The sequence below is a fragment of the Bombina bombina genome, chromosome 4, assembly GCF_027579735.1.
Source record: "Bombina bombina isolate aBomBom1 chromosome 4, aBomBom1.pri, whole genome shotgun sequence".
NCBI classification, from domain to species: domain Eukaryota; kingdom Metazoa; phylum Chordata; class Amphibia; order Anura; family Bombinatoridae; genus Bombina; species Bombina bombina.
The window spans coordinates 4,831,774-4,975,952 of NC_069502.1; the positions used below are offsets into that span (position 1 = coordinate 4,831,774).

Consider the following 144,179-nt stretch of genomic DNA (forward strand, 5'->3'; position numbering starts at 1 on the left):
TAGACACCCAGTACACTTCTTTATCCTTAGGCCTTTTTAGCAGAGGCTCCAGGGCCCTCCACAAAACCAGCAGCTTGAAAGAGGACATATGGCATCCTTTAGAAAATTAGATTACAGGAAAGGCATTGATTTTAGAAACACAGAGATCATTAGTTGCAACCGTGAAATCACAAAAAACTTTGATTATACACCAAGTACACTTATTTATCCTTAGGCCTTTTTAGCAGAGGCTCCAGGACCCTCCACAAAACCAGCAGCATGAAAGAGGACATATGGTATCCTTTAGAAAATTAGATTACAGGAAAGGCATTTATTTTAGAAACACAGAGATCATTAGTTGCAACCGTGAAATCACAAAAAACTTCGATTATACACCAAGTACACTTATTTATCCTTAGGCCTTTTTAGCAGAGGCTCCAGGACCCTCCACAAAACCAGCAGCATGAAAGAGGACATATGGCATCCTTTAGAAAATTAGATTACAGGAAAGGCATTGATTTTAGAAACACAGAGATCAGTTATATGACCCGGGAAATAGAAAAAAAACATTGATTGGACACCCAGTACACTTCTTTATCCTTAGTCCTTTTTATAAGAGTGTCCCGGAGCCTCAACAGAAAGAACAGCATGAAATAGGACATATGGCATCCTTTTGAAAAATAGATTACAGGAAAGGCATTGATTTTTGAAAGACAGAAAAAATTTGTTACAACCGTATAATCTAAAAAAAACATTGAATAGACACCCAGTACACTTCTTTATCCTTAGGCCTTTTTAGCAGAGGCTCCAGGACACTCAACAAAACCAGCAGTAGGAAAGAGGACATATGGCATCCTTTGTGAAAAAAAGATTATAGGAAAGGCATTGATTTTAGAAACCCGGGGATAATTTGTTGCAACCGTGAATTTTAATTTAAAAAAAAAATGATTGGATGGACACCCAGTACAATTCTTTATCCATAAGGCCTTTTTATAAGAGGGTCCAGGACCCTCAAACAAAAAACCAGCAGGAAAGAGGACATATGGCATACTTTTGAACAACAGAGTACAGGAAAGGCATAGATTTTAGAAACCCATAGAAATTTTTTTTAAAATGTAAATTTGAATAAAAAAAAATGATTCGATGGACAGCCAGTACACCTCTTTCTCCTTAGGCCTTTTTATAAGAGGGTCCTGGACCCTCAAAAAAAACACCAGCAGGAAAGAGGACGTATGGCATCCTTTTGAACAATAGAGTACAGGTACAGCATTGATTTTACAAACCCAGAGATCATTTTGTTCAATTGTTAAATAGAAAAATAAAAATGAGTGGCCAACCAGTACACCTCTTTCTCCTTAGGCCTTTTTATAAGAGGGTCCTGGACACTAAAAAAAAACACCAGCAGGAAAGAGGACGTATGGCATCCTTTTGAACAATAGAGTACAGGTACAGCATTGATTTTACAAACCCAGAGATCATTTTGTTCAATTGTTAAATAGAAAAATAAAAATGAGTGGCCAACCAGTACACCTCTTTCTCCTTAGGCCTTTTTATAAGAGGGTCCTGGACACTAAAAAAAAACACCAATAGGAAAGAGGACGTATGGCATCCTTTTGAACAATAAAGTACAGGTACGGCATTGATTTTACAAAACCAGAGATAATTTTGGTCAAATGAGAAATAGAAAATAAAAAAGAGTGGACACCCAGTACACCTCTTTCACCTTAGGCCTTTTTATAAGAGTGTCCAGGACCCTCAAACAAAATACCAGCAGGAAAGAGAACATATGGCATACTTTGGAACAATAGAGTACTGGTACGGCATTGATTTGTGAAACCCACAGATAATTGTTTGTAAAAGTGAAATAGCACCAAAAACCATGCTTGGACTCCCACTCCAGGTCGTTCTCCTTCAGCTTTTTTATAAGAGGGTCCAGCACCCTCAACAGAAACAACTGCAGGAAACAACACCACATATGCCATCCTTTTGCACAAGCGAGTACAGGTATGGCATCCATTTTAGAAACCCAAAGATAATTGAGAGGAACCAGGAACATTTTTCTAAAAACTGGATGGGGCACCCATTACTACAGGTCGTTCTCCTTCAGCCTTTTTATATCATGGGCCACGAGCCGCAACAGGCACAACAGCATGAAACACAACATATGCCACCTTTTTGCACAATAGAGTACAGGTATGTCATAGATGGAACACAGAGATAATTTAGAGCAACCAAGAGACGGATAAAGATGCTTGGTCGGTCCTACTCTTTCAAATTTGTTGCATTTTGCGTTCAATTGAATGGTACACCGGATATGAGTGGTGTGTAAAGTTGTACAATTCATAACAGTTTAATCACTAGTGTTATTGTTATGTGCATTATTTTTTTTATTTGAGTTTTGTACCCACAGAGATGCAGCAGAGGCCAGAAAAATTAGGAATGTACAAATGACTGAAAAATTGGGGTATTGTTGGAGCAACTGCTGTAGCAGCGGCCAGAAAAATCGATGTTTGTAAAACATTTATAAAGTGCCCTAAAAGCTTGTTGCTTGAACACTAGTTGTTGGCGGATAAGTCAAGCAAGTCCTCCGTCTTTATAACCAAAAAAAAAGGGCCAGCCTGTGTACCAGTTGTAGCCCAAGGCAGCTCATATCATCATCAGTAGTTTTTTATTCAAATGTATCGCCCAATGTCAGTCCCTTCGGGATCCAGCCCTCATTCATTTTTATAAAAGTGAGATAGTCAAGGCTTTTTTGACCTAGGCGACTTCTCTTCTCAGTGACAAAACCTCCTGCTGCACTAAAAGTCCTTTCGGACAGGACACTTGAAGCGGGGCAGGCCAGAAGTTCCATTGCAAATTGGGATAGCTCAGGCCACAAGTCCAGCCTGCACACCCAGTAGTCAAGGGGTCCATCGCTCCTGAGAGTGTCGAGATCCGCAGTTAAAGCTAGGTAGTCTGCTACCTGTCGGTTGAGTCTTTCTCTAAGGCTGGATCCCGAAAGGCTCTGATGGTGCATGGGAGTTAAAAAGGTATGCATGTCCTCCATCAACAAGACATCAGGAAAGCGCCCGGTCCTTGCCGCTGTGGTCGTGGGAGGAGGAGGATTAATTTCATCTCTTCCCCTGTTACATTCCCGTGGTGCTGTGACATCAACCTTATACGCTGTGTAAAGCATAGTCTTTAATTTATTATGAAAATTCTCCATCCTTTCCGACTTGCGGGAATTTGGTAACATTTCAGGCACTTTATGCTTATACCGGGGGTCGAGGAGCGTGGACACCCATTACAGGTCGTTCTCCTTCAGCTTTTTTATACGAGGGTCCCTCAACAGGCACGACAGCATGAAAGAACCCATTTGAACAAGGTTGGATGCTGAGCTAATCATGTTGCGTTCCTCCTCCTCACTGATCTCACTGATGGTATCTTCTTCCCCCCAGCCACGTACAACACCACGGGTACCAGAGAGGTGACAACAACGAGCACCCTGGGATGACTGTTGTGCTCGGTCTTCCTCCTCCTCATCCTCCCCAAAGCCACATTCCTCCTCTGACTCCTCTTCCTCACAATCCTCTTCCTGCGTTGCCGCAGGTCCAGCAAGCAATGCTGATTCGGCTGTTTGCGGGGGTGATGGACACCACAACTCTCCCGCTTCCTCTTCACGCTCATCTACTGCCTGATCCAGCACTCTTCGCAGGGCACGCTCCAGGAAGAAAACAAATGGTATGATGTCGCTGATGGTGCTTTCGGTGCGACTGACAAGGTTTGTCACCTCCTCAAAAGGACGCATGAGCCTACAGGCATTGCGCATGAGCATCCAGTAATTTGGCAAAAATATCCCCAGCTCCCCAGAGGCTGTCCTAGCACCCCGGTCATACAAATACTCATTAACTGCTTTTTCTTGTTGGAGCAGGCGGTCAAACATTAGGAGTGTTGAATTCCACCGTGTCGGGCTGTCGCAAATCAAGCGCCTCACTGGCAGGTTGTTTTGACGCTGGATATCAGACAAGTGCGCCATGGCCGTGTAGGAATGCCTGAAATGGCCACACACCTTCCTGGCCTGCTTCAGGACGTCCTGTAAGCCTGGGTACTTATGGACAAATCATTGTACAATCAGATTACACACATGTGCCATGCACGGCACATGTGTCAACTTGCCCAATTTCAATGCCGCCACCAAATTACTTCCATTGTCAGAAACAACCTTGCCAATCTCCAGTTGGTGCAGAGTCAGCCACTGATCCACCTGTGCGTTCAGGGTGGTCAGGAGTGCTGGTGCGGTGTGACTCTCCGCTTTCAGGCAAGTCAACCCCAAGACGGCATGACACTGCCGTACCCGGGATGTAGCATAGTACCTGGGGAGCTGGGGGGGTGCCTTAGATGTGGAGCAAGACGCAGAAGTTGAAGAGGACTCAGCCAAGGTAGAGGTTATGGAAGAGGATGGAGTAGGAGGAGTAGAGGAGGTAGCAGCAGGCCTGCCTGCAAGTCGTGGCGGTGTCACCAACTCTTCTGCAGAGCCACGCATTCCATGCTTGTCAGAAGTCAGCAGGTTTACCCAATGCGCAGTGTAGGTGATATACCTGCCCTGACCATGCTTTGCAGACCAGCTATCCGTGGTCATATGGACCCTTGCCCCAACGCTGTGTGCCAGACATGCCATAACTTCCTTTCTCACAACAGAGTACAGGTTTGGGATTTGCATACAAAGAGAGAAGTGCTCTACCAGGAACGAACAACAGCTCAGTGCCTTGTTCTATGGCGATTTACCACCCGGAGGCAGCCTCTTTTAGACCAGTGTGCTTTTCACAGAAGAAAACTTTCCTGAAGTATATCAGTCTGATCCCGCCAAGTAAGGTCAGTCCAGCCCCGAAATACCAGGCAATTCTCCTCTGAACAAGGAACATGACAACCCCAGACGATCGTTTCGGCCTCCTATGGGCCTCGTCAGTGAGGTGCAGCCACATTCCTCTAAGCACACTGGGCAAGGAGTCCACGTCTGGTTTCCCCCATCACCCATAGGGAGACTTCCCCAGGGTCATAATAATTTGCATACAAAGAGAGAAGCGCTCTACCAGGAACGAACAACAGCTCAGTGGCTTGTTCTATGGCGATTTACCACCCGGAGGCAGCCTCTTTTAGACCAGTGTGCTTTTCACAGAAGAAAACTTTCCTGAAGTATATCAGTCTGATCCCGCCAAGTAAGGTCAGTCCAGCCCCGAAATACCAGGCAATTCTCCTCTGAACAAGGTACATGACAACCCCAGATGATCGTTTCGGCCTCCTATGGGCCTCGTCAGTGAGGTGCAGCCACATTCCTCTAAGCACACTGGGCAAGGAGTCCACGTCTGGTTTCCCCCATCACCCATAGGGAGACTTCCCCAGGGTCATAATAATTTGCATACAAAGAGAGAAGCGCTCTACCAGGAACGAACAACAGCTCAGTGGCTTGTTCTATGGCGATTTACCACCCGGAGGCAGCCTCTTTTAGACCAGTGTGCTTTTCACAGAAGAAAACTTTCCTGAAGTATATCAGTCTGATCCCGCTAAGTAAGGTCAGTCCAGCCCCGAAATACAAGGCAATTCTCCTCTGAACAAGGAACATGACAACCCCAGATGATCGTTTCAGCCTCCTATGGGCCTCGTCAGTGAGGTGCAGCCACATTCCTCTAAGCACACTGGGCAAGGAGTCCACGTCTGGTTTCCCCCATCACCCATAGGGAGACTTCCCCAGGGTCATAATAATTTGCATACAAAGAGAGAAGCGCTCTACCAGGAACGAACAACAGCTCAGTGGCTTGTTCTATGGCGATTTACCACCCGGAGGCAGCCTCTTTTAGACCAGTGTGCTTTTCACAGAAGAAAACTTTCCTGAAGTATATCAGTCTGATCCCGCCAAGTAAGGTCAGTCCAGCCCCGAAATACCAGGCAATTCTTCTCTGAACAAGGAACATGACAACCCCAGACTATCGTTTCGGCCTCCTATGGGCCTCGTCAGTGAGGTGCAGCCACATTCCTCTAAGCACACTGGGCAAGGAGTCCACATCTGGTTTCCCCCATCCCCCATTGGGAGACTTCGCCAGGGTCATAATAATTTGCATACAAAGAGAGAAGTGCTCTACCAGGAATGAACATCAACTCATTGGCTTGTTCTATGGCGATTTACCACCCGGAGGCAGCCTCTTTTAGACCAGTGTGCTTTTCACAGAAGAAAACTTTCCTGAAGTATATCAGTCTGATCCCGCCAAGTAAGGTCAGTCCAGCCCCGAAATACCAGGTTTGGGATTGCCTTTTGTGAAATGAAATTTCTGCCAGGTACCTTCCACTGCTGTGTCCCAATAGATACAAATTTTTTGAAAGCATCAGACTCCACCAGCTTGTATGGTAAAAGCTGGTGGGCTAAGAGTTCAGACAAGCCAGCTGTCAGGCGCCGGGCAAGGGGGTGACGTTGAGAAATTGGCTTCTTACGCTCAAACATGTCCTTGACAGACACCTGACTGTGGGCAGATGACCAGGAACTGCTACGTAAGAGAGACTGAGTGGAGGATGGTTGAGAGGGGGCAAGGAGGACAGCACTGGTTGACGTGGCTGAAGTTGCTGGAGCAGGAGGAGGAGGGCGGCTTTCACTTTGTGTGCTGCTTCTACTCATGTGTTCTTCCCATCGGCCTTTGTGATGGGAGACCATGTGCCTTCGCAAAGCAGTTGTACCTAGGTGGCTGTTGGACTTCCCACGACTCAGTTTCTTTTGGCACAGGTTGCAAATGGCATCGCTGTTGTCAGAGGCAGACACACACAAAAAATGCCACACTGCTGAGCTCTGCGATGATGGCATTCTGGTGGTGGCAACAGCATGCGTTGATGGGCATCGGCGGGCTGTCTGGCTGACCCCTGGTGACGATGCATGCTGTCTGACTGTGCCACTAGCTCCTTGAGACGACCTCCCCGTGCTTCCAAATCGTCTCCTCCTCCTCTCTGTCTCCCCATCTGAACTATCCCCCTCTTCTTCTTCTCTTCTAGCAGGCACCCACGTGACATCCACCGACACATCATCATCAACCGCTTCACTTGTATCTGAAACATCAAGAAAGGAAGCAGCAGCGGGTACAACATCATCATCATCATCACACCGTACCTCCATGTCGGTAATGCTGCCTGACTGAGACTGATCACTATTAACTACATCCTCTGTCAATGATGGTTGCGCATCACTCATTTCTTCAAAATGATGTGTCAATAACTCCTGTGACAGATCAAGTGAAGCGGCTGTGGTGCTAGTGTTGGTGGTTGTGACAGGCGGCGGAGTGGCACTGGTCACTTGAGACCTGCCCAAAGCACAGCTGGACTTAGATGGTGCGTCAAGGTTAGGAGGACTAGCAGCGGAAGCTGAAGAAGATTGGGTTTCCTGTGTTAGCCATTCAACTAGGTCCTCCTCAGAAGTTTTTGCATCCCCCCTGGCACCCGGCGTCTGAACAATGTGCATATTTGTAGGGTCTAAAGGAATCACAGCACCACGACCACGACCACGGAACCTGCGGGGTGGCCTGCCTCTGCCTGTCATTTTTTTTTTAAATGGACACTAACAATACTATTACACCAATTGAGTGGTGGCACTGTGAAAGTGGGCACAGTATATGCTGTGAGACTGACAACAACAAAAAAGACAGATGTTTTAAAAATCACAAATTGTTAATTTTTTGAAATATTACTAGTACTGTGGCAACAAATATGATTGTTTGGCACTATTTGGCAAATGAGCCTGTCTGGCACACACGTTGGGAGAAAGGAAACTGCAATTCAATGGCACTAGGAGACTGAAGAATCACAGTCAAAACAGTTATGATTAAGAAAAATTCCAATCCTGTTACAATAAATATGAGTGGTGGCACTAATTGGCTAGTTGGGACTGGCACACAGGCAGGCAGGCAGGCAGGAGGAAAATGCAATTCAAGGGCACTAGTAGACTGCAGATTGACAGTCAAAACAGTGTTGATTGACAAATTTTGCAATACTGTTAAAAGAAATATGATTGCTAGCACTAATTGGATAGTTGGGCCTGGCACACAGGCTGGCAGGCAGTAGAAAAGTGCAATTCATTGGCACAAGCAAAATGAGGATTAAGATCAACAATCAAGATTTTTTTTTATTTGAATTAGTAACTATACTGTGACAACAATTAGGATTGGTGTAAATAGTTGGCAAGACGGCCTGGCACAAAAGGATGGCAGGCAGGAGGGAGATGCAATTCAAGGACACTAGGAGACTGATTAATGACAGTCAAAACAGTGATGATTGACAATTTTTGCAATACTGTTAAAAGAAATATGATTGCTGACAACAATTGGCTAGGTGGGCCTGGCTCACAGCAGGCTGCAAGGCAGGAGGAAAGTGCTATTCAATGGCACCAGCAAACTGAGGCATCAAATCACAGCAACTATTACCAAAAATGTTAATTTTTAATTATTAGAATACTGTCACAACAAATATGATTGGTGTAAATATTTATTAAGTAGGCCTGGCACACAGGCTTGGAAGGCTGTAGAAAAGTGCTATTCTAGGGCACGAGCAAACTGAGGATTAAGATCATCAACAATAAAGATTTTTTTAATTGTAATTAGTAACTATACTGTGACAAAAAATTTGGATTGGTGTAAATAGTTGGCAAGACGGCCTGGCACAAAAGGATGGCAGGCAGGAGGGAGATGCAATTCAAGGACACTAGGAGACTGATTACTGACAGTCTAAACAGTGATGATTGACAATTTTTGAAATACTGTTAACAGAAATATGATTGCTGACAACAATTGGCTAGGTGGGCCTGGCTCACAGCAGGCTGCAAGGCAGGAGGAAAGTGTTATTCAATGGCACCAGCAAACTGACGATTCAAATCACAGCAACTATTACCAAAAATTTAAAATTTTAATTATTAGAATACTGTCACAACAAATATGATTGGTGTAAATATTTTTTAAGTAGGCCTGGCACACAGGCTTGGAAGGCTGTAGAAAAGTGCAATTCAAAGGCACGAGCAAACTGAGGGTTAAGATCATCAACAATAAAGATTTTTTTAATTGTAATTAAAAACTATACTGTGACAAAATATTTGGATTGGTGTAAATAGTTGGCAAGACAGCCTGGCACAAAAGGATGGCAGGCAGGAGGGAGATGCAATTCAAGGACACTAGGAGACTGATTACTGGCAGTCTAAACAGTGATGATTGACAGTTTTTGCAATACTGTTAACAGAAATATGATTGCTGACAACAATTGGCTAGGTGGGCCTGGCTCACAGCAGGCTGCAAGGCAGGAGGAAAGTGTTATTCAATGGCACCAGCAAACTGACGATTCAAATCACAGCAACTATTACCAAAAAATTTATTTTTTAATTATTAGAATACTGTCACAACAAATATGATTGGTGTAAATATTTTTTAAGTAGGCCTGGCACACAGGCTTGGAAGACTGTAGAAAAGTGCAATTCAAAGGCACGAGCAAACTGAGGGTTAAGATCATCAACAATAAAGATTTTTTTTATTGTAATTAGTAACTATACTGTGACAAAATATTTGGATTGGTGTAAATAGTTGGCAAGACGGCCTGGCACAAAAGGATGGCAGGCAGGAGGGAGATGCAATTCAAGGAAACTAGGAGACTGATTACTGACAGTCTAAACAGTGATGATTGACAATTTTTGCAATACTGTTAACAGAAATATGATTGCTGACAACAATTGGCTAGGTGGGCCTGGCTCACAGCAGGCTGCAAGGCAGGAGGAAAGTGCTATTCAATGGCACCAGCAAACTGACGATTCAAATCACAGCAACTATTACCAAAAATTTTATTTTTTAATTATTAGAATACTGTCACAACAAATATGATTGGTGTAAATATTTTTTAAGTAGGTCTGGCACACAGGCTTGGAAGGCTGTAGAAAAGTGCAATTCAAAGGCACGAGCAAACTGAGGGTTAAGATCAACACTAAAAAATGTTTTTATTTAAATTAATAACTATACTGTCTGACTGTGACAACAATTACGATTGGTGTAAATAGTTGGCTAGACGGCCTGGCACAAAAGGCTGGCAGTGGCAGGCAGGAGGTAAATGAAATTCAATGGCCCTAGGAGACTGAATATTTGCAGTCCAAAAAATTATGGGTTTTTTTTTTTTTTTATTACTGTTACAAGAATTGTGATTGGTGCCACTAATTGGCTACTTGGGCCTGGCAGACAGGCTGGCAGATATGAGTTGTGGATGGTAGGTAGGGCAGTAATTGAACACAGTATGCTGTGTAAGTGACAAAAACACAGGACTGATAGAAAATTAAGTTACATTACACTAGCAAAATATTTTAAAATTTTAGATTTTAATATTAAAATTATGTTAAGAAGTGCAATGCACATATGACTCTATGAGTGGTCGCACTGGCTGGCTGCTACGTAGGGCAGCAATTATAACAACAGTATGCTGTGTAAGTCAGATAGACAGTTAGACACAGGCCTGATAGAAAATACAATTAGATTACACTAGCATAATGATTTAAAGACTTTTTTTTGGAAATTTTAAGAAAAAGGTTAAGCACATACATATGAGTCGTGGCTGATAGCCTTGGAAGGGCAGCTATTAAAAACAGTAGGCTCTGTATGTCGGATACACACACGCCTGATAGAAAATACTATTAGATTACACTAGAAAAATGATTGAAATTATTTTTTGGGGGGGGGAATTAAAAAAAGGTTAAACACATATGAGTCGTGGCTCATAGACTAGGGAGGGCAGCAAGTAAACACAGTAGGCTCTCTATGGCCTAGATTTGGAGTTTGGCGGTAGAAGGGCTGTTAACGCTCCGCAGGCTTTTTTCTGGCCGCACCATAAATTTAACTCTGGTATCGAGAGTTCAAACAAATGCTGCGTTAGGCTCCAAAAAAGGAGCGTAGAGCATTTTTACCGCAAATGCAACTCTCGATACCAGAGTTGCTTACGGACGCGGCCAGCCTCAAAAACGTGCTCGTGCACGATTCCCCCATAGAAAACAATGGGGCTGTTTGAGCTGAAAAAAAAACTAACACCTGCAAAAAAGCAGCGTTCAGCTCCTAACGCAGCCCCATTGTTTCCTATGGGGAAACACTTCCTACGTCTGCACCTAACACTCTAACATGTACCCCGAGTCTAAACACCCCTAACCTTACACTTATTAACCCCTATTCTGCCGCCCCCGCTATCGCTGACACCTGCATTATATTATTAACCCCTAATCTTCCGCTCCGTAAACCGCCGCTACCTACGTTATCCCTATGTACCCCTAATCTGCTGCCCCTAACACCGCCGACCCCTATATTATATTTATTAACCCCTAATCTGCCCCCCACAACGTCGCCGACACCTGCCTACACTTATTAACTCCTAATCTGCCGAGCGGACCTGAGCGCTACTATAATAAAGTTATTAACCCCTAATCCGCCTCACTAACCCTATCATAAATAGTATTAACCCCTAATCTGCCCTCCCTAACATCGCCGACACCTAACTTCAATTATTAACCCCTAATCTGACGACCGGAGCTCACCGCTTCTATAATAAATGGATTAACCCCTAAAGCTAAGTCTAACCCTAACACTAACACCCCCCTAAGTTAAATATAATTTAAATCTAACGAAATAAATTAACTCTTTTTAAATAAATTATTCCTATTTAAAGCTAAATACTTACCTGTAAAATACATCCTAATATAGCTACAATATAAATTATAATTACATTATAGCTATTTTAGGATTTATATTTATTTTACAGGCAACTTGGTAATTATTTTAACCAGGTACAATAGCTATTAAATAGTTACCTAGTTAAAATAATAACAAATTTACCTGTAAAATAAATCCAAACCTAAGATATAATTAAACCTAACACTACCCTATCAATAAATTAATTAAATAAACTACCTACAATTACCTACAATTAACCTAACACTACACTATCAATAAATTAATTAAACACAATTCCTACAAATAAATACAATTAAATAAACTAGCTAAAGTACAAAAAATAAAAAAGAACTAAGTTACAAAAAATAAAAAAATATTTACAAACATAAGAAAAATATTACAACAATTTTAAACTAATTACACCTACTCTAAGCCCCCTAATAAAATAACAAAGCCCCCCAAAATAAAAAATTCCCTACCCTATTCTAAATTAAAAAAGGTAAAAGCTCTTTTACCTTACCAGCCCTGAACAGGGCCCTTTGCGGGGCATGCCCCAAGAATTTCAGCTCTTTTGCCTGTAAAAAAAAACATACAATACCCAAGCCCCCCAACATTACAACCCACCACCCACATACCCCTAATCTAACCCAAACCCCCCTTAAATAAACCTAACACTAAGCCCCTGAAGATCTTCCTACCTTGTCTTCACCATCCAGGTTCACCGATCCGTCCTGAAGAGCTCCTCCGATGTCCTGATCCAAGCCCAAGCGGGGGGCTGAAGAGGTCCATGATCCGGTCAAAGTCTTCATCCAAGCGGGGCAGAAGAGGATCTTCCATCCGATTGAAGTCTTCATCCAAGCAGCATCCATCCGGAGCGAAGCGGCAGAATCCTGAAGACCTCCAGCGCGGAACATCCATCCGGCCCGACGACTGAACGACGAATTACTGTTCCTTTAAGGGACGTCATCCAAGATGGCGTCCCTCGAATTCCGATTGGCTGATAGGATTCTATCAGCCAATCGGAATTAAGGTAGGAATTTTCTGATTGGCTGATGGAATCAGCCAATCAGAATCAAGTTCAATCCGATTGGCTGATCCAATCAGCCAATCAGATTGAGCTCGCATTCTATTGGCTGTTCCGATCAGCCAATAGAATGCGAGCTCAATCTGATAGGCTGATTGGATCAGCCAATCGGATTGAACTTGATTCTGATTGGCTGATTCCATCAGCCAATCAGAAAATTCTTACCTTAATTCCGATTGGCTGATAGAATCCTATCAGCCAATCGGAATTCGAGGGACGCCATCTTGGATGACGTCCCTTAAAGGAACAGTCATTCGTCGTTCAGTCGTCGGGCCGGATGGATGTTCCGCGCTGGAGGTCTTCAGGATCCTGCCGCTTCGCTCCGGATGGATGCTGCTTGGATGAAGACTTCAATCGGATGGAAGATCCTCTTCTGCCCCGCTTGGATGAAGACTTTGACCGGATCATGGACCTCTTCAGCCCCCCGCTTGGGCTTGGATCAGGACATCGGAGGAGCTCTTCAGGACGGATCGGTGAACCTGGATGGTGAAGACAAGGTAGGAAGATCTTCAGGGGCTTAGTGTTAGGTTTATTTAAGGGGGGTTTGGGTTAGATTAGGGGTATGTGGGTGGTGGGTTGTAATGTTGGGGGGCTTGGGTATTGTATGTTTTTTTTTACAGGCAAAAGAGCTGAAATTCTTGGGGCATGCCCCGCAAAGGGCCCTGTTCAGGGCTGGTAAGGTAAAAGAGCTTTTACCTTTTTTAATTTAGAATAGGGTAGGGAAATTTTTATTTTGGGGGGCTTTGTTATTTTATTAGGGGGCTTAGAGTAGGTGTAATTAGTTTAAAATTGTTGTAATATTTTTCTTATGTTTGTAAATATTTTTTTATTTTTTGTAACTTAGTTCTTTTTTATTTTTTGTACTTTAGCTAGTTTATTTAATTGTATTTATTTGTAGGAATTGTGTTTAATTAATTTATTGATAGTGTAGTGTTAGGTTAATTGTAGGTAATTGTAGGTAGTTTATTTAATTAATTTATTGATAGGGTAGTGTTAGGTTTAATTATATCTTAGGTTAGGATTTATTTTACAGGTAAATTTGTTATTATTTTAACTAGGTAACTATTAAATAGCTATTGTACCTGGTTAAAATAATTACCAAGTTGCCTGTAAAATAAATATAAATCCTAAAATAGCTATAATATAATTATAATTTATATTGTAGCTATATTAGGATGTATTTTACAGGTAAGTATTTAGCTTTAAATAGGAATAATTTATTTAATAAGAGTTAATTTATTTCGTTAGATTTAAATTATATTTAACTTAGGGGGGTGTTAGTGTTAGGGTTAGACTTAGCTTTAGGGGTTAATCCATTTATTATAGTAGCAGTGAGCTCCGGTCGTCAGATTAGGGGTTAATAATTGAAGTTAGGTGTCGGCGATGTTAGGGAGGGCAGATTAGGGGTTAATACTATTTATGATAGGGTTAGTGAGGCGGGTTAGGGGTTAATAACTTTATTATAGTAGCGCTCAGGTCCGCTCGGCAGATTAGGGGTTAATAAGTGTAGGCAGGTGTCGGCGACGTTGAGGGGGGCAGATTAGGGGTTAATAAATATAATATAGGGGTCGGCGGTGTTAGGGGCAGCAGATTAGGGGTACATAAGTATAACGTAGGTGGCGGTCGGCAGATTAGGGGTTAAAAAATTTTAATCGAGTGGCGGCGATGTGGGGGGAGCTCGGTTTAGGGGTACATAGGTAGTTTATGGGTGTTAGTGTACTTTAGGGTACAGTAGTTAAGAGCTTTATGAACCGGCGTTAGCCCAGAAAGCTCTTAACTCCTGCTATTTTCCTGCGGCTGGAGTTTTGTCGTTAGAGCTCTCACGCTCACTTCAGAAACGACTCTAAATACCGGCGTTAGGAAGATCCCATTGAAAAGATAGGATACGCAATTGACGTAAGGGGATCTGCGGTATGGAAAAGTCGCGGCTGAAAAGTGAGCGTTAGACCCTTTAATCACTGACTCCAAATACCAGCGGGCGGCCAAAACCAGCGTTAGGAGCCTCTAACGCTGGTTTTCACGGCTAACGCCAAACTCCAAATCTAGGCCTATGTCAGCAAAACACACAGGCCGGATAGAAAATTATATTAGATTATACTAGCAAACAAATTTAAACTTTTTTTTTTTATATTAAAATTAAGGTGAAAGAAAAATAGATATGAGTGCTGGGTGGCTGCCTGGCACAGACCAATTAACCAAAAGACTGAAAAAAAAGAGGTATATTAATGCTGAGTGAGCCTGACAGACACAGGCATGATAGTAAATGTAATTAGATTACACTAGAAAAATATTTTTTTGTGTTTTTTTTTTAAATTAAAAATAATGTTATAAACGGATATTAACACTGCTGGCTGCTGGCTGGCACAGAGCAATGAACCAGAGTATATGCTGTGTGACACTGGCCTGATAGAAAATGAAAAAAAATTACACTAGAAAAATAATTATATTTTTGGGTTAGTTAAATTTAAACTCATGTTGTTAGGGAGATATCAGTGGTGGCAGTAGTCACAGCATATGCTGTGAGCCTTAAACACACAGCTGAAAGCCAGGCAAATGCTAATAAAAAAAAAAAGAAAAAAAAAAAAAAACGGCACGAAATATAGCCCTAAAAAGGGCTTTTTGGGGTGCTGTGCTTGCAGCAGAAATGAGTGGAGTCCTTCTGGACTGTAAATACACTAGCCTAGCTATGTTTTTCCTATTAATGTCAGGAGCAAAAACACAACACGTCCTCTCATTAAAAAGCAAGGTCGTTATGAGTCTAAAATGGCGGATTCCGAGTAGCTGGGAGTGTCTGTGAGGGAGTGTCTGATGTTGATTGGCTCTAATGTGTCAGGCGGCTGTGACATAAAGGGTCAAAGTTTCCACAATGATGACACATAGGGGCGGATCGCCATGTGTTCGCCCACAAACGCGAACGCGAACAACCTATGTTCGCTGTGAACCGTTCGCGGGCGAACAGTTCGGGACATCACTAATAAACACATATCAATACATTAAAGGGACAGTCTAGGCCAAAATAAACTGTCATGATTCAGATATAGCATGTAATTTTAAACAATTTTCCAATTTACTTTTATCACCAATTTTGCTTTGTTCTCTTGGTATTCTTAGTTGAAAGCTTAACCTAGGAGGTTCATATGCTAATTTCTTGAAGCCCACCTCTTTTTAGATTGCATTTTAACAGTTTTTCACCACTAGAGGGTGTTCATTCACGTATTTCATATAGATAACACTGTGCTTGTGCACGTGAAGTTATCTGGGAGCAGGCACTGATTGGCTAGACTGCAAGTCTGTCAAAAGAACTGAAAAAAGGGGCAGTTTGCAGAGGCTTAGATACAAGATAATCACAGAGGTTAAAAGTATATTATTATAACTGTGTTGGTTATGCAAATTGGGGAATGGGTAATAAAGGGATTATGTATCTTTTAAAACAATAACAATTCTGGTGTAGACTGTCCCTTTAATAAAACATAATTTATGTAAGAACTTACCTGATAAATTAATTTCTTTCATATTGGCAAGAGTCCATGAGCTAGTGATGTATGGTATATACAATCCTACCAGGAGGGGTAAAGTTTCCCAAACCTCAAAATGCCGACAAATACACCCCTTACCACACCCACAATTCAGTTTAATGAATAGCCAAGTAGTGGGGTGATAAAGAAAGGAGTAAAAAGCATCAACAAATGAATTTGGAATAATTGTGCTTTATACAAAAAATCATAACCACCATAAAAAGGGTGGGCCTCATGGACTCTTGCATATATGAAAGAAATTAATTTATCAGGTAAGTTCTTACATAAATTATGTTTTCTTTCATGTAATTGGCAAGAGTCCATGAGCTAGTGATGTATGGGATATCAAATACCCAAGATGTAGAAGACTCACTAGAGAGAGAGGGAGGGATAAAAATAAACAGCCAAATGCTGAAAAAATAATCCACAACCCAAAATATAAATTATTCTTATGAAGAAAAGAAAAACTTAAAACATCAGCAGAAGAATCAGACTGAAACAGCTGCCTGAAGAACTTTTCTACCAAAAACTGCTTCAGAAGAAGCAAATACATAAAAACGGTAGCATTTAGTAAATGTTTGCAAAGAGAACCAAGTCGCTGCTTTGCAAATCTGATCAACTGAAGCTTCATTCTGAAAAGCCCACGAAGTGGAGATTGATCTAGTAGAATGAGCTGGCTTGACCCAACTCCAAATAAGCTTGATGAATCAAAAGCTTTAACCAAGAGGCCATGGAAATAGCAGAGGCCTTCTGACCTTTCCTAGGACCAGATAATATAACAAATAGACTAGAAGTCTTCCTGAAATCTTTAGTAGCTTCAACATAATATTTCAAAGCTCTTACCACATCCAAAGAATGTAAGGATATTTCCAAAGGATTCTTAGGATTAGGACACAAGGAAGGGACAACAATTTCTCTACTAATGTTGTTAGAATTCACAACTAGTGATGTTGCGAACCTAAAATTTTGCGTTCGCGAACAGCGAACGTGAACATCCGCAAGAGTTTGTGAACCGGCGAACAGGGCGAACCGCCATTGACTTCAATAGTCAGGCAAATTTTAAAACCCACAGGGACTCTTTCTGGCCACAAAAGTGATGGAAAAGTTGTTTCAAGGGGACTAACACCTGTACTGTGACATGCCGGAGGGGGATCCATGGCAAAACTCCCAAGGAAAATTACATAGTTGATGCAGAGTCTGTTTTTAATCCATAAAGGGCATAAATCACCTAAAATTCCTAAATTGTTTGGAATAACGTGCTTTAAAACATCAAGTATGATGTTGTATCGTTCATGTAGTGTAAGGGTTACGCCCGCTTCACAGTGACAGACCAAACTCCCCGTTTAACGCACCGCAAACAACCACAAACAGTCCATTTGCACAACAGCAAACTCCCCATAGATCAATAGATGCAATAGATACATTTGATGATAGATACGATAGATAGATAGATAGATAGATAGTTTTGATAGATAAATAGATAGATTTGATAGATAGATAATTTCCCAGACAGATACTTACAAGATGGGCGGTCTGGGACCCATGGTAAGGTTCCCAGAGGCAGTTGCAGCGCCCGAGGCTCTGATTAGAACAGAGTACTCTGTGTATCTGCCCTCGGCTGAAATCAGAACATTCTTTAGCTTTCTGCCTGTTGGCCAAATGTCCATCTGCCAAATGTCTGTCTGCCAAATGTCCGTCTGCCAAATGTCCTTCTGCATTTTGTCAGAGCACAACGTGCAATCTACTGTGCCACCAGATAGGAGTGGTGTTTTAACTAGTACTATTCTTATCAGTTTAATCCCTGTTACGTCCCCTATCAGGGGACGTGTATATGGCATGGATTTTAGGAACCAGGAGATGGAAAAAGATGCTTGGACACCCAGTCATTCTCCTTCAGCCTTTTTATATGAGGGTCCCCGAGCCTCAACAGGCACAACAGCATGAAAGACCCCATATGCCATGACTTCCTTTTGCACAATCGAGTACTGGTATGGCATCGTTTTTAGGAACCTGGAGATAATTTTTAGGAACCGGGAGATGGAAAAAGATGCTTGGTCGGTCCTCCTACTTCAAATTTGGGGCACTGCGCGTGCAATCTACTGTGCCACCAGATATGAGTGGTGTGTTAAGTACTACTATTCTTAGCAGTTTAATTCCTGTTATGTGCCTTTTTTTTTGGTTTGGGTTTTGAAGCCACAGTGCAGCACCAGAGGCCAGAAAAAGTAGGCATGTACATATGCCTGAAACATTAAGGCCTAGATTTGGAGTTCGGCGGTAAAAGGGCTGTTAACGCTCCGCGGGCTTTTTTCTGGCCGCACCATAAATTTAACTCTGGTATCGAGAGTTTAATCAAATGCTGCGTTAGGCTCCAAAAAAGGAGCGTAGAGCATTTTTACCGCAAATGCAACTCTCGATACCAGAGTTGCTTACGGACGCGGCCGGCCTCAAAAACGTGCTCGTGCACGATATCCCCATAGGAAACAATGGGGCTGTTTGAGCTGAAAAAAAACCTAACACCTGCAAAAAAGCAGCGTTCAGCTCCTAACGCAGCCCCATTGTTTGCTATGGGGAAACACTTCCTACGTCTGCACCTAACACCCTAACATGTACCCCGAGTCTAAACACCCCTAACCTTACACTTATTAACCCCTAATCTGCCGCCCCCGCTATCGCTGACCCCTGCATATTTTTTTTAACCCCTAATCTGCCGCTCCGTAAACCGCCGCAACCTACGTTATCCCTATGTACCCCTAATCTGCTGCCCTAACATCGCCGACCCCTATATTATATTTATTAACCCCTAATCTGCCCCCCTCAACGTCGCCGACACCTGCCTACACTTATTAACTCCTAATCTGCCGAGCGGACCTGAGCGCTACTATAATAAAGTTATTAACCCCTAATCCGCCTCACTAACCCTATCATAAATAGTATTAACCCCTAATCTGCCCTCCCTAACATCGCCGACACCTAACTTCAATTATTAACCCCTAATCTGCCGACCGGAGCTCACCGCTATTCTAATAAATGTATTAACCCCTAAAGCTAAGTCTAACCCTAACACTAACACCCCCCTAAGTTAAATATAATTTTTATCTAACGAAATAAATTAACTCTTATTAAATAAATTATTCCTATTTAAAGCTAAATACTTACCTGTAAAATAAATCCTAATATAGCTACAATATAAATTATAATTATATTATAGCTATTTTAGGATTAATATTTATTTTACAGGCAACTTTGAAATTATTTTAACCAGGTACAATAGCTATTAAATAGTTAATAACTATTTAATAGTTACCTAGTTAAAATAATAACAAATTTACCTGTAAAATAAATCCTAACCTAAGATATAATTAAACCTAACACTACCCTATCAATAAAATAATTAAATAAACTACCTACAATTACCTACAATTAACCTAACACTACACTATCAATAAATTAATTAAACACAATTCCTACAAATAAATACAATTAAATAAACTAGCTAAAGTACAAAAAATAAAAAAGAACTAAGTTACAGAAAATAAAAAAATATTTACAAACATAAGAAAAATATTACAACAATTTTAAACTAATTACACCTACTCTAAGCCCCCTAATAAAATAACAAAGCCCCCCAAAATAAAAAATTCCCTACCCTATTCTAAATTAAAAAAGTTACAAGCTCTTTTACCTTACCAGCCCTGAACAGGGCCCTTTGCGGGGCATGCCCCAAGAATTTCAGCTCTTTTGCCTGTAAAAGAATAAATACAATACCCCCCCCCAACATTACAACCCACCACCCACATACCCCTAATCTAACCCAAACCCCCCTTAAATAAACCTAACACTAAGCCCCTGAAGATCTTCCTACCTTGTCTTCACCATACCAGGTTCACCGATCCGTCCTGAAGAGCTCCTCCGATGTCCTGATCCAAGCCCAAGCGGGGGCTGAAGAGGTCCATGATCCGGTCAATATTTAATTGTATTTATTTGTAGGAATTGTGTTTAATTAATTTATTGATAGTGTAGTGTTAGGTTAATTGTAGGTAATTGTAGGTAGTTTATTTAATTATTTTATTGATAGGGTAGTGTTAGGTTTAATTATATCTTAGGTTAGGATTTATTTTACAGGTAAATTTGTTATTATTTTAACTAGGTAACTATTAAATAGTTCTTAACTATTTAATAGCTATTGTACCTGGTTAAAATAATTACAAAGTTGCCTGTAAAATAAATATTAATCCTAAAATAGCTATAATATAATTATAATTTATATTGTAGCTATATTAGGATTTATTTTACAGGTAAGTATTTAGCTTTAAATAGGAATCATTTATTTAATAAGAGTTAATTTATTTCGTTAGATAAAAATTATATTTAACTTAGGGGGGTGTTAGTGTTAGGGTTAGACTTAGCTTTAGGGGTTAATACATTTATTAGAATAGCGGTGAGCTCCGGTCGGCAGATTAGGGGTTAATAATTGAAGTTAGGTGTCGGCGATGTTAGGGAGGGCAGATTAGGGGTTAATACCATTTATGATAGGGTTAGTGAGGCGGGTTAGGGGTTCATAACTTTATTATAGTAGCGCTCAGGTCCGCTCGGCAGATTAGGAGTTAATAAGTGTAGGCAGGTGTCGGCGACGTTGAGGGGGGCAGATTAGGGGTTAATAAATATAATATAGGGGTCGGCGATGTTAGGGCAGCAGATTAGGGGTACATAGGGATAACGTAGGTGGCGGCGATTTGCGGTCGGAAGATTAGGGGTTAATTATTTTAAGTAGCTGGCGGCGACGTTGTGGGGGGCAAGTTAGGGGTTAATAAATATAATATAGGGGTCGGCGGGGTTAGGGGCAGCAGATTAGGGGTACATAAGTATAACGTAGGTGGCGGTCGGCAGATTAGGGGTTAAAAATTTTAATCGAGTGGCGGCGGTGTGGGGGGACCTCGGTTTAGGGGTACATAGGTAGTTTATGGGTGTTAGTGTACTTTAGGGTACAGTAGTTAAGAGCTTTATGAACCGGCATTAGCCAGAAAGCTCTTAACTCCTGCTATTTTCAGGCGGCTGGAATCTTGTCGTTAGAGCTCTAACGCTCACTGCAGAAACGACTCTAAATACCAGCGTTAGAAAGATCCCATTGAAAAGATAGGCTACGCAAATGGCGTAGGGGGATCTGCGGTATGGAAAAGTCGCGGCTGAAAAGTGAGCGTTAGACCCTTTAATCACTGACTCCAAATACCAGCGGGCGCCCAAAACCAGCGTTAGGAGCCTCTAACGCTGGTTTTGACGGCTACCGCCGAACTCCAAATCTAGGCCTAAGTATTGTTGCAGCCGCTGCTGTAGCAGCGGCCAGAAAAAATGATGTTTGTTTGACAGTTAGAAAGTGCCCTAAAACATTACGGCTTGAACCCTAGTTGTTGGCGGATAAGTCACGCAAGTCATCCGGCATTTGAAGATAAAATACAGCAGCGTGTGGACCATTTTTAGCCCAAGGCAGCTCATCTCATCAGGCCTATTTTACTCGAATGTATCGCCCAATGTCAGTCCCTTCGGGATCCATCCCTCATTCATTTTAATAAAGGTTAGACAATCAAGACTTTTTTGACCTAGGCGACTTCTCTTCTCTGTGACAATACCTCCTGCTGCACTGAAGGTCTTTCTGACAGGACACTTGAAGCGGGGCAGGCCAGAAGTTCAATTGCAAATTGGGATAGCTCAGGCCACAGGTAAAGCCTGCACACCCAGTAGTCAAGGGGTTCATTGCTCCTCAGAGTGTCAAGATCTGCAGTTAATGCGAGGTAGTCTGCTACCTGTCGGTTGAGTCATTCTCTGAGGCTGGATCCTGAAGGGTTGTGGCAATGCATAGGAGTTAAAAAGGTCCGCATGTCCTTCATCAACAACACGTCTGGAAAGCGTCCTGTCCTTGCCTGCATGGTCGTGGGAGGAGGAGTATTACTTTCATCTCTTCCCCTGTTAGATTCCCGTTGTACCCTTATACGCTGTGTAAAGCATACTTTTTAATTTATTTGTGAACTGCTCCATCCTTTCCGACTTGCGGGAATTTGGTAACATTTCAGTCACTTTATGCTTATACCGGGGGTCTAGTAGCGTGGACACCCAGTACAGTTCGTTCTCCTTCAGCTTTTTTATACGAGTGTCCCTAAACAGGCACGACAACATGAAAGACCCCTTTTGCACAAGGTTGGATGCCGAGCTACTCATGTCCCGTTCCTCGTCCTCACTGATCTCACTGAAGGTATCTTCTTCCCCCCAGCCACGTACAACACCACGGGTACCAGATAGGTGACAACAATGAGCACCCTGGGATGCCTGTTGTGCTTGGTCTTCCTCCTCCTCCTCAAAGCCACATTCCTCCTCTGACTCCTCTTCCTCACAATCCTCTTCCTGCATTGCCGCTGGTCCAGCAAGCGATGCTGATAACGCTGTTTCTGGTGGTGATGGAGACCACAACTCTTCCTCTTCCTCTTCACGCTCATCTACGGCCTGATCCAGCACTCTTCGAAGGGCACGCTCCAGGAAAAAAAAAAATGGTATGATGTTGCTGATGGTGCCTTCGGTGCGACTGACTAGGTTTGTCACCTCCTCAAAAGGACGCATGAGCCTACAGGCATTGCGCATGAGCATCCAGTAACATGGCAAAAAAATCCCCAGCTCCCCAGAGGCTGTCCTAGCACCCCCGTCATACAAATACTCGTTAACAGGAGTGTTGAATTCCAACGTGTCGGGCTGTCGCAAATCAAGCGCCTCACTGGCAGGTTGTATCGCTGCTGGATATCTGACAAGTGCGCCATGGCCGTGTAGGAATGCCTGAAAAGGCCACACACCTTCCTGGCATGCTTCAGGACATCCTGTAAGCCTGGGTACTTATGCACAAAGCATTGTACAATCAGATTACACACATGTACCATGCACGGCACATGTGTGAACTTGCCCAATTTCAATGCACCTACCAAATTACTTCCATTGTCAGAAACCACTTTGCCGATCTCCAGTTGGTGCGGAGTCAGCCACTGATCCACCTGTGCGTTCAGGGCAGACAGGAGTGCTGGTGTGGTGTGACTCTCTGCTTTCAGGCAAGTCAACCCCAAGACGGCGTGACACTGCCATATCCGGGATGTCGAATAGTACCTGGGGAGCTGGGGGGTGCCGTTGATGTGGAGCAAGACGCAGCAGCAGAAAAGGACTCAGCCGAAGAGGTTATGGAAGAGGATGGAGTAGGAGGAGCAGAGGAGGTGGCAGCAGGCCTGCCTGCAAGTCGTGGCGGTGTCACCAACTCCTCTGCAGAGCCAGGCATTCCATGCTTGTCAGCCATCAGCAGGTTTACCCAATGCGTAGTGTAGGTGATATACCTGCCCTGACCATGCTTTGCAGACCAGCTATCAGTGGTCAGATGGACCCTTGCCCCAACACTGTGTGCCAAACATGCCATTACTTCCTTTCGCACAATCAAGTACAGGTTGGGGATTGCCTTTTGTGCAAAGAAATTTCGCCCAGGTACCTTCCACTGCGGTGTCCCAATAGCTCCAAATTTTTTGAATGCCTCAGACTCCACCAGCTTGTATGGTAAAAGCTGGTGGGCTAACAGTTCAGACAAGCCAGCAGTCAGACGCCGGGCAAGGGGGTGACTTGGTGACATTTGCTTCTTACGCTCAAACATGTCCTTGACAGACACCTGACTGTGGGCAGATGAGCAGGAACTGCTCCGGAAGAGAGACAGATTGGCGGATGGTTGAGAGGGGGCAAGGAGCACAGCAGTGGTTGACGTGGCTGAAGATGCTGGACCAGGAGGAGGATGGTGGCTTTGAGTTTGTGTGCTGCTTCCACTCATGTGTTCATCCCATAGGCATTTGTGATGTGAGATCATGTGCCTTCGCAAAGCAGTTGTACCTAGGAGGGTGTTGGACCTCCCATGACTCAGTTTCTTTTGGCACAGGTTGCAAATGGAATTGCTGTTGTCAGAGGCAGACACATAAAAAATGCCACATTGCTGAGCTCTGCAATGACACCATTCTGGTGGTGGCAACAGCATGCATTGATTGGCGTGCTGTCTGGCTGAACCCGGGTGCCGATGTATGCTGTCTTACTGTGCCACTAGCTCCTTGCGATGACCTCCCCCTGCTTCCAACTCGTCTCCTCCTCCTGCTCCTCTCTGTCTCCCCATCTGAACTTTCCATCTGTTCTTCTTCCCTTCTACCGGGCGCCCACGTGACATCCACGGACACATCGTCATCATCAACCCCTTGACTTGTATCTGACAACTCAACAATGGAAGCACTGGTGGGTACAACATCATCATCATCATCACATTATGCGTTGTCCATGTTTGTAATGCTGCCTGACTGAGACATATCACAGTTATCTACATCCTCTGTCAATGATGGTTGCGCATCACTCATTTCTTCACACTGAGGTGTACATAACTCTTCTGACAGATCAAGTGAGGCAGCTGTGGTGCTAGTGTCGTTGGTGGCGGCAGGCGGGCGAGTGGTAAGTTGAGAGGTGCCCAAAGCTAAGCTAGAGGAGGAGTATGGTATGTCAAGGTTACGAGTGGAAGCTGTAGAAGATTGGGTGTCCTTTGTCATAAAGTCAACTATTTCATCAGAACTTTTCATGTTCATGGTACGTGGTCTAACACTAGGCATTATTTTTTCAAATAGTGCTACTATGCGTGCAAGCTACTGTGAGTGGGCACAGTATATGCTGTGAGCCTGACACAAAAAAGCAGACTGATGTTTCACAGTTAAAATAGTTTTTCATTTTTAAAATGTACACTTACACTACTATTAAACAAGATAATGTGAGTGGTGGCACTGGACAAGTGGGCACAGTATACGCTGGGAGCCTGACAGAAAAAAGCAGATTTATGTTTCACAGTCAAAATAGTTATTTTAGTTTAAAAATGTACACTTACACTACTATTACACAAGATAATATGAGTGGTGGCACTGGGCAAGTGGGCACAGTATACGCTGTGTGTGAGCCTGACACAAAAAAGCAGACTGATGTTTCACAGTCAAAATAGTTATTTTAGTTTTAAAATGTACACTTACACTACTATTACACAAGATAATATTAGTGGTGGCACTGGGCAAGTGGGCACAGTATACGCTGTGAGCCTGACACAAAAAAAGCAGACTGATGTTTCAAATTCAAAATAGTTTTTTTATTTTTAAAATGTACACTTACACTACTATAAAACAAGATAATATGAGTGGTGGCACTGGACCAGTAAGCACAGTATACGCTGTGAGCCTGACACAAAAAAGCAGACTGATGTTTCAGAGTCAAAATAGTGTTTTTATTTTTAAAATGTACACTTACACTACTATAAAACAAGATAATATGAGTGGTGGCACTGGACCAGTGGGCACAGTATATGCTGTGAGCCTGACACAATAAAGCAGACTGATGTTTCACAGTCAAAATAGTTTTTTTATTTTTAAATGTACACTTACACTACTATTAAACAAGATAATATGAGTGGTGGCACTGAGCAAATAGGCACAGTATATGCTGTGAGCCTGACACACAGGCTGGCAGTGGCAGGCTGGCATGGCAACTGAAATTAGATTACACTAGCAGACTGATGTAAAAGTTTTTTTTTTTTTTTTAATTTACACTAATGTTACACCAGATATGAGTGGTGGCACTGAGCAAGTAGGCACATTATATGCTGTGAGCCTGACACACAGGCTGGCAGTGGCAGGCGGGCAACTGCTATTAGATTACACTAGCAAACTGATGTAAAAGTTTTTTTTTGTTGATATTACACTACTGTTACACCAGCCAGATATGAGTGGTGGCACTGAGCAAGTAGGCACAGTATATGCTGTAAGCCTGACACACAGGCTGGCAGTGGCAGGCTGGCCTGGCAACTGCAATTATATTACACTAGCAGACTGATGTAAAAGGTTTTTTTAAATTTACACTAATTTACACCAAATATGAGTGGTGGCACTGAGCAAGTAGGCACAGTATATGCCGTGAGCCTGACACACAGGCTGGCAGTGGCAGGCTGGCCTGGCAAATGAAATTAGATTACACTAGCAGACTGGTGTAAAAGTTTTTTTTTTTTATAAAATTTACACTAATGTTACACCAGATATGACTGGTGGTGGCACTGAGCAAGTAGGCACAGTATATGCTGTGAGCCTAACACACAGGCTGGCAGTGGCAGGCAGGCAACTGCTATTAGATTACACTAGCAAACTGATGTAAACATTTTTTTTTTTTTAAATTACACTACTCTTACACCAGCCAGATATGAGTGGTGGCACTGAGCAAGTAGGCACAGTATATGCTGTGAGCCTGACACACAGGCTGGCAGTGGCAGGCTGGCCTGGCAACTGAAATTAGATTACACTAGCAGACTGATGTAAAAGTTTGTTTGTTTTTTAAATTTACACTAATGTTACACAAGATATGACTGGTGGTGGCACTGAGCAAGTAGGCACAGTATATGCTGTGAGCCTGACACAAAGGCTGGCAGTGGCAGGCAGGCAACTACTATTAGATTACAAAGAAAAAGAAAAAAAAATGACTGATGTAGCCCTAAAAATGGCTTTTTGGGGTGCTGTCCTTACATCAGAGATCAGATGAGTCCTTCAGGACTGTAGTGGACACTGAATATACTAGCCTAGCTATCAATTTCCCTATAAAATCAGCAGCAGCTACACTATCCCTCCTCTCACTAAGAATGCAGGATCAGAATGAATCTAAATGGCTGCTGCCCAGGAGCTGGGAGGGTCTGGGAGGGAGTGTCTGCTGCTGATTGGCTGTAATGTGTCTGCAGACTGTGAGATACAGGGTCAAAGTTTAATCAATGATGACGAATAGGGGGTGGATCGAACACTATATATGTTATGCTGTCTTACTGTGCCACTAGCTCCTTGCGACGACCTCCCCCTGCTTCCAACTCGTCTCCTCCTCCTGCTCCTCTCTGTCTCCCCATCTGAACTTTCCATCTGTTCTTCTTCCCTTCTACCGGGCGCCCACGTGACATCCACGGACACATCGTCATCATCAACCCCTTGACTTGTATCTGACAACTCAACAATGGAAGCACTGGTGGGTACAACATCATCATCATCATCATCACATTATGCGTTGTCCATGTTTGTAATGCTGCCTGACTGAGACATATCACAGTTATCTACATCCTCTGTCAATGATGGTTGCGCATCACTCATTTCTTCACACTGAGGTGTACATAACTCTTCTGACAGATCAAGTGAGGCAGCTGTGGTGCTAGTGTCGTTGGTGGCGGCAGGCGGGCGAGTGGTAAGTTGAGAGGTGCCCAAAGCTAAGCTAGAGGAGGAGTATGGTATGTCAAGGTTACGAGTGGAAGCTGTAGAAGATTGGGTGTCCTTTGTCATAAAGTCAACTATTTCATCAGAACTTTTCATGTTCATGGTACGTGGTCTAACACTAGGCATTATTTTTTCAAATAGTGCTACTATGCGTGCAAGCTACTGTGAGTGGGCACAGTATATGCTGTGAGCCTGACACAAAAAAGCAGACTGATGTTTCACAGTTAAAATAGTTTTTCATTTTTAAAATGTACACTTACACTACTATTAAACAAGATAATGTGAGTGGTGGCACTGGACAAGTGGGCACAGTATACGCTGGGAGCCTGACAGAAAAAAGCAGATTTATGTTTCACAGTCAAAATAGTTATTTTAGTTTAAAAATGTACACTTACACTACTATTACACAAGATAATATGAGTGGTGGCACTGGGCAAGTGGGCACAGTATACGCTGTGTGTGAGCCTGACACAAAAAAGCAGACTGATGTTTCACAGTCAAAATAGTTATTTTAGTTTTAAAATGTTCACTTACACTACTATTACACAAGATAATATTAGTGGTGGCACTGGGCAAGTGGGCACAGTATACGCTGTGAGCCTGACACAAAAAAAGCAGACTGATGTTTCAAATTCAAAATAGTTTTTTTATTTTTAAAATGTACACTTACACTACTATAAAACAAGATAATATGAGTGGTGGCACTGGACCAGTAAGCACAGTATACGCTGTGAGCCTGACACAAAAAAGCAGACTGATGTTTCAGAGTCAAAATAGTGTTTTTATTTTTAAAATGTACACTTACACTACTATAAAACAAGATAATATGAGTGGTGGCACTGGACCAGTGGGCACAGTATATGCTGTGAGCCTGACACAATAAAGCAGACTGATGTTTCACAGTCAAAATAGTTTTTTTATTTTTAAATGTACACTTACACTACTATTAAACAAGATAATATGAGTGGTGGCACTGAGCAAATAGGCACAGTATATGCTGTGAGCCTGACACACAGGCTGGCAGTGGCAGGCTGGCATGGCAACTGAAATTAGATTACACTAGCAGACTGATGTAAAAGTTTTTTTTTTTTTTTTAATTTACACTAATGTTACACCAGATATGAGTGGTGGCACTGAGCAAGTAGGCACATTATATGCTGTGAGCCTGACACACAGGCTGGCAGTGGCAGGCGGGCAACTGCTATTAGATTACACTAGCAAACTGATGTAAAAGTTTTTTTTTGTTGATATTACACTACTGTTACACCAGCCAGATATGAGTGGTGGCACTGAGCAAGTAGGCACAGTATATGCTGTAAGCCTGACACACAGGCTGGCAGTGGCAGGCTGGCCTGGCAACTGCAATTATATTACACTAGCAGACTGATGTAAAAGGTTTTTTTAAATTTACACTAATTTACACCAGATATGAGTGGTGGCACTGAGCAAGTAGGCACAGTATATGCCGTGAGCCTGACACACAGGCTGGCAGTGGCAGGCTGGCCTGGCAAATGAAATTAGATTACACTAGCAGACTGGTGTAAAAGTTTTTTTTTTTTATAAAATTTACACTAATGTTACACCAGATATGACTGGTGGTGGCACTGAGCAAGTAGGCACAGTATATGCTGTGAGCCTAACACACAGGCTGGCAGTGGCAGGCAGGCAACTGCTATTAGATTACACTAGCAAACTGATGTAAACATTTTTTTTTTTTTAAATTACACTACTCTTACACCAGCCAGATATGAGTGGTGGCACTGAGCAAGTAGGCACAGTATATGCTGTGAGCCTGACACACAGGCTGGCAGTGGCAGGCTGGCCTGGCAACTGAAATTAGATTACACTAGCAGACTGATGTAAAAGTTTGTTTGTTTTTTAAATTTACACTAATGTTACACCAGATATGACTGGTGGTGGCACTGAGCAAGTAGGCACAGTATATGCTGTGAGCCTGACACAAAGGCTGGCAGTGGCAGGCAGGCAACTACTATTAGATTACAAAGAAAAAGAAAAAAAAATGACTGATGTAGCCCTAAAAATGGCTTTTTGGGGTGCTGTCCTTACATCAGAGATCAGATGAGTCCTTCAGGACTGTAGTGGACACTGAATATACTAGCCTAGCTATCAATTTCCCTATAAAATCAGCAGCAGCTACACTATCCCTCCTCTCACTAAGAATGCAGGATCAGAATGAATCTAAATGGCTGCTGCCCAGGAGCTGGGAGGGTCTGGGAGGGAGTGTCTGCTGCTGATTGGCTGTAATGTGTCTGCAGACTGTGAGATACAGGGTCAAAGTTTAATCAATGATGACGAATAGGGGGTGGATCGAACACTATATATGTTATGCTGTCTTACTGTGCCACTAGCTCCTTGCGACGACCTCCCCCTGCTTCCAACTCGTCTCCTCCTCCTGCTCCTCTCTGTCTCCCCATCTGAACTTTCCATCTGTTCTTCTTCCCTTCTACCGGGCGCCCACGTGACATCCACGGACACATCGTCATCATCAACCCCTTGACTTGTATCTGACAACTCAACAATGGAAGCACTGGTGGGTACAACATCATCATCATAATCACATTATGCGTTGTCCATGTTTGTAATGCTGCCTGACTGAGACATATCACAGTTATCTACATCCTCTGTCAATGATGGTTGCGCATCACTCATTTCTTCACACTGAGGTGTACATAACTCTTCTGACAGATCAAGTGAGGCAGCTGTGGTGCTAGTGTCGTTGGTGGCGGCAGGCGGGCGAGTGGTAAGTTGAGAGGTGCCCAAAGCTAAGCTAGAGGAGGAGTATGGTATGTCAAGGTTACGAGTGGAAGCTGTAGAAGATTGGGTGTCCTTTGTCATAAAGTCAACTATTTCATCAGAACTTTTCATGTTCATGGTACGTGGTCTAACACTAGGCATTATTTTTTCAAATAGTGCTACTATGCGTGCAAGCTACTGTGAGTGGGCACAGTATATGCTGTGAGCCTGACACAAAAAAGCAGACTGATGTTTCACAGTTAAAATAGTTTTTCATTTTTAAAATGTACACTTACACTACTATTAAACAAGATAATGTGAGTGGTGGCACTGGACAAGTGGGCACAGTATACGCTGGGAGCCTGACAGAAAAAAGCAGATTTATGTTTCACAGTCAAAATAGTTATTTTAGTTTAAAAATGTACACTTACACTACTATTACACAAGATAATATGAGTGGTGGCACTGGGCAAGTGGGCACAGTATACGCTGTGTGTGAGCCTGACACAAAAAAGCAAACTGATGTTTCACAGTCAAAATAGTTATTTTAGTTTTAAAATGTACACTTACACTACTATTACACAAGATAATATTAGTGGTGGCACTGGGCAAGTGGGCACAGTATACGCTGTGAGCCTGACACAAAAAAAGCAGACTGATGTTTCAAATTCAAAATAGTTTTTTTATTTTTAAAATGTACACTTACACTACTATAAAACAAGATAATATGAGTGGTGGCACTGGACCAGTAAGCACAGTATACGCTGTGAGCCTGACACAAAAAAGCAGACTGATGTTTCAGAGTCAAAATAGTGTTTTTATTTTTAAAATGTACACTTACACTACTATAAAACAAGATAATATGAGTGGTGGCACTGGACCAGTGGGCACAGTATATGCTGTGAGCCTGACACAATAAAGCAGACTGATGTTTCACAGTCAAAATAGTTTTTTTATTTTTAAATGTACACTTACACTACTATTAAACAAGATAATATGAGTGGTGGCACTGAGCAAATAGGCACAGTATATGCTGTGAGCCTGACACACAGGCTGGCAGTGGCAGGCTGGCATGGCAACTGAAATTAGATTACACTAGCAGACTGATGTAAAAGTTTTTTTTTTTTTTTTAATTTACACTAATGTTACACCAGATATGAGTGGTGGCACTGAGCAAGTAGGCACATTATATGCTGTGAGCCTGACACACAGGCTGGCAGTGGCAGGCGGGCAACTGCTATTAGATTACACTAGCAAACTGATGTAAAAGTTTTTTTTTGTTGATATTACACTACTGTTACACCAGCCAGATATGAGTGGTGGCACTGAGCAAGTAGGCACAGTATATGCTGTAAGCCTGACACACAGGCTGGCAGTGGCAGGCTGGCCTGGCAACTGCAATTATATTACACTAGCAGACTGATGTAAAAGGTTTTTTTAAATTTACACTAATTTACACCAAATATGAGTGGTGGCACTGAGCAAGTAGGCACAGTATATGCCGTGAGCCTGACACACAGGCTGGCAGTGGCAGGCTGGCCTGGCTAATGAAATTAGATTACACTAGCAGACTGGTGTAAAAGTTTTTTTTTTTTATAAAATTTACACTAATGTTACACCAGATATGACTGGTGGTGGCACTGAGCAAGTAGGCACAGTATATGCTGTGAGCCTAACACACAGGCTGGCAGTGGCAGGCAGGCAACTGCTATTAGATTACACTAGCAAACTGATGTAAACATTTTTTTTTTTTAAATTACACTACTCTTACACCAGCCAGATATGAGTGGTGGCACTGAGCAAGTAGGCACAGTATATGCTGTGAGCCTGACACACAGGCTGGCAGTGGCAGGCTGGCCTGGCAACTGAAATTAGATTACACTAGCAGACTGATGTAAAAGTTTGTTTGTTTTTTAAATTTACACTAATGTTACACCAGATATGACTGGTGGTGGCACTGAGCAAGTAGGCACAGTATATGCTGTGAGCCTGACACAAAGGCTGGCAGTGGCAGGCAGGCAACTACTATTAGATTACAAAGAAAAAGAAAAAAAAATGACTGATGTAGCCCTAAAAATGGCTTTTTGGGGTGCTGTCCTTACATCAGAGATCAGATGAGTCCTTCAGGACTGTAGTGGACACTGAATATACTAGCCTAGCTATCAATTTCCCTATAAAATCAGCAGCAGCTACACTATCCCTCCTCTCACTAAGAATGCAGGATCAGAATGAATCTAAATGGCTGCTGCCCAGGAGCTGGGAGGGTCTGGGAGGGAGTGTCTGCTGCTGATTGGCTGTAATGTGTCTGCAGACTGTGAGATACAGGGTCAAAGTTTAATCAATGATGACGAATAGGGGGTGGATCGAACACTATATATGTTCGCCCGCCACTGTGAACGCGAACAAGCTATGTTCGCCGGGAACTGTTCTTCGCGACATCACTATTCACAACCTTAGGTAAAAATTCAAATGAAGTCAGTAAAACCACCTTATCCTGATGAAAAATCAGAAAAGGAGATTAACAAGAAAGAGCAGATAGCTCAGAAACTCTTCTAGCAGAAGAGATAGCCAAAAGGAACAACACTTTCCAAGAAAGTAGTTTAATATCCAAAGAATGCATAGGCTCAAAAGGAGGAGCCTTTAACGCCTTCAAAACCAAATTAAGACTCCAAGGAGGAGAAATTGATTTAATGACAGGCGTAATACGAACTAAAGCATGTACAAAACAGTGAATATCAGGAAGATTTGCAATCGTTCTGTGAAATAAAACAGAAAGAGCAGGGATTTGTCCCTTCAAGGAACTTGCAGACAAACCCTTATACAAACCATCCTGGAGAAACTGTAAAATTCTAGGAATTCTAAAAGAATGCCAAGAGAATTTATGAGAAGAACACTTTGAAATGTAAGTCTTCCAAACTCGATAATAAATCTTCCTAGAGACAAATTTACAAGCTTGTAACATAGTATTAATTACTGAGTCACAGAAACCTCTATAACTTAGTACTAAGCATTCAATTTCCATACCTCCAAATTTAATGATTTGAGATCCTGATGGAAAAACAGACCTTGAGACTGTAGGTCCGGCCTTAACGGAAGTGGCCAAGGTTGGCAACTGGACATCCAAAAGAGATCCACATACCAAAACCTGTGGGGCCATGCTGGAGCCACCAGCAACACAAAAGATCATTCCATGATGATCTTGGAGATCACTCTTGGAAGAAGAACTAGAGGCGGGAAGATATAAGCTTATTGATAACACCAAGGAAGTGTCAGTGCATCTACTGCTTCCGCATGAGAATCCCTGGACCTGGACAGGTATCTGGGAAGTTTCTTGTTTAGATGAGAAGCTATCAGATCTATTTCTGGAAGATCCCACATCTGAACAATCTGAGAAAACACATCCAGATGGAGAGACCACTCCCCTGGATGTAAAGTCTGATGGCTGAGATAATCTGCCTCCCAATTGTCTACACCTGGGATATGAACCGCAGAAATCATTCAAGAGCTGTATTCCGCCCAAACAAGTATCCGAGAGAATGCAAAGACTGAGCTAGTACCAAGATATCATCCAAATAAGGAACCACTGCAATACCCTGTTCTCTGATTACATAGAGTAGGGCACCCAGAACCTTTGAAAAGATTCTTGGGGCTGTTGCTAGGGCAAATGGAAGAGCAACAAAGTTTTAATGCTTTTCTAGAAAAGAGAATCTCAGGAACTGATAATGTTCTGGAAGAATCAGAATATGAAGGTAAGCATCCTGCAAGTCTATTGTAGACATATAATGTACTTGCTGAACAAAAGGCAGAATAATCCTTATAGTCACCATTTTGAAAGTTGGTACTCTTACATAACGATTCAAAATTTTCAGATCCAGAACTGGTCTGAATGAATGTTCTTTCTTTGGGACAATGAAAAGATTTGAATAAAACCCCAGGCCTTGTTACTGAAAAGGAACCGGCATGATTACCCCTGAAACCTCCAGATCTGAAACACACTTCAGGAAAGCCTGGGCTTTTACTGGATTCACTGGGATGCGTGAGAAAAAATCTTCTCACAGGAGGTCTTACTCTGAATCCTATTCGGTACCCCTGAGAGACAATGATTTGAATCCATTGATTTTGGACAGAATTTGCCCAAACATCCTTGAAAAACCTTAATCTGCCCCCTACCAGCTGAACTGGAATGAGTGCTGCACCTTCATGCGGACTTAGGGACTGACTTTGGTTTCTTAAGAGGCTTGGATTTATTCCAATTTGAGGAAGGAGTCGAATTTGAAACAGATTCCGTGGGGGAAGGATTAAGTTTTTCTTCCTTATTTTGATGAAAGGAACGAAAACGATTAGAGCCTTAGATTTACCCTTAGGTTTTTTATCCTGAGGCAAGAAAACTCCCTTCCCCCCAGTAACAGTTGAAATAATAGAATCCAACTGAGAACCAAATAAATTATTACCTTGGAAAGAAAGAGATAGTAATCTAGACTTAGATGTCATATCAGCATTCCAAGATTTAAGCCACAAAGTTCTTCTAGCTAAAATAGCTAAAGACATGGATCTAACATCAATTTTGATAATATCAAAAATAGCATCACAAATAAAAATTAGCATGTTGGAGTAAGCGAACAATGCTAGATAAGTCAGAATCCAATTCTTGTTGCGCTAAATTCTCCAACCAAAAAGTTAAAGCAGCTGCAACATCAGCCAAAGTAATTGCAGGCCTAAGAAGATGACCTGTATATAAATAGGCTTTCCTTAGATAAGATTTAAGCTTCCTATCTAAAGGATCTTTAATGGAAGTACTATCTTCCATAGGAATAGTGGTTCATTTAGCAAGAATAGAAATAGCCCCATGAACTTTGGGGATCTTTTCCCAAAACTCTATTGAAATTGCTGGTAAAGGATACAATTTTTTAAACCTTGCAGAAGGATTAAAAGGAGTACCCGGCTTATTCCATTCCTTAGAAATCATATCAGAAATAGCATCAGGAATAGGAAGTAACCTGAAGTAACCACAGGAGGTTTAAAAACAGCATTTAAATGTTTACTGGTTTTAATATCAAGAGGACTAGTTTCCTCAATATCCAAAGTAATTATCACTTCTTTTAACAAAGAACGCATATACTCTATTTTAAATATATAAGTAGATTTGTCAGTGTCAATGTCTGAGGAAGGATCTTCTGAATCAGATAGATCCTCATCAGAGGTTGATAATTCATTATGTTGTCGGTCATTTGAAATTTCATCAACTTTATGAGAAGTTTTAAAAGACCTCTTACGCTTATTAGAAGGTGGAAATGCAGACAAAGCCTTCTAAATAGAATCAGTAACAAATTCTTTAAAAATCATAGGTATATCATGTACATTAGAAGTTGAAGGAACTGCAACTGGCAATGTACTATTACTGATAGACACTCTATCTGCATGTAAAAGTTTATCATGACAACTAATACAAATGACATTAGGAGATATAATCTCAACAATTGCACTTAGCTTTGGTAGAACCGAATTCGGACAGCAAAGTTCCAGCAGATACTTCTGAGGCAGGATAAGATTGAGACATCTTGCAAAATGTAAAAGAAAAAACAATATATAAAGCAAAATGATCAATTTCCTTATATGACAGTTTCAGGAATGGGAAAAAATGGAAATAGCATAGCCCTCTAACATAGAAAAAGGCAAGAGGCAAAAGCAATGCGGCAATAAATAATGAAAAAAGTTTGGCGCCAAGTATGACACACAACGTAACTGTATAATTTTTTGGTGCCGACCATGTCCGGAAATTACACATTTGTGTCACTAACCCTATGTGAACCCCTGCGTCAATTACGACACCGGAAATGACTAACTTGCATCAGCGGACGTGCTTTTCGCGCCAAAAAATTCTCGCGCCAAGAATGACGCAATAAAGTGTAGCATTTAGTGCACCCGTGAGCCTAAGTAAGCCCACAATTTAAAACAAAATAGTCAAATGAAAAAAGGACTAAACCCCAGGTAAGAAAAATATTTCTCAATATTAACTTCCCCAAATATGAAACTGACAATCTGCAAAAGGAAATACATGAACCTGACTCATGGCAAATATAAGTACAATACATATATTTAGAACTTTATATAAATGCATAAAGTGCCAAACCATAGCTGAGGTGTCTTAAGAAATAAAAACATACTTACCAAAAGACACCCATCCACATATAGCAGATAGCCAAACCAGTACTGAAACAGTTATCAGTAGAGGTAATGGTATATGAGAGTATATCGTCGATCTGAAAAGGGAGGTAGGAGATAAATCTCTACGACCGATAACAGAGAATCTAAGAAATAGACCCCCGTTAGGGAAATCATTGCATTCAATAGGTAATATTCTCCACATCCCTCTGACGTTTGCTGTACTCTGAGAGGAATCGGGGGTTAAAATGCTGAGAAGCGCATGTCAACGTAGAAATCTTAGCACAAACTTACTTCACCACCTCCATAGGAGGCAAAGTTTGTAAAACTGAATTGTGGGTGTGATGAGGGGTGTATTTGTGGGCATTTTGAGGTTTGGGAAACTTTGCCCCTCCTGGTAGGATTGTATATCCCATACGTCACTAGCTCATGGACTCTTGCCAATTACATGAAAGATATATATATATATATATATATATATATATATATATATATACATACAAATACATTCATATATATATATAGAAACATAGAAACATAGAAACATAGATATTGACGGCAGATAAGAGCCATAGGCCCAGCAAGTCTGCCCGACCTTACCTAAAAGTATAAACTTATCTAGTTCGTAGGATAGCCCTATGCTTGTCCCATGCATTTTTAAAGTCCCCCACAGTGTTTGTTGCTACTACCTCTTGAGGAAGTTTATTCCATAAATCAATCACTCTTTCTGTAAAGAAGTGCTTCCTCAAATTACTTCTGAATCTACTACCCTTTAGCTTGAGCTCATGACCCCTAGTTCTTGAATTTTCCATTTTATGTAAAATACCCACAGCCTCAGTTTTACTAAACCCTTTAATGTACTTGAAAGTTGCTATCATATCACCTCTTTCCCTTCTCTCCTCTAAGCTATACATATTTAGGTCATTGAGCCTATCCTGGTAAGTTTTATTTTTTAGACCATGTACCATATATATATATATATGCACATACAAATGCATTAATATATATATATGTGCAATGTATACTTATTAGACAGTGTTATTATGAGTGTAACTGTACTGTGTAATGTATATTTATTAGATAGTGTTATTAGGAGTGTAACTGTACTGTGTAATGAATATTTATTAGATAGTGTTAATATGAGTGTAACTGCACTGTGTAATGTATATTTATTAGATAGTGTTAATATGATAATATATTAATATGAGTGTAACTGTTCTGTGTAATGTATTTGTATTATACAGTGTTAATATGAGTAACTGTGCTGTGTAATGTATATTTATTAGATTATGTTATGAGTGTAACTGTACTGTGTAATGTATATTTATTAGACAGTGTTACTATGAGTGTAACTGTACTGTGTAATGTATATTTATAAAGACTGTTACTATGAGTGTAACTGTACTGTGTAATGTATTTATTAGACAGTGTTAATATGAGTGTAACTGTACTGTGAAAGGTATATTTATTAGCTAGTGTTAATATGAGTGCAACTGTACTGTGTAATGTATTTATTAGACAGTGTTAATATGTGTGTAACTGTACTGTGTAATGTATTTATTAGACAGTGTTAATATGAGTGTAACTGTATTTTGTAATGTTTTTATTAGACAGTGTTATTATGTGTGTAACTGTACTGTGTAATGTATATTTATTAGTTAGTGTTATTATGTGTGTAACTGTGCTGTGTAATGTATATTTATTCGATAGTGTTATTATGAGTGTAACTGTACTGTGTAATGTATATTTATTAGACAGTGTTAATATGAGTGCAACTATGCTTTGTTATGTATTTATTAGACAGTGTTAATATGAGTGCAACTGTACTTTGTAATGTATTTATTAGACAGTATTAATATGAGTGCAACTGTACTGTGTAATGTATTTACTAAACAGTGTTAATATGAGAGTAACTGTACTGTGTAATGTATTTATTAGACAGTGTTAATATGAATGCAACTGTACTGTGTAATGTATTTATTAGACAGTGTTAATATGAGTGCAACTGTACTGTGTAATGTATTTACTTGACAGTGTTAATATGAGTGTAACTGTACTGTGTAATGTATTTATTAGACAGTGTTAATATGAGTGCAACTGTACTGTGTAATGTATTTACTAGACAGTGTTAATATGAGTGCAACTGTACTGTGTAATGTATTTACTAGACAGTGTTAATATGAGTGTAACTGTACTGTGTAATGTATTTACTAGACAGTGTTAATATGAGTGCAACTGTACTGTGTAATGTATTTACTAGACAGTGTTAATATGAGTGTAACTGTACTTTGTAATGTATATTTATTAGACAGTGTTAATATGAGTGTAACTGTACTGTGTAATGTATATTTATTAGACAGTGTTAATATGAGTGTAACTGTACTGTGTAATGTATATTTATTAGACAGTGTTAATATGAGTGCAACTGTACTGTGTAATGTATTTACTAGACAGTGTTAATATGTGTGTAACTGTACTTTGTAATGTATATTTATTAGACAGTGTTAATATGAGTGCAACTGTACTTTGTAATGTATTTTTTAGACAGTGTTAATATGAGTGCAACTGTACTGTGTAATGTATATTTATTAGACAGTGTTACTATGAGTGTAACTGAACTGTGTAATGTATTTACTAGACAGTGTTTATATGAGTGTAACTGTACTTTGTAATGTTTTTATTAGACAGTGTTAATATGTGTGTAACTGTACTGTGTAATGTATATGTATTAGTTAGTGTTATTATGTGTGTAACTGTACTGTGCAATGTATATTTATTAGATAGTGTTAATATGAGTGCAACTGTACTGTGTAATGTATTTATTAGGCAGTGTTAATATGTGTGTAACTGTACTGTGTAATGTATTTATTAGACAGTGTTAATATGAGTGTAACTGTACTTTGTAATGTTTTTATTAGACAGTGTTAATATGTGTGTTACTGTACTGTGTAATGTATATTTATTAGTTAGTGTTATTATGTGTGTAACTGTACTGTGCAATGTATATTTATTAGATAGTGTTATTATGAGTGTAACTGTACTGTGTAATGTATTTATTAGTCAGTGTTAATATGAGTGCAACTGTACTGTGTAATGTATTTACTAGACAGTGTTAATATGAGTGCAACTGTACTGTGTAATGTATTTACTAGACAGTGGTAATATGAGTGTAACTGTACTGTGTAATGTATCTACTAGACAGTGTTAATATGAGTGCAACTGTACTGTGTAATGTATTTACTAGACAGTGTTAATATGAGTGTAACTGTACTTTGTAATGTATATTTATTAGACAGTGTTAATATGAGTGTAACTGTACTGTGTAATGCATATTTATTAGACAGTGTTAATATGAGTGTAACTGTACTGTGTAAGGTATATTTATTAGACAGTGTTAATATGAGTGCAACTGTACTGTGCAATGTATTTATTAGACAGTGTTAATATGTGTGTAACTGTACTTTGTAATGTATATTTATTAGACAGTGTTAATATGAGTGCATCTGTACTTTGTAATGTATTTATTAGACAGTGTTAATATGAGTGCAACTGTTCTGTGTAATGCATATTTATTAGACAGTGTTACTATGAGTGTAACTGTACTGTGTAATGTATTTATTAGACAGTGTTAATATGAGTGTAACTGTACTGTGTAATGTATATTTATTAGATAGTGTTAATATGAGTGCAACTGTACTGTGTAATGTATTTACTAGACAGTGTTAATATGTGTGTAACTGTACTGTGTATGTATATTTATTAGACAGTGTTAATATGAGTGTAACTGTACAGTGTAATGTATATTTATTAGACAGTGTTAATATGAGTGCAACTGTATTGTGTAATTTATTTATTAGACAGTGTTAATATGAGTGCAACTGTACTTTGTAATGTATTTATTAGACAGTGTTAATATGAGTGCAACTGTACTGTGTAATGTATTTATTAGACAGTGTTATTATGAGTGTAACTGTACTGTGTAATGTATATTTATTAGACAGTGTTAATATGAGTGCAACTGTACTGTGTAATGTATTTATTAGACAGTGGTAATATGAGTGCAACTTTATTTTGTAATGTATTTATTAGACAGTGTTAATATAACTGTACTGTGTAATGTATTTATTAGACATTGTTAATATGAGTGAAACTATACTTTGTAATGTATTTATTAGACAGTGTTAATATGAGTGCAACTATACTTTGCAATGTATTTATTAGACAGTGTTAATATGAGTGCAACTGTACTGTGTAATGTATATTTATTAGACAGTGTTAATATGAGTGCAACTGTACTGTGTAATGTTTTTATTAGACAGTGTTAATATATGTGTAACTGTACTGTGTAATGTATTTATTAGACAGCGTTAATATGAGTGTAACTGTACTGTGTAATGTATATTTATTAGACAGTGTTAATATGAGTGTAACTGTACTGTGTAATGTATATTTATTAGACAGTGTTAATATGAGTGTAACTGTACTGTGTAATGTATATCTATTAGACAGTGTTAATATGAGTGCAACTGTACTGTTTAATGTATTTATTAGACAGTGTTAATATGAGTGTAACTGTACTGTGTAATATATATTTATTAGACAGTGTTAATATGAGTGTAACTGTACTGTGTAATGTATATTTATTAGACAGTGTTAATATGAGTGTAACTGTACTGTGTAATGTATATTTATTAGAAAGTGTTAATATGAGTGCAACTGTACTGTGTAATGTATATTTATTAGACAGTGTTAATATGAGTGTAACTGTACTGTGTAATGTATATTTATTAGATAGTGTTATTATGTGTGTAACTGTACTGTGTAATTTATTTATTAGACAGTGTTAATATGAGTGCAACTGTACTTTGTAATGTATTTATTAGACAGTGTTAATATGAGTGCAACTGTACTGTGTAATGTATTTATTAGACAGTGTTATTATGAGTGTAACTGTACTGTGTAATGTATATTTATTAGACAGTGTTAATATGAGTGCAACTGTACTGTGTAATGTATTTATTAGACAGTGTTAATATGAGTGCAACTTTATTTTGTAATGTATTTATTAGACAGTGTTAATATAACTGTACTGTGTAATGTATTTATTAGACATTGTTAATATGAGTGAAACTATACTTTGTAATGTATTTATTAGACAGTGTTAATATGAGTGTAACTATACTTTGCAATGTATTTATTAGACAGTGTTAATATGAGTGCAACTGTACTGTGTAATGTTTATTTATTAGACAGTGTTAATATGAGTGCAACTGTACTGTGTAATGTTTTTATTAGACAGTGTTAATATATGTGTAACTGTACTGTGTAATGTATTTATTAGACAGCGTTAATATGAGTGTAACTGTACTGTGTAATGTATATTTATTAGACAGTGTTAATATGAGTGTAACTGTACTGTGTAATGTATATTTATTAGACAGTGTTAATATGAGTGTAACTGTACTGTGTAATGTATATCTATTAGACAGTGTTAATATGAGTGCAACTGTACTGTTTAATGTATTTATTAGACAGTGTTAATATGAGTGTAACTGTACTGTGTAATGTATTTATTAGACAGCGTTAATATGAGTGTAACTGTACTGTGTAATGTATATTTATTAGACAGTGTTAATATGAGTGTAACTGTACTGTGTAATGTATATTTATTAGACAGTGTTAATATGAGTGTAACTGTACTGTGTAATGTATATCTATTAGACAGTGTTAATATGAGTGCAACTGTACTGTTTAATGTATTTATTAGACAGTGTTAATATGAGTGTAACTGTACTGTGTAATATATATTTATTAGACAGTGTTAATATGAGTGTAACTGTACTGTGTAATGTATATTTATTAGACAGTGTTAATATGAGTGTAACTGTACTGTGTAATGTATATTTATTAGACAGTGTTAATATGAGTGCAACTGTACTGTGTAATGTATATTTATTAGACAGTGTTAATATGAGTGTAACTGTACTGTGTAATGTATATTTATTAGATAGTGTTATTATGTGTGTAACTGTACTGTGTAATGTATTTATTAGACAGTGTTAATATGATTGCAACTGTACTGTGTAATGTATTTATTAGACAGTGTTTATATGGGTGTAATTGTACTGTGTAATGTATTTATTAGACAGTGTTAATATGAGTGTAACTGTTCTGTGTAATGTATTAATTAGACAGTGTTTATATTAGTGCAACTATGCTTTGTGATGTATTTATTAGACAGTGTTGATATAAATGCAACTGTACTTTGCAATGCATTTATTAGACAGTGTTAATATGAGTGCAACTATACTTTGTGATGTATTTATTATACAGTGTTAATATGAGTGTAACGGTACTTTGCAATGTATTTATTAGACAGTGTTAATATGAGTGCAACTGTACTTTGTGATGTATTTATTAGACAGTGTTGATATGAGTGCAACTATACTTTGCAATGTATTTATTAGACAGTGTTAATATAAGTGTAACTGTACTGTGTAATGTATATTTATTAGATAGTGTTATTATGTGTGTAACTGTACTGTGTAATGTATATTTATTAGACAGTGTTATTATTTGTGTAACTGTACTGTGTAATGTATATATATTAGATAGTGTTATTATGTGTGTAACTTTACTGTGTAAGGTATATTTATTAGACCATTTTATTATAAGTGTAACTGTACTGTGTAAGGTATATTTATTAGACAGTGTTAATATGAGTGTAACTGTACTGTGTAATGTATATTTATTAGACAGTGTTATGTGTGTAACTGTACTGTGTAATGTATATTTATTAGACAGTGTTATTATGTGTGTTACTGTACTGTATAATGTATATTTATTAGACAGTGTTATTATGTGTGTAACTGTACTCTGTAATGTATATTTATTAGATAGTGTTAATATGAGTGTAACTGTACTGTGTAATGTATATTTATTAGACAGTGTTAATATGAGTGCAACTGTACTGTGTAATGTATATTTATTAGATAGTGTTATTATGTGTGTAACTGTACTGTGTAATGTATTTATTAGATAGTGTTGTAACTGTACTGTGTAATGTATATTTATTAGACAGTGTTACTATGAGTGTAACTGTACTGTGTAATTTATTAATTAGACAGTGTTAATATGAGTGTAACTGTACTGTGTAATTTATTAATTAGACAGTTTTATTATGAGTGTAACTGTACTGTGAAATATATATTTATTAGATAATGTTATTATGAGTAACTGTACTGTGTAATGTATATTTATTAGATAGTGTTATTATGAGTGTAACTGTACTGTTTAATGTATATTTATTATTGTTATTATGAGTGTAACTGTACTGTGTAATGTATATTTATTAGACAGTGTTAATATGTGTGTAACTGTACTATGTAATGTATTTATTAGACAGTGTTAATATGAGTGCAGCTGTACTGTGTAATGTATATTTATTAGACAGTGTTAATATGTGTGTAACTGTACTATGTAATGTATTTATTAGACAGTGTTAATATGTGTGTAACTGTACTGTGTAATGTATTTATTAGACAGTGTTAATATGAGTGTAACTGTGCTGTGTAATGTATATTTATTAGACAGTGTTAATATGAGTGTAACTGTACTGTGTAATTTATTTATTAGACAGTGTTAATATGAGTGTAACTGTACTGTGCAATGTATATTTGTTAGACAGTGTTAATATGAGTGTAACTGTACTGTGTAATGTATATTTATTAGACAGTGTTAATATGAGTGCAACTGTACTGTGTAATTTATTTATTAGACAGTGTTAATATGAGTGTAACTGTACTGTGCAATGTATATTTGTTAGACAGTGTTAATATGAGTGTAACTGTACTGTGTAATGTATATTTATTAGACAGTGTTAATATGAGTGCAACTGTACTTTGTAATGTATTTATTAGACAGTGTTAATATGAGTGCAACTGTACTGTGTAATGTATATTTATTAGACAGTGTTACTATGAGTGTAACTGTACTGTGTAATGTATATTTATTAGACAGTGTTAATATGAGTGCAACTGTACTGTGTAATGTATTTATTAGACAGTGTTAATATGAGTGCAACTTTATTTTGTAATGTATTTATTAGACAGTGTTAATATAACTGTACTGTGTAATGTATTTATTAGACATTGTTAATATGAGTGAAACTATACTTTGTAATGTATTTATTAGACAGTGTTAATATGAGTGCAACTATACTTTGCAATGTATTTATTAGACAGTGTTAATATGAGTGCAACTGTACTGTGTAATGTATATTTATTAGACAGTGTTAATATGAGTGAAACTGTACCGTGTTATGTTTTTATTAGACAGTGTTAATATGTGTGTAACTGTACTGTGTAATGTATTTATTAGACAGAGTTAATATGAGTGTAACTGTACTGTGCAATGTATATTTATTAGACAGTGTTAATATGAGTGTAACTGTACTGTGTAATGTATATTTATTAGACAGTGTTAATATGAGTGTAACTGTACTGTGTAATGTATATTTATTAGACAGTGTTAATATGAGTGCAACTGTACTGTTTAATGTATTTATTAGACAGTGTTAATATGAGTGTAACTGTACTGTGTAGTATATATTTATTAGACAGTGTTAATATGAGTGTAACTGTACTGTGTAATGTATATTTATTAGACAGTGTTAATATGAGTGTAGCTGTACTGTGTAATGTATATTTATTAGACAGTGTTAATATGAGTGTAACTGTACTGTGTAATGTATATTTATTAGACAGTGATAATATGAGTGCAACTGTACTGTGTAATGTATTTATTAGACTGTGTTAATATGAGTGCAACTGTACTGTGTAATGTATTTATTAGACAGTGTTAATATGATTGCAACTGTACTGTGTAATGTATTTATTAGACAGTGTTAATATCAGTGTAATTGTAGTGTGTAATGTATTTATTAGACAGTGTTAATATGAGTGTAACTGTTCTGTGTAATGTATTTATTAGACAGTGTTTATATTAGTGCAACTATGCTTTGTGATGTATTTATTAGACAGTGTTGATATGAGTGCAACTGTACTTTGCAATGTATTTATTAGACAGTGTTAATATGAGTGCAACTATACTTTGTGATGTATTTATTAGACAGTGTTAATATGAGTGTAACTGTACTTTGCAATGTATTTATTAGACAGTGTTAATATGAGTGCAACTGTACTTTGTGATGTATTTATTAGACAGTGTTGATATGAGTGCAACTATACTTTGCAATGTATTTATTAGACAGTGTTAATATGAGTGTAACTGTACTGTGTAATGTATATTTATTAGATAGTGTTATTATGTGTGTAACTGTACTGTGTAATGTATATTTATTAGACAGTGTTATTATTTGTGTAACTGTACTGTGTAATGTATATATATTAGATAGTGTTATTATGTGTGTAACTTTACTGTGTAAGGTATATTTATTAGACCATTTTATTATAAGTGTAACTGTACTGTGTAAGGTATATTTATTAGACAGTGTTAATATGAGTGTAACTGTACTGTGTTATGTATATTTATTAGACAGTGTTATTATGTGTGTAACTGTACTGTGTAATGTATATTTATTAGACAGTGTTATTATGTGTGTTACTGTACTGTGTAATGTATATTTATTAGACAGTGTTATTATGTGTGTAACTGTACTCTGTAATGTATTTATTAGATAGTGTTGTAACTGTACTGTGTAATGTATATTTATTAGACAGTGTTATTATGTGTGTAACTGTACTGTGTAATGTATATTTATTAGATAGTGTTAATATGAGTGCAACTGTACTGTGTAATGTATATTTATTAGATAGTGTTATTATGTGTGTAACTGTACTGTGTAATGTATTTATTAGATAGTGTTGTAACTGTACTGTGTAATGTATATTTATTAGACAGTGTTACTATGAGTGTAACTGTACTGTGTAATTTATTAATTAGACAGTGTTACTATGAGTGTAACTGTACTGTGTAATTTATTAATTAGACAGTGTTATTATGAGTGTAACTGTACTGTGAAATGTATATTTATTAGATAATGTTATTATGAGTAACTGTACTGTGTAATGTATATTTATTAGATAGTGTTATTATGAGTGTAACTGTACTGTGTAATGTATATTTATTATTGTTATTATGAGTGTAACTGTACTGTGTAATGTATATTTATTATTGTTATTATGCGTGTAACTGTACTGTGTAATGTATATAAATTAGACAGTGTTAATATGAGTGTAACTGTACTGTGTAATGTATATTTATTAGACAGTGTTAATATGAGTGCAACTTTACTTTGTAATTTATTTATTAGACAGTGTTAATATGAGTGTAACTGTACTGTGTAATGTATATTTATTAGACAGTGTTAATATGAGTGTAACTGTACTGTGTAATGTATTTATTAGACAGTGTTAATATGAGTGCAACTGTACTGTGTAATGTATTTATTAGACCGTGTTAATATGAGTGCAACTGTACTTTGTAATGTATTTATTAGACAGTGTTAATATGAGTGCAACTGTACTGTGTAATGTATATTTATTAGACAGCGTTAATATGATTGCAACTGTGCTGTGTAATATATATTTATTAGACAGTGTTATTATGAGTGCAACTGTGCTGTGTAATGTATATTAGATGGTGTTATTATGGGCGCCATGTACTAAGGCGTCAATTTTTTCGCACAGACCGTATCGAAATAACCCGCCGGCATTTGCACCATGCGGATGGCACTTCGTTACATGAATGTACTAAAAACCAAGCCGTAACATTTCGCGTCTATTGTGTGTCGAAGACAATCGGATTATTGATAACTTTGAAGCTTCGTTCGGCGCGAAAGAGCAAAGTTAAGAAGCAGTCTGCGACCTGATTGGTTTAGTTCTTTACCCACGTGACGATCTAGGTGTCATAATCGCCAGACAAGCGGCAACGTCTGGCTGCTGACATGTATAAGAATGTGCATTTTCCCAGAAATCTTAGAATATTGTTTATTTACTTTTCGGTATTCACTTTGACAAGATGGCTTGCTCCGGAGATTCTGCTACTTCTAAGAAGACTCGCAACCCTAACTTCTCGCATCAACAGAATGTTGTACTTGTTGATCTAGTTCTCGAATATTATGACAATATTTATGGTAGTCGAGTCAAGCAAACCCCAGGCGCTCGTAAGAAGATTATTTGGGAGAAAATTAGTGACGCAGTGAGTGCTCAAGGACCCACTAAAAAAGATATCGAGTCCTGCAAAAAAAGGTTCAACCATATCAAGCGTCAAACTAAATCCAAAATTGCCAAAGAAAAGCAATATGCCCGAGGTACTGGAGGCGGACAACCTTATGTCGCAGATTTGACAGACTTTGAAAGAAAAGTTTTACAGAGGCTTGGCACGGAGGTCATTGAGGGCATAACCGATGACTGTGATAGCGATATTTGTGGTAATTATAAGTTATAAATTAATATTTATATTGTTTTCTTGTCTGCTCCAAAATTGTTTCTCTTACGTTCATGTTTTACAAAATTGGATTCTGTTAACGGAATCTTGATTGTACAATTTCTGCTTTACTGTTCCTTTAAAATAGATTTATGATTTACATAACTTCTCTCTGTATCTATTTTTTTTAAAGTTCCAGTGAACGAAAAAGGAAAGCATTCATGATGGAGCATGAAAAACATTTTAAATTATCTAATATGCTCAATTTTTTTTCATATTGCTTAATGTATTTTAAAAAAATAAGGCCTACATGGCACAGTAAAATGAAACCCAAATGTTTGATTTTGAAAGGGCATGCAATTTTAATCCACCTTTAATTTTGTTTTTTCATTATCTAAATTGCTTTATTTTCTATATATTCTTTGTTGAATAACATATATTGATATTAGAAATACTCGCTAGCTGTTATTTCTTCAACAAAGGAGAACTAACGAATGAAGCAAATTAGATAATAGTAGTTAATTGTAATTTCTTTTTTATTGTATTCTCTATTGGAAACATTTGAGAAAGATGTTTTTAGAGACCTTTTAATTTGTGTATATTAAAGCAAGATACAAATCATAGTTAGAAAATGTTATAATGGGAGTACATTTAACTATTAATTAGCATTTCATAAATTGCACATAAACTTTTAATTTTATTGATTGTATTAATTTGTATTTACTAACTCCTAGGTGGTTCAGTTAGAGCGTCAACCTCTGCATCTGTCCATACCCCATCTACCTCTTCATCAGAGAGACCACGTCCTTCAACTTCTCAGCCTCAGAACGTAAGACAACAACAACATGGGCAATATTTACGGTCAACTACAAATACCAGCCACAGCCTATCGTCTGCAGATACTATTCCAGATGTAAGGAGCAGTACACCAGATACAGCTGTTGGAAGAAGCTCTGGTATGTATCTTTAAACCACTTATATATACACCTTCTAAATTTTTGTTTATAAATTAGATATTAATGTTTAATTTTAATTTTTACAGCCGATGTTGGACGTCTCTTCAGAGCCATGGTGACCGAATCAGCACCACTTTTTGATGGTAAGTTACTTTTTTAAAGTAAATATCGGATGAGAAGACAAATAATTATGTTAGAAACTAAATTGAACCATTTAAACTTTGATAGTTATTCAAACTGTAATACTGTGAGATTGATGTATTTTATATGAAAACAGTTGTAGTAAGGAAGGTATTTAATCTTATTGTAAGATTCCAACATGAAAGTATAACATGACACTATAAATTTCTCTTGTATAGTAACCCCTCTAACCATTAATGTTTGAATAAATTTCGATCTGCATCTTTTTTTTTGGAAATTAATGCTAATTTTTTTTTATTTTTTTTTTAGATATCGCCGAGGAGGACGATTCATCAAGAGAGGTGATTCTGAATCTTGTTCACTTGACACTTATAACCAGCAACGGTTGGAACTGGACCGTGAAATCTTTAACTGGCAAAGAGAAATGGACAGGGAAAGGAACCTACATATAAACAGGGCCTTGACAATAGCTGAAGACAACATGCGAATGGCTCAAAATACTATGCAAACTTTGTTAGAATTGATTAGAGATAGACATCAGAGCCAAGAGTCGCCAGATCCAAAAAGACCACGGTTTAATTAGTGCATTGTTATGGACAATTTTAAAGTTATTACTATTGTTTTGTTGTTGACAAAGAATATATTGTTATTTTTACATAGTTTTATTAAAGTTTATCCTGTTTGTATTTAATTTTCTTGTTTATTTTTTAAATTTATTTAAAATCAGGTTTAAAATGTATTGTACACACAGACAAATGTAAGTAAAACAATTATAATTTTTATTACATCCAAAATATTAACAAAATTGAATCAAAATGGCATTATAGAAAGTAGTGCTCACGGGCAATACAGTATTTTTTGGGGTTTTGAATAAACTTTTTAACATACCAAAAAATGACAATTTTGGTGGCCTCAAAAAAAACCACAAAAAAAAACAAAAAACTTTTTTTTATTTAAAATGCAATCATTGATTATCTGTTTTCCACTACATAAGTATTGTAGAGATTCTGAACCTGTGTATTTAACTTCATTATAGTATCCATTATTTGTTTAATATCTTCACAGACAGAGGATTGAACTTGTGATACAACTGGTACACTGGAATCTAGAGAAGGGACAAAAATTAGAAAAAAAATTAAGGATTATGAGAACATGTTTAAAATAAAAACAGATTATTTATAAGCAGGTAACAAAATTGTATTACCATTTTGGTTAGAGGCGGTATTATCCATAGATCTACTTGTCTGTGTAGATTTAGAAACCATAGATATGTCCCAGTCGTTATCAATATCAGAAATATTGGTTGAGTTTTTCTCACTACTTGCATCTGGAATATATATTTAGAAATGGAGGTATGTATTTTGGTATTTATTTGACTATAAGCTATAATATAGTAAATCAAAAAATGTATAAACAATTACCTAGTTGAATTGAGGGTGAAGTTAATGACATCCTTTCAGGAGCATTATTTGCTTCATTGTCACTATCTATGAAAGATTAATAAAGAATTCTATATATAAAATTTTAAGTAGAAAAATGGTAATGGTACAAAATATAAGAAAAATACCTTCTGTAGAAGATATTTGTATTATTCTTGTGAACCTTGTTTTCTTCTTTTTCTGCAAACTTTTATTGGTTTCTGTAAATAACACAACAAGCTAATCATGATTAAATTTAACAGTTGTATAACTATAGATATGTAAACCATGGTTCTATTGTACCTTGAGGTGTATGAACGACAGGCGCCTGACACCTCCTTTATGTGGGGACAATTGTCTGTCAAGCAAAGACAGTGGCAAGGGTGGGGATCTAGCCTCACTTCTAGGTGTCAAATTTAGAATAGGCCTTACATAACGTGGAGGAGGAGCACCACAAATATTTTCTTTCTTCTTATCTGAAATAGAAAATTTGTACATATGTTTGTTTAAAGTTTCTTAGTTTTAAAATGTGTTATTTAATAAAGTTTTCAATTTTCGTGTGTTAGAATGTTTATAGTGTTTCCATTTGTTTTAAATTAAAATGGACATGAAAGTGATATGGTACACCTATTTATTCTTTCAGTTCTCATATTGATGATGAACTTTGCATAGAATTTATAATGTAAAAGAATAACAAAATTATATAGCAGTAAGAAACAGTATGGACATGAAAGTGATCACTATGGTACACTGAAACCTACTTTTAATTTCAGTTCTCATATTGATGATGAACTTTGCATAGAATTTATCATTTAAAAGAATAACAATTTTATAAACTTACATGTCCTTAAAAGGCTCCTAAAAGATTGGTAATATAGTGGTTCTCGACGTTTAACATCACTGTATCGTCTCAAACATTGATGCCTGGTCCTTTTAATTTTTGATACACGATACATTCTGCGTATCATTTCATAGATAGTTTTGTCCCTTTCATCTTGAATGACCCCCCGGACACCCCCTAAGCGTTTGGGAAAATATCTATCCATTACATACACTAGAATTATCATTTCCCCAGATGTGAAAGGTGCAATTCTCTTCATCCTCCCTGGTCCCATAGCAAATTTCTAGATGGGTGTGTCAAATCCCAAAATGTTCTCAATATCGCGTTATTCACTGTCTCTATGCAACATTATTGTATATTTGCTAAATTGTGAGAATTCTTTGGATACAATTATAAAAAAGTTGTATTATTTATTACCATTCTCAAGTAATGATAAATGTAAATGAAGTTTGATGTATATATTTTATTGTGTAATAGAGTTATCAATAGTGTAGTGTAGTTTTTTTTGTTATGTAGGACAGTCATATAATTATAGATCTTTATGATTATTTGGTTTATATAGTTATTGTGCAATATGTTGGTTTTAAATAAAAATTAAAGTTTTATTAAAAAACAATATCCAATGTGACCGTTTATTATAATTTGTTAACTTATAAAAATAAAAACAAATACAAAATCACACAAGTATATGATGGAAAAAAAAAGATTTTATTCAGAAAGTGAAAATTTAGTTTTTTATTCAAAAGACCAAAAAATAGAAGTCCTGTGATTACAATCTTTTGATGAAATCAATCCTTAAAATAGTTCTCTGCAACAAAATTTTTGGCATTAATAGCCTGTCTTGTTGGTGCATCATTACAGATGACCTCAGGGAAGTTCTCAAATGATATATCATCTTCATCAATTTCAATTCCTCTTCTTATTGCAATGTTATGCAGAATGCAGCATACAAGAATAATTTTTGCAACCTTCTCGGGAGCATACTGCATGACACCACCTGAGTGGTCAAGACAACGAAAGCGCATTTTTAACAATCCAAATGCTCTCTCGATGATTCCTCTGGTGGAACTGTGTGCCTCGTTGAATTTCACCTCACATCTTCTTCGAGGATTGTTATAGGGTGTGAATAACCATTCTCTACTGAAATAACCAGCGTCCCCTATGAAAAAAATTAAAAAGGATTAACATTTCAAAGATGATAAAGACGATAATGTCAATGAAAATTAACTATTTTTTTAGTTAAATCTATCATAACAATGCATGACATAAACTACGTTTGACAATTATAATAATACTGTAACATAACATCCCTAAAATATAATTACCTAACAGCCATCCTACAGGCATCTCTCCCTCCTGAAACTTCTGATATAACCCAGACTGACGCAAGATATACGAATCATGGCAGGATCCAGGGAAGTTGGAACGGACACTGATTATTTTCATGTTATGGTCACACACCATCTGAACATTGAGGGAATGGTACTGTTTTCTGTTCCTGAAAACTTCCTCACATTCTCTGGATGGTTTGACTGCAACATGGGTGCAATCGATGGCTCCAAGTACATTGGGCATTCCGGCCATTCTATAAAAATTAGACTTCACAGATTGCCACTCTTCTGGAGTCGATGGAAGGCACACGTACCTTGGAAAGACGACCATCAAAGCATCAATAACTTTGGTTAGGTGCCTCGAAAAAGCAGACTGGCTGATGCCAATTATAACGCTAGACACAGCTTGGAATGAACCGGTGGCAAAAAAGTGTAAGGCTGCCAACAGTTTTAATAGTCCGGGTATGGCTTGTGAACGCGCTGTCATTGGTTCAAGGTATTCTGATATTTCATTGTAAAGTTGCATAATAGCTTCTCTGTCCAAACGGAATCTCTGGATAATCTCTCGATTAGAAATGCTTTCCAAACCCATACATGGAAGGAAAACTCTAGGGACTCTAATTCTTCTACCTCTCCTTCTCTGCAAGTTGTTAACCGGTGCCTGTATAGCCCTTCTTCCTCGTAATTGAATTAATCGGAAAAGAAACATGTGTAAAACTGTCTCCATCTTCATTCACTGATCCAAAAACCAATAATGATACAATAGTAGTCTAGTCCTTTCACTTAAGTACTTCTACCTGGCGTCAGGTTGATAACTCCTATAGTTTTCTATTGTATTCGCTACCTAAATGGTCGCGAAGGAAATCACGCGAAGTTACAGTGAAAGTTGGAGCGGGCGGATTAGTTGTAACATTCATAATTTCCGATTACAGTGAATTTACGTGCGATCGAACATGTAGTAAGTGGAAAAAGGCTTCAGAACGATGAGTTGAGTAAAATTACGATCGCTGATGAAAAATAGTGGTTTTTCGAGCAGATCGCAGATTGATACATACGAGAAGCAGATCGTGAGCGAATTTTGACGCGGAAATACAGACGGACAGTCACTTTGAAGCTTAGTACATGGCGCCCTTTGTGTGTAAATGTACTGTGTAAGGTAAATTTATTAGCTAGTGTTTTATGAGTGCAACTGTACTGTGTAATGTATATTTATTAGATAGTGTTATGTGTGTAACTGTACTGTGTAATGTATATTTATTAGACAGTGTTAATATGAGTGTAACTGTACTGTGTAATGTATTTATTAGACAGTGTTAATATGAGTGCAACTGTACTGTGTAATGTATATTTATTAGACAGTGTTAATATGAGTGTAACTGTACTGTGAAATGTTTATTTATTAGACAGTGTTAATATGAGTGCAACTGTACTTTGTAATGTATTTTTGAACTGTTTTGTGCACGTTTTTAGTTTCAGAAAACAGTTAATCATAGCTCTGTTATCATGAATAGTAGTGTAAATGTATACATGTAGGGATAGCTTTAACGTGTTTACTTTTAGTTAATATTACATTTATGTGGTTAAATATGATCTGTGTGATAATTACCTTGAGAAATGAATGGTGATTTTTTTTTAGAACTGTCATAAAAATGCAATGGATTGTTTAGGCCTATGGCATATTGCACATAGCTTGTGGGCTATGATAGAGATGGGGTTAAAATATATATATTATATCCATGCACTCAACAGACATAGCACATTCTTATTTAACCGTTTTATATCTGCCTACCACTATCTGTTTCAATATCTCCTTAACAAGGATGAAGTCCCATTAAAATAAATGAAGAGCTCTTATATTTGAAACCAGATCCTGGACAGGTATTTCCATAGACAAATCCCTTTTGCGTTCTTTTAGAAAATGTATGTACTTTAGTGTGAATACCTTGGGTCTGGGGGATTTAAGCCTTGACAACTAAGCTATACCATTTTTCAGCTCAGTTATGACATCAGCATACAAAGACCTATGTTGCCTTTGTATGGGCTGTGCCAGCTTTGGGATTAGGAGTGGACTAGTCATTTTTTATGTCAGTATTGAATCTAAAATTATAATTATAATTAGGTAATGCTTTTCTGATACCAATATTTATTTTCAAACCTGCATTGCTGCATACATTGATGATGCAATGTATATGATCCCTTTATACAGTATTGTTTGGCAATGTAATTGACTTTTGTCAACAGAAACTCAACCCCTGTTCATTAAAGGGACAGTCAACACCAGAAATGTTGTTGTTTAAAAAGATAGATAATCCCTTAATTACCCATTCCCTAGTTTTGCATAATCAATACTCTTATATTAATATACTTTTTACCTCTGTGATCAACTTGTATCTAAGCCTCTGCAGACTGCCCCCTTATCTCAGTTCTTTTGACAGACTTGCATTTTAGCCAATCAGTACTCACTCCTAGGTCACTTCACCTGCATGAGCTCAATGTTATCTATATGAAACACATGAACTAATGCCCTCTAGTGGTCAAAATGCATTCAGATTAGATGCAGTCTTCAAGGTCTAAGAAATTAGCATTTGAACCTCCTAGGTTTAGCTTTCAACTAAGAATAACAAGAGAACAAAGCATAATTGGTGATAAAAGTAAATTGTGAAGTTTTTAAAATTACATTCCTTATATAAATCATTAAAGTTTTTTTGGGACTTGACTGTCCCTTTAAAAAATTATTGAAATTAAGACATCAATAGAAACATAGAATTTGACGGTAGATAAGAACCAAAAAGGCCCATCAAGTCTACCCATTATAATACACCTATAGATGCTGGGGGATTCTGGTTATATTATAAATATGTATACAATGTTTTATTTATATGTTTTTCATTGTATAATGCTATAATATGTATTTTAATTATTGTTGTGATTTTAAAAATTGTGTATTTTGCTTTTGTTACAATAAATATACCGAATATCACAAAGAAAAAAATGTGAAATAAATGTGATAACAAAAATCATAAAAGGAAAACCAAATAAAGTTCTGAATCAAGGATATGTCTGTGTCCTCTGGATGAGTTTTTCAGCTTGTTAGCATTCCTCAGTGAGATCCCATAAAAAAGGAAACAGAAAATTGCAACATAGTGTGAATCTGTAACGGCACTTTGAGGAAGTAGTTGTTTTGTAACAAATGACTACTCACATTTGTTGGAGCTTTCCACTAAGCTCAAGGATATGCGCACTTCCACTTTATACTGATGGGAAAACAGTACACTAGGCAAAACTTGGATACAAATTTATTTTAAAATATATAAAAGCGTCACATAAGCCTTGATAACACCACAATGTAAGGGTACTAAAGCAGATATGCTGTAACAAATGCTTCAAATCGCCAAACTTGCAAAGAGGTAAATGGATCAGCAGGAGTGTGACCGCCGAAACCAAAACCTTTTTAGTAGCAAGACAATAGCGCTAAGCCCCCAGGTGTCCTGGCTAGTGTAGAGACATGATAAAACTCAATATAGAACAGTTCAGTTCCGACGTACGTTTCGCTGGTATCCTTGACAAAGCATACCAGCGAAACGTACGTCGGAACTGAACTGTTCTATATTGAGTTTTATCGCGTCTCTACACTAGCCAGGACACCTGGGGGCTTAGCGCTATTGTCTTGCTACTAAAAAGGTTTTGGTTTCGGCGGTCACACTCCTGCTGATCCATTTACCTCTTTGCAAGTTTAGCAATTTGAAGCATTTGTTACAGCATATCTGCTTTAGTACCCTTACATTGTGGTGTTATCAAGGCTTATGTGACGCTTTTATATATTTTAAAATAAATTTGTATCCAAGTTTTGCCTAGTGTACTGTTTTCCCATCAGTATAAAGTGGGAGTGTGCATATCCTTGAGCTTAGTGGAAAGCTCCAACAAATGTGAGTAGTCATTTGTTACAAAACAACTACTTCCTCAAAGTGCCGTTACAGATTCACACTATGTTGCAATTTTCTGTTTCCTTTTTTATGGGATCTCACTGAGGAATGCTAACAAGCTGAAAAACTCATCCAGAGGACACAGACATATCCTTGATTCAGAACTTTATTTGGTTTTCCTTTTATGATTTTTGTTATCACATTTATTTCGTATTTTGCTTTTGTGATCTTAATATCTCATAGAAGACAGTTGTACGACTTTCGGGTTTCATTTATTGCCGATATAGGTTTTCAATGTTCTGAACATGTTATACTTATAATATTGTGAGTGCACTGTAGCAAATGTGTTATTAATATGTTAATAATATTGTACACCTATGTTACAGTGCGGTCGGGGTTTTAGCAAACACACATTCTATGGGGCTGATTTATCAAGTGTCTGTTCGACATGATCTGCTCAGCGGATCATGTCCAACAGACATTGCTGAATGAACTACTTGTGCAATTGTGAACTGCTTGTGCAATGCTGCCCCCTGCAGATTTGCGGCCAATAGGCCACTAGCAGGGGATGTCAATCAACCCGATCATATACATTGGGCGGATTGATGTCCACAACTTCAGAAGAGGTGGACAAGTTATGGAGCAGTGGTCTTAAGACTGCTGCTTCATAACTGCTGTTTCCAGCGATCCTGAAGACTCGCACAGAAACAGCTGCATTGGGGCCGTTTGACAGATTGTTAGATCTGCCCCTATGTCATGTAAACATATTTTATATACAGCCCCCCACAAGATCAGAGATAGCTGGGGATGTAAGACTTTTGCTGAAGCTGGGATACCTTTAAATTCCTATGGAGACACATTGCCACTCATCAGAACAGAGAGGGGCAGCCCACTTTCTTTGACTAAATAGCCATACCCACATTTTTTTTCAATTTAAAGGCAACAATTCCATTTCTTGTGGGTCTGACAATTGTTTGATCATCAGGGCCAATGTGAGGGTTGCATGTATTAAAAATACATTGTAGTTTTTTTTATTGTTATTTCACATTTATTACAATCAAGAGTAAAGTCTAAATAAATTAAAAGTGAAATCATACAAATCTGTCTGACTTACAGTGGTAGAATACAAATCTTAATCGCCTGGCACTGAAGGCGTCAAAGATGCTCAGATTATCTAAAAACTAGAAACTTGACTTTTTCGTAACATTAATTTTGTAAATTATTTATGCTCATTACAATGAGGATCTATGTTTTGATATTTGTGTCTTTAGTTATAAATTTCCCTTTGGTGTTTAGTTCTGGTCTCAGCATGATGATGTAACACTTGGGAAAGAAGATACAGCCCAGTATCCCACTGCTGGATGTCAGGATGGCGAAGATCTCCAAAGCCACCATGTATTTGCTGTTGGAACTCAGGTAGGCTGGGACAAAGGTGATCCAGACACTGCAAAACATCAGCATGCTGAAGGTGATCATCTGGGCTTCATTGTAACGGTCAGGAACCTTCCTTACTGCAAATGCAACAACGAAACTCAGAGCGGCCAGAACTCCCAAGTAGCTAACAACAATATAGAATGCAATAGGGGATCCCTCATTACACTTTAATATCATCTTCCCTGTGATGGACTGGGTGTCATAGTCTGGGTAAGGAGGAGAAGTAATTAACCACACAGTGCATATAGCAGCCTGACCCAATGTGCAGACAAGGACAAAACAGTAGGAAATGCTGGTCCTTAATATCTTTCTTAATTTGCTATTAGGCTTTGTGGCTTTGAATGCAATAACAACTGTGATGGTTTTAGCCAGGACAGAAGAGGCAGCAACAGTGAAAAAAAGTCCAAATACTGTTTGTCGCAGTTTACAAGTAATTTTCCCAGGATACCCAATGAATAACAAGGAGCAGAAGAAGGATAACATGAGGGCAATGAGGAGCAAGAAGCTGAGGCCCCTGTTATTGGCTCGGACTACAGGGCTGTCCCAATTTAATATAAAAAGTCCCAACACTAATGCTGTTATTACAACCAGGACAACAGCCACAGCAGCAAGTGCAGCACCCATCGGGTCTTCATAAGAGAGGAACTCTACAGTTCTTGGAATACAGGTGTCTCTTCCTTGATTGGACCACTGATCTTCAGGGCACGAAATGCAGGTTTCCATGTCTGTGAACAGAAAACATTACATTTTTGTGCAGTCAGTATAAATACTAAATATCTGATTAGCTTAAAATCAGTTAATTAACACATCAATAGAATGGGAGGATGCAGGTTTTATAGTGAACCCTTATAGCCTTATCTTGGTTGGTTAATTAGTTAACTACTCATTTTTTTAAACTCTTATGAAATTTAGGGGAAACACTCCAAGTCCAAACTATCTTTAGAATTTGAAATGGAAGAAATACATCCTACAGACAGTTTAGCCTTACAATCATAGCTGGATTGTAGAGTTTGTTTTAAAACATTTAGGGGGTAGTTATCAAGCCGTCAACCTCAAATACGCTGGAATTCCGCAGCGTATTTGTGGTGAGGCTGATTCGCCTTAGTTATCAAAGGCTAGATCCCGGCAAAAGTAGAATTTTGTGACGTAAACTTCGATCCGCCGGACTCAGTCTGACACAGATCGATTCTTACGTCACTCCAGATGTTCCGCACACAAGTGCGGCACTATCTGACTACTTTTGCTAGTTATCAAAAAACTAGCAGGTACGCTCGGCACTTTTACGGCCCAGCGTACCTGGTTTTCAAACCGCCACCCTGGAGGCGGCGGATCCCATAGGAATCAATGGGAGTCTGACCATAGCGAAAGTACAAGTTCGCTGCTGACAGACATCCCATTGATTCCTATGGGAGATGTCTACACCTAACACCCTAACATGTACCCCGAGTCTAAACACCACTAATCTGTCCCCCCTATACCGCCGCAACTAAATAAAGTTATTACCCCCTAAACCGCCGCTCCCGGAGCCCACCGCAAGCTACTCTATACATATTAACCCCTAAACCGCCGCTCCCGGAGCCCACCACAACTATAATAAATGTATTAACCCCTAAACCGCCGCTCCCGGAGCCCACCGCAACTATAATATATGTATTAACCCCTAAACCTCCGCTCCCTGACCCTGCCGCAACCTATATTAAATTTATTAACCCCTAATCTGCCCCCCCTACACCGTCGCCACCTATAATAAATTTATTAACCCCTATCCTGCCCCCCACTACACCGCCGCCACTGTAATAAAATTATTAACCCCTAAACCTAAGTCTAACACTAACCCTAACACCCCCCTAACTTAAATATTAATTAAATAAATCTAAATAATATTTCTATTATGAACTAAGTTAATCCTATTTAAAACTAAATACTTACCTTTAAAATAAATCCTAATATAGCTACAATATAAATAATAATTATATTTTAGCTATCTTAGGATTTATTTTTATTTTACAGGTAACTTTCAATTTATTTTAACTAGGTACAATAGCTATTAAATAGTTATTAACTATTTAATAGCTTACCTAGCTAAAATAAAGAGAAATGTACCTGTAAACTAAAAACTAACCTAAGTTACAATTACACCTAACACTACACTATACTTTAATAAATTATTCCTATCTAAAACTAAATACTTACCTGTAAAATAAACCCTAAGATAGCTATACTGTAATTAATAATTACATTATAGCTATTTTAGGATTTATATTTATTTTACAGGTAACTTTGTATTTATTTTAGCTAATTAGAATAGTTATTAAATAGTTATTAACTATTTAATAACTACCTAGCTAAAAGAAATACAAAATTACCTGTAAAAAAAATCCTAACCTAAGTTACAATTAAACCTAACACTACACTATCATTAAATTAATTAAATAAATTACCTACAAATAACTACAATTAAATACAATTATATAAACTAACTAAAGTACAAAAAATAAAAAAGCTAAGTTACAAAAAATAAAAAAATAGGTTACAAACATTTTAAAAATATTACAACAATTTTAAGCCCCCTAATAAAATAACAAACCCCCCCAAAATAAAAAATGCCCTACCCTATTCTAAATTTAAAAAGTTCAAAGCTCTTTTACCTTACCAGCCCTTAAAAGGGCCTTTTGTGGAGGCATGCCCCAAAGAGTTTAGCTCTTTTGCCTGTGAAAGAAAAATACAACCCCCCCCCCAACATTAAAACCCACCACCCACATACCCCTAATCTAACCCAAACCCCCCTTAAAAAAACCTAACACTAATCCCCTGAAGATCATCCTACCTTTAGTCGTCTTTACTCAGCTGAGCCACCGATGGAACTGAAGAGGAGACCCGGACCGGCAGAAGTGATCCTCCAAGGGGCGCTGAAGAAATCTTCCATCCGATGAAGTGATCCTCCAAGCGGCGCTGAAGAATTCTTCCATCCAGGCGATGTCATCTTCCAAGCGGTGCTGAAGAAGCCTTCTATCTGGGGGATGTCATCTTCCAAGCCGGGTCTTGAATCTTCATCCCGCCGACGCGGAACATCCTTCTTTACCGACGGACTACCGACGAATGAAGGCTCCTTTAAGGGACGTCATCCAAGATGGCGTCCCTTCAATTCCGATTGGCTGATAGGATTCTAATCGGAATCAGCCAATCAGATTGAGCTTGCATTCTATTGGCTGATCGAAACAGCCAATAGAATGCTAGCTCAATCTGATTGGCTGATTGGATCAGCCAATCGGATTGAACTTGAATCTGATTGGCTGATTCAATCAACCAATCAGATTTTTCCTACCTTAATTCCGATTGGCTGATAGAATCCTATCAGCCAATCGGAATTGAAGGGACGCCATCTTGGATGACGTCCCTTAAAGGAGCCTTCATTCGTCAGTAGTCCGTCGGTAAAGAAGGATGTTCCGCATCGGCGGGATGAAGATTCAAGACCCGGCTTGGAAGATGACATCCCCCGGATAGAAGTCTTCTTCAGCGCCGCTTGGAAGATGACATCGCCCGGATGGAAGATTTCTTCAGCGCCCCTTGGAGGATCACTTCTGCCGGTCCGGGTCTCCTCTTCAGTTCCATCGGTGGCTTGGCTGAGTGAAGACGACTAAAGGTAGGATGATCTTCAGGGGATTAGTGTTAGGTTTTTTTAAGGGGGGGTTGGGTTAGATTAGGGGTATATGGGTGGTGGGTTTTAATGTTGGACTTTTTTAATTTAGAATAGGGTAGGGCATTTTTTTTATTTTGGGGGGTTTGTTATTTTATTAGGGGGCTTAGATTAGGTGTAAGTAGCTTAAAATTGTTGTAATATTTTTAAAATGTTTGTAACCTATTTTTTTTTTATTTTTTATAACTTAGCTTTTTTATTTTTTGTACTTTAGTTAGTTTATGTAATTGTATTTAATTGTAGTTATTTGTAGGTAATTTATTTAATTAATGTAATGATAGTGTAGTGTTAGGTTTAATTGTAACTTAGGTTAGGATTTATTTTACAGGCAATTTTGCATTTCTTTTAGCTAGGTAGTTATTAAATAGTTAATAACTATTTAATAACTATTCTAACTAGCTAAAATAAATACAAAGTTACCTGTAAAATAAATATAAATCCTAAAATAGCTACAATGTAATTATTAATTACATTATAGCTATCTTAGGGTTTATTTTACAGGTAAGTATTTAGTTTTAGATAGGAATAATTTATTAAAGTATAGTGTAGTGTTAGGTGTAATTGTAACTTAAGTTAGTTTTTATTTTACAGGTAAATTTCTCTTTATTTTAGCTAGGTAAGCTATTAAATAGTTAATAACTATTTAATAGCTATTGTACCTAGTTAAAATAAATTGAAAGTTACCTGTAAAATAAAAATAAATCCTAAGATAGCTACAATATAATTATTATTTATATTGTAGCTATATTAGGGTTTATTTTAAAGGTAAGTATTTAGTTTTAAATAGGATTAACTTAGTTCATAATAGAAATATTATTTAGATTTATTTAATTAATATTTAAGTTAGGGGGGTGTTAGGGTTAGTGTTAGACTTAGGTTTAGGGGTTAATAAATTTATTACAGTGGCGGCGGTGTAGTGGGGGGCAGGATAGGGGTTAATACATTTATTATAGGTGGTGACGGTGTAGGGGGGGCAGGATAGGGGTTAATTGGTATAATGTAGGTGGCAGAGGTGTCCGGGAGAGGCGGTTTAGGGGTTAATACATTTATCAGAGTTGAGGCAGGGTCTAGGAGCGGCGGTTTAGGGGTTAATACATTTATCAGAGTTGTGGCAGGGTCTAGGAGCGGCGGTTTAGGGGTTAATACATTTAGCAGAGTTGCGGCAGGGTCTAGGAGCGGCTGTTTAGGGGTTAGTAACTTTATTTAGTTGCGGGGGGCGCCGGTATAGGGGGTAGAACAGTGCAGTTTAGTGTGAGTGCTTAGTGACAGGCTAGCAATAAAGCTGGGAAAAAGCCGAAGAGCAGCGAGATCGGATGAGTGATAACTCCCACAGTCCGCTGCTCATCGCCCCGTGGCTTTTTGACAGCTTTATTTGATAACTTAGGCAAATTTTTTCAGGTCCGCAGCGGCGATGTGAGGCGAGCTTAGGTGGGCGTATTGGGCCGGCGAAGTCAGAAAAGTTGACGGCTTGATAACTACCCCCATAGTGAGTTTGGCTTTTTTTTAAGTATTTAGGCTTTGCTTTTGTATAAAATACTGGTGAGACACTTGGGTGCTTGAAGAAGTCCACTTAATATGAGGAAGGTTTTCATGTGGTCTGGTACAGTTAGTGTCAATGTGCTTTGGGATACTAGACCATGAGGTTCAATAGTGGTGTATTATAGGTTGTGCAAGTTAATTGTGTTAGAAGCTAAATGTGGTGTGGCCTTGGAGGCTAGGGCATTCTGGGTGGTAATTTGTTAATAGAGGTTGAAGGAGCCTAGGCAGTATGGAATTAATGTAAGGGCTGTCCAGGTGGCATGGGCGCCAAGAATTAAGAGGGTGATTAAGACTGATTGCAGAAGAGCCCTGAATAAAATAATATATGATGGTGCAGTTAGGGTTGATAGAGGATGAAGGTCTTGTACGGTTAGTATGAATGTGCTTGGGGATAATTTTGCAATTCTGATCAACAGTAGTATAGGACTATGTGGTACAGATTAATTGTGGTAGAGTCTTTGTTTAGGGTTGGCAGTAGATGGTCTACAGGATTAAATGAACTCCCTCAAATGGGCAGTAAGTATGTTACATATTATACAATGTAACAGGATGGGGATAATAGTTCTAATTTACAGAGTGTTACCTTGACAGTGTGTTTCAACCCAGTTTTAAAATTAATATGTTGGTTGCTAAGCAACATCTGTTCACTATATATCATTCTCGCATACACAAGTAACTTATTGTTTATAAAAAAGGGTTAATTTCAGAAAAACTCACTTTATGCTTGGGCTCATGTTACATGAAACATTTTAAATTATAAAAGTTTTAACTTATTATTTATAATCCTTCCTTTTTTGTAATTTAAGACTGGAAATTGTGTGGTTTCCAGTTCTGAGAACTGGACAGTGCACATATCTGTCCCTAATTGGAGACATTAGAAGTAACAAGAGAGGACACTGTCAAATGTAAGTTTTTCTAATAAAATATCATTGGCAAACCTTACCTACTTATAACAACAAGTTCATAAGGTATATTTCCACTAATCTTTAATATTCCTTTATTCATGTATTCCACAACTGCAGAATCAAACCATCACAGTTTTCTTTTCTTAGTTGATTGCAACTAAGTAACTAAAATATATATTTTCTTCAGTGTGTGGCGTTCTCCTTTTTTAACCATTTTCTTAAAGAGACATGATACCCACATGAGATTTCAGTGAGAATTCATGAGATCACACTAAAGTAAATTTTGAATTTAGCAGATTGGCAACATCAGCAGAGAGTAGCTGAAGGATAACCATTTACAGTGTACTTTACATTAAGATGCTCAGGTGATATTTTCTTGCCAGCTATTTATAATCATATCATTTTAAATAAAGTATATTTGTTAAGAAGACTTTATGGGGCCTATTTATCATGATGCGAGTGGACATAATCCGATATTGCAGATCATGTCCGCTACACATCGATAAATGCCGACAGCATACGCTCTCGGCATTTATCATTGCTAGCAGGGGGTGTCAATCAACCCGATCATATTGGATTGGTTTGATTTTCTGCGATGTCTGTCCACCGCCTCAGAGCATGCGCACAGGTTATGGAGCAGCGGTCTTTAGACTGCTGCTTCATAACTTGTGTTTCTGGAGAGCCTAAAGGCTCGTCAGGAACAGGGGGCATCAAGCTCATTACGGAGCTTGATAAATAGGCCCCATTATATTAATTTATTTTACGTTTCTTATAAAGCCATGTTGCAGACATGAGAAAAACAGCACATTTTAATTTGACAAAAAACACACAGGTCATTGAGATCCTGTTTTATAAACATTTACATAATAATAGGGGCGGGCGGACAAAGTGAAAGCAGTGGTGAAACCGAGCTCCTGTTCGGCATTTCCTGCAAGTAACTACAGTGTTTTAAGTACTTTATTTGTGTGACATACAGCAGGCAATAGTGATACAAGAGTGTAATAATAATCATTGTCATTCAACCAACAGCTTTAAATCATTGTGCTTTTTCTCAGTCCACTATTAAGAGAAGTTTGTAACATAGCAACTACAATTATAAGATATTTATGTGTCTTCGATTTTCCAACATTACTTAAGTAAAATTGGCCTACTATAATAAGCATCTCCATCTCAGTCCTTTGAGGTATAAGATTCCTATTTTGTAATTTTAGATGGTCACAATCTGCATATTTAAACAGAGGATGAGGAAGAAAAATGCAGTAATTGCAGTTGAGGCTTAGTTCCCTCTAACACATTAACATCTGCATATATGGTTTCAGGTCCCCAAAGTGCCTACCAGCTACATTTAGAATTTCTATAAAAGCCTTCTCTGGTCAAGTTAAAGGGGACAATTTATCAAGGGCCGAACAGCCTCTGATGCCCCTGTTTCTGCGTGAGCCTTCAAGGTTGACGGAAACAGCTATTATGAAGCAGCGGTCTTAAGACCATTGCTCCTTAAGTTGTCTGCCTGCTCTGATGCTAAAGACATCAAGCCGCCCGATCCTATATGATCAGCCTGATTGACAGCCCCTGCTAGCAGCTGATAAACCACAAATCTGCAGGGGTTGGCATTGTACAAGCAGTTCATCAGAACTGCTTGTGCAATGATAAATTGCGACATCGTATGCTGTCGGCATTCAGCGATGTCTGTCGGACATGATCCGCTGAGCGAATAATGTCAGACAGACCATTGATAAATTGGCCCCAGGGTTTCAAACAAAATTGAATTGCTATTCTCACCTTAACTGGGCATTGAGGATATAATCTGTGTTCCTGATTGGGGATAGTACTTGGGTCTGTTGGGCTTGATCTACGGTAAGTATGTAAGGTTCCCATTTTTTCATAAACTGAGTTGTTCTCCCCTTTAGGTCTCCAAATGTATCTGTTTGCTCTCTCTTTTTATTTGGGTAAGGACCTGTAAAATAACATTGTGAGTGAATAACAAATCTGTTTTGGGGAGATTTTGGAAGTTGAGAAATACAATTATTCGATGGGTAAGGGTCAGGGCCATTCCACCCATGGAATTCAACCATTTTTTTAGCATTCCCCAGAATTAATACAGTTTGGGGCAAGCCCAAAGCATGTGGAGTAGGTACGCTTTTGGCATTGAACATTTCGGGCATTTGCCCTTAAGATCTGAGTCCTAGTTTCTATACAACTTAGGTGTTATGTATGATGTTTCCAGAAGTTTGGTATGTGCCTCCCTAATATCTGTTGAGAGTGTAGCTCGTCTAACCCTCTGTTTGCTTTGCTGCACTAATGCTGTCAGAATTTCTGTGTCTAATGTTTTAGACCATTTCCCACTAATATGATTTAGGGTGCTCTCATTATCTGAAGTTTCTAATGCTTTATATATTGGGGAGATTGACGTAGCCCCATGTGAGAATAGGTTGAACAACTGATAAATAGAGTTATCCTTTCCAGGAAGTTTTTTAGAGTTTACTAGCGCTGTATTGTAATGTTTTACCTGTAAGTATGCAAAGTGGTGTTCGTGTGGTATGTCAAATAATATTTGTAAGTGTATAAAAGTATGAAGGACCCTTCCATCTCCATCCAAGAGTTTTGAGATTGTGTCTATGCCGAAGTTTTTCCTCTCCCTAAATGCCAGTGTGGTAATACCCGGAATGAGGTTGAGGTGTTCCTTGTAGTGGAAGAAATTTAGTGATTTCATGATTATTTATCTACTTTGCAGCATTCATATGTGAAAGCATGGGTAGCGACCAAGATTTAACCACCTGTTGCTCTAGGGTCAGAATGGTAAAACATTCTGCGCAGGTCAGACAATCAAGGACATATTTTGCTTGGGTTGCCCAACTGTAAAACTCTATATTTGTGACCGCCAGCCCTCCAGATTCAATTTAACTCATCATTCTATTTGATTTGATTCTACACTTTTTGTTGGCCTATATGAAAGAGAATATAAGTAATTCCAGAACTTAAGGTCTGCCTTGTGTAGAACCTGAGGTATCATTTGTAGGAAGTAATGGAGCTTTGGGAATAGGATAATTTTTATTAACCCAATCCTTTCTGAGAAGTGGAAGTTTTGCCCAGTGGGAGATCAGGTCATGTGTTTATTTTTTTTCAGTGGGTAGTAGTTAGCTTCATACTATTTGCTAGGATTTATAGAAAGTCTAATTCCCAGGTATTTAAAGCTGTTCATAACTACTTTATAGTCATACTTCAAGTCTAGTATAGTGGACTGTGTTGTTAGCCAAACTAGTTCAGTTTTGTCTGTGTTAAAGGGACACTGAACCCAAATTGTATATGTCATGATGCAATTTTAAGCATCTTCATTCTCTTGCTATCTTTATTTGAAAAGCAAGAATGTAAGTTTAGAAGCCAGGCCTTTTTTAGTTCCAAACCTAGGTTTGCTGATTGGTGGCTAAATGCTGTCCAGCGTACTGGACCAGAAATTGTCTGGCTCCTTAGCTTAGATGCCTTCTTTTTCAAATAAAGATAGCAAGAGAACAAAGAAAAATGATAATAGGAGTAAATTAGAAAGTTGCTTAAAATTGCATGCTCTGATTCTCTGTCTGGTTTCCGGGGGAGGAGCCCAGGTGTGAGGACACACGCTGCACCTGTGCTGATTTATCCACCCTACAAGCTCTTGGCGAGTATCTCTCGCCTAAAACCATTAACCCTGGGTGGCTTGTCTAGCGTGAAAACACACCGCTACTGGAACCCTGCTAGTGCCAAGACATTGCACTATAGCTGCACGCTGCAGCAAATGGAAGCTCCCTTGCGGCACTAAGTACTTCTCTTAAAGTGCCTAAGTAATCTGGCAAACAAATTATTGGAAAGGTTCAAAGTGCCTGCATACATTTTAAAGTACTATAATAAGCACCTTCAACACTGGCTTGTTATTATCCCCGTTGAGAGACATTCTGCTCCTGGCTACCAGCCTAAGTCCTTCCACACAGACTGAGCCGTTCTTTGGGATTTCTCATAAGTGGCTGCAGATGACTTGCATCGAGGCGGACGGAGGCCGCTGAAATTGTCCGGGCCCGGACGCTCTTACCTGATAGTGTCCCTGATACGACTCTACTGTTTCCCGGTTCCTCCTTCCTTATCGTCTGCAGGTGAAGCTGGGCGGTGCGTCCCTTGGTGGGCTTCGTCTCTACTTCGGCCCCCTTAGCCTGTTTTTTTGAGAAGGGGAGAGCCTATTGACCCTTAGTTCAAGGCTGGCAGTACTTTCCGTCCTTCCTGGTGACCCCTCCCACCGATGCTGCGAGAGGGGTAAGGACTGCTGCTACATGCCTGGCCTTGCTATGCTTGATGGATGCTCCCCACAATACACCTCACAGAGAGCTCCAGATACCACACCAGCGAGATCATAACCGGTGTCTCATTGCTTAAAGGACGTTCCCCCCTCCACCGGTGCTGCGCAGGGGGGACAGCTCATGAGGAAGATCCTGATTCTACCACCACCTATCCAATGCCCAGAGATGGAGTCGGTAAAGTAGCTAACTAATCTGTTGCTATTTTTCTCTTACTGCTGTCTAAATTTACTGGACATTCTGACTTACCAATATATGGACAAATATTTATTGTGCAAAATATCTCTATATAAAAATGGATGTTCTTTCTTTTTTTTCATTATCTCCTATACTGTTTATATTATTACAAGTTTAAAAGTATTCCTTAAAATAATTACAAGCCTGGTAAATACAGAAGGAATGTATAAAATTTGAAAGAAATATATTTAAAACTAGCTTTCACATATTGTTTTTACATTCTGTGGTATTAATGGAATACAAACCTATGTCTTATGTCACATAGCACAGTGATTATAAAAGGCCCTTAGTACAACCAGGGTCAACTATAAAGGCAAGATACATTTAGCTATATAAATTGTTAGCTTTAAAGTCTCAAACTAGTGCAAGTTAAGATACTTATAGAATAACAATTCCTAGGTTTGCATTTTGCACTTATGCAAGGGCAAAGGAAAAACTTCTTCAAATAAGGTGGTATCAGATATACTATCAAAAGTATCAATTGAGCAAATATTTTTTCTCCTGAAACTATTATTGTTGCAAATAATCTAAGATTGTTGAAATAATATCCCTGTTTACATAAATATTTCTGGAAGGTGATACACTTTGAGTATATCAATTTATATTATAGACAGTGGCTCATGGTTATCTATTACGCTTGAAAGGGTCATTTAGATTTAACTAAGCTAAAGAGGTACAGGTTGCAAAAAAAAAAAGATAAAGGATATACAACAGCGGTAAATTGCAGATACTGATTCTCACTTCATACTTTACATCCCGCCCATACACTAAACTCACCTTCACCTGTCTGTAGATGATTCACACCCCACACAATTCAACACACCACACCTTCCCCCCCTTTTTTCCCCACATAATAGGAGATTTTTTTGTTTTTTATTCCTCTTCCCCTTCTTTCTTTTTCACTCACTGTCATATTTTCACATTGTTTTAGAATCACAATCACATGGATAAATTTCTACATCCTCACTCTAAAAACACACCTCCCCCAATGGCGGCCAAACCAAGAGACAAGCGGAACAAGGCTACTGCAGATCCCCCCGCTGAATCATTATCACATATAAGCAACACTCAATCACTACCTGAATCCATGGATATCCAGTCCTTAGTTCTCAGAATATCAGAAGCTCTCTCACCTAAATTTGAAATGTTAAGAAGTGAGATTAAATCAGACATAACACACCTAACATCAGAAATTAGACATTTCACAAATAGGCTTACAGAGGCAGAACAGAGGATATCTGACCTTGAGGATAATATGATTGAATATAATGGCAAAACTGAAACCTCAAGTAACACCCTCTTAAAATTACAAAATAAAATTGAAGACCTAGAGAATCGGTCACGCATGAACAATCTCAGAATAATAGGTGTCCCTGAGAAACAATATGAAGACCTATTTAAATTATTAACGGTAACAATCCCACAGCTCTTAAAGATCCCAGAGAACTTCCCTAAAACATCTATTGAAAGAATACATAGAATTGGCCTTGTTCACCCTTCTAAAAATACCAGACCTAGGCCAATCATTGTTAGATTCCTAAACTACCAAGATAAACTCACATTCTTACAATCTTACCACAAATGTCAGCCCGTATTCCTAGAGGAAGTTAAAATCCTATTCTTTCAGGATTATTCAATTGAGACAGCTAATAAAAGACGGGAAATTACCCCACTGTGCACTAAGTTTATTCAACAGGGAATAAGGGCTAACATCTTGTACCCTGCTAAACTTAAGGTATATGTAGAAAACCAATCAATTGTTTTTGATACTCCAGCTGAAGCTGGAAAATTCTATGCTGAAAAATTTGCTACAGATCAATAGATCATAATGTACAGAAATGCCACAGTGATTTTGATTATTGTTTAAACATAAGTATGGATCCTTCCAAGAAGGGTAATGAGAGACTAGAAGGCTCTAGTTCTCTCAAACACGACTCCTTCCTCCCTCTAATCACCCCTTTTTTTCCTTTTTTTTTTTCTTCTAACAAATAATGAACACGCCTAGTAGAGTTAAAGTCACTTCATGGAACATAGGTGGCCTTACCTACCCCATTAAAAGGAAAACTATATTAACCTACTTGAAAATAATTAATGCATCCATTGCATTCTTGCAAGAAACACACCTGAAAACTGAAGAGGTTCTCAAGCTCAAATCTACATGGGTTCAAGAGGTTTTCTTTTCTTCAAGTTTTAGGAGGAAGGGGGGGGTCGCTATCCTAGTAAGTAAAAATATTAAGTATCAGGTAATACAAACAGAAAATGATTTTGAAGGGAGATTCATAATTTTAAAAATTAAAATTGATAACACATTATACACACTCTGTAACATGTATGCCCCAAATGTTTTTAATCTACCCTTCTGGGAAGTAATACAAGCTAGGCTCATGACGTGTGCTGAGGGATACCTGATAATGGGCGGAGATTTCAACATGACCCCCAAATGTCCGCTGGACAGGTTAAGACAGGATCGTGCGTTGAAAAAAACTAGATTAATGTTAAATTTAAAAGTCCGGGATATATAGAGACTCCAAAATCCTAATTCCTGCGAATACACGTGCCTCTCAAAAGCACATAAGTCTCTCTCAAGGATAGATCTCCTCTTATTGGATGAGAGATTATGTAAATCACAGGTGCAGGCCCAAATACTTCCCATAGTTATCTCTGATCATGCTCCAATTTGTTTAGATCTTCAACCACAAAATCGTAGGCAAACAAATAGACGATTCCTTTTCCCAACATTTCTTGCCACAGATCTTAAATTTAAAAATTGGCTAGAAGCTAAATTTAAAGACTACGCTTTTCTGAATCGTGACTATATCTCACGACCCCTATTATTTTGGGAGACGGCTAAGGCAGTACTAAGAGGCGAGATCATAGCATATAATGTAAATAGAACTAAAAAACTAAAGCAAAGAGAGGGGGACCTGGCACGAGCAGTTTCTAATGCATATAATCTCCACATAATTTTAAATTCTCCACAGAGCTGGGCTAAATATACTTCGGCCTTACAAAATAGAGACTCCTTCTTGCTCTACAAAACAACGCAGAATGATGTTAGGATACAGTCAAAATTATATCAATTTGGGAACAAAACGGGAAAAATATTAGCAAAACTTCTTAAAAATGAAAAGGGACCTCAATCAATAGACTATATAAATACAGGAGCTCAGACAGTCGGTACGACTGAAGAACTTCTACAACTTTTTGCTAAATATTATTCTGAATTATATTCTTTAAAAAAGTCCAGGACGCCCCTGATAAGGCAATAATATCAATAGATGCCCAAAAAGCCTTTGACTCAGCCCACCATGATCATCTCATTTATACCTTAAATAATTTTGGACTGAAAGAAAATTTTAGTAAGTTCGTAAGTAATCTATATCAAAATGCTACTACAAAGATAATGGTCAATGGAAATATGTCACAGGACATAGAATTACAACGCGGTACTAGACAGGGGTGCCCTCTCTCCCCCCTCCTCTTTGATCTTGCCATAGAGCCTTTTGCCATTCATATAAGACGTCAAATTGAAGGGATAAGGGTAGGCAGGAAGGAATCTAAAATTGCTTTATATGCGGACGATGTTCTCATATACATGTCTAATACAAAATTAAATATACCTAAACTCTTAAATATAGTACAACAGTTTGGGTCCTTTTCAGGGTATCAGGTCAATAATACAAAATCCGAATTATTCTGGATTACCCAAACAAAAGATTCATTGATAAAAATCCCTTTTCATATAGCTCACAATTCTTTCCGTTATTTGGGAATTAACATTTCTCACAATTTAGATACCTGGTATTTCCTTAATTTCACTCCAATAATAAATAAAATTAAAGAATCTCTTAAAAATTGGCAAAATTTCCCATTATCCTTATCAGGACGAATAGCTGCCTTTAAAATGATGCTCTTACCCAAACTCCTATATATGATACAGAACATCCCTCTTTTTATCAAGCGGAAAGCGGATCTTCTTAATTCCACTCTTAGATCATTTATATGGCAAAATAGAAAACCCAGGGTCTCTCTTCAAAAACTATCTCTCCCCCTGAAATATGGGGGTCTGGCACTCCCAGATATACGAGCATATAATCAAGCTTTCTTAGTCCGCACAGTTATTGACTGGATACAATTAAAAAATTATGTAACAGATAATGATCTGGAAAAAAACATAATCTATCCTTTAGACTTAACAGCACTAATACATAATGACGCCAATCAGATCCCGAATCAAATCAAGAAGTTAAAAACTATTTATAATCCTATTTTGGCTTGGAAAAAGATCTGTGCTATATTGGAGGTAGAACGTCATGTTTCCCTGTATATTCCATTTCTGGGTAACCCTCAGTTTGGAGACGGAATACAGGAAGGAATATTTAGGAAATGGAAAATAATAGGCCTCAGCAATATATATCAGATTCTCGACTTTGAAAGGAGATGTGTCAAATCATTTGAAACTTTGAGAATAGAATTCAATATACCAAATAAAAAATTTTTTGCTTATCTTCAGGCAAGACATTATGCCTTAGAACTCATTCATAAATATGGATGGAACTGGTCTTTGGAATCTCTTGGAAACTGGCTTGATGTTACCAAACTGGGACGTATGTCAATTGCATTTGGATACCACCTGTTGGTTTCAGTAAAGGGAACAAAAAATGTTGAGGCAACCCAGAATAAGTGGAGTGCACTGATCAAACAACCTCTAGATCCTCCATTGCTCCAACTTTCAATACAAGAAACTGCCCGTGCCACTCTCTCCGCTTCTTGGAGGGAATCTCATTTAAAACTGATATATATGACCTACTTCACCCCTGAAAAAGGATATAGATGTGGGAGTAGTGGTTTTAATTCTTGCCCAAAATGCTCATTCCCGATGGCAGACCTCCAGCACATGTTATGGGCCTGCCCAAAAATCAGGAACTTTTGGTTAAAGATTCAATTCTGGTTGAATAAAATAATAGCCCTCTCTCGAATAACACTGTCACTAAAAATGATAGTTTTTCTGTTTCATCTAAATGAAGAAAACATTAAGAAAATTATTAACATGACCATCTTGGCAGCAAGATATCTCCTTTTTAGTAAGTGGAAACAGACAACAATCCCTAGCATAACAGAAACTAAAAACTATCTAAAAAAGCAATATATATTGGAACAAATAGATACAGACCCAAATAATGAGCGAGAGATCAGAAAATTATTCTTGAAATGGTCATTGATCATTAAAGACTTACCACCCAGTGAAATTGACTTCCTGATTTATCCCTTCAGGAATGCTGAACTAGTTACTCTAGGCATGTGGTAGTAATAATTAAATAATTCCCTTTTTTTTTTTCTTTCTTTCCCAAGACAATAAGGACAGGGAGCAGGATTAGAGGGGGGGAATGGAGGGAGGTGGAGGAAAACCAGAAAAGAATCCTAATACAGAATACGTAAAGCATGTTTTCTTATTGTTTTTCTTTTTTCCTTGTTATTTGTTGAGAATGTACAGCTTAAACTACCTGATTTATTATGTATTTCTAAACTTCTCACAATATTTGTACCTATTTTTATAGTATTTTTTGTTGAATGAAATTGTATTCTGGAAGGGATTTAAATAAAATGTTAAAAAAAAATAAAATTGCATGCTCTATCTGAATCATGAAAGAAAAAATTTGGGTTTGTATCCCTTTAATTTTATAGCCGGAAACTTGACTAAACTCTATTATGATACTCATCAATTAAGGTACATTTTTTCAGTTTTTTGTATATAGAGCACATCATCCACAAACTGTGTTTCCTCCCATGGTAAGGCCTTCCGTCTCCGTCATAATTTTTATGGCCAGGGGTTCTAAGGCAATGTCAAACAAGATGGGGTAAAGAGGACACCCCTGTTTTGTGCCACTTTCATGGGCAAAAGTGTGAGAGGGTACTCCATTAACTAGATTCACGGCCTGTGGCAAGGAGTATATAGATTGGATTGATTGTATGAAATTTCCAGTAATCCCAAAGTTTATAGGAGTAAAGATGAGATGGTCCCAATGTACCCTGTCGAAAGCCTTTTCCGACTCCACCATTAGATCGCCGGCATTTCTGGTTCCACCCCCCTGCCCTGGTCTCATGTTTTTTCCAGAAATGGTTTAAATGGAATTGCAGAGTTCAAATATTAGCTACAGTAGATTTACCTTTAATGAAACCTGTCTGATCTTTGTGAATGAAGCAAGAGAGGGCAGTGGCTAGTTTTTGTAGTCTGAGTTTATTAAGGAGATAGGTCGATGTGATTTCAGGTCAAGGGGGTCTCAATCAGAATGTCTGCCACTTTGTTTTTAAGTATTTTATAGAATTCACCCAGGAGACCATATGGCCCAGGGTTTTTTTCAAGTGGGAGCTCTCCTATGATTATAGTTATCTCCAGGGGGTCTATTGGGGCATTTATTGCTTGTTGTTGGTATTTCGTCAGTGTGGGTTATTTTAGTGAATGCCAAAATGGGGTTCTATTAGAGTTCTCTACAGCCTGTCCTATATACAACCCTGAAAAATAATCTTAAAGCACTCGTTGAATTCCGGTATTATCAGTGTAGAGGACATTGTTGGCTTTAATTGCTGCAATGTTGCCTGAGCATTTACTCAGATTTTTGAGTCTGACTAGTAAATGTCCTGTTTTGTTTCCATGTCTAAACATTCTAGTATGAGTCACGTTCAAGTCTCTTGCTGCATTTTGTGTCAGAACTGTGTACCTATGAGTTTTAACCTCTCTATACTTACTTCTATTTATTTCAGTGGGGTGACACAAATATGTATTCCTTGCGTTTAACAGCTGTTTTAACAAAAGTTCTTCCCTTAGTTTCTTTTTCCCTTTAATGCCTACCACATATGATGCCGTAACTCTCCTAAGAACGGCTTTGCCCGCTTCCCAATAGAGGATGGGGTCATTAATGTGTTGTTGATTTTATGATTTATAAGCAAGCCATTCACCTACCAGGCACTTTTTGACATTTATGTCATGGAATAGGTGTTTAGGGAGACACCAGGTGCTTGGAGAACTTCTTTCTAGTTCTAGCTTCAATTTTATCATAATCAGTGAATGGTCAGATATAACTGGTGTGTCTATTTTGGTGTCTAGAACTTTAGAGCTTAAAGAGTTTGAGACCAGGAAAATGTTAATATGTGACAGTGTGTCCTTAGCAGGATAATACATTTAAAATATCTAGCCTTTAGGGTTCCTAATTCTCCATATATCTACCAGTGCAAGGGCATTTCTGAATTTAGTCAACATCCTGGCATTTGCATAGTTACTTGTCTTAATCTGTGTTGTATTGCGGATTTTTAACCTATCTGCAGGGGTTTGCAATGCCACATTGAAGTCTCCACCCAAGATTAGTAGAGCATCTGCCATACGCAAAAGGTGAACATGAAGGGAGCACCAGAATTCCTTTTTTGGGGTGTGTGAACCATACACCCAACCTAGGATCAGTGGACAACCCTCTACTGTTAATATAAGAAGTAGAAAAGCAACGTCCCAAGCACCCGGCAGCTGTATTTCAGCAAACGTTGAAAAAAGGACAAGACTCAGGCTTTCTTTGTTTGTGCTCGTATATTTCAATCAAAGATATGGCATAAGTGCAGGTAAAAGACAGGCAACAGCTTGTGGGTCAGTCAAACGCGTTTCATATAGGTAATATCAACTTCATCAGTGACCATGCCTGATTTCCAATAATGCCTGTTAATTTAAAGGATTTAGAAAAACACACCCTTCCTTATTCTACCAATTAAATCTATTTAACACCATTATGGGCGTGCATATAGGGGATATGTAGTGAGAATGTGAACACAAAAGAAATAGAAAAATTAACTCCTACTTATCCAAGAACTCAAGATATTATATATACACTATACTCCTAATTTTTATTTAAAGATGAAGTGCTCAAAAATAATATTTCAAAGTATTGCAAAATTAGTGCTGGGTATTAAACACACCCAACAAAAATAAATATTTGATTAAATCAATTTTTAATGACTGATTAACTTCTAATGGGTGTCAACAAACAATTTGACATCCCATTCAGAATTTAAACCTGCTGGCATTCTGGTATCCAGCTGAAATATCCAGAATATTTCTCTTTTACTAAGAGTCATGGCTCTATTTCCACCTCTTGGATGTCTGGAAATCAGCTGGATACCCTGAAATGTCAGCAGGGAACTATCAGAGTTGTGTTCCTTTTTAAAATGCAGAGAGATTGGCGTAGTTGATTCAGGGTCCTTAATTGAACGTAAATGTTCTAAGACCCTGTCCTTTAAGGCCCTTGTCGTTTGGCCTACATATTGCTTGTAGCACCCCCTGCAGGTCAAAAGGTATATGACATAACATGAATTGCATGTTATGTGTTCCTGTATCTTAAATTCTTTATTATTAAAAGAAGATACAAAATCAGTTCCAAGTGTGGCATGGGAGCACGATTTACATCTCCTACTGCCACACTTGAAAAAACCAGGTTTTATGGACAACCAATTAGTGCTTTTGATCCCTGGCAACATTGAGGGTGACAAAATGTTGCCAAGAGTCTTAGCTTTACGTGAGACAAAATGAATCCCCTCTTTCAATACAGGGTGAAGGGCTTCATCAGTTTCCAGGATTGGAAGCGCTTTACGAATAATGTTACAAATTGTACCATATTCTTCACTGTAGGTTGTTATGAATTTTGGCTTAAAAAGCCTTTTTGTGTCTTTTAGTCTCCTTGTATAAAACAAGGTAGACCTGTCAATCTTGTCAATCTCCTCTTTCGTTGTCATTAATGTTTCCCTACAATAGCCTCTCTGAACTAAAGGGGTTTCCATCTCCATAGATGTGGGACAGCTCCCACCAACCCATATACAGGTTGGCATAGGAGGGGGCAAACTTTGCCCCTATAGCCGTCCCACGCCTCTGGAGATAGAAACCACCCTCAAAAAGAAAAAAGTTATGTTTCAACAAATAGTCCACAGAGTTGATTATAAACCGTTTCAGAGATTCATCATACTGAGAGTATGTGTTGAGAAAAAATTCAATGGCTTGTTTACCCTGATCATGTGGGATGCAAGTATATAATGAAACCACATCAATAGTCAAAAGAATGTATGTTTCTTTCCATACAATATGTTCCATACGTGTGACAACATCAGTGGTGTCCTTTATATAGCTCATCAGATTTAAGACCATTGGTTGCAAATAACCATCAATCAATTCAGATAATGGCTCATTTAAAGAGCCTATGCCAGCCACAATGGGTCTACCGGGTGGGTTGTACCTGTCCTTGTGGATCTTAGGTAAATAGTGAAAGATGGCTGTTATAGGATGTTCAGTGAATAGAAAATCAAAGTTTGACTCAGTTATCAAACCTTCATGTAGTGCCTCATTTAAAATGTTTTTTAGTTCTGATTTGTAAAAATGTACTGGGTTAAACTTCAACTTCTCATACACTTATTCATCCAAAAGTTGTTTATAAGCTTCTTTAACATAATCATTTCGATTCAAAACAACCACTTTACCACCTTTGTCAGAATTACGAATAATCACCTCTTTGTTATCTGCTAATTTTTTTATTTATTTTTTTTTATTTTTTTTTTTAATGTATTTTTATTGAGGTAAAAATAGCTTTTACAATACAGTCATATCGGAAAAGATACAATTTGTACATATCATGTTGGGATAAACACATACCAAGCAAATACAATACATCATGTGGAAACATCAACACGCATCAGGCCAACAGGGTATAATATTCTGGTTACCTCATTTTTTGAGTTTGTTGGATCGTAATGCCCTCTAAGCAGACAGGCCCACTTCAGGGGCCAAAAACCTTAGCCAGTCACTGAGGACCCAAAAACAAAGCTAAAATCAAAGAGTCTAGTGTCAATGTGTATGAAATAGCGGTAAAGTTGGGAATCTGTAAATAATATCAAAGTGTAGAAGCGTGTACATAAGTTACTCTTAGTTAATGTAATATAGCTAACTCGGTAAACTGGTAGAGGTGTTGTATTGATATGGGCTTCTGCTACTACTTCAAACATGGTTAGACACAAACATTGACCATTATTAAATACACAAATTCTCCACTTTGTGTCAGAAAAAACTTTAGTGACTGCTTCTCACATAACTCTGTATATTAGTAGGGAAATAAATGTAGCTATTCACCCTAGAACAGTTAATGCAAGATGAGGAAGACTATGTATCTAAGGTTGTGAGCTCAGGGAGATGAGTAATCTAGCTGGAGAAAATACATGGGAATCGCATATAATAATCGCTCTAAATCTTCAAACCTTGATCATCATATCAGCAGTTCTAACACATTTGTCAAACTTATAAACAAGCTAGCATCAATATTAAGATTATGATAGCAAACAGTCTGTAGACATTAGACACATAAAACAATCCTAACAAATCTATTTATTGTAAACATCCGGAGAGCCCTTAGTCACACTAATATAGGGTCAGGATACGGTAAGGACTCTGCGGACAGGGCAGAGTCTACCGAACTCTGCCAAAAAGGGGTGCGGAGGATAAGGTATTTATCCCTTCCCACACAGTTAAAAGGGGTGGAGAAGAAAAGGGGAGATAAGGGGGGGGGAGGAAGTGGGAAGAGAAGGTTGGGGAGGGGAAGGGAAGGAGGGGGTGGGAGAGGGGAGAGGAAGGAGGGGACGAGGAAGGGAAAAGAGGGAGGAGGAAGAAAGGGAAAGGGGGAAAGAGGGAAGAAGGGAAAGGGGGCGAAAAGGGGAAAGAGGGGATGAAAGGGAAGGAGGATAGGAAGGAAGGGAAGGGTGGGAAGGGAGGGGGGGAAAGGGAGGAAGGGGGGGTGAGTGGGAAAAGGGTGGGAAGGGAGAGAAGGAAGGGGGGGGGAGGCAGGGGGGAAAAGCAGGAAGGAGTGGGAAGGGAAGGGCCGAGAGGGGGAAGAGGGAGGGCGGGAAGGGTGCGAAGCCTAACATGGTAACAAAGTCCCACTCAATAAGCAAACAATGGTTCTTAAGTCATATTCAGATGCAACTACTTTCCCTCTCATCAGTGCATAATCTCAGGAGGGGGCCGCAATAGAGATGAGGGGATTGTTTTTCTACAGGGCATATATGTAGAAGGGATCCCAACCAGTCCTCTTATAGGGCCCTAAGGATATTAAATTTGATGGTAACCTGAGCACATATCAAAATTAACTAGGTTAGCTCAATATTGTTAATTATGTGCTATAAAAGCATCACTCTCTTCAGCTCTCAGGGTACCACTTTACGAGGTCATATAGGTAGGCCTACACCATACCAAGGTTTAGTAATGCAAAGGCCCACAAACATCGTTTATAGGTGAAGATCAAACGGCTAGGCGATCCAGAGCTGGGGATGTGACTAGGATCCTAGACTAACCCTTAATCTCATAAATTTGGCTACTGTGATCCAGATTTTATCGTATTCATGTTACTTAGTCTAATAGCTATATTGCTAAATCAGCCCAAGGGCTTCATAAACATAGTATACAGTGTGCAGTGATTGTGCTCAAGTAATTACAGGATTTAAAATCATCAGACAACATCTTAATGTCCTGAGATTCAGATCCGTTTTTAATAACTTCTCCTCAGCCCACACCTTTCCTGCAGGCTAGTGAGGAGGTTGAACCACCAGGTCCTCTACATCCAGCTGAGGCAAGTCCCGTTGCTGCTGATCTCATATGTAAGAGCTTATTCAGGGCCCGAAATGGGTGAGCAGCATCGTCTCTATCCTGAGAGCCTGCAAACAGAAAGACAGCCTGAACCTCACCTCCAACAATCGGGGCCAGATGAAGGAGAGTCTCCGCGTAGGTCAGCGTGTGATTGATGCCCCCGTTCTCTAGGGGGAATGAGCAGAAAGGAAGTTGTCAGTCTTGAAAGCCATCTCCAGGCTCCACAAGTTACGCCACTGCAGGTATAGAACCGGTTGTGATATGATATAGTGAAGGCGCCTATAAATAGTGCACTCTAATACAGTGCATACAAAAAATATATAAAAAATATAAATCTCCGTGTCCTAAATATACTCTTCAACAAAGGACAAGTAATGTGCGTGAATAAAATTTCACAACAATGCTGGATATATGATGCAAAAACTAGTGTCAAGTGTATATAATTATACAAAAGTGAAAGATTATGAATATTAGAGTGTAACAAAATGAAAATGTGAACGCAATATATCGTAATATACAGTGCCAAAAATATATATAAAGTGTAATGTGTCCTTCTAATGGTGACCACAATTACAATGTAGCTCCAGCAGCAAATATTGAGATCCTAAAACCAAATATCTATCAATGCACGTGAAATAGTGAGCATACAATAGTAGCAAATGATATTAAAGACACACAATGGTGAAATATTGCGATACAGGATACATACAGTAATCAAATACCCGGGTACTGTAGTATATACGAATAGTCCTTAAACATAGTTCAAATGATGCAGATTTTTCTCCGGGTGTCCACTCATAGCGGATATGCGGCAGCTGATACTCCTTCCAAGGCTGATGGCACCAGCGACAAACTACAGATGAAAGGGAGACAAAAGGAGGCGCCACAATAGTGTGAAATCGTAGGTAAAGGGACCCCCACAAAACGATACAGGATCACTTACTGGATATAAAGCACTTGAGAAGTGCCACAGGTGCAGGCTGAACTATTCAAAGCTGTCCAGCGAGCTTATCCTTCCGGTCAAAACAGCCAAAGGGTTAACTTCAGATTGCCCCACACGTATTGGGATCAAAGATGAGCCAAACAATAGTGGATTCCCACTTAGGAAAGAAAATCCAGCTATATATAGGGCTAAAAAATAGTTCAAAAGTCGGAACGACTAATAAAAGCAATAATAAAACAAGCGTGATGACAAATAGGTAAAAATATAACCAAAAAGTTTATTTAAACCTAATACACTACGCGTTTCCCGGTCACAACAACCGTTTCATCAGGTGTAAAAAGCTAACAGTCATCACACTATTTGTAACAAATCTCGGCGTTCCAAAAATTCCATTGCGCATGCCCATTGAAGCCATGAACCAATGAGATGAAAATCTGAGCCGGTACAATTTCGGATAGGTCATACATTGGGGGTGTGTGATACCAGCCCCCACCACAAGTGTTACCTGTCACTCAAATGACGTCACTATAGAGCACGGCAAGTATCTAATAGCTAAAATACGCCGGCATGATGCTCACTAATATAACTACGCTAATATGGTCACACAGGGAGAGACCACAAAATTAAGATTCCCTCATGTGATCCCGAAAGTGGCCTAAATGTATCTTTTATTTTAGAAATAAATTAAATAATAAAATAAAATGTAACATCCTTCTAATTCTTAAATAATATATATATTAAATATTGTATATACAGTCAGTGGGGAGTAAATAAATATAAAAAATATAAAATAGTATCTTAATATTCTTCTTTACGACAATCAAAAATATATAAAAAAAAAAAAAAAAAGTAACTGTTATTACATATAGCCCTGAGGAGTATTCCTGGCCTAATGTTAAAAACTCGATGTAAAATACATCAAGGCTAAAAAATAATAAGGTAACACCCCATAGTGGAGGTGGATCACCTGTATAACAAAAAAATGTAAAAATGTAATAATTGTGTATTACCACTAAAATAAGACGATACTATATGATTTTACCATGCCAGCTCAGGGATCATCTGATCAGTCATGACTTGATACACAAATGAATTTATATTCTAGAGTCTAGACATATATATATATTACACATATAAAATCACATAAAAATAAAAGTGGATTACTACTCTGACGTTTAAACCCATAAATGATACACATTGAAAGTCTCAGATAAAATCACATAGACACCAATGCCAAATGTGACAGATAGGTGTATAGAGTTACATAAATACATAAATATAAACATAATAATAAATCCCAAAAGAGACAAAGAGGAGTTAATCATGTTCACTTAATTGAAAGCTGCCATGTCAATGTTTTCATTTAGACCATGGGGCTTCAAAGTTTTTAATTTCCATATCCAATAAGTCTCTCTTTGTCGCAAGTGAATAAACCTATTTCTACCCCATTTGGGAGCAACATGTTCTATAGGAAGAATACTATATATATCACTTTCTCCCAGATGGCATTGTCCCTTGTGACGAGGAACACTATGATTCATCAATTCTTTCTTCACATTTCTCATGTGTTCCCCCCATCTTTTTTTGATGGGTCTTGAGGTTCTCCCTACATACTGAACCCCACATTTGCATTGTAGCAAATATACCACAAATGTTGAATCACACGTGAAATGTGACGAAACACTAAAAATTTCATTGGTAACAAATGACTTAAATTCAGTAACCTGCCCCATCGTATAGCTACACAACCCACAGTTATTTTTCCCACATTTAAAAAAACCTATCTTAGTTGTTAAAAAAGAATTAGTATTAACTTTGTTTACCACCCTATTTGTGCGTTTTTTCATTAAGATCTTACTCGGTGCCAACCTATTTTTAAGGGTCTGAGCTCTTCTAAAGGTGCAGATAGGAGTATCTTCCAATATTTGTTTTAAAACTGGATCATTTTTTAAAATAAACCAATACTTCTGTAAAATATTCTTAATTAGATGATGATTATTATTATACCTAGTAATAAATCGGGGATGATTATTGATTTTGGACTTAAATAGTAACCTTTCCTCTTCCGAGTTAAATGTTTTTTCATATTTGTCCTTTTTCTTAGAATTAAACAAATCAGATCTTACTTTATTTCTAGCCTTTTGGTAGCCTAATTCTATGAGTTTCGATGGATAATCTCTTGCAAGGAACCTCTCTTTTAATATTTGTGATTGCTCATCAAAAACAGATATCTCTGTACAATTTCTGCGTATTCTGCAGAATTGATTGAATGGAATATTTTCTTTCCATGGTTTGTAATGGTTACTTTTAAAATTCAAATAACTATTTGTATCTACAGTTTTGAAAAAAGTCTTGGTTGAAACAGACCCTTTTGAATCCCAATATAATATAAGATCCAAAAATTCAATTTGTTCCTTTGAGATGTTCGAGGTAAATGTCAAACCCATATTGTTGGCATTCAAAAATTCCACAAATTCCTTTGCCTCAGACTCTGTTCCATCCCATATAAAGAGCAAATCATCAATAAAGCGGCCATAGAAGACCAGGTTCGCCCTTGCTGGGGAATTATATATAAACTCCTCTTCAAAAGCCCCCATAAACAAGTTCGCAAAGCTTGGGGCGAACCTGGTCCCCATGGCCGTGCCCTTTATTTGTAGAAAAAACTGCTCCTGAAACACAAAATAATTGTGCTTTAACACAAAAGAAATAGCATCCAACAGGAAAATTTTCTGTTGTTCAGGTAAATAAATGTCTCTAGATAGAAATTTGTCAATAGAGCTGATCCCTAAATCATGCGCTATATTTGAATAAAGTGCCGACACATCACATGTCATCCAAACTAAGTTTTTCATATCTAAATTGTTTAGTTTAGATAGTTTATTTATTAAGTCTGGTGTGTCTTTTATGTACGATGGTAAACACTTTACTTCTTTTTTTAGAAACGAGTCTATGTACTCGGATAGATTACACGTGAGATTCCCGATCCCCGATATAATCGGGCGACCGGGAGGATTATTTTTACATTTATGGATTTTAGGGAGATGGTAATAGTATGCAAGACTGGGGGTACCTGGGTTAAATTCATTTGTGTATCAAGTCATGACTGATCAGATGATCCCTGAGCTGGCATGGTAAAATCATATATTATCGTCTTATTTTAGTGGTAATACACAATTATTACATTTTTACATTTTTTTGTTATACAGGTGATCCACCTCCACTATGGGGTGTTACCTTATTATTTTTTAGCCTTGATGTATTCTACATCGAGTTTTTAACATTAGGCCAGGAATACTCCTCAGGGCTATATGTAATAACAGTTACTTTTTTTTTTTTTTTTTATATATTTTTGATTGTCGTAAAGAAGAATATTAAGATACTATTTTATATTTTTTATATTTATTTACTCCCCACTGACTGTATATACAATATTTAATATATATATTATTTAAGAATTAGAAGGATGTTACATTTTATTTTATTATTTAATTTATTTCTAAAATAAAAGATACATTTAGGCCACTTTCGGGATCACATGAGGGAATCTTAATTTTGTGGTCTCTCCCTGTGTGACCATATTAGCGTAGTTATATTAGTGAGCATCATGCCGGCGTATTTTAGCTATTAGATACTTGCCGTGCTCTATAGTGACGTCATTTGAGTGACAGGTAACACTCGTGGTGGGGGCTGGTATCACACACCCCCAATGTATGACCTATCCGAAATTGTACCGGCTCAGATTTTCATCTCATTGGTTCATGGCTTCAATGGGCATGCGCAATGGAATTTTTGGAACGCCGAGATTTGTTACAAATAGTGTGATGACTGTTAGCTTTTTACACCTGATGAAACGGTTGTTGTGACCGGGAAACGCGTAGTGTATTAGGTTTAAATAAACTTTTTGGTTATATTTTTACCTATTTGTCATCACGCTTGTTTTATTATTGCTTTTATTAGTCGTTCCGACTTTTGAACTATTTTTTAGCCCTATATATAGCTGGATTTTCTTTCCTAAGTGGGAATCCACTATTGTTTGGCTCATCTTTGATCCCAATACGTGTGGGGCAATCTGAAGTTAACCCTTTGGCTGTTTTGACCGGAAGGATAAGCTCGCTGGACAGCTTTGAATAGTTCAGCCTGCACCTGTGGCACTTCTCAAGTGCTTTATATCCAGTAAGTGATCCTGTATCGTTTTGTGGGGGTCCCTTTACCTACGATTTCACACTATTGTGGCGCCTCCTTTTGTCTCCCTTTCATCTGTAGTTTGTCGCTGGTGCCATCAGCCTTGGAAGGAGTATCAGCTGCCGCATATCCGCTATGAGTGGACACCCGGAGAAAAATCTGCATCATTTGAACTATGTTTAAGGACTATTCGTATATACTACAGTACCCGGGTATTTGATTACTGTATGTATCCTGTATCGCAATATTTCACCATTGTGTGTCTTTAATATCATTTGCTACTATTGTATGCTCACTATTTCACGTGCATTGATAGATATTTGGTTTTAGGATCTCAATATTTGCTGCTGGAGCTACATTGTAATTGTGGTCACCATTAGAAGGACACATTACACTTTATATATATTTTTGGCACTGTATATTACGATATATTGCGTTCACATTTTCATTTTGTTACACTCTAATATTCATAATCTTTCACTTTTGTATAATTATATACACTTGACACTAGTTTTTGCATCATATATCCAGCATTGTTGTGAAATTTTATTCACGCACATTACTTGTCCTTTGTTGAAGAGTATATTTAGGACACGGAGATTTATATTTTTTATATATTTTTTGTATGCACTGTATTAGAGTGCACTATTTATAGGCGCCTTCACTATATCATATCACATTTTGTTTTTCACTAGTAGGCTTTGGTGAAGAGCGACTTTCGTTTAACTTTATAAACTATATTATTATTATTTTTGCAAAATGCAAAGTAAGGAAATCCGTAATCAGAGTCGTTTGACTCTTAGCACGTGTGATAATTTTATTGAGATATCCACATCCACTGACAATAGCAGTCTATCTATGACACAACTATTTATTAAATTAGAGGATGCACTTAAACAAGAACACAGACACTGGTGGGATATTGACACTTTAAAAAAATACAAACTGAAGGGGCATATACCCAGAGGTCTTAGATTATCTAAACTATGTTCATTCACTAATGATGCTGAATTAACATCAAAATGGCAAAATCTACTATCTGAGTGTTCCTTCAAATTAATAGATTTATTGATTGAACATAGAGAAATGTTGTTGAATAATACTGAATCTTTAATAGAAGAACTCCAAGCAGCTCTTCTTAAATATGAACAACACTCTGAGTATGAAAGTAAGAATAAAGAGATTTTAGAAAGAACAGATAAATATCAGAAGAAACTAATTAAGATTAAATCTAAGAAATTAGCCAGAGACGAAAAAGACTATTCAGAAGGATGCATTTATACAAATAAAATTCCTTCTGAAACCGCTATGGAAGAAGGTATAGATTTAGAAGAGAACCCCAATATAAAAAATTCTTCTAAAAAAGAGGATTGGATCAAAGTAGAATACAAGAAACCAAAGGATAAAAGAAAGAATTTAAGTTTTAATAATGGAGAACATGTGTACCATAATAATAATAATTTTAATACCAACAGGGATTTCAATAGGGGACTTAATTCTCCTAGACAATATAACTCCACTTGGAGAAATAGAGAAAGTTTCTATCCCCAAGAAAAACATAAAGAGAGGAATAATTTTAGAGACTATAGAAAAGAGGATAATGATTGGTATAGAAGAGAACAAGACAGGGATTATGGTAACACGAGTCACTCCCACAACAATGGTAACACGAGTTATTTTCATAACAAGGGTCACCATTTTAAACCTTCTAGTTCGACATATTGTAATACAGAATCTGAACATAGAGCAGAAAGACCACAGGTTTTTCAAATAGACAAAAAACAAGATTTTTACAGACAACATCAAAGACAAATACCTATCAGATTAAAACAAATGGAAACAAATCATGCAAAGGAAGGTTTCTATACTCCGCCACCAAGAAAAAGAACATACGCCAACGTGGCAGCAGAGGGAGAGCAAAATCTGCCAAAAAGGAGAAACTTAAAAGAATGAAAGAGGGTATATTTAATCTTTCCAGCCATGTTTTGACAAATGAAGAGATATGTGTTCTGAATAGAGGGCTGTCTTTTTGTCCTTCGAATGAACACAATATCTTTGAATTATTTGTCGATTTAAATAAATTTGTCAGGAAGTTATCGTTACAACGATACTTCTGTGACAAAAAATTGAAACAAGATAAACGTTTACCAATAGTTACCAATGACATGACTGAAAGACCCACTACAGATATCATCTACTATGAACCAGAAGATCTATGTGATTCTCTGTTCGATGATTTTGTTCATTCCAATCTAATGTTGAAATCTAGTTTTAATCCACCCATCACTAATCATAATATTCAACTCTTTCAAGATTTAGTTTTAGAAGATTTCAGCTCTCTGAACAATCAAAATAGTAGTAAGAGTAAGGCCTCAAATTTGAACATTTATGAAGTAAAAGCCCTATCAAAGTTAGCAAAAGATCAGTCTCTAGTGATTAGACAGGCCGACAAGGGAGGTGGAATAGTATTGCAAGACTGGGGTGATTATGTTGGTGAAGCTAACCGGATCTTATTCAATCCGGAGTACTACAAAAGATTATCTTTTAACCCTACCAAAAAATATATGATTGGTTTGGTTAAACTTATAGATGATGGGTTCTATAAAGGGATCCTTACTAAGAAAGAAAAAGAATTCTTAAACCCAGGTACCCCCAGTCTTGCATACTATTACCATCTCCCTAAAATCCATAAATGTAAAAATAATCCTCCCGGTCGCCCGATTATATCGGGGATCGGGAATCTCACGTGTAATCTATCCGAGTACATAGACTCGTTTCTAAAAAAAGAAGTAAAGTGTTTACCATCGTATATAAAAGACACACCAGACTTAATAAATAAACTATCTAAACTAAACAATTTAGATATGAAAAACTTAGTTTGGATGACATGTGATGTGTCGGCACTTTATTCAAATATAGCGCATGATTTAGGGATCAGCTCTATTGACAAATTTCTATCTAGAGACATTTATTTACCTGAACAACAGAAAATTTTCCTGTTGGATGCTATTTCTTTTGTGTTAAAGCACAATTATTTTGTGTTTCAGGAGCAGTTTTTTCTACAAATAAAGGGCACGGCCATGGGGACCAGGTTCGCCCCAAGCTTTGCGAACTTGTTTATGGGGGCTTTTGAAGAGGAGTTTATATATAATTCCCCAGCAAGGGCGAACCTGGTCTTCTATGGCCGCTTTATTGATGATTTGCTCTTTATATGGGATGGAACAGAGTCTGAGGCAAAGGAATTTGTGGAATTTTTGAATGCCAACAATATGGGTTTGACATTTACCTCGAACATCTCAAAGGAACAAATTGAATTTTTGGATCTTATATTATATTGGGATTCAAAAGGGTCTGTTTCAACCAAGACTTTTTTCAAAACTGTAGATACAAATAGTTATTTGAATTTTAAAAGTAACCATTACAAACCATGGAAAGAAAATATTCCATTCAATCAATTCTGCAGAATACGCAGAAATTGTACAGAGATATCTGTTTTTGATGAGCAATCACAAATATTAAAAGAGAGGTTCCTTGCAAGAGATTATCCATCGAAACTCATAGAATTAGGCTACCAAAAGGCTAGAAATAAAGTAAGATCTGATTTGTTTAATTCTAAGAAAAAGGACAAATATGAAAAAACATTTAACTCGGAAGAGGAAAGGTTACTATTTAAGTCCAAAATCAATAATCATCCCCGATTTATTACTAGGTATAATAATAATCATCATCTAATTAAGAATATTTTACAGAAGTATTGGTTTATTTTAAAAAATTATCCAGTTTTAAAACAAATATTGGAAGATACTCCTATCTGCACCTTTAGAAGAGCTCAGACCCTTAAAAATAGGTTGGCACCGAGTAAGATCTTAATGAAAAAACGCACAAATAGGGTGGTAAACAAAGTTAATACTAATTCTTTTTTAACAACTAAGATAGGTTTTTTTAAATGTGGGAAAAATAACTGTGGGTTGTGTAGCTATACGATGGGGCAGGTTACTGAATTTAAGTCATTTGTTACCAATGAAATTTTTAGTGTTTCGTCACATTTCACGTGTGATTCAACATTTGTGGTATATTTGCTACAATGCAAATGTGGGGTTCAGTATGTAGGGAGAACCTCAAGACCCATCAAAAAAAGATGGGGGGAACACATGAGAAATGTGAAGAAAGAATTGATGAATCATAGTGTTCCTCGTCACAAGGGACAATGCCATCTGGGAGAAAGTGATATATATAGTATTCTTCCTATAGAACATGTTGCTCCCAAATGGGGTAGAAATAGGTTTATTCACTTGCGACAAAGAGAGACTTATTGGATATGGAAATTAAAAACTTTGAAGCCCCATGGTCTAAATGAAAACATTGACATGGCAGCTTTCAATTAAGTGAACATGATTAACTCCTCTTTGTCTCTTTTGGGATTTATTATTATGTTTATATTTATGTATTTATGTAACTCTATACACCTATCTGTCACATTTGGCATTGGTGTCTATGTGATTTTATCTGAGACTTTCAATGTGTATCATTTATGGGTTTAAACGTCAGAGTAGTAATCCACTTTTATTTTTATGTGATTTTATATGTGTAATATATATATATGTCTAGACTCTAGAATATAAATTCATTTGTGTATCAAGTCATGACTGATCAGATGATCCCTGAGCTGGCATGGTAAAATCATATAGTATCGTCTTATTTTAGTGGTAATACACAATTATTACATTTTTACATTTTTTTGTTATACAGGTGATCCACCTCCACTATGGGGTGTTACCTTATTATTTTTTAGCCTTGATGTATTTTACATCGAGTTTTTAACATTAGGCCAGGAATACTCCTCAGGGCTATATGTAATAACAGTTACTTTTTTTTTTTTTTTATATATATTTTTGATTGTCGTAAAGAAGAATATTAAGATACTATTTTATATTTTTTATATTTATTTACTCCCCACTGACTGTATATACAATATTTAATATATATATTATTTAAGAATTAGAAGGATGTTACATTTTATTTTATTATTTAATTTATTTCTAAAATAAAAGATACATTTAGGCCACTTTCGGGATCACATGAGGGAATCTTAATTTTGTGGTCTCTCCCTGTGTGACCATATTAGCGTAGTTATATTAGTGAGCATCATGCCGGCGTATTTTAGCTATTAGATACTTGCCGTGCTCTATAGTGACGTCATTTGAGTGACAGGTAACACTCGTGGTGGGGCTGGTATCACACACCCCCAATGTATGACCTATCCGAAATTGTACCGGCTCAGATTTTCATCTCATTGGTTCATGGCTTCAATGGGCATGCGCAATGGAATTTTTGGAACGCCGAGATTTGTTACAAATAGTGTGATGACTGTTAGCTTTTTACACCTGATGAAACGGTTGTTGTGACCGGGAAACGCGTAGTGTATTAGGTTTAAATAAACTTTTTGGTTATATTTTTACCTATTTGTCATCACGCTTGTTTTATTATTGCTTTTATTAGTCGTTCCGACTTTTGAACTATTTTTTAGCCCTATATATAGCTGGATTTTCTTTCCTAAGTGGGAATCCACTATTGTTTGGCTCATCTTTGATCCCAATACGTGTGGGGCAATCTGAAGTTAACCCTTTGGCTGTTTTGACCGGAAGGATAAGCTCGATAGAACCGGTTCCCACTGCTGCGTCCGGCTGGGTAGGAGACTGCAGATAGTCGGTTCTACTTGCTCCCATGGTAGTCATATCTTGACTTAATTGCGATGCCTGGCCGGAAGAGTATGGCGCGGTTGTTTGGTGACTGACAGAGGCCACCTCCCCCGCCGCCATTTCTGTAGTAGCCGAGCTCCGACTTCCAACAAGCTGCATTTTCAGTAAAAGGTTATCAAACCTGGCCAGTATTGCAGACTCGTAGCTCTCGAATAAAGCTAGTAATGTGCTCTTAACATCCGACATTCTGAGTAGTGGGTAGTTCTCACCAGTACAGACAGCAATGCTTCGTAATATTATGCAGGGTTAACTACACCTCAATAGAGAATTAATTATCCATTTCTAGTTGTAAATGACCCCTTAGCCTTTATGACCTCAGGCTAATATCATTAATCTTCCAGCAATGTGGGTCCGATTGCGGCAAGTATTTCACCAGCTCCGGCGGTCTCGGCCTGAGGGCCCATTACTAAGATGTTACTAAAGTCTCCAAATTTTCCTTGTTTTCACCCACTGCGGACAAATACACTGCACCAAGCTGGGCTATCAGTTTCAAGGGTGATTTGAGGCAATTTTGTGTGGAATATCATTAGTTTTAGCTTAATTATGTTTAAATATTTCAGGAGCTATGGTCTCACACGTCTGCTCTGCTAGCTAGTTGGCTCCGCCCCCATCTGCTAATTTTTTGATTGACAAGTATTGCTCTTTGGACAGATTATCTCTCTTATGGTTTTTTAATGATTTATCCAGATTCAGTTTCTTTAGAGAATTCTCAACTGACTTTTTAAATACCTCTATGGCGCTAGATCTTGCCTTAACTGGGTAGAATTTAGATTTTTTCTTTAATCTGGTGATTTCATATGCCTCCTTGGCATTACTTACATGTAGATCTTTATTTTCTTTATCCAGTGCAACAAGATCTAATAAAGCACATTCATCTGCAAAATCAAGTTCAAGTCTTATTGGTTTTGTTTCTTCTCCCCTTACCACCTCTGGGCTTTCTGAGATAGCTCCCAAGAAATGTTTCTTGAGAACTATTGATCTCACAAATCTATTGAGATCAACTACTGTGTCAAATAAATTAAAATGTGAAGTGGGAGAAAACCCAAGACCAAGAGAAAGTACCTCTAACTGAGTATGTGTTAAATCATGAGATGATAAATTAATAACATTAGTCATATCAATAGCTTTTAAGCATATTTCTGAATTGGAATGGCCCTCCTTCTCTGTGGATATCGCTTAGGTTTTGGTGTTAAAGTCTCTTGATGTTGAGCTTGCCTTTCCTGATCTTCCACGTCCCCCTCTGCGTATTTTTTTTCTTCTTACCGCTGACTTCTGTGGGCCTCTCTCATTTTTTGACTGTGATGATGAAGTTGTAGCAATGACATCATCTTGTGTGCTTAGCGCAAAAGGGGATATTCCACTAGAGGTGGTATTATTGCCATTACTAGCTTCCAAATCTTAGGAGTCATAGTCATATTTTGTATCGGTTTCTGCAAACCTTACTCTTTTATCTTGTTTAGATCTTTTATACCTCCTCCTGGTATCGGATAAGGTCCATTTATATACCTTATTCATCTCATAATCTTGCTTGTCACGTAAAATATTCTGTTTTTTGAAATGCCATAAACCATTTTTAAATTCTGTTATAACTTTCTGTAACTTCTGATCATATTTATTAAATACAGGATCATCACATAACGGACGCATAAATGATTGTAATTTAACTTTTTCAATGCTCAACTCATGACGAATTTGCTTTTTATATTCAATGAGCAAGTCAATTAATGCTAAAGAGCATTCTGATAATATTGTGTTCCATTTATCAATGAATGTTTGATCTGTAACTTGGAAAGAGGGAAATTTCCTTATACGTAAACCTCTAGGAATACGTTGAGCCTTTTTATACATTTGGAAGCTTTTTATATCCATTTCGATGCTTGTATCTCTCTTTAACAATGCATCCATTTTAAAAAATAAAGTGTCCAAATCTGAATTCGCTTCTTGCTCTATTGTATCATTGTTGAATAAATCCTCTGTGTCGCTAACATCCTCAGCTAACTGCTGAAAAACATATCCCCCTGCTGCCATGTCAAATTACCTCTATTGCCTAATATCACTTGGTACCAACACAATTCCAAGAGTACTTGCCCAGTAAGTGTTCCAGGGGAGCCTACAACTTATTCCAAAAACAGTATAAACCCAGCCACATCATATATACAGTCTTGAATGTAAGACAACTGAAAATCCGTGCTGCTTACCCGTTCCGGTGGAAAAGAAATCAAATGTAGCATCAAGGGAGCGCTCAGACTCTCACTGTGTGTGGCCGATTACTGTGTTGCGTGCTTCACGTAGGCGGCACACCCCCTCTTTGACGTCACGATGACGTGTCTCGAAGTAAACAGCTGTGCCGGTGCTAAGAGTAAAGCGATCCACCACCGCTTAGTAAACAAATAGAAAAAGCAACGTCCCAAGCACCCGGCAGCTGTATTTCAGCAAACGTTGAAAAAAGGACAAGATTCAGGCTTTCTTTGTTTGTGCTCGTATATTTCAATCAAAGATATGGCATAAGTGCAGGTAACAGACAGGCAACAGCTTGTGGGTCAGTCAAAAGCGTTTCATATAGGTAATATCAACTTCATCAGTGACCATGCCTGATTTCCCATAATGCCTGTTAATTTAAAGGAGTTAGAAAAACACACCCTTCCTTATTCTACCAATTAAATCTATTTAACACCATTATGGGCGTGCATATAGGGGATATGTAGTGAGAATGTGAACACAAAAGAAATAGAAAAATTAACTCCTACTTATCCAAGAACTCAAGATATTATATATACACTATACTCCTAATTTTTATTAAAAGATGAATTGCTCAAAAATAATATTTCAAAGTATTGCAAAATTAGTGCTGGGTATTAAACACACCCAACAAAAATAAATATTTGATTAAATCAATTTTTAATGACTGATTAATTTCTAATGGGTGTCAACAAACAATTTGACATCCCATTCAGAATTTAAACCTGCTGGCATTCTGGTATCCAGCTGAAATATCCAGAATATTTCTCTTTTACTAAGAGTCATGGCTCTATTTCCACCTCTTGGATGTCTGGAAATCAGCTGGATACCTTGAAATGTCAGCAGGGAACTATAAGAGTTGTGTTCCTTTTTAAAATGCAGAGAGATTGGCGTAGTTGATTCAGGGTCCTTAATTGAACGTAAATGTTCTAAGACCCTGTCCTTTAAGGCCCTTGTCGTTTGGCCTACATATTGCTTGTAGCACCCCCTGCAGTAGGAGATGTAAATCGTGCTCCCATGCCACACTTGGCACTGATTTTGTATCTTCTTTTAATAATAAAGAATTTAAGATACAGGAACACATAACATGCAATTCATGTTATGTCATATACCTTTTGACCTGCAGGGGGTGCTACAAGCAATATGTAGGCCAAACGACAAGGGCCTTAAAGGACAGGGTCTTAGAACATTTACGTTCAATTAAGGACCCTGAATCAACTACGCCAATCTCTCTGCATTTTAAAAAGGAACACAACTCTGATAGTTCCCTGCTGACATTTCAAGGTATCCAGCTGATTTCCAGACATCCAAGAGGTGGAAATAGAGCCATGACTCTTAGTAAAAGAGAAATATTCTGGATATTTCAGCTGGATACCAGAATGCCAGCAGGTTTAAATTCTGAATGGGATGTCAAATTGTTTGTTGACACCCATTAGAAGTTAATCAGTCATTAAAAATTGATTTAATCAAATATTTATTTTTGTTGGGTGTGTTTAATACCCAGCACTAATTTTGCAATACTTTGAAATATTATTTTTGAGCAATTTATCTTTTAATAAAAATTAGGAGTATAGTGTATATATAATATATTGAGTTCTTGGATAAGTAGGAGTTAATTTTTCTATTTCTTTTGTGTTCACATTCTCACTACATATCCCCTATATGCACGCCCATAATGGTGTTAAATAGATTTCATTGGTAGAATAAGGAAGGGTGTGTTTTTCTAACTCCTTTAAATTAACAGGCATTATGGGAAATCAGGCATGGTCACTGATGAAGTTGATATTACCTATATGAAACGCGTTTGACTGACCCACAAGCTGTTGCCTGTCTGTTACCTGCACTTATGCCATATCTTTGATTGAAATATACGAGCACAAACAAAGAAAGCCTGAGTCTTGTCCTTTTTTCAACGTTTGCTGAAATACAGCTGCCGGGTGCTTGGGACGTTGCTTTTCTATTTGTTTACTAAGCGGTGGTGGATCGCTTTACTCTTAGCACCGGCACAGCTGTTTACTTCGAGGCACGTCATCGTGACGTCAAAGAGGGGGTGTGCCGCCTACGTGAAGCACGCAACACAGTAATGGGCCACACACAGTGAGAGTCTGAGCGCTCCCTTGATGCTACATTTAACATAAGAAGTATATATCTTTCTTCTGGGTCCAAAATGATCTGTGTTATTTTGTAATTTTGTTTTTTTCTAAAAAGAAAGGCAACACATCTGGCCCTCCAGCAATCATACTGGGTATATATCACCTCCCCCACCCACCCCTGTTTTAGTTTTTGGTGTTTGCTAGGTTTTAAGTGTGTTTCCTCCAGAAAGGCTATATCTGCTTTCTTAGAATTCAGGTATCTTAGTATTGTTTTTCTCTTTATGGGTGATGTGTTTTCCCCCTAAATTCCAGGATATAATCCATGTCCCCATATTTGAGTGTGTATTTATTAGTTAGATATTGGGTTTGTTGGCTGGAATGGGTCTAGGGTCGTAAGAGCTGTTGCAACTCCTCATGCTGGGTGATTTGTGTAGGAAGTTGAATTTACTTACAGTTTGGCACCCTGGGGACTTCCTTTAGAGAACCAGAGAACAAGTCAAGTGTTAGTAAACAACTCAATTCTGTGGTAGAGAAAGACAAAATATTACAATGGGCAAGATTACAAGTGTTGTGGTATGGTGCGGTACACCTATACCGCTGAAATATTGGCCAATGCACACGGAATATGCAGGTCTCCCATATTACAAGTTGCGGAGGTACGGCTATAACGCTAGCATTTTATCCTTTACACAACTCTCCATTCTGCAATTAAAAAATTACTTTGAATGCAGGATTTTCATTGCGCCGTATTACAAGTTGTTCGTTCAGGCTATTACACTAGCGTTATAGTCTATACCGCAACGATCCATTCTGCGGTCTGAGACCAGTAGTTATGGATTTTGCAAAACAAAAATGTTTCACAAAACTCATAACTAAACTGTTGCAAAGTACACTAACACCCATAAACTACACTGTTAACCCCTAAACCACCATCCCCAGCATTGCAAAACTTTATTAAACGTATTAACTACTAATTTGCCGCCACCCCCACATACCCAACACTAAATAAATCTATTATCCCCTAAACTGCCCCCCCACGTAGCTAACAACTAAATAATATTATTAACCCCTAAACTGTAAGCCCCCCATATCGCTACTACTATAATAAACCTATTAACCCATAAACCACTGGGCCCTCATATTGCTACTACTATAATTAACCAATTAACCCCTAAAATTATAAACCCCTAAACCGCCATCCCCCCACAATGCAAATAACTAATTTAATCACTAAGCCCCCTAACCTAACACCCCCTAATTTAACCCCAATTACATAAAATAAAAAAATCCTAAAATTAAAATAAAAAAAAATCCTAACATTACTTAAAAAAATAAGATTAAATTAAAATAAATAAATCTAAAATTACAAAAAATAAAAAGTCTAAAATTACATTAACAAAAAACAAATTATAAAAAATAAAAAATTAAACTTAATCCAATACCCCTATAAAAAATAAAAAAGCACCCACAAAATGGGGGCATTTGTATGGGCATTGCCCTTAAAAGGGCAATCAGCTCTTTTGCAGCCCATTAAAATAAAAAATCCCTAATCTAAAAAAAACACCCCAAAAAATAAAACAAAGCCTAAGTCTAACCCCCAAATAGGTAATCACCATTCCTGAAGTCCGGCAGAGAAGGGCATCTTCATCCAGCACCTCTTCTATCTTCATCCAGGGCAAAGGCGGTATGGAGCGGAGGTGGCCGCAGAGCAAGAATGCCAGCTGTGGAGCCATCCAGCGTGAAGGATCCTCTTCATACGGGTAATTTGCATTCCTATTGGTTAAAATTTTCAAATCAGCCATTAGGGGGAGAATTACTGAAATCTTATTGGCTGATTTGAACAGCCAATAGGATTTCAGAAGCTCTCATCCTATTGGCTGATTTGAATTTTTCAGCCAATATGAATGCAAGGGGGTAATTTATTTTGGTAGAAGAGCGGATTGTTCAGTGCAATGCCCTGCAAAAGGCCCTTTTAAGGGCTATTGGTAGCTTAGTGTTAGATTAGGGAGTGTTTTTATTTTTATTTTTATTTTTATAGATGTATTTTTATTTTTGATAATTTGGTTTATTTTTTCTGTAATTTTAGACTTTTTTATTTTTTGTAATTTTAGATTTATTTATTTTAATTTAATCTTAGTTTGTTTTTTAAGTAATGTTATGATTTTTTATTTCAATTTTAACTTAGTATTTTTTATTTTATGTAATTTGGGTTAATTTAGGGGGAGTTAGGTTAGGGGGTTTAGTGATTAGATTAGTTATTTGTGTTGTGGGGGCTGGCAGTTTAACCCCTTAAGGACCTGGCCATTTTTCAATTTCCTTCCCTTAAGGACCAGGGCTATTTTTACATTTCTGCTGTGTTTGTGTTTAGCTGTAATTTTCCACTTACTAATTTACTGTCAATTTTGTCCTGATTGACATGCTCTTTGCTTTTTTTGCAAGTTAGAGGGCAATAAGTACAACAGCACTTTGCTATTTCCAAACCATTTTTTTTTTTCAAGATTAGCGATAGTTACATTGGAACACTGATTTCTGTCAGGAATCCCTGAATAAACCTTCACATGTATATATATATTTTTAGTAGACAACCAAAAGTATTGATCTAGGCCCATTTTGGTATATTTTATGTCACCATTTCACTACCAAATGCGATTAAATAAAAAAACTGTTCACTTTTTCACAAACTTTAGGTTTCTTACTGAAATGATTTACAAACAGCTTGTGCAATTATGGCACAAATGGTTGTAAGTGCTTCTCTGGAATCTCCTTTGTTCAGAAATAGCAGACATATATGTCTTTGGCGTAGCTTTTTGGTAATTAGAAGGCAACTAAATGTTGCTGGGCACCACACGTGTATTATGCCCAGCAGTGAAGGGGTTATTTAGGGAGCTTGTATGGTTAATTTCAGCTTTAGTTTAGTAGACAAACCAAAGTATTGATCTAGGCCCATTTTGGTATATTTCATGCCACCATTTCATCTCCAAATGAGATAAAATAAAAAAAAAATTGTTAATTTTTTCACAATTTTAGGTTTCTCACTGAAATTATTTACAAACAGTTAGAGCAATTATGGCACAAATGGTTGTAAATGCTTCTCTGTGATCCCCTTGTTCACAAATAGCAGGCATATATGGCTTGGCATTGCTTTTTGGTAATTAGGAGGCTGCTAAATGCCGCTGTGCACAACACTTGTATTATGCCAAGCAGTGAAGGGGTAAAGTAGGTAGCTTGTAGTGAGCTTCTAGGGTTAACTTTAGCTTTAGTGTAGAGATCAGCCTCCCATCTGACAGTCACATCCCACCCCCCGATCCCTCCCTCACCACCCTCAAACATATATTGTGCCTCCCCCACAATTGTCACCGCCATCTTAAGTACTGGCAGCAAGTCTGCCAGTACTGAAATAAATGGCAATTTTTTAAATGTATTTTTTATATCTATTTTGCAGTGATGGATCCCCCCTCAGCTTCAGCCTTCTTGATTCCCCATACAGCTCTCTAATCCTCCCCCCTCTACCTATCTTCCACCATCTTGGGTACTGACAGCTGTCTGCCAGTACCCATTTTGCCAAAATACATGTGTGTTTTTTTTCCATAAATCATTTTCTGTAGTGTAGCTGCCCCGCTCAAAATCCTCCCCCCTGTCCAATCCTTTTTAAAAAAATAATTTCCCTCCATCTCCCTCCCACATTAAAGGGGCAGGAACAGGAAGTCCCTGTAGTGATGGGCCATCTATCCACCTCCCTGCTACTGCTCCCACCCATCAATTAATGCCACCATCATTAGCCGATGCAGAGAGGGTCACAGAGTGGCCTTCTCTGCATTGACAACTCTGCAACTCTATTTCTGCAGTGCCCCACTCGTGGGGCATGCAGAAATAGTGCAATCTCACTATTTTGACAGAGATCACAGCAGAGAGAAGTTGTATGATGTTGGTGGTTAAGGGGTTAATAATTAAATTAGGTTTATTGTGTTGTGGGGGATGGAGGTTTAGGGGTTAAAAGGTTTATTATAGTAGTAGCAATGTGGGGGGCAGTGTTTTAGGGGTTAATAGGTTTATTATAGTAGTAGCAATGTGTGGGGCTGCTGTTTAGGGGTTAATAAGTTTATTATAGTAGTAGCAATGTGGGGGGGGCAACAGTTTAGGGTTTATTTAGGTGTTAGCGATGCTGGGGGCGGCAGTTTAGGGGTTAATCACTTTATTTAGTGTTGTCAATGTTGGGGGGCGGCGGATTAAGGGTATTTAGATTAGGTGTTTAAGTTAGGGTGTTAGGGTTTACATAACTTTCTTTTCCCCATATAAATCAATGGGGATTGCAATACGACGATTGCCATTCCACGATCACAAGTGTTAGTTTTTTTCTAACACTTTCTCTCCATTGATGTTTATGGGGAAAATGTGCATGAGCACGTCAAGTCAGGCCTTAGGTTTTGTGTGGTATTGAGCTTAATGTACCATACCGCACAACAAAAGAAGGTTTTTCAGTAACTTGTAATGGCAGCGCTATGGAGAGTGTGATACCTCTCTTTTTTTTTGCGTTATTTATGCACCTGGTTTAGCGCACAACTTGTAATCTAGCCCAATGTGAACAGAGGAATCAAAATTGGTACAAAAGTACAACAAATAGTGCTTTTCAATTGGTCAACTGTGCAAGGTATCCCAACCCCCCCCCCCCACACACACACACACACACACACACACTTTTAAAAGGGTATAAAGCTTCCATTGTTTCCTATTTACAATGGTTTTGTGAAAAATCTTCAGTCCATGGTATTAGGTATTTCACCATTTCTGGCATAGATCAGAAAAAAAAAAGAAATTATGTTAAATCCTTCTGCATTCACTTCTCCGCTTCTTCAATTAGATCCTCCGCTCACTGTGAGTTGTTTGGGTGGTTCTTTATCTCCAAGAAAGCTTGAAGTTGTTTGGTAGAGTCAAAACGTTTCAGACCTTTTTTGTCTGGATCTTTAGGTGAGCTGGTATAGAAGTGTCACTTCTATTTCTCCTTTTTAATATATGTCTTTGCAGTATGGGAAGAATTATCTGTGCCTCTTTGCTACCTTTGCTGAATAGTTTTGGAACAGGTAGATCTTCGTCCCATAATAAGCAAGTTCTGGGACTTGTTTATAGGTTTTTCAAAACGCAGCCTTATCCTTAAAGTTAAGGTATTTGATCATAATCTGTCTAGGTGAAGATGGTTGTTCAGATTTCTGCTGCAAGACTCCTATCTTTTGGGCACTTTCTGCAAAACAGGGGATGTTGGTCTGTGTTTTTTTCGGCAAACTCTAAGGTTGAGTTGAGGAAAGATTCTGGAAGGCCAACCACCCTGATATTGTTTTGCCTGGACCTGTTTTCCAGGTCACCCAGTTTCTGATGGAGGGCCTTGTTTTGTCTCTGTAAGTACACAATGTTGGCAGAGTATTCTCTGTGTTGGGTCTCATTGCCACTTTTTGTTCCACAACTGATAGCCTTTGGAGAATATTTTGAAATCAAATGTTAAGGCATCTTAATCTTCTAAGGAAGTCTCAGGAAATCTGAAGTATTTAGGAATACAACTTAGTCCTCATCCTCATCCTCCCTCATTACCTATATGAACTAAATATTTCTAAACTATGTACTACACTTACTGACAAACTAAAAACTAGAATTCAGCTCTTTTTCCTGTAAAAAAACACATACAATACCCCCCCAACATTACAACCCACCACCCACATACCCCTAATCTAACCCAAACCCCCCTTAAATACACCTAACACTAAGCCCCTGAAGATCTTCCTACCTTATCTTCACCATACCAGGTTCACCGATCGATCCAGAAGAGCCAATCAGCCAATCGGAATTCCAGGGACGCCATCTTGGATGACGTCATTTAAAGGAACTGTCATTCAGCGAGTAGGCGTCGGGAGAAGAGGATGTTCCGCGTCGGATAGAAGATGATGGCTCCCGAAGAAAGAAGATTGAAGATGCCGTTGATAGAAGACTTCAGCCGGATCATGGACCTCTTCAGCTCCCACTTGGATGAAGACTTCAGCCGGATCATGGACCTCTTCAGCTCCCGCTTGGATGATGACTTCAGCCCGATCATGGACCTCTTCAGCCCCCCGCTTGGGCTTGGATCAGGACATCGGAGGAGCTCATCTGGATCGATCGGTGAACCTGGTATGGTGAAGATAAGGTAGGAAGATCTTCAGGGGCTTAGTGTTAGGTTTATTTAAGGGGGGTTTGGGTTAGATTAGGGGTATGTGGGTGGTGGGTTGTAATGTTGGGGGGGGGATTGTATGTTTTTTTTTACAGGAAAAAGAGCTGAATTCTTTGGGGCATGCCCCACAAAGGGCCCTGTTCAGGGCTGGTAAGGTAAAAGAGCTTTGAACTTTTTTAATTTAGAATAGGGTAGGGCATTTTTTTATTTTGGGGGTCTTTGTTATTTTATTAGGGGGCTTAGAGTAGGTGTAATTAGTTTAAAATTGTTGTAATATTTTTCTGATGTTTGTAAATATTTTTTTATTTGTTGTAACTTAGTTCTTTTTTATTTTTTGTACTTTAGTTAGTTTATTTCATTGTATTTATTTGTAGATATTGTATTTAATTAATGTATTGGTAGTGTAGTGTTAGGTTTAATTGTAGGTAATTGTAGGTATTTTATTTAATTAATTTATTGATAGTGTAGTGTTAGGTTTAATTGTAACTTAGGTTAGGATTTATTTTACAGGTAATTTTGTAATTATTTTAACTATTTTAGCTATTGTACCTGGTTAAAATAAATACAAAGTTACCTGCAAAATAAATATTAATCCTAAAATAGCTATAATATAAATATAATTTATATTGTAGCTATATTAGGATTTATTTTACAGGTAAGTATTTAGCTTTAAATAGGAATAATTTATTTAATAAGAGTTAATTAATTTCGTTAGATGTAAATTATATTTAACTTAGGGGGGTGTTAGTGTTAGGGTTAGATTTAGCTTTAGGGGTTAATACATTTATTAGAATAGCGGTGAGCTCCAGTCGGCAGATTAGGGGTTAATGTTTGAAGTTAGGTGTCGGCGATGTTAGGGCAGATTAGGGGTTAATACTATTTATTATAGGGTTAGTGAGGCGGATTAGGGGTTAATAACTTTATAATAATAGCGGTGCGGTCCGCTCGGCAGATTAGGGGTTAATAAGTGTAGGCAGGTGGAGGCGACGTTGTGGAGGGCAGATTAGGGGTTAATAAATATAATATAGGGGTCGGCAGTGTTAGGGGCAGCAGATTAGGGGTACATAGGGATAATGTAAGGAGCGGCGGTTTACGGAGCGGCAGATTAGGGGTTAAAAATAATATACAGGGGTCAGCGATAGCGGGGGCGGCAGAATAGGGGTTAATAAGTGTAAGGTTAAGGGTGTTTAGATTCGGGGTACATGTTAGAGTGTTAGGTGCAGACGTAGGAAGTGTTTCCCCATAGCAAACAATGGGGCTGCGTTAGGAGCTGAACGCGGCTTTTTTGCAGGTGTTAGGTTTTTTTTCAGCTCAAACAGCCCCATTGTTTCCTATGGGGGAATCGTGCACGAGCACGTTTTTGAGGCTGGCCGCGTCCGTAAGCAACTCTGGTATCGAGAGTTGAAGTTGCGTTAAATATGCTCTATGCTCCTTTTTTGGAGCCTAACGCAGCCATTCTGTGGACTCTCAACACCAGAGTTATTTTAAAGGTGCGACCAGAAAAAATCCAGCGTTAGATACGACAAAACTCTAAATCTAGCCGTATGAAAGGCTCACAGCAACAATCAGATCAAACATTCTATATAGAGTTGTGCTGATGGCTTGGTCCTTATAACATATATAAGCATCTGCTTTAGGACAGTTAGAAGATTATATCACAATCCATAGGAATTTCAACTTTCCAGCAGAGGGTGATTGTTTACCATTTAGAGTATTGTTAAATCGGGGGGGGGGGGGGTCCATCCTAGATCCACTATTAAACATAGTTAAGTCCTTCAGAGAACTTCAACAGAAATGTGATATTCCTCACAAGCATTTGCTATGTGTTTGGAACTACACCACTAAATCTCTGATTTAGCGAAGATTTACTCTGAGTTTTGGCACTCACTCTCTTCTTCAAAGTAATTTGTAGTTTTTAAAATGGAAGAATTGTTGTCAGGTTTTTATTTGTTATTGCATAACATAGATAAGCAGCTAACGAACTTGTAGGGTTGGTACTCCTTATTGCAAACAAATATCACTGTGGATAGACTAATATTAGCTTGGACAGGGTGAGGCATACTACACTTTCAGTGAGGTTAAGATAAACACCAACTTGTATTCTACATAGAGATTATTTGACTCCACGTCGTCTTTCTAAATGGAAGAGTCATTGTGAAAACAAATGCATTACATTTAGTCAGATTGACCCTTCACTTCTACATTAATTTTGGGAATGTCCAGAGATAAGGCAATACTAGTGGAAAGTGGAAAGTTGGATAGCTAAACTTTTTATTTTTCATTTCCAACTAGACATTTCCCAGGTTTTGTTTTCTAAGTGGGATAAAGCAAATGTTAAATATCACCCTATGTTAACCTTAATTATCTTATTGGCTTCTATGTGTATTTAAAAAAATACTCCATAACCTATACACCTGCTCTGAGGAGGCAGACAGAACGCGCCGATTGGCCGGGAATCTGCAACGGGCGGCATTGCACCAGCAGTTCACCAGAACTGCTGGTGCAATGATAAATGCCGACAGCGTACGTTGTCTGCATTTATCGATGTGCGGCGGACATGATCCGCAATATCGGATCATGTCCGTCTGCACCTTGTTAAATAGGCCCCATTGTCTTTTTTTTAAAGAAATGGAAATAGTTCATAAAAACCTTGGAAACGTCTACTTATGCCATGTTTGCAGTCAGAAACTATGCTTCTGGTCTTTCTTAGAGGTGAATGCGGTCAATTGTATGAAACCAGGTACTTTCTCAGCAATGTACAAAATGTTTTTTCTTTTTTTTTTTTTTACAGATTGTATCACTTGTCAAAATGTTTGTATTAAAATTAAATAATACGTGAGAGGAACTTTTACCATAGACTTATGAGAGGTTTTCTCAATGCTTCACACATATTTTTTTTTATTTTCTTTTAAAGTGATCTGTGTATCACTTACCACCGGTTGTATCAACATTATCTTTTTGACTTTTGTATTACATGGCTTTCTGTGTCAATAATGTCATCTTACTAATTAAAAAAAAACATACAAACAATTGATCTAATATTAGTTTTTACTTAAACAATGGCTCCTCTAGAGTGAATATGTAATAGGTAGTTAGGCAGTAAAACTAATGGAAAGATAGACAGATAGAGCCTGAGACACACATGGGAGGATAAATAAATAGATAGATGAATAGATAAATAAATAGATAGATCTGTCTTTGCAGGGCTTCGCTGTTTAGTGATCTCTTGAGAAGCCACGTCAGCATGCATATCTTCTCCTCTTTGCTGTGTCTAATAAGGGTAAGATGTGAATAAGCTATGGCTATGTAACATGCAGTCAGGACAGGCAAACTGCATTAAATATCTGTATGAGTTCAGCGTACGGATGTAACACTAAGTGCGTTGTTATCTCACCTGTTGCATTAGTGATCTCGCCTTCAGAACACGGAACACAGTCATAGCAACAGCTGGGCTCACCCTGACGAGTAGATTTTCTATAGCCCGGCTGACAGGTATCACTGCACGTGGAGCGAGGAATCTGTACAGAGGAAAAGGGGGGAATTATTTTTACCTCAGAAATGGGTTATCACAGGTTTAAAAATTAGTAAAGCCGTTTTTCATAAGGATGGAGGTTTTTTGGGGAATTAAAGAGATTTATTAACCTAAAAAAAAAGTTGGCTGGATTAGAGTGTAGCTTATTTCTACTTAAAGGTACAGTATAGTCATATAAATGTAAAATAAAGTTCACAAAACGTTGATAGGTGCCATTTCATATAACCTCACCTCTCTGTCCTTAAGAATTTACAGGAAATATTTGGAGGCGTGTTATATTAGATATGTCTTTAGACCTCTGTTTCCAATATTTGTGATTAACACCCTTTTCTCCTATTTTCTAGCTCAGCTGGAATTTACCAATCCAATTTCAGTATATAGATTTGATTTGTGAATGCTCTAGCATATAAAGCAGAAGACAAACAGATTAACCTTCAACTGCTAATTATTTTAATATCTGTATCTATATATACTAATAACTGTACCTTTCTGAACTTTTGGTTCCACTGGAATGCTGTTGTATTGATAAAAAGCTGATCTTTCTCTGGTGCAGAAGCATTGAAGTTTCCAATCACGGTGTGACCATCAGGGAATATCCAATTGACAATATCATAATACCCTGGGCGGCTCCCGACCTCATCAAAATAGATTGTATCAGAGAGAAGTGAGAAGTGAACGTTCTGCAGATATTGACGCAACTGAAAAATATTTATCAAAAGAAGAACATTTCAGTAATTTGTGTTCTTAAAGGGACATACAAGTCAACATTAGACTAGGTCACTCATTTTTTTTTTTTTTTTTTAATTTTCAAAGAGCTTTATTGGAAAAATGTTTTTGATATTTTACAGCAAATATAAAGTCAGCAAGTCAAACACAATGTAGATGCATAAAAATATACTGTGAGTTGCTTATCGGATAAATAAACCAGGTCCTTTTTTCTGTGATTTCACATATCCAACAGTTCAAATCCAAAAGCAGGACGTATGAGCTGTACTTGCTGGGTGCTCTTTCCGTACCCCAGTTGGAAAGACCTCTTTTGGATCTCGCAAAATAAGGAAGTCCAAGCTGAAATTATAGGGGTTAGCTAGTTGATTATTAGAGTATTGCAGTCTATATAAATATTTTAAAGATAAAGTCAAACTTGATATAATTGAATAGATCAAAAAGGAAAAAACATACCAATAGAAAAATGTTACAAACAACCAGAACTTGAATAAGTAACGTGAGGTATAACCACATCTTTAACATTACAGGCAATTATTTATTTTAACCTTCAGATATACTAAACTTTGCAACCCCATCTTTTGCATCTTATGTTAGTGGTAACTTCAACCCAAAGGTTGCTGAAACTGAGCTCCACTGAATGGACATGGTAGCTCCTCATACTGAATTAGCAGCCGTGTCTGTAGGCTTTATTCATATGCTTGTTCCACACCGCCTCGGCCGCAGGCGGTGCAAAAGGAGAATGAGCCACCATATGTAACATGTAGTTTATAACTATAAATGGGTAAAGGATTGCCACTGACATGTTTGTAAGTAAAGTGTTTTGGGCAATTCAAAGACTAATGATATTGTACACAGAAGAACAAAACACCTTATAAGGCTCTAGCCCTAACAATGCCTTGATAAATGTGATTATCATATTGTGAACAGTGTGGGGATATTGCAAGTCGCTCTAATAGCTTGCCTGTGGACTAAGCATATCAAACACAGTGAAAATACATAAAGGAACTGAACTTAACAATTAGAGGCCAATTAAGGCAATACAGTCACTGTTTCAGGATTTAATAGTTGAGCAATAATTAGGCACAATGAACTATACCTAATGGCATGCTTGACACCCTTGTGTGCCAGGATGTGTCAAATGGTACAAAGGAATTGTTCCAAGTCTCTATGGGAACTTGCGGGGAAAACATTGATCTGGTCACAGTCCTGTTTGCCCAGAACATTGAGGTCACGGCTCTCCAGGGCATTCCCCCAAGACCCCGGGGCACCCGTCTAGTCCCGGTCCTCAATAGGGGTGAAGTAAGTGGTCTTGCTGTGTCAAGGGGTCCCCGTGGGGATGGCGTTTTAAATGCTTTTACCATTGTACCTTTATTGTTGGTGTGACCATGCTTTGTCTTTATGGTGTGGATTGCAGGGGTGAGTTGCACGGGTGCCAAGCTGGAGTTGAGGACAGGCTTGTTGTGTGGTAGGATGTCCGGTGGTAAGTGAAGCTGTTTCTTTGTGTTTCCTTCTCCCGTAGCGGTCTCCACCACTTCGTAGTCTCCATATTGCATTGCCGGCATGTAAAGGGGCAAGTTGGGAGGATCCATGTGAAAACAGTCCAATGTCAACTGTGTGCTTGGTTGCATGGCCCCCCTGGGTCCTAAGTGTAGGCTGCACTCCAGGGTCTTTAATTGTAGTGGCATCTGATGCTTCGGTAATGTCGGTGGTAGCTTCTGCATCAGATGGAGCAGTTACATTAATCGCTGAAATAGCATTTCTAATTTAAGCAGTGTGCGATCAAGTGATGTTAGGGTTATGCCAGTCCTCATGTCTACTGCGGTGGATGCCATTTTTACCCCTTTCCTTTCCGTTTTCTCTTTCTTGTTGTCTAGAGTGTACAGCAAGCTGATTCTACCAGGGTAATCAAAGAGATGTTGAAGAGGCTGCAGTATGGTGAGATGGGTTTATCTTGAATTAGTTTCTGGTGCTATATGTGTTGAAGAGGCTCAGTAAGCTAGACTTCTCTAGCAGCAACGAAAACCCGACTCTTCCCGGGGGGAGGTGGATACCTGTCAGCAGGCTGCCGCCTAAGGCCTTCTCTCCGATCTGAGTCTCCACTTTCATATAAACAGCCAGATAAAAGGAATTCGGATCCTGGATGTCTGATCTGTGATGTTGTCAAGTAATATGTTTGATTCTTGCTGTTAGCCACCAATAATCAGAGGATTATTGAGAGATCTTTTGGAGCCTACAGAAAATGCGTCCTGTTCTGAACGCTGCACGGACACGCCCCCAATATTATCTCATTTTTGCCTCATATATTTCTCACAAACAGAGATCAAGAGTTTTCAAACATGAAAGTGTCATGCACCACCAATAGACATTCAGGGGTAATTGATTTGTAATAAATAATAAAGTTGTATATCATAGGTGGGGGAAGGCCTTATGTTGTACAGCTCCCCATCAATGTTTGCTGCCAACTAAAGTAGAGCGCACAGGGGGCACACAGAATAAAGGTGCTGTTGCCTTATTCTGTGTGCCCCCTGTGTGCTCTATTTGATGTCTATACTAGGACCCTAGGAAGGGGAGTCCTTCAGGTGTTGCACCAAGATTTTCTTCTGCTTATTATACTGGAGATTACCATGTATTGTTTTTCTATTAGTGCTGCCAACTAAAGGCTTTTTTCCATTGAACTGTAAATGGTTTTGTATGATGTTGCAAAACGAAAAAAAAAAAATGTAGTTTGAAGCCATAGCGCTTATCGATAGTTTCCGATTATGTGTTTTCCATCATTATCAGAAAAAAATACATGTTCCATCAATGAAGAACAAGTGTTAGAAAAAAACAAACACCTGCGATCGCGGAGTGGCGATCGCTATTACTCAATCCCCATTGATGTCTATGGGGAAAAGAAAGTTATGTTAACCCCCTAACATGAGCCCCTAGTCTAATTACCCCTAATCCACCGTCCCCCGACATTGGAGACACTAAATAAAGTGATTAACCCCTAAACCGCTGCCCCCCACATCGCTAACACCTAAATAAAACTATTAACCCCTAAACCGCTGAGCCCAACAGCGCCAACACTAAATAAAACTATTGACCACCTAAACAGTTGGCCCCCCCACATAATTGCAGGTCCCCCGCATCGCTAACACCTAAATAAACCTATTCACACCTAAACCGCCGCCCCTGATATAGTCAACACTTAATAAAACTCCACATCACCAACACTAAAATCAAGTATTAACCCCTAAACTGCTGACCCCTCATCGCAAAGACTATAATAAACCTATTAACCCCTACACCACCGGCCCCCCACATTGCAAATCACTAAGTTAAACTATTAACCCCTACACCTAAATATCCTCTATACATTAAATTGAATTTACCATATAACTATCTTAAAATAAATAAAAACTTACCTGTGAAATAAAAAAAGTGTTCCGTGGTCACCTCCGCTCTGCACCGCCTTTGCGCTGGAGGAAGATAGAAGAGGACTCTGCGCTGGATGAAGATGTCGCCGCCAGAAAGAAGATCTTCTCTGCCGGACTTCAGGAGTAGTGATTACCTATTTGGGGGTTAGACTTATTTTTTTTATTTTTTGTTTATTTATGTTAGGTTTATTTATAGTTTAATCTTAGTTTTTTTATTTTACAGTAAGTTTTTATTTATTTTAAGATAGTTATATTGTAAATTTAATTTAAAGTATAGGGGATAGTAAGGTTTAGGGGTTCATAGTTTAATTTAGTGATTTGCGATGTGGGGGGACGGCGGTTTAGGAGTTAATAGGTTTAGTTTAGTCTTTGCGATGTGGGGGGCAGCAGTTTAGGGGTTATTAGGTTTATTATAGTCTTTGCAATGTGAGGGGTCGGAGCTTTAGGGGTTAATACTTTATTTTAGAGTTGGTGATGTGGGGGGCCGGCGGTTTAGGGGATTAATAGTTTTATTTAGTGTTGACGATGTCAGGGCAGGTGTAAGCAAAAACTTTAGTTTAGCCTTTGTGATATGGGGGGCTGAAGGATTGGGGTTAATAGGTTTATTATTGTAGTTGCAATGTGGGGGGGCAACGGTTTAGGGGTTAATATGTTTAGTTTAGTATTATCGATGAAGGGGGCTGGCAGTTTAGGGGTTAATAGTTTCAGTTTAATAGTAGCTATGTGTGGGGATGGCGGTTTAGGGGTTAAGAACTTTATTTAGGTGTTAAGGATGTGGGGGATCAGCAGATTAGGGGTTAATACAATTAATAAAGTATTTGCGATGCTGGGGATGGTGGTTTAGTGGTTAATAGTATAGTTTATGGGTGTTAGTGTACTTTGTAACATTTTAGTTATGGGTTTTGTGAAACATTTTTGGTCTCAGATTGCAGAATGGATCGTTGCGGTATAGATTATAAAGCTAGCGTTATAGCCTGATCGAACAACTTGTAATACGGTGTATTGAAAATCCTGCTCTCAAAAGTCATTTTTTGAGTGCAGAATGGACAGTTGCGTAAAGGCTAAAATACTTGTAGTATAGCCGTATGGCCGTGACTTGTAATACGGGAGGCCTGCATATTCCACGCACAATGGACAATTTTTCAGCATTATATGCGTACCGCAACACTTGTAATCTTGCACATTGAAAGCTTTTCTCTTTTTAATTTTATTTGTATTTGCAATATTTAGTGCTGACTCAGGTTAAGTTCTTAATTTATATTTCAGTATGTACTTACTGTACAGATTAAAACTAAATAATCAAGCACATAACTCCAACTAGACCTATTTCTAGTCAGCACTAAATATTACATCTATAAATAAATGTAACAATAATTTAAATAAAAAGTCTGATCTTAATTTTAAATAAATTTGATTTTTTATTAGGTGACTGAATTACTTTCCTAGCTCAAAAACCACTAAACTCCTAACACTGCAACCAACTACAGTGACTTTCCCTATCTAGTCAATTACGGATGCTAACATACATTTTTATAATCTAAGGTCGGGTTACCATAGCAACAAACTTAAGCTACGATTATGGTTAAGGTGCTATTTTCGAGAAAATCAGCATCTGATGGAAGTGTTACCACAACATTAGCTTACACCTACACGTAAAGACAGACTGCACACACTATACAATATTTCAATGGAAACCTGGTACTAAAATGGAGTAGTAAATTACTTTTAGCTGTCGAAAACTTTGATAGCTTACGGCTTCATTTTTAACAACTCAATGGAACCGAGCCTTAAGTGCAGCTGCCCTAGGCACAAATGACTAATATTCCTTTAAAACTGGTAATTAAGACGAATCTATTAAAAAAAAAAGTTTTTGAGGTTTTGATTAAATATGTGCATTTGTTATGAAATACATTTAGAAAAGGACCATTAAATATAGTTATGTTGCATATTTAACACGTACATAATAAAAAGACAATGCAATAACACCTGATTTTTTTCTGGCAATTTTCCCCCCATTTGCCACCCCCTGTATCTGAATCATGAAAATAAAATTTGACTGTAGTATACCTTTTAAATTATTTTAATAATGAATAAGTATTTGGAAAGACCCCATCTCCATGATATTACCAATCACAGTGCTGCAAGTTTGGTCATCTGACAGTGTTCTCACCAAACCTATATCCCCTTTATAACCCTCCTCTGCTCAGTTCCAGTGTCATATGCTGCCAACCTCCATACTGTCCCTAATTGAGAGGGACAGTCCCTGATTCTGATCTCTGTCCCTCTGAGACAGTCATATGTCCCTCTTTACAGAATTCCCCTTAGCTCCATCCATGGAACACCCAGAAACCCCCACAAATTGCCCTGACAGGGAAAGTATGAATGACGGTCACGTGTGTGGAAGGAGTATCTGATTCAACCAATAAGAACTTGCTAAGGCCTATTTGAAGAGGTGGTTACCTTCATGACGTATACTCCTTGAGAAAGTGCAGAGTCCCGAAACTCGCGTCGGAGTTGTTTGGTTATGCTGTTCATCTTTTTACAAAAATCCATCTGCTATATGTAGACTCTGATATGCTGTACCCGATGAAATAGCCTCTAGCTTCTAGATCCCTTCAGCCCATGGTGTGAGAGTCACAAAGTTACCCTGCCGCGAAAGTGAATTAAAGTTGGGAGTGACGTATGCACAAAGTTTGGAAGTGCCTCAGATTGGAACCGCAAGTATTGGGCTTAATACTAACACGCATGTAGACATAACTAATTGCTGCACCTTGCTAACATACCAGCATACTGATAAGCAACATTGACAGCCATATACAGTGGGACATTTCATTGCTATTTAAATCAAGAGTGCCGTATGTATAGCCTTGGGAACATCTTGCAATGCAAACACATGTATTTGGCCTTACATTTACACTCATGCTGTTACTAATTGCTACATTTTCGTCAACATGCTAACATACTGACACAGTTGTACACAGTTGTAGTTCGTTTTCATCACCTATGTTACTATTGACTGTTGTGCGGAGTAAATGTGACAACACGCTGACAAGAGGCGTTGCATGCAGTATGACTTTAGTGTCAGGATCAATCTGAGATCTATTTGTATACATCTACGAAAGTGTTCATAGAGAGCTTCAATTTGCTTTTATACAATAATCTAGCAGGTGAGATTTATGGACGTTGACTTTGCTTACTAATACCCTTACTTCTGGGATTACAAATATTAAACCAAACATTGGAACTTTTACGTCTTTCAAAACCTTTTTCTATCAAGATGGCAGCATACTTCTGATTCCCCTAGGGACGCCTGGGTTGTAATCACTTTTTTATGTGTGTGTATGACTGATGTGTGTTTGGAATAGCATGAGTTTTGGGTATAGATTTGTTTAATTATTTAGGCATATTAATAAAGTTAAGCCTTTTTCATTAATCAGGTGTGCTGAGTTATATTTTGTACTAAATAAATATTTGTTTGATCTCAAAACTCATAAAATAACCAATAACATTATGGAGACAAATTGGTGCAATTACATAATCTCACTTCCAAAAATTACAAATACACATTGAAATTTTATTTATATTGAAAGACCCTTGGAGATACATTCTTTATTCAGTGAACAATTTCACATCCCATTCTGAATTTAACCCTAAAGGGACTCTTGTGCCCAGATGAAAAATACAGAAAACCTCTCACTGGTTGTCTAACAAATCAGGTTTTTTTAGATGTGGAAGTAGACATTGTAAAACCTGTTCTTATCTTAAGTTAGGTGATCAGTTCACTACACAGGATGAGCAGAAAACATATTGCATTAGACAGTACATCAATTGCAACACAAAATATGTTATATACCATATATAAATATGTAGGTTTAATTACTAGGCCCTTTGAAGGATCGTTTTTCGAACATCTAAGAGCTATAGATGATCTTGAGTCCACAACTCCCATCGCCACACATTTTCATAGGTATCATAACTCTGACAGCTCTCTGTTAAAACTTCGGGGTATAGAACATATTAAGAGACACCCCAGAGGAGGGGAGAGAGTGAAATCCCTGAGAAAATGAGAGGTTTTCTGGATTTTTCACCTGGGCACAAGAGTCCCTTTAGGTTTAATTTCAGAATGGGATGTGAAATTGTTCACTGAATAAAGAATGTATCTCCAAGGGTCTTTCAATATAAATAAAAATGCAATGGTTTTGAGTATTGAGAACAAACAAATATTTATTTAGCTTTTCATACCGCCCATTTGCATAAATGTGATATGTTTAGTGCCTCTATATGCATTTATTGACATGTAGTAGAAATAATGAACAATTGAAAAATTGTATGTAAATGTGCACAAACATCCACAAAACCTGTAAGAATCCATTTATCCTGAAGTTACCTGGAAGAAGTTATGTTGTATAGCGAAATGCGTTTGGCTTTATTTTTTCATTCATATACATCTGCACCAAAACATGCCTTTTTAATATACATCTGCACCAAAACATGACTTTTTAATATTCATCTGCACTAAAACATGCCTTTTTAATATACATCTGCACCAAAACATGCCTTTTTAATATACATCTGCACTAAAACATGCCTTTTTAATATACATCTGCACTAAAACATGCCTTTTTAATATACATCTGCACTAAAACATGACTTTTTAATATACATCTGCACCAAAACATGCCTTTTTAATATACATCTGCACTAAAACATGCCTTTTTAATATACATCTGCACTAAAACATGCCTTTTTAATATACATCTGCACTAAAACATGCCTTTTTAATATACATCTGCATCAAAACATTCATTCAAGGTGCTTTTAAATTTGAATAAAAGTGATTTACTGCTTTTATACTGAAGTTCACTTATTTGAGTGCGAGGAAACTGAAGTTGTTTACGTATCTTTTCTAGAGACATTGATGAGGTCTCTGTTGTTCCTGGGCACCTTTTAAAGTGAGGATACAGTTCCCGTGGGGAAACATTTTCCAGTGCACAAAGCACGCAGCGTGATGAAACATGGTATGACGAGTGGGGGCAGCGACGGAGCTCGGAGCGCTTGCAGGTGGATTTCTGTCAGTTATATAAATACACTTTTTACTTCTGTGATTACCTTGTATCTAAGCCTCTGCAGACTGCCCCCTTATTTCAGTTCTTTTGGTACTAATATATTACATAAAAAGATAGAGCTGTTTAATTCTTTCAATCTCTTATACTTTTTGACAAACTGAACAATTGCTATGTTAAGTACAAAATGCATAACATGTTAAGTACAAAATGCATAACATGTTAAGTACAAAATGCATAACAAAAGTAAACACACATTTTGTGCCAATTTATACAATGGCTTTACATTGATGACTTTAATCAGCAGCTGTATTAACTGTTGCCAGCTTTATCAGCAGTAATATTAACAGTTAATTAAGCTGCTGAATATAGTCACCAACAATTTTAATCTACATCTGCACTAAAACATGCCTTTTTAATATACATCTGCACCAAAACATGCCTTTTTTATATACATCTGCACTAAAACATGCCTTTTTAATATACATCTGCACCAAAACATGCCTTTTTAATATACATCTGCACCAAAACATGCCTTTTTAATATACATCTGCACCAAAACATGCCTTTTTTATATACATCTGCACTAAAACATGCCTTTTTAATATACATCTGCCCTAAAACATGTCTTTTTAATATACATCTGCACCAAAACATGACTTTTTAATATACATCTGCACCAAAACATGAATTTTTAATATACATCTGCACTAAAACATGCCTTTTAAATATACATCTGAACCAAAACATGCCTTTTTAATATACATCTGCACCAAAACATGACTTTTTAATATACATCTGCACCAAAACATGCCTTTTTAATATACATCTGAACCAAAACATGACTTTTTAATATACATCTGCACCAAAACATGCCTTTTTAATATACATCTGCACCAAAACATGACTTTTAAATATACATCTGCACTAAAACATGCTTTTTTAATATACATCTGCACCAAAACAAGACTTTTTAATATATATCTGCACCAAAACATGCCTTTTTAATATACATCTGAACCAAAACATGCCTTTTTCATATACATCTGCACCAAAACATGACTTTTTTATATACATCTGCACCAAAACATGCCTTTTTATTATACATCTGCATCAAAACATGCCTGTTTAATATACATCTGCACCAAAACATGACTTTTTAATATACATCTGCACTAAAACATGCCTTTAATATACATCTGCACCAAAACATGCCTTTTTAATATACATCTGCACTAAAACATGCCTTATAATATACATCTGCACTAAAACATGCCTTTAATATATATCTGCACTAAAACATTCCTTTAATATACATATGCACCAAAACATGCCTTTTTAATATACATCTGCACTAAAACATGCCTTTTTAATATACATCTGCACCAAAACATGACTTTTTAATATACATCTGAACTAAAACATGCCTTTAATATATATCTGCACTAAAACATGCCTTTAATATACATCTGCACCAAAACATGCCTTTTTAATATACATCTGCACCAAAACATAAATTTTTAATAAACATCTGCACCAAAACATGACTTTTTAATTTACATCTGCACAAAAACATGCCTTTTTCATATACATCTGCACTAAAACATTACTTTTTAATATACATCTGCACTAAAGAATGCCTTTTTAATATACATCTGCACTAAAACATGACTTTTTAATATAAATCTGCACCAAAACATGACTTTTTAATATACATCTGCACTAAAGAATGCCTTTTTAATATACATCTGAACTAAAACATGACTTTTTAATATACATCTGCACCAAAACATGTCTTTTTAATATACATCTGCACCAAAACATGACTTTTTAATATACATCTGCACTAAAACATGACTTTTTTTTTTTTTTTTAAAGTAATTTTTATTGAGGTAATATGGCAAACAAAAATACAATTTCTAAATGAAACATCATGGCAACATGCCCATTTGACATACATCAGGGTTTACATATTGGGTCCAAACAAACATGTCTGCACAGCTGTAGAATTTAAGTATATCATAAGCAAAAGGCGCCTTGGTTAGCCATGTATATTACCTCATTTTAACTAAGTACATTCTCAGGAGGACAAATAACACAAATTAGAACAACTAACTTAGAATAAGCCTAATTATAATGACCAAATCATAACCTATGCAGGCTTGTTTTTGTCCTTGATATAGTCAACAGACTTTATAATATCTACAATTTTAATGCATGAACCTCCCAACCATAAAGAGGCTTCTCTTAAGCCGTCCACAGCTGTGTGTAAACCATAGGAGGGTTATATATGTGGTAGAGAGAAGGGCAGAGACTTCCTAACTCTGCCGGAATTTGCGGAGAGGTTTGGTCACCCTTTACCTGTGCAAACCATAGGAGGGTTATATAATTGGTAAAAAGGTCCTCCAAAATACATTCAGCATAACTCATAATAAAACAAGGGGTGCAAAATAGGGGGAATGCTAACATGACCACTCCTGGGCCCAATGCATAGATAGGGTACTAATAAGAAGCGAGGAACCCCCTAAGTATATGAATGTTAGTGTAAAGCGTACCCCAGTTAACCATTAGTGGCCACATATGGACCTCAGGTATGAAATAAATGTAGGGGGTAAGTTTTGGGGGGTACATTGATAAGGTGTGGCACGAGATCCCTTGGTGTGCCCTTAGAGTTGCTATATGCCCTTGTAGGACCTCAAAATGCACAGTAAATAAATAACGTATTAACATGTACACAATAAGACCAAATATAAAAGTGTGAAAGATACCTCTCCTAGGCAGGTAGCACCTTCTGTGGAACAAAAACTATTCTTGGAACTCACATCTGTCTCATAATTACAGTTTCTGTATATTATATGGTCATAGCGCGGTATATATGATGCACATAGTAAAAATTTGGTTCGCATACCTTTAGAAAATATTATACTTCCATGAATTACAACATATGCAAATTCTATGAATTGGAGAGGCAAAGTACAAGCAAGGCAATGCATCGCAAGTCTATAAAACAATCTTCTATAAAACTAGTGAGTAACATCAGCATACCTAATGTGCTGTCTCGGCCGCCGACAGCCCACCATCTGCAAAAAATTATTACAACCCACCATTTGCATAAGATTATTTACCTCACTGCCAAACAGCATACACAGAATCCTAAGGGATAGCTTTTGAGGCATGTACATTTTACACAGATTACCATGCACATGCTAAATCAATGGACTATGTACATATTGAGATATGACCTGCACTCTTATAGTAAATAAAGTAAGTGGTATATACACAGGAGCAAAATGTATAGGTATCTGAGGGTATCCTGATTACATACTGAAATGTATGGACATAGGTAGAACCTCAGAATACACTTTAATAAATCTACTGAGGGATATATATATATATAGTAAAGTGCTGGCCTATAGCTACTATAAATGCCACAGAGTGGGAACTGTTCTTTGAGCTGCTAGTTAAGTAATTGACATTGGTATATATGAAAGACGTGAGCACCAAAGAAGTAATGGAAAACAAGATTAGAGTAGAGTTTAAGTTACAGGTAAGTAGCGGCATGTAGGCACTCTGTCCCTCAATCTCCACATGCTAAAACGTTCACCCGGGCTCGGGTTAGCCCACACCTGATTTCTTGCGGTCCTCCAAATCTTGCTCCTCTAAAGTGGTATTGGTATCCGGACTGTATGTAGATGTTTTAGGCATATTGTGTTCCCTGACTGGCATGCCGGATCTCCAGGATTCCAAACGCAGCAGGGTCTGCGTGATGAGCCGCATGCACTGATCCTTACTAGGCACCGGCACTACACCGTTTTTCCTCAAAGTGGGGCCTACCAGCCCAACAAGCAGGCGCCTCTCTGTGTGCACTACGGCCTGTGAGTCCTCGCTATCCCCTTCTAGGAAGTCGGTTGCAGCGTTCCGGACAGGATCCAGAGGGAAAGGTAGGAGGCTGATGTAGGAACTCGCCCGTGTATGAACTTCAGGAAGTTGGGCCTTGCTCAATTGCACATAGCCATCTGAACTAGCTGCCTCCGTGTAAGCCTCCGGTATATCCCCTGTGTGGGTGCGCTCCATATTGTGTAACAGCCGATCCAGCCTGTCACACATTTTACGCTCAAAAGCGAGCATCAGATGTTGAATTGCCAAGCATGTCTCCTCCATATTGAAGCAGCTTATTCTCAGAGCTGCGTTACAGCAGGCAGCCTGCTGGGGGGTTAGAGCGGAGGTATAGGCCTCCAAGTAATCTCCGGTATATTAGAGCTGCATAGAAGGTCGGTAAAGGGCTTGATCTATGTAGGTTACATTCGCAAATCAGAATCTGGGTTCCCAGGTCCTGGATGAGTCCAATTACCGCTGTTTTGAGTAAAAAATCACATATCAAAACATGACTTTTTAATATACATCTGCACTAAAACATGCCTTTTTAATATACATCGGCACCAAAACATACCTTTTTAATATACATCTGCACCTAAACATGACTTTTTAATATACATCTGCACCAAAAAATGACTTTTTAATATACATCTGCACCAAACATGACTTTTTAATATATATCTGCACTAAAACATGCCTTTTTAATATACATCTGCACCAAAACATGACTTTTTAATATACATTTGCACTAAAACATGACTTTTTAATATACATCTGCACCAAAACATGACTTTTTAATATACATCTGAACTAAAACATGCCTTTAATATACATCTGCACCAAAACATGCCTTTTTAATATATATCTGCACCAAAACATGACTTTTTAATATATATCTGCACTAAAACATGCCTTTTTAATATACATCTGCACCAAAACATTACTTTTTAATATACATCTGCACTAAAACATGCCTTTTTAATATACATCTGCACCAAAACATGCCGTTTTAATATACATCTGCACCCAAAAATGCCTTTTTAATATACATCAGGACCAAAACATCACTTTTTAATATACATCTGCATTAAAACATGCCTTTTTAATATACATCTGCACCCAAACATGACTTTTTAATATACATCTGCACTAAAACATGCCTTTTTAATATATATCTGTGCTAAAACATGCCTTTTTAATATACATCTGCACTAAAACATGCCTTTTTAATATACATCTGCACCAAAACATGCCTTTTTAATATACATCTGCACCAAAACATTACTTTTTATGACCCCCATACAACTTCACCTTTTGGTTGCAGGAACAGAAAGAGGGTGAGTGACTTCCGCACTCTGCCTAAATATCTCCCAGGACTGCTCCACTGCCTAAGATAGGGGTCACCATCCCCTACGTCGATGCTCTCCTCCAGGGAGCTAATATACATCTGCACCAAAACATGCCTTTTTAATATACATCTGCACCAAATCATGACTTTTTAATATACATCTGCACTAAAACATGACATTTTAATATACATCTGCACCAAAACATGACTTTTTAATATACATCTTTACTAAAACATGACTTTAATATACATCTGCACTAAAACATGACTTTCATATACATCTGCACTAAAACATGACTTTTTAATATACATCTGCACTAAAACATACCTTTTTAATACACATCTGCACCAAAACATGACTTTTTAATATACATCTGCACTAAAACATGACTTTGTAATATACATCTGCACTAAAACATGACTTTTTAATATACATCTGCACCAAAACATGCCTTTTTAATATACATCTGCACCAAAACATGACTTTATAATATACATCTGCACCAAAACATGACTTTTTAATATATATCTGCACTAAAACATGCCTTTTTAATATAAATCTGCACCAAAACATGACTTTTTAATATACATTTGCACTAAAACATGACTTTTTAATATACATCTGCACCAAAACATGACTTTTTAATATACATCTGCACTAAAACATGCCTTTAAAATACATCTGCACCAAAACATGCCTTTTTAATATACATCTGCACAAAAACATGACTTTTTAATATATATCTGCACTAAAACATGCCTTTTTAATATACATCTGCACCAAAACATGACTTTTTAATATACATCTGCACTAAAACATGCCTTTTTAATATACATCTGCACCAAAACATGCCGTTTATATATACATCTGCACCAAAACATGACTTTTTAATATACATCTGCACTAAAACATGCCTTTTAAATATACATCTGCACCAAAACATGCCTTTTTAATATACATCTGCACCAAAACATGACTTTTTAATATACATCTGCACTAAAACATGCCTTTTTAATATACATCTGCAACAAAACATGACTTTTTAATATGCATCTGCACCAAATCATGACTTTTTAATATACATCTGCACTAAAACATGACATTTTAATATACATCTGCACCAAAACATGACTTTTTAAAATACATCTGCACTAAAACATGACTTTTTAATATACATCTGCACTAAAACATACCTTTTTAATATATATATCTGCACCAAAACATGACTTTTTAATATACATCTGCACCAAAACATGACTTTTTAATATACATCAGGACCAAAACATCACTTTTTAATATACATCTGCATTAAAACATGCCTTTTTAATATACATCTGCACCCAAACATGACTTTTTAATATACATCTGCACTAAAACATGCCTTTTTAATATATATCTGTGCTAAAACATGCCTTTTTAATATACATCTGCACTAAAACATGCCTTTTTAATATACATCTGCACCAAAACATGCCTTTTTAATATACATCTGCACCAAAACATTACTTTTTATGACCCCCATACAACTTCACCTTTTGGTTGCAGGAACAGAAAGAAGGTGAGTGACTTCCGCACTCTGCCTAAATATCTCCCAGGACTGCTCCACTGCCTAAGATAGGGGTCACCATCCCCTACGTCGATGCTCTCCTCCAGGGAGCTAATATACATCTGCACCAAAACATGCCTTTTTAATATACATCTGCACCAAAACATGACTTTTTAATATACATCTGCACTAAAACATGCCTTTTTAATATACATCTGCAACAAAACATGACTTTTTAATATGCATCTGCACCAAATCATGACTTTTTAATATACATCTGCACTAAAACATGACATTTTAATATACATCTGCACCAAAACATGACTTTTTAATATACATCTTTACTAAAACATGACTTTAATATACATCTGCACTAAAACATGACTTTCATATACATCTGCACTAAAACATGACTTTTTAATATACATCTGCACTAAAACATACCTTTTTAATACACATCTGCACCAAAACATGACTTTTTAATATACATCTGCACTAAAACATGACTTTGTAATATACATCTGCACTAAAACATGACTTTTTAATATACATCTGCACCAAAACATGCCTTTTTAATATACATCTGCACCAAAACATGACTTTATAATATACATCTGCACCAAAACATGACTTTTTAATATATATCTGCACTAAAACATGCCTTTTTAATATAAATCTGCACCAAAACATGACTTTTTAATATACATTTGCACTAAAACATGACTTTTTAATATACATCTGCACCAAAACATGACTTTTTAATATACATTTGCACTAAAACATGCCTTTAAAATACATCTGCACCAAAACATGCCTTTTTAATATACATCTGCACAAAAACATGACTTTTTAATATACATCTGCACTAAAACATGCCTTTTAAATATACATCTGCACCAAAACATGCCTTTTTAATATACATCTGCACCAAAACATGACTTTTTAATATACATCTGCACTAAAACATGCCTTTTTAATATACATCTGCAACAAAACATGACTTTTTAATATGCATCTGCACCAAATCATGACTTTTTAATATACATCTGCACTAAAACATGACATTTTAATATACATCTGCACCAAAACATGACTTTTTAAAATACATCTGCACTAAAACATGACTTTTTAATATACATCTGCACTAAAACATACCTTTTTAATATATATATCTGCACCAAAACATGACTTTTTAATATACATCTGCACCAAAACATGACTTTTTAAAATACATCTGCACTAAAACATGACTTTTTAATATACATCTGCACTAAAACATACCTTTTTAATATACATCTGCACTAAAACATGACTTTTTAATATACATCTGCACTAAAACATGACATTTTAATATACATCTGCACCAAAACATGACTTTTTAAAATACATCTGCGCTAAAACATGACTTTTTAATATACATCTGCACTAAAACATACCTTTTTAATATACATCTGCACTAAAACATGACTTTTTAATATACATCTGCACTAAAACATACCTTTTTAATATACATCTGCACTAAAACATGACATTTTAATATACATCTGCACCAAAACATGATTTTTTAAATACATCTGCGCTAAAACATGACTTTTTAATATACATCTGCACTAAAACATACCTTTTTAATATACATCTGCACTAAAACATGACTTTTTAATATACATCTGCACTAAAACATACCTTTTTAATATACATCTGCACCAAAACATGACTTTTTAATATACATCTGCAATTAAAACATGACTTTTTAATATACATCTGCATTAAAACATACCTTTTTAATATACATCTGCACCAAAACATGACTTTTTAATATACATCTGCACCAAAACATGGCTTTTTAATATACATCTGCACCAAAACATGCCGTTTTAATATACATCTGCACCGAAACCTGCCTTTTTAATATACATCTGCACCAAAACATGACTTTTTAATATACATCTGCACCAAAACATGCCTTTTTAATATACACCTGCACCAAAACATGCCTTTTTAATATACATCTGCACTAAAACATGCCTTTTAATATACATCTGCATCAAAACATGCCTTTTTAATATACATCTGCACCAAAACATGCCTTTTTAATATACACCTGCACCAAAACATGCCTTTTTAATATACATCTGCACTAAAACATGCCTTTTTAATATACATCTGCACCAAACCATGCCTTTTTAATATACATCTGCACCAAAACATCACTTTTTAATATACATCTGCATTAAAACATGCCTTTTTAATATACATCTGCACCCAAACATGCCTTTTTAATATACATCTGCACTAAAACATGACTTTTTAATATATATCTGCGCTAAAACATGCCTTTTTAATATACATCTGCACTAAAACATGCCTTTTTAATATACATCTGCACCAAAACATGAGTTTTTAATATACATCTGAACTAAAACATGCCTTTTTAATATACATCTGCATCTAAACATGACTTTTTAATATACATCTGCACTAAAACATGCCTTTTTAATATACATCTGCACCAAAATATGCCTTTTTTAATATACATCTGCACCAAAACATGCTTTTTTAATATACATCGCCACCAAAACATGACTTTTTAATATACATCTGCACTAAAACATGCCTTTTTAATATACATCTGCACTAAAACATGACTTTTTAATATACATCTGCACCAAAACATGCCTTTTTAATATACATCTGCACCAAAACATGCCTTTTTAATATACATCTGCACTAAAACATGACTTTTTAATATACATCTGCACCAAAACATGCCTTTTTAATATACATCTGCACCAAAACATGCCTTTTTAATATACATCTGCACTAAAACATGCCTTTTTAATATACATCTGCACCAAAACATGACTTTTTAATATACATCTGCACCAAAAAATGCCTTTTTAATATACATCTGCACCAAAACATGCCTTTTTAATTTACATCTGCACCAAAACATGCCTTTTTAATATACATCTGCACAAAAACATGACTTTTTATTATACATCTGCACCAAAACATGACTTTTTAACATACATCTGCACCAAAACATGAATTTTTAATATACATCTGCACCAAAACATGACTTTTTAATATACATCTGCACTAAAGCATGCCTTTTTAATATACATCTGCACCAAAACATGCCTTTTTAATATACATCTGGACCAAAACATGCCTTTTTAATATACATCTGCACCAAAACATGACTTTTTAATATACATCTGCACCAAAACATGACTTTTTAATATACATCTTTACTAAAACATGACTTTAATATACATCTGCACTAAAACATGACTTTCATATACATCTGCACTAAAACATGACTTTTTAATATACATCTGCACTAAAACATACCTTTTTAATACACATCTGCACCAAAACATGACTTTTTAATATACATCTGCACTAAAACATGACTTTGTAATATACATCTGCACTAAAACATGACTTTTTAATATACATCTGCACCAAAACATGCCTTTTTAATATACATCTGCACCAAAACATGACTTTATAATATACATCTGCACCAAAACATGACTTTTTAATATATATCTGCACTAAAACATGCCTTTTTAATATAAATCTGCACCAAAACATGACTTTTTAATATACATTTGCACTAAAACATGACTTTTTAATATACATCTGCACCAAAACATGACTTTTTAATATACATCTGCACTAAAACATGCCTTTAAAATACATCTGCACCAAAACATGCCTTTTTAATATACATCTGCACAAAAACATGACTTTTTAATATACATCTGCACTAAAACATGCCTTTTAAATATACATCTGCACCAAAACATGCCTTTTTAATATACATCTGCACCAAAACATGACTTTTTAATATACATCTGCACTAAAACATGCCTTTTTAATATACATCTGCAACAAAACATGACTTTTTAATATGCATCTGCACCAAATCATGACTTTTTAATATACATCTGCACTAAAACATGACATTTTAATATACATCTGCACCAAAACATGACTTTTTAAAATACATCTGCACTAAAACATGACTTTTTAATATACATCTGCACTAAAACATACCTTTTTAATATATATATCTGCACCAAAACATGACTTTTTAATATACATCTGCACCAAAACATGACTTTTTAAAATACATCTGCACTAAAACATGACTTTTTAATATACATCTGCACTAAAACATACCTTTTTAATATACATCTGCACTAAAACATGACTTTTTAATATACATCTGCACTAAAACATGACATTTTAATATACATCTGCACCAAAACATGACTTTTTAAAATACATATGCGCTAAAACATGACTTTTTAATATACATCTGCACTAAAACATACCTTTTTAATATACATCTGCACTAAAACATGACTTTTTAATATACATCTGCACTAAAACATACCTTTTTAATATACATCTGCACTAAAACATGACATTTTAATATACATCTGCACCAAAACATGATTTTTTAAATACATCTGCGCTAAAACATGACTTTTTAATATACATCTGCACTAAAACATACCTTTTTAATATACATCTGCACTAAAACATGACTTTTTAATATACATCTGCACTAAAACATACCTTTTTAATATACATCTGCACCAAAACATGACTTTTTAATATACATCTGCAATTAAAACATGACTTTTTAATATACATCTGCATTAAAACATACCTTTTTAATATACATCTGCACCAAAACATGACTTTTTAATATACATCTGCACCAAAACATGGCTTTTTAATATACATCTGCACCAAAACATGCCGTTTTAATATACATCTGCACCGAAACCTGCCTTTTTAATATACATCTGCACCAAAACATGACTTTTTAATATACATCTGCACCAAAACATGCCTTTTTAATATACACCTGCACCAAAACATGCCTTTTTAATATACATCTGCACTAAAACATGCCTTTTAATATACATCTGCATCAAAACATGCCTTTTTAATATACATCTGCACTAAAACATGCCTTTTTAATATACACCTGCACCAAAACATGCCTTTTTAATATACATCTGCACTAAAACATGCCTTTTTAATATACATCTGCACCAAACCATGCCTTTTTAATATACATCTGCACCAAAACATCACTTTTTAATATACATCTGCATTAAAACATGCCTTTTTAATATACATCTGCACCCAAACATGCCTTTTTAATATACATCTGCACTAAAACATGACTTTTTAATATATATCTGCGCTAAAACATGCCTTTTTAATATACATCTGCACTAAAAAATGCCTTTTTAATATACATCTGCACCAAAACATGAGTTTTTAATATACATCTGAACTAAAACATGCCTTTTTAATATACATCTGCATCTAAACATGACTTTTTAATATACATCTGCACTAAAACATGCCTTTTTAATATACATCTGCACCAAAATATGCCTTTTTTAATATACATCTGCACCAAAACATGCTTTTTTAATATACATCGCCACCAAAACATGACTTTTTAATATACATCTGCACTAAAACATGCCTTTTTAATATACATCTGCACCAAAATATGCCTTTTTTAATATACATCTGCACCAAAACATGCTTTTTTAATATACATCGCCACCAAAACATGACTTTTTAATATACATTTGCACTAAAACATGCCTTTTTAATATACATCTGCACCAAAACATGCCTTTTTAATATACATCTGCACTAAAATATGACTTTGTAATATACATTTACACTAAAACATGCCTTTTTAATATACATCTGCACCAAAACATGCCTTTTTAATATACATCTGCACCAAAACATGACTTTTTAATATACATCTGAACTAAAACATGCCTTTAATATATATCTGCACTAAAACATGCCTTTAATATACATCTGCACCAAAACATGCCTTTTTAATATACATCTGCACCAAAACATGCCTTTTTAATATGCATCTGCACCAAAACATGATTTTTTAATATACATCTGCACCAAAACATGACTTTTTAATATACATCTGCACCAAAAAAAGCCTTTTTAATATACATCTGCGCTAAAACATGCCTTTTTAATTTACATCTGCACCAAAACATGCCTTTTTAATATACATCTGCACCAAAACATGCCTTTTTAACATACATCTGCACCAAAACATGAATTTTTAATATACATCTGCACCAAAACATGCCTTTTTAATATACATCTGCACCAAAACATGAATTTTTAATATACATCTGCACCAAAACATGACTTTTTAATATACATCTGCACTAAAACATGCCTTTTTAATATACATCTGCACTAAAACATGCCTTTTTAATATACATCTGCACCAAAACATGCCTTTTTAATATACAGCTGCACCAAACATGAATTTTTAATATACATCTGCACTAAAACATGACTTTTTAATATATATCTGCACCAAAACATGCCTTTTTAATATACATCTGCACCAAAACATCACTTTTTAATATACATCTGCATTAAAACATGCCTTTTTAATATATATATCTGCGCTAAAACATGCCTTTTTAATATACATCTGCATTAAAACATGCCTTTTTAATATACATCTGCACCAAAACATGACTTTTTAATATACATCTGCACTAAAACATGCATTTTTAATATACATCTGCACCAAAACATGACTTTTTAATATACATCTGCACTAAAACATGCCTTTTTAATATACATCTGCATTAAAACATGCCTTTTTAATATACATCTGCACCAAAACATGACTTTTTAATATACATCTGCACTAAAACATGCCTTTTTAATATACATCTGCACCAAAACATGACTTTTTAATATACATCTGCACCAAAACATGCCTTTTTAATATACATCTGCACTAAAACATGACTTTTTAATATACATCTGCACCAAAACATGACTTTTTAATATACATCTGAACTAAAACATGCCTTTAATATATATCTGCACTAAAACATGCCTTTAATATACATCTGCACCAAAACATGCCTTTTTAATATACATCTGCACCAATACATGCCTTTTTAATATACATCTGCACTAAAACATGCCTTTTTAATATACATCTGCACCAAAACATGCCTTTTTAATATACATCTGCACTAAAACATGCCTTTTTAATATACATCTGCACCAAAACATGACTTTTTAATATACATCTGCACCAAAAAATGCCTTTTTAATATACATCTGCACCAAAACATGCCTTTTTAATTTACATCTGCACCAAAACATGACTTTTTAATATACATCTGCACCAAAACATGACTTTTTAACATACATCTGCACCAAAACATGAATTTTTAATATACATCTGCACCAAAACATGACTTTTTAATATACATCTGCACTAAAACATGACTTTTTAATATACATCTGCACCAAAACATGACTTTTTAATATACATCTGCAACAAAACATGACTTTTTAATATACATCTGCACTAAAACATGCATTTTTAATATACATCTGCACCTAAACATGACTTTTTAATATACATCTGCACCAAAACATGACTTTTTAATATACATTTGCACTAAAACATGACTTTTTAATATGCATCTGCACCAAAACATGACTTTTTAATATACATCTGCACTAAAACATGCCTTTTTAATATACATCTGCACCAAAACATACCTTTTTAATATACATCTGCACCTAAACATGACTTTTTAATATACATCTGCACCAAAACATGACTTTTTAATATACATTTGCACTAAAACATGACTTTTTAATATACATCTGCACCAAAACATGACTTTTTAATATACATCTGAACTAAAACATGCCTTTAATATACATCTGCACCAAAACATGCCTTTTTAATATACATCTGCACCAAAACATGACTTTTTAATATATATCTGCACTAAAACATGCCTTTTTAATATACATCTGCACCAAAACATGACTTTTTAATTTACATCTGCACTAAAACATGCCTTTTTAATATACATCTGCAACAAAACATGCCTTTTTTATATACATCTGCACCAAAACATGACTTTATAATATGCATCTGCACCAAAACATGACTTTTAATATACATCTGCACCAAAACATGACTTTTTAATATACATCTTTACTAAAACATGACTTTAATATACATCTGCACTAAAACATGACTTTAATATACATCTGCACTAAAACATGACTTTTTAATATACATCTGCACTAAAACATACCTTTTTAATACACATCTGCACCAAAACATGACTTTTTAATATACATCTGCACTAAAACATGACTTTGTAATATACATCTGCACTAAAACATGACTTTTTAATATACATCTGCACTAAAACATACCTTTTTATTATACATCTGCACCAAAACATGACTTTATAATATACATCTGCACCAAAACATGACTTTTTAATATATATCTGCACTAAAACATGCCTTTTTAATATACATCTGCACCAAAACATGACTTTTTAATATACATTTGCACTAAAACATGACTTTTTAATATACATCTGCACTAAAACATGCCTTTTTAATATAGATCTGCAACAAAACATGACTTTTTAATATGCATCTGCACCAAATCATGTCTTTTTAATATACATCTGCACTAAAACATGACATTTTAATATACATCTGCACCAAAACATGACTTTTTAAAATACATCTGCACTAAAACATGACTTTTTAATATACATCTGCACTAAAACATGACTTTTTAATATACATCTGCACTAAAACATACCTTTTTAATATACATCTGCACTAAAACATGCCTTTTTTAATATACATCTGCACTAAAACATGACTTTTTAAAATACATCTGCACCAAAACATGCTTTTTAATATACATCTGCACTAAAACATGCCTTTTTAATATACATCTGCACCAAAACATGCCTTTTTAATATACATCTGCACCAAAACATGACTTTTTAATATACATCTGCACCAAAACATGCTTTTTAATATACATCTGCACTAAAACATGACTTTTTAATATACATCTGCACCAAAACATTACTTTTTCATATACATCTGCACTAAAACATGCCTTTTTAATATACATCTGCACTAAAACATGACTTTTTAATATACATCTGCACTAAAACATGCCTTAAATATACATCTGCACTAAAACATACCTTTAATATACATCTGCACCAAAACATGCCTTTTAATATACATCTGCACTAAAACATGCCTTTTTAATATACATCTGCACCAAAACATGCCTTTTTAATATACATCTGCACCAAAACATCACTTTTTAATATACATCTGCATTAAAACATGCCTTTTTAATATACATCTGCACCCAAACATGCCTTTTTAATATACATCTGCACTAAAACATGACTTTTTAATATATATCTGCGCTAAAACATGCCTTTTTAATATACATCTGCACTAAAACATGCCTTTTTAATATACATTTGCACCAAAACATGCCTTTTTAACATACATCTGCACCAAAACATGACTTTTTAATATACATCTACACTAAAATATGACATTTTAATATACATCTGCACCAAAACATGACTTTTTAATATACATCTGCACTAAAACATGACTTTTTACTATACATCTGCACCAAAATATGCCTTTTTTAATATACATCTGCACCAAAACATGCTTTTTTAATATACATCGCCATCAAAACATGACTTTTTAATATACATCTGCACTAAAACATGCCTTTTTAATATACATCTGCACCAAAACATGCCTTTTTAATATACATCTGCACTAAAATATGACTTTGCAATATACATTTACACTAAAACATGCCTTTTTAATATACATCTGCACCAAAACATGCCTTTTTAATATACATCTGCACCAAAACATGACTTTTTAATATACATCTGAACTAAAACATGCCTTTAATATATATCTGCACTAAAACATGCCTTTAATATACATCTGCACCAAAACATGCCTTTTTAATATACATCTGCACCAAAACATGACTTTTTAATATACATCAGCACTAAAACATGCCTTTTTAATATACATCTGCACCAAAACATGATTTTTTAATATACATCTGCACCAAAACATGACTTTTTAATATACATCTGCACCAAAAAATGCCTTTTTAATATACATCTGCGCTAAAACATGCCTTTTAATTTACATCTGCACCAAAACATGCCTTTTTAATATACATCTGCACCAAAACATGCCTTTTTAACATACATCTGCACCAAAACATGAATTTTTAAAATACATCTGCACCAAAACATGACTTTTTAATATACATCTGCACTAAAACATGCCTTTTTAATATACATCTGCACCAAAACATGCCTTTTTAATATACAGCTGCACCAAAACATGAATTTCTAATATACATCTGCACTAAAACATGCCTTTTTAATATACATCTGCACTAAAACATGCCTTTTTAATATACATCTGCACCAAAACATGCCTTTTTAATATACAGCTGCACCAAACATGAATTTTTAATATACATCTGCACTAAAACATGACTTTTTAATATATATCTGCACCAAAACATGCCTTTTTTAATATACATCTGCACCAAAACATCACTTTTTAATATACATCTGCATTAAAACATGCCTTTTTAATATATATATCTGCGCTAAAACATGCCTTTTTAATATACATCTGCATTAAAACATGCCTTTTTAATATACATCTGCACCAAAACATGACTTTTTAATATACATCTGCACTAAAACATGCATTTTTAATATACATCTGCACCAAAACATGACTTTTTAATATACATCTGCACTAAAACATGCCTTTTTAATATACATCTGCATTAAAACATGCCTTTTTAATATACATCTGCACCAAAACATGACTTTTTAATATACATCTGCACTAAAACATGCCTTTTTAATATACATCTGCACCAAAACATGACTTTTTAATATACATCTGCACCAAAACATGCTTTTTAATATACATCTGCACTAAAACATGACTTTTTAATATACATCTGCACCAAAACATGACTTTTTAATATACATCTGAACTAAATCATGCCTTTAATATATATCTGCACTAAAACATGCCTTTAATATACATCTGCACCAAAACATGCCTTTTTAATATACATCTGCACCAATACATGCCTTTTTAATATACATCTGCACTAAAACATGCCTTTTTAATATACATCTGCACCAAAACATGCCTTTTTAATATACATCTGCACTAAAACATGCCTTTTTAATATACATCTGCACCAAAACATGACTTTTTAATATACATCTGCACCAAAAAATGCCTTTTTAATATACATCTGCACCAAAACATGCCTTTTTAATTTACATCTGCACCAAAACATGCCTTTTTAATATACATCTGCACCAAAACATGACTTTTTAATATACATCTGCACCAAAACATGACTTTTTAACATACATCTGCACCAAAACATGAATTTTTAATATACATCTGCACCAAAACATGACTTTTTAATATACATCTGCACTAAAACATGACTTTTTAATATACATCTGCACCAAAACATGACTTTTTAATATACATCTGCAACAAAACATGACTTTTTAATATACATCTGCAACAAAACATGACTTTTTAATATACATCTGCACTAAAACATGAATTTTTAATATACATCTGCACCTAAACATGACTTTTTAATATACATCTGCACCAAAACATGACTTTTTAATATACCTTTGCACTAAAACATGACTTTTTAATATGCATCTGCACCAAAACATGACTTTTTAATATACATCTGCACTAAAACATGACTTTTTAATATACATCTGCACTAAAACATGCCTTTTAATATACATCTGCACCAAAACATACCTTTTTAATATACATCTGCACCTAAACATGACTTTTTAATATACATCTGCACCAAAACATGACTTTTTAATATACATTTGCACTAAAACATGACTTTTTAATATACATCTGCACCAAAACATGACTTTTTAATATACATCTGAACTAAAACATGCCTTTAATATACATCTGCACCAAAACATGCCTTTTTAATATACATCTGCACCAAAACATGACTTTATAATATACATCTGCACCAAAACATGACTTTTAATATACATCTGCACCAAAACATGACTTTTTAATATACATCTTTACTAAAACATGACTTTAATATACATCTGCACTAAAACATGACTTTAATATACATCTGCACTAAAACATGACTTTTTAATATACATCTGCACTAAAACATACCTTTTTAATACACATCTGCACCAAAACATGACTTTTTAATATACATCTGCACTAAAACATGACTTTGTAATATACATCTGCACTAAAACATGACTTTTTAATATACATCTGCACTAAAACATACCTTTTTATTATACGTCTGCACCAAAACATGACTTTATAATATACATCTGCACCAAAACATGACTTTTTAATATATATCTGCACTAAAACATGCCTTTTTAATATACATCTGCACCAAAACATGACTTTTTAATATACATTTGCACTAAAACATGACTTTTTAATATACATCTGCACTAAAACATGCCTTTTTAATATACATCTGCAACAAAACATGACTTTTTAATATGCATCTGCACCAAATCATGTCTTTTTAATATACATCTGCACTAAAACATGACATTTTAATATACATCTGCACCAAAACATGACTTTTTAAAATACATCTGCACTAAAACATGACTTTTTAATATACATCTGCACTAAAACATGACTTTTTAATATACATCTGCACTAAAACATACCTTTTTAATATACATCTGCACTAAAACATGCCTTTTTTAATATACATCTGCACTAAAACATGACTTTTTAAAATACATCTGCACCAAAACATGCTTTTTAATATACATCTGCACTAAAACATGCATTTTTAATATACATCTGCACCAAAACATGACTTTTTAATATACATCTGCACCAAAACATGCTTTTTAATATACATCTGCACTAAAACATGACTTTTTAATATACATCTGCACCAAAACATTACTTTTTCATATACATCTGCACTAAAACATGCCTTTTTAATATACATCTGCACTAAAACATGACTTTTTAATATACATCTGCACTAAAACATGCCTTAAATATACATCTGCACTAAAACATACCTTTAATATACATCTGCACCAAAACATGCCTTTTAATATACATCTGCACTAAAACATGCCTTTTTAATATACATCTGCACCAAAACATGCCTTTTTAATATACATCTGCACCAAAACATCACTTTTTAATATACATCTGCATTAAAACATGCCTTTTTAATATACATCTGCACCCAAATATGCCTGTTTAATATACATCTGCACTAAAACATGACTTTTTAATATATATCTGCGCTAAAACATGCCTTTTTAATATACATCTGCACTAAAACATGCCTTTTTAATATACATCTGCACCAAAACATGAGTTTTTAATATACATCTGCATCAAAACATGACTTTTTAATATACATCTGCACTAAAACATGCCTTTTTAATATACATCTGCAACAAAACATGACTTTTTAATATGAATCTGCACCAAAACATGACTTTTTAATATACATCTGCACTAAAACATGACTTTTTAATATACATCTGCACTAAAACATGCCTTTTTAATATACATCTGCACCAAAACATACCTTTTTAATATACATCTGCACCTAAACATGACTTTTTAATATACATCTGCACCAAAACATGACTTTTTAATATACATTTGCACTAAAACATGACTTTTTAATATACATCTGCACCAAAACATGACTTTTTAATATACATCTGAACTAAAACATGCCTTTAATATACATCTGCACCAAAACATGCCTTTTTAATATACATCTGCACCAAAACATGACTTTTTAATATATATCTGCACTAAAACATGACTTTTTAATATACATCTGCACCAAAACATGACTTTTTAATTTACATCTGCACTAAAACATGCCTTTTTAATATACATCTGCAACAAAACATGCCTTTTTAATATACATCTGCACCAAAACATGACTTTATAATATACATCTGCACCAAAACATGACTTTTAATATACATCTGCACCAAAACATGACTTTTTAATATACATCTTTACTAAAACATGACTTTAATATACATCTGCACTAAAACATGACTTTAATATACATCTGCACTAAAACATGACTTTTTAATATACATCTGCACTAAAACATACCTTTTTAATACACATCTGCACCAAAACATGACTTTTTAATATACATCTGCACTAAAACATGACTTTGTAATATACATCTGCACTAAAACATGACTTTTTAATATACATCTGCACTAAAACATACCTTTTTATTATACATCTGCACCAAAACATGACTTTATAATATACATCTGCACCAAAACATGACTTTTTAATATATATCTGCACTAAAACATGCCTTTTTAATATACATCTGCACCAAAACATGACTTTTTAATATACATTTGCACTAAAACATGACTTTTTAATATACATCTGCACCAAAACATGACTTTTTAATATACATCTGCACTAAAACATGCCTTTAAAATACATCTGCACCAAAACATGCCTTTTTAATATACATCTGCACAAAAACATGCCTTTTTAATATATATCTGCACTAAAACATGCCTTTTTAATATACATCTGCACCAAAACATGACTTTTTAATATACATCTGCACTAAAACATGCCTTTTTAATATACATCTGCACCAAAACATGCCGTTTATATATACATCTGCACCAAAACATGACTTTTTAATATACATCTGCACTAAAACATGCCTTTTAAATATACATCTGCACCAAAACATGCCTTTTTAATATACATCTGCACCAAAACATGACTTTTTAATATACATCTGCACTAAAACATGCCTTTTTAATATACATCTGCAACAAAACATGACTTTTTAATATGCATCTGCACCAAATCATGTCTTTTTAATATACATCTGCACTAAAACATGACATTTTAATATACATCTGCACCAAAACATGACTTTTTAAAATACATCTGCACTAAAACATGACTTTTTAATATACATCTGCACTAAAACATGACTTTTTAATATACATCTGCACTAAAACATGACTTTTTAATATACATCTGCACTAAAACATACCTTTTTAATATACATCTGCACCAAAACATGACTTTTTAATATACATCTGCACCAAAACATGACTTTTTAATATACATCTGCAATTAAAACATGACTTTTTAATATACATCTGCACTAAAACATACCTTTTTAATATACATCTGCACCAAAACATGACTTTTTAATATACATCTGCACTAAAACATGCCGTTTTAATATACATCTGCACCGAAACCTGCCTTTTTAATATACATCTGCACCAAAACATGACTTTTTAATATACATCTGCACCAAAACATGCCTTTTAATATACATCTGCATCAAAACATGCCTTTTTAATATACATCTGCACTAAAACATGCCTTTTTAATATACACCTGCACCAAAACATGCCTTTTTAATATACATCTGCACTAAAACATGCCTTTTTAATATACATCTGCACCAAAACATGCCTTTTTAATATATATCTGCACCAAAACATCACTTTTTAATATACATCTGCATTAAAACATGCCTTTTTAATATACATCTGCACCCAAACATGCATTTTTAATATACATCTGCACTAAAACATGACTTTTTAATATATATCTGCACTAAAACATGCCTTTTTAATATACATCTACACTAAAATATGACATTTTAATATACATCTGCACCAAAACATGACTTTTTAATATACATCTGCACTAAAACATGACTTTTTAATATACATCTGCACCAAAATATGCCTTTTTTAATATACATCTGCACCAAAACATGCTTTTTTAATATACATCGCCATCAAAACATGACTTTTTAATATACATCTGCACTAAAACATGCCTTTTTAATATACATCTGCACCAAAACATGCCTTTTTAATATACATCTGCACTAAAATATGACTTTGCAATATACATTTACACTAAAACATGCCTTTTTAATATACATCTGCACCAAAACATGCCTTTTTAATATACATCTGCACCAAAACATGACTTTTTAATATACATCTGAACTAAAACATGCCTTTAATATATATCTGCACTAAAACATGCCTTTAATATACATCTGCACCAAAACATGCCTTTTTAATATACATCTGCACCAAAACATGCCTTTTTAATATACATCAGCACTAAAACATGCCTTTTTAATATGCATCTGCACCAAAACATGATTTTTTAATATACATCTGCACCAAAACATGACTTTTTAATATACATCTGCACCAAAAAATGCCTTTTTAATATACATCTGCGCTAAAACATGCCTTTTTAATTTACATCTGCACCAAAACATGCCTTTTTAATATACATCTGCACCAAAACATGCCTTTTTAACATACATCTGCACCAAAACATGAATTTTTAAAATACATCTGCACCAAAACATGACTTTTTAATATACATCTGCACTAAAACATGCCTTTTTAATATACATCTGCACCAAAACATGCCTTTTTAATATACAGCTGCACCAAAACATGAATTTCTAATATACAGCTGCACTAAAACAGTGACTTTTTAATATACATCTGCACCAAAAAATGCCTTTTTAATATACATCTGCACCAAAACATCACTTTTTAATATACATCTGCATTAAAACATGCCTTTTTAATATACATCTGCACCAAAACATGCCTTTTTAATATATATATCTGCGCTAAAACATGACTTTTTAATATACATCTGCATTAAAACATGCCTTTTTAATATACATCTGCACCAAAACATGCCTTTTTAATATACATCTGCACCAAAACATGACTTTTTAATATACATCTGCACTAAAACATGCCTTTTTAATATACATCTGCACCAAAACATGCATTTTTAATATACATCTGCACCAAAACATGACTTTTTAATATACATCTGCACTAAAACATGCCTTTTTAATACACATCTGCAACAAAACATGACTTCTTAATATGCATCTGCACCAAAACATGATTTTTTAATATACATCTGCACCAAAACATGACTTTTTAATAAACATCTGCACCAAAACATGCCTTTTTTAATATACATCTGCAAAAAAAAATGCTTTTTTAATATACATCTGCACCAAAACATGACTTTTTAATATACATCTGCACTAAAACATGACTTTTTAATATACAGCTGCACCAAAACATGACTTTTTAATATACATCTGCACTAAAAAATGCCTTTTTAATAAACATCTGCACCAAAACATGACTTTTAATATACATCTGCACCAAAACATTCTTTTTAATATACATCTGCACTAAAACATGACTTTTTAATATACATCTGCACCAAAACATGACTTTTTAATATACATCTGAACTAAAACATGCCTTTAATATACATCTGCACCAAAACATGCCTTTTTAATATACATCTGCACCAAAACATGCCTTTTTAATATACATCTGCACTAAAACATGCCTTTTTAATATACATCTGCACCAAAACATGACTTTTTAATATACATCTGCACCAAAAAATGCCTTTTTAATATACATCTGCACTAAAACATGCCTTTTTAATTTACATCTGCACCAAAACATGCCATTTTAATATACATCTGCACCAAAACATGCCTTTTTAACATACATCTGCACCAAAACATGAATTTTTAAAATACATCTGCACTAAAACATGACTTTTTAATATACATCTGCACTAAAACATGCCTTTTTAATATACATCTGCACCAAAACATGCCTTTTTAATATACAGCTGCACCAAAACATGAATTTCTAATATACAGCTGCACTAAAACAGTGACTTTTTAATATACATCTGCACCAAAAAATGCCTTTTTAATATACATCTGCACCAAAACATCACTTTTTAATATACATCTGCATTAAAACATGCCTTTTTAATATACATCTGCACCAAAACATGCCTTTTTAATATATATATCTGCGCTAAAACATGCCTTTTTAATATACATCTGCACCAAAACATGCCTTTTTAATATACATCTGCACCAAAACATGACTTTTTAATATACATCTGCACTAAAACATGCCTTTTTAATATACATCTGCACCAAAACATGCATTTTTAATATACATCTGCACCAAAACATGACTTTTTAATATACATCTGCACTAAAACATGCCTTTTTAATACACATCTGCAACAAAACATGACTTCTTAATATGCATCTGCACCAAAACATGATTTTTTAATATACATCTGCACCAAAACATGACTTTTTAATAAACATCTGCACCAAAACATGCCTTTTTTAATATACATCTGCAAAAAAAATGCTTTTTTAATATACATCTGCACCAAAACATGACTTTTTAATATACATCTGCACTAAAACATGACTTTTTAATATACAGCTGCACCAAAACATGACTTTTTAATATACATCTGCACTAAAAAATGCCTTTTTAATATACATCTGCACCAAAACATGACTTTTAATATACATCTGCACCAAAACATTCTTTTTAATATACATCTGCACTAAAACATGACTTTTTAATATACATCTGCACTAAAACATGCCTTTTTAATACACATCTGCAACAAAACATGACTTCTTAATATGCATCTGCACCAAAACATGATTTTTTAATATACATCTGCACCAAAACATGACTTTTTAATAAACATCTGCACCAAAACATGCCTTTTTTAATATACATCTGCAAAAAAAATGCTTTTTTAATATACATCTGCACCAAAACATGACTTTTTAATATACATCTGCACTAAAACATGACTTTTTAATATACAGCTGCACCAAAACATGACTTTTTAATATACATCTGCACTAAAAAATGCCTTTTTAATATACATCTGCACCAAAACATGACTTTTAATATACATCTGCACCAAAACATTCTTTTTAATATACATCTGCACTAAAACATCACTTTTTAATATACATCTGCATTAAAACATGCCTTTTTAATATATATATCTGCGCTAAAACATGCCTTTTTAATATACATCTGCATTAAAACATGCCTTTTTAATATACATCTGCACCAAAACATGACTTTTTAATATACATCTGCACTAAAACATGCATTTTTAATATACATCTGCACCAAAACATGACTTTTTAATATACATCTGCACTAAAACATGCCTTTTTAATATACATCTGCATTAAAACATGCCTTTTTAATATACATCTGCACCAAAACATGACTTTTTAATATACATCTGCACTAAAACATGCCTTTTTAATATACATCTGCACCAAAACATGACTTTTTAATATACATCTGCACCAAAACATGCTTTTTAATATACATCTGCACTAAAACATGACTTTTTAATATACATCTGCACCAAAACATGACTTTTTAATATACATCTGAACTAAATCATGCCTTTTTAATATACATCTGCACTAAAACATGCCTTTAATATACATCTGCACCAAAACATGCCTTTTTAATATACATCTGCACCAATACATGCCTTTTTAATATACATCTGCACTAAAACATGCCTTTTTAATATACATCTGCACCAAAACATGCCTTTTTAATATACATCTGCACTAAAACATGCCTTTTTAATATACATCTGCACCAAAACATGACTTTTTAATATACATCTGCACCAAAAAATGACTTTTTAATATACATCTGCACCAAAACATGCCTTTTTAATTTACATCTGCACCAAAACATGCCTTTTTAATATACATCTGCACCAAAACATGACTTTTTAATATACATCTGCACCAAAACATGACTTTTTAATATACATCTGCACCAAAACATGACTTTTTAATATACATCTGCACCAAAACATGACTTTTTAATATACATCTGCACTAAAACATGACTTTTTAATATACATCTGCACCAAAACATGACTTTTTAATATACATCTGCAACAAAACATGACTTTTTAATATACATCTGCAACAAAACATGACTTTTTAATATACATCTGCACTAAAACATGAATTTTTAATATACATCTGCACCTAAACATGACTTTTTAATATACATCTGCACCAAAACATGACTTTTTAATATACATTTGCACTAAAACATGACTTTTTAATATGCATCTGCACCAAAACATGACTTTTTAATATACATCTGCACTAAAACATGACTTTTTAATATACATCTGCACTAAAACATGCCTTTTAATATACATCTGCACCAAAACATACCTTTTTAATATACATCTGCACCTAAACATGACTTTTTAATATACATCTGCACCAAAACATGACTTTTTAATATACATTTGCACTAAAACATGACTTTTTAATATACATCTGCACCAAAACATGACTTTTTAATATACATCTGAACTAAAACATGCCTTTAATATACATCTGCACCAAAACATGCCTTTTTAATATACATCTGCACCAAAACATGACTTTTAATATACATCTGCACCAAAACATGACTTTTTAATATACATCTTTACTAAAACATGACTTTAATATACATCTGCACTAAAACATGACTTTAATATACATCTGCACTAAAACATGACTTTTTAATATACATCTGCACTAAAACATACCTTTTTAATACACATCTGCACCAAAACATGACTTTTTAATATACATCTGCACTAAAACATGACTTTGTAATATACATCTGCACTAAAACATGACTTTTTAATATACATCTGCACTAAAACATACCTTTTTATTATACGTCTGCACCAAAACATGACTTTATAATATACATCTGCACCAAAACATGACTTTTTAATATATATCTGCACTAAAACATGCCTTTTTAATATACATCTGCACCAAAACATGACTTTTTAATATACATTTGCACTAAAACATGACTTTTTATTATACATCTGCACTAAAACATGCCTTTTTAATATACATCTGCAACAAAACATGACTTTTTAATATGCATCTGCACCAAATCATGTCTTTTTAATATACATCTGCACTAAAACATGACATTTTAATATACATCTGCACCAAAACATGACTTTTTAAAATACATCTGCACTAAAACATGACTTTTTAATATACATCTGCACTAAAACATGACTTTTTAATATACATCTGCACTAAAACATACCTTTTTAATATACATCTGCACTAAAACATGCCTTTTTTAATATACATCTGCACTAAAACATGACTTTTTAAAATACATCTGCACCAAAACATGCTTTTTAATATACATCTGCACTAAAACATGCCTTTTTAATATACATCTGCAACAAAACATGACTTTTTAATATGCATCTGCACCAAATCATGTCTTTTTAATATACATCTGCACTAAAACATGACATTTTAATATACATCTGCACCAAAACATGACTTTTTAAAATACATCTGCACTAAAACATGACTTTTTAATATACATCTGCACTAAAACATGACTTTTTAATATACATCTGCACCAAAACATGACTTTTTAATATACATCTGCACTAAAACATACCTTTTAATATACATCTGCACCAAAACATGACTTTTTTATATACATCTGCACCAAAACATGACTTTTTAATATACATCTGCAATTAAAACATGACTTTTTTAATATACATCTGCACTAAAACATACCTTTTTAATATACATCTGCACCAAAACATGACTTTTTAATATACATCTGCACTAAAACATGCCGTTTTAATATACATCTGCACCGAAACCTGCCTTTTTAATATACATCTGCACCAAAACATGACTTTTTAATATACATCTGCACCAAACATGCCTTTTAATATACATCTGCATCAAAACATGCCTTTTTAATATACATCTGCACTAAAACATGCCTTTTTAATATACATCTGCACCAAAACATGCCTTTTTAATATACATCTGCACTAAAACATGCCTTTTTAATATACATCTGCACCAAAACATGCCTTTTTAATATATATCTGCACCAAAACATCACTTTTTAATATACATCTGCATTAAAACATGCCTTTTTAATATACATCTGCACCCAAACATGCATTTTTAATATACATCTGCACTAAAACATGACTTTTTAATATATATCTGCACTAAAACATGCCTTTTCAATATACATCTACACTAAAATATGACATTTTAATATACATCTGCACCAAAACATGACTTTTTAATATACATCTGCACTAAAACATGACTTTTTAATATACATCTGCACCAAAATATGCCTTTTTTAATATACATCTGCACCAAAACATGCTTTTTTAATATACATCGCCATCAAAACATGACTTTTTAATATACATCTGCACTAAAACATGCCTTTTTAATATACATCTGCACCAAAACATGCCTTTTTAATATACATCTGCACTAAAATATGACTTTGCAATATACATTTACACTAAAACATGCCTTTTTAATATACATCTGCACCAAAACATGCCTTTTTAATATACATCTGCACCAAAACATGACTTTTTAATATACATCTGAACTAAAACATGCCTTTAATATATATCTGCACTAAAACATGCCTTTAATATACATCTGCACCAAAACATGCCTTTTTAATATACATCTGCACCAAAACATGCCTTTTTAATATACATCAGCACTAAAACATGCCTTTTTAATATGCATCTGCACCAAAACATGATTTTTTAATATACATCTGCACCAAAACATGACTTTTTAATATACATCTGCACCAAAAAATGCCTTTTTAATATACATCTGCGCTAAAACATGCCTTTTTAATTTACATCTGCACCAAAACATGCCTTTTTAATATACATCTGCACCAAAACATGCCTTTTTAACATACATCTGCACCAAAACATGAATTTTTAAAATACATCTGCACCAAAACATGACTTTTTAATATACATCTGCACTAAAACATGCCTTTTTAATATACATCTGCACCAAAACATGCCTTTTTAATATACAGCTGCACCAAAACATGAAT

General features: G+C 36.3%; 1 protein-coding gene across 1 annotated transcript; it reads right to left on the bottom strand.

Annotated features, from left to right (window-relative positions):
• Positions 1-56,918: 56,918 nt before the first annotated feature.
• LOC128655833 (vomeronasal type-2 receptor 26-like) lies at positions 56,919-111,967 on the bottom strand. The gene is made up of 7 exons (XM_053709392.1): positions 111,893-111,967; positions 107,852-107,938; positions 107,159-107,728; positions 105,773-105,985; positions 105,150-105,273; positions 57,856-58,719; positions 56,919-56,977 (listed from the first exon to the last, which is right to left on the bottom strand). The coding sequence occupies exons 1-7, from the start codon at positions 111,965-111,967 to the stop codon at positions 56,919-56,921; spliced, it is 1,992 nt and encodes a 663-aa protein (XP_053565367.1).
• Positions 111,968-144,179: the final 32,212 nt, after the last annotated feature.

Coding starts and splice junctions, on each gene's coding strand:
- LOC128655833 (XM_053709392.1), bottom strand. CDS start 111,967: ATGAACAGCATAACCAAACAACTCCGACGCGAGTTTCGGGACTCTGCA. Junction 105,986..107,158: donor AGACTTGGAACAATTCCTTT/GTACCATTTGAC, acceptor AATATTTTTCAG/TTGCGTCAATATCTGCAGAA. Junction 105,274..105,772: donor GGAACCAAAAGTTCAGAAAG/GTACAGTTATTA, acceptor TCCTCTGTACAG/ATTCCTCGCTCCACGTGCAG.